Raw genomic sequence first — 115,821 nt, 5'->3', positions numbered from 1 at the left:
CCCACTCACCCATTTGTTTTTGTTTTTTGTTTTTAAAAGAATGAACTAAATGAGGCTCAGAGATGGAATTCATCTTTCTGGGGTCAACCAGAAAGCCAGAGAGGAGCCCAAGGACCCTAACCGGAGCACTTTCTCTGGGTTCCCGGGCACAGAGCCGTTCTGGGGGCCACCCCTCCCAGTCAGGAGGCAGGCGCTGGATGGGAAGGGGTTAAGGAGCTCCAGACGCAGGCTCTGGGCTGCTCGGGCACTAAGCTGCCTCCGCTAATCCCCAGCTTGGATCCCAGCTTGCTTCCCTTGCCTGGAATTAGGTGCCCGGAGCAGAGGAGAGGGCAGGAGGGGCAGGAATGCTGAGTGGCAGCCCAGCAGGGATTGGGGTTCAAGGTGCAGTGCTGGAGGGCAGAGAGGCAGCTGAGCTTAGTTCTGCCCCCCTCCACATTGCCCTCAGCCCTTGACACGAGTCCACCCATGTTAGCTGCCCTCGGAAGCCCATCCTGGGCCCTGCACCCCCATTTTGTGGAGGACAAAACTGAGTTTCGGGGAGAGTCTCCGATGTGCCCAAGGCTGGGAGGGGCCATATGGGGAGGCACCAATCTGAGGCACCTCCGGGAGCCATGTAGCCTTAGAGCCCCCAGACCATAGAGTCTGCTGCCTTCCTGCTTACAAGTCCTCCTCTCCACCCTCTTCCTCCCTCTAGCATTTTATAGTGGCTGGGCTGGTATAACACATATTAGGAAATGGGAAGAAAATGTCCAAATGAGAAGGGGAACAGGAAGGGGGGAGGGATAGGAAAGAAGGGATCAGAAAAAGAGAATAGAAGGAAAAATGGAAACAAAGCTTTTGTAAATAAGGAGGGGAAGAGGGGTCGAAGGGGGGGGGAATGGGAAAAAAAGAAGCAAGAGATACCATGTACGGGTACAAATTCCCAGGGATGAATGTGATCATTAGGTATGTTTAAAATGTACCAATAAAGGTTTTTCTTCAAAAAAAATAGCTGGGCCGTACCTCACTGCTGTGCAGTTCAGGCCGGCCTTGAACTTGAGGTGATCCTCCTATCCCTACCTGTCCAGTGCTGGGATCACAGGTGTGTGCCACCACCATGCCCAGCCCTTTTTCATTTTTTATTTTGAGATAAGGTCTCACTAGTGGCTAAATTGCCCAGGCTGGGGTTAAATGTGGGATCTTCCTGCTTCAGCCTCCCAGAGCGCTGGGATTAACGGCACCGGAGGGGTTGTTCTCTTTGAGGGTGGCGGGTGAGACGTCACACCCAGAGCCCCCTCTCCACTGCTGTCCGCTCAGGTTTCAGACAACCACTAGGCACCTGGAGGCCCGAGAGGCCGGCAGCTGCAGGTGTCATTACCAGGCCCATTTTATAGATGGGGAAATTGAGGTCACAGATGGCCCCAGGCTCCAGGAGCAGCTGTGTGTGGGCAGCGTTTCCGGCCATTATCCCATCTGATGGCAGCAGGCCCAGCTCTGGCAGGCTGGCGGGGAGGCCATATTAGCCTGGTTGATAGATGAGACCTCAGAGGGAGAATATGGTAGCCCAGGGTCACTCGGGCTTAGCTGGTGTGGCCAGACCTGCCAGGTTGTGGCCCCCCGCGCAGGCTCCAGCTCTGGCCCTGGAACTCAGTCCAGAAGTGTGCTGACTGCAGACACAGCCAAGTCAGACACGTCCAGCAGGGCATCCTCACTCTGGCCCCAGGGCATTTGCACATGCTCAGCAAGCTCTCACCATTGAGCCACACAACCCTCTCCCCCATACTGGGAATGGAATCCAGGGCCTCCACACTAGGAATGAGCTCCATTCCCAGCCCTTTTTATTTATTTATTTAGGTTTTTTGAGCCAGAGTCTGACTATGTAGTTCCAGCTGATCTTGAACTCACTATGTAGCCCAGACTGGCCTTGAAACTGCAGAGATCCTCCTGCCTCAGCCTCCCAGTGTTTTATTTTGAAACAAGGTCTCACTAAATCTCTTAGTTACCCAGTCTTCTGCCTTAGCCTGCCGGAGTGCTGAGATGACAAGGGTGCGCCTCCACATCCAGCCTTAATGCTGTTTTTCAAGAATCAACACAGGTGCAGAAAATCTACAAGTGATTGATGTCACTGAACATTTGCAGCCAGTTTGTTTGAGCCTCGGGCTCCAATCCTCCCTCCTCCTTGTTCCAGTGGGGGCAAAGCCTCTCCTCCTCCACTGCCACCAGAGGGCTTTGTCCTGGAGGCCAGCCCAGGTCTCCTTTCCTCCTCTGCCAGTTGTGGCCACACCAGAAATGCCAGGCCCAGGGCTTGCAGGGGCTCTTTGCCTCGGATTCCCCTGTGGGAAGGCACACAACTGCTCCAGGGTCTGTCAGCGTCCCCTCTAAGGGTCGGCTCGGCTCACCAATCCACTCTGGCCACCTCTGACCATGTTCATCACTGAAAACCCAGGGCCTGGGGTTGTGTTGGCAGAGACTGGAGCCTGTCGGGGCTGTGGCATAGGCCTGTCATCCCAGCTACTCCAGAGGCTGAGGCAGGAGGATGGCAATCAAGCCCTGCCTGGGCAACTTTGCAAAATGGAATTTAGAAAAGGGGTTGAGGGTGTAGTGCAATGATGAGTGCTTTTGGTACCCTCACAAGCAGATCTGGGGTGGGGCTGGGCTTTGGCCCCAGGAAGGTGGGAGCCAGAGAGGGCTGAGGGCAGACGGGGAGGACCTGACGTGGTGCTTACGGCACCCTCTGCTGCTTTGGGGAGAACAGGTTGCGGGCTGTGGCCAGGGGACCAGGTGGCAGCCACTGGCCTGGATTTTGGGAACCCACAGGCCCTTTTCTCATGTGCATCAGCACCCTAGGAAGGCACTACCACCCCCATTTGATGGAAGAGGAGATCGAGGCTCAGAGGGAAAGGGCTTTGGCCAAATCCCAAGATGTAGGTGGCACTTTACATTTCTCCCCACTCACAGCCCTCCATGGCTCCACATTGCTCTCAAAATGACAAAATCCTCCCTGCAGCCCACAGGGCGCTGTACAACCTGTCTGTCCCCTTGCCAGCTCCCCTCCTCCTTCTCTTCCCCTTGTTCCCTCTGCTCCAGCCACACTGACTTCTCATTGCTCCAAGCTACCCCAGGGCCTTTGCACAATCAGGCCCTCTATGTTCTTCGATCTTCCTCTGAAATTTCTTTTCCTTTGTTCACTTTGTTCAGCTTAATGTCCTGTGTCTAGCATGCAGCAGGAACTCAATAAATGTTTAACGAGTGAGTTAATGAACTTTTAAGTATAACTCTGGGTCTGACACAGTAATAGTCCAAGGGGATTATGGGAGCAGTGAGTTTCCCCAATCCAACCCTCAGGGCTGGGCATCAGGGAGAGCTGCAGAACCCCATCTGTGACATTTATAATCATCAGTTTTGAGACCAGAGGAACCCATCCATCTTACCATTGGAGCCAATGGGCTTTGCCTCTGGCTGGGACCTGACTCATTAGGACATTCTATTGGCCAGGACACATTCAGTCCTCTTCTGATAGGCCAGGCGAGAGGGTCTTGTCTCTGATTGGCCTTTCCGGCTGGACTGCAAGGCACTATCTCTGATTGGCCCTTCTGTTCACAAGGTGCGGTCTTGATTGGCCCTTCCTTCCAGGCTGCAAGGCAACATCTCTGATAGGTCCTTTCTTCTAGGCACAAAGCACCATTGGCCCTTCCTTCCTAAACTGCAAGGAGGTGTCTCTGATTGGCCCTTCCTTCTAGGGGCCTGCCCTGGGATTCCATCCTCTGTCCTGGTGCCCAGTTCCGAGCTGCTTTGATGAGTTTCCTGGTGGTGCCCTCGGGGCCCAGGCATGCTGCCCAGCCATTGTGCAACCAGGGCTCACCCTAGCCCTTCTGCCAAGTTCCAGGAGCCCTGGCATGACAGGGGTGAGGCCTGCCCACCCATGCCCAGGTGTGCTCAGTCCCTGCCCTGTGTTGGCTCTGCCTCCCTGTGCTGTGTGACCTGGGTGGGTCCCTGCCCCTCTCTGAGCTTTAATTCTATCTTGTTCTAAACTGGAACTTGGAATGTTAGCGAGGCTATAGGGGCATTTTTCTCCTCCCAGGGACAGGTGGCCATGTCTGGGAACATTTTTGGCTGTCACTATTGAGGGGTGGGGGCTGCTGCTGATGTCTGATGTGAGGATCAGGAATGTGTGCACAATTGTTGTTATTCACTCAACAAACGCTTTTTAAGTCATTCAACAAACATTGACCAACCTGCTATAGAGGGCCAAGCCCTTATAGACAGTCCTTGTGGGTCCTGATAGCTTTGGCACACGGGGACAATGACAAGCTTATTGTGCACCTGCTGTGTTCAGGAACTGCCAAATGAGTCTGATCTGGTAAATCCCAATGCGGCCCATTTTACAGATGTGCAAACCGAGGCTCAAAGTCACAAGTGTATCCTGAGGCCACCTGGTCCCACTCCTGGGAAGAGTGGAGGGATTTCCTCTGCAAAGAAGGAAATGTATCCAGTTTCTCTCCCTCCCTGAACTCATTTCCTGTCCTTGACAGTGGTTTTTGTTTTTCTTTTTTTTGAGACAGGGGGCTATGTAACCCAGCCTGGCCTCAAACTCACGGCAATCCTCCTGCCTCAGCCTCCAGAATGCTGGCATTACAGGCCTCTGCCACCACACCCAGCTGTGTCCTTGAAAGTGAAACAGAGCAAAAAGCAAGAGGATGAGACCCTTTTGGGCAAGCCAGGGAGACTGAGGGTGGTGGAGCCGCAGCTGCTGAACCCTTAGACGCCCTGCAGGTGTGGAAAGCACTGTGTCCGGGCGTCTGGCTGAGCCAGGTTGGAGTCCTGGCTTCGCTGAGTGCTTGCTGAATGACTCTGGGGGAAGCTTTGGAACTGGACCCAGCTTGGCACATCTGGGATGGCAAAGCCACGGAGCGCACGGAGTCACTTCCAGGCCTGTGGAGGCACTGCCAGCCAAGGCCTCTGCCTGGCAGGCCTGGCGCGGGCACCCTGGGTATGCACACAGGTGCCATCTGGAGCTGGGAGCTGCCCGCACATGCCAGGTCCCCATGCCTGCTTGGCACATCTCTCTGCATGTCTCCTTTGTGTGGAGAAACTGAGGCACAGGGGCCTCACAGTGGGGGCCCGGGATGATTTGGGGTGTGCAGAAACTGCCTGTTCTCCCCCATAGAATTTTTCTCAGGCTGAGCAGCTCCCAGAGTGCTGTGAGGTCTCAAATGAATTGCTTCTCTTCTGGGCCTCAGTTTCTCCATTTATAAAATTGGTACTTTTTTTCCGCAATGCTGGAGATGGATGGTGGGGCCTTTACACTGAGCTCCCCCTCCAGCCCTTTTTTTTTTTTTTTTTTTTTTGAGACAGGGTCTTGCTAAGTCACTTAGTTGCCAAGAATGAGCTTAAGGAACAACCAGGAGCCAACCTTCCAGCTGAAAGGAACAAGCGGGCCAGGGCCTGGGCAGTAGAGACCAGAGACGGCTGGACGGCAGCCCAGGGCACACAGCGTGGTGGCCCAGGGGTCGCATCCCTCTGCCATGCCAGGCAGGGAGGCGGTGGGGAGCAGGCAGCTGGTGCCAGGGTGGGTGGTAACGACAGGAAGTCGGTTACTTGCAGTCGTTGGCACTGTGATTTCCGGCACTGCTGTGGGTTCTGTAAAAAGGGGAGTGGCCAGGCACCCCGACATCACTGCCCACCCCGAGCGTCTCACACAGAAGGGAGACTGAGGCTGGGGAGGGAGGGGCTGGCTCTGAATTCGGGCCTCCTGGGGGCTCTGCGGAACCCTCCAAAGGTCACCAGTGGAGACGCCGCGAGGGAGTGAGGACGGGTCCGGGGCGGTGTGGCCCGACGGGACACTGCAGGCTGAACGGCCGAAGTCTGGACGGCTGCGGTCACCACGTGGCCCGCGCACACCATGGCGTGGGCGCTGACTGCAGTGAGACCCACACCAGCAAATCTAATGAGTCGCAGCCCTCTGTGTGGGGTACCGCACCCCCGTGTGATCCCTCCCTAGGGCCCCAGCAACGCAAAGGTAGGGGGCCCTGTCCGCTGTTTTTCCTTTTCCAATTGTGTGTGTGAGACAGAGGAAGGAACCCGGAGCCTTCACACTGAGCTCCGTCCCTAGTCCTTTTTATTTTTCATTTTGAGACAGGGTCTCGCTAAATTGCCCCGACTGGGCCCCAGCTTGTGAGCTTCCTGCCTCAGCCTCCTGGAGTGCTGGACTGACAGGTGTGCACCACCGACCAGGCTTCCCTGTCTGCTTTGTTTACTGCTGGATCCCCAGTGCCTAGAACAGATCCCTGGGGTCCTCGTACGCAGATAGCCTGAGAAGGAACAGCAGAGCCAGGAGCGATCGAGTGATGGCTCAGACCCGGCTCTGCGTGGCGGACAATTTCTGCACAACCTTGGGGAGGAGGGAGAAGTTTCATGGCTCCCGTTTCTCAGAGGGAGAAACTGAGGCACAGAGTCACCTTGACAGAAAGCCACAGAGCTGAGATTGGAACGTGGCACCCCCTGCTGTCAGAGGCTCCTTGCTGGGTTGCTGATCAGTTTCTCCCAGACGCGGGCGTCTCTGAGCCCAGGACCTGAGGACAGGAGCAGGGCAGATGTGGACACTGATCTTCTCCCCACGCCCCCAACAGGTCCTCTAGGAGCCTGGTCTGGTCACAGGCTGGTGGCTGTGGTGCCCTTAAATGGCCGCACAGCTTGCCCTCTGGTTTTTATCATGCAGGCTGGGGACCAGGTCTGAGCCCACCGGGTCTGAGCCACACAGCTGCCAGCTGCTTCTTCCCACAGCCATGGCTCAGCTCCAGGGTGCAGGGGCAAGGTCTTCTCCCTCCATGCTTAGATCTTCTGTGGCTCCCCTCTGCCTTTCAAATAGAATCCACTTTCTTCCCTGCACCCCACAGCACCTCCCACAACCCGCCTGTCCCCTGTGCTAGCTACCCCAGAGCCCTTGCACGGCTGTGCTCTCTGCCAGAAACTGTTGCCTGGTACCTTTAAGGCCAGTTTCTTCTCATCTTTCAGACGCCTCTTCTGTGAGGCCTTCCTTCCCTTCTCGCTGCCCACCTGCCATCTCCTACCTTTTGGTTTGAGATTCTCAGCCTTCATCCTTGTCTGAAGTAATTACATTATTTCACATAACTTTGTACAACTGTCCTAACCATTGTGTTCCCAGGCCCGGGAACAGGGCTTAGCACCCAGTCAGAACTTGACAAACATATAGACCCAAGGGTCAGAAAACTGAGGGCCAGGGATCCAGTCTGGCCCACGACCTGTTTTTATAAATAAAGTTTTATTGGCACACAACCATGCCCTCTCATTTGCATGTTATCCAGGGTGTTGTTTGCCTGGTGACAGCAGAGATAAATGGTCTCGAGGGAGATTGTCTGTCCCTCCCAGCCCAAAATATTTATCATCTTCCCTTGTGGAAGGAATCTGGTGGCTCTTGCTTTAGACAAAGGGAGAGAAAATCCAAAGCAATGCTCATCAAGAGATGAATGGACAAAGAAATCAAGGTATTCATGCACAATGAAGTGCTACTCTGCCATAAAGAAGGAGAACTTTGAGTCATTTGTAGAAAAATGGATGCATCCTGTAGCCATAATGTTAAGTAAAATAAATCAGACACTGAAGATTAAATATCATGTGGGTTCTCTTACATGAGAAAGCAAAAATAGAAATAATTTGAAGAGCAAAATAAAAGATAGATGATAGGAAACAGGGAGGTAGACTTTATGGAGATGGGAAGGGAATCTGGGGTTGGGAGAGAGAGGAGAGTGGGGAGGGGAAGTAAAAAGGATTCAGATGGGATATGTATCAATTCCTCACAATAAATTTATTTATTATCTATCACAAACATATACCAATAAAAAAAAATTTTTTAAGTTTAACTCCAGCTCGGTGTGGTGGTGCATGCCTATAATCCCAGCACTAAGGAAGATGATGCAGGAGGATCATCATGTGTTCAAGGCCAGCCTGGACTACATAGTGAGTTAATCTGGTGGAATATTATACAACAATGAAAAATATCATCCGTATTCATAGCAAGGCATATAGGTTGATGAACTGTGTACCTCATAAATTCATATGTTCAAGTCCTAATCCCCTCAGGTCACCTCAGTATGTGAACTTATTTGGAGACAGGTAATCATGTTAAAATGACATCATCTAGGGAGGGCCCTGACCAATAGGAATGGTTTCCTGTTTTAAGGGACGATATCTGGATGTGCACAAAGGCAGGATTGTGAACACGGAAATGGCATCTATCAGCCAAGAAGTAGGACCTGGGCAGATCCCCTGGCTCCACTGGAAGAAGGAACCAGCTACCCACTGTTTGGTTTGTTTATTTATTTATTTTTTTGGTACCGGGGATCGAACTCAGGACCTTGCACTTGTGAGGCAGGCGGTGGAACCACCGAGCTGAATCCCCGGTCCCCCACTAATTGCTTTGGACTTCCACCATCTGGGACAGTGAGAAAATGAAAGCTGAGCGTGGTGGTCCACGTCTGTCATCCCAGCACTCAGGAGACTGAGGTAGGAGAATCGCCATAAGTTCAAGGCCAGCCTGGGCTACATAGCGAGACCCTGTCTCAGACAATCAGCCAAACAAATAAATCCTCCAAAATATGAAGCCCTTCTGGTCCCAGGCATTTTGAGCTATGACTGCGGCCCTGGAAATGAACCCACTCTCGTTCAGCCTCAGCCCTGCCGCAAATGCACAGGCTGCTGGCTGATTTTTTTTCTCCTGTGGTGCTGGCGATGGGAAAAAAAATCTTTGAGACAGTGTCTCACTAAGTTACTCAAACTGAACTCCATCTTGAGATCCTCCTGCCTCAGCTTCTTAATGAGCTGGGATGACAGCACGCTGACAGATTTCGTATGTCCATTCGGTGAGACCACGGTGCCCAGTTGTTTAGTGAGACAGGATTCCCCATATCGCTGCGAACGTATTTTATACGCACGATTAAGAGCAATAGCTAAGTGAAGCTGACCCAAGAGGAAGGGCTGGGCCTCACCAAATTGGCTGGAAGCCTTCAGGACAAAAGCTGAGAATTCCCCAAGAAGTTCTGCCTTGTGACTGGAGCATAGAAGCTCTTGCTTATATTTCTAACTTGTTTGTCAAGTTCCCACATTGCCTGAATCAATTCCTTAAAATCTTTCTCTCCCTCTCTCCCTCTCTCTCTCACACACACACACACACGTGTGCACACCTCATTGGTTCTGTTTGGGTATGCTGATACAGACTGTCACTGGTTTTTTTTGTACCAGGGATTGAACTTGGGACCTTGCGCTTGTGAGGCAGGCAGCAGGACCACTGAGCTAAATCCCCAGCCCTGTCACTCATTTTTTTTATAAATAAAGTTTTGTTGGTACACAGCCAGTCTCACTCCGTATCACCCAAGGCAGCCTCCTCGGAGTGTGGAGTGGTTGCCATGGAAACCATGTGGCCCACATCTATCTGTCCCTGTTAAAGAAAATGTTTTCTGAGCCCCAGTCTACAAAAATACACATCACACCCAGCCTGGGCCACATATCGATTTAGGGAGACCCTGTCTCAAAAAATAAAAAGGACTCACTCACCAAGGTAGGAAGGAAGATTGACAAGAGTTAGAGGCCAGCCTGGGCTACATAGTGAGTCCAGTGACAACCAGACCTGCTTACTAGGCCCCGTCACAAAGGAACGAAGGAACAGAAGGGCTGGGGACCCAGCTCAGCGCCAAGGCCCTGGGTTCAATTCCCAGTACTGCAAACAAGCAGGCACCTACATACAAATAAATAAATACGTAATAAAACTCAAATATAAAAGACACACACTGGGTACTTGAGACATATACCCATGGAAGGAAGGTAATGGGGTAAAAACAGACAAATACAAGGGAAAATAGAAGAAAAAGGGAGGAATATGGGAGAGCCCATCTTTAGTAAGGTGGAAATGTGAAGGCGGAGTCACGGTCCTGTGCTGCCCTCTAGCGGGATCTATGGGGCATCTCAGCCTTTACCACGGGATGACTCCCCCCGCACCCCACCCAGCGCTGGGGATGGAACCTAAGCCCTTGACCCTGAGCTCCATCCTCAGCCCTTTTTTATTTTCTATTTTCAAACAAGGTTTCGCTAAGTTTCCCAAGCTGGACTCGAGCTTGCGACTCTCCTGCCTCAGCCTCCTACAGTGCTAGGATGACGGGTGTGGGCCACCAGGCTGAGCCCTCACTGTGTACCTGTGCACAGATCTGCCACTTACAGAAATTAATGCCTTTCTCATGCCTACTTTGATATCTGCGGTATTTTCCTGCGGCAAAGCAGGGCACACTGAGTATTCCACACCTCCACATATAGATGCCAAGGCTGCAGTCTGAGTGGGAAGGTGTATTTACCAGGGTATTTGCAATTGAGATTTTTGAAGCTGCTATGAAATTACCCCTAAGAATGCTGGACTAATGTGTGTTCTCATAAACAGGATGTGAAGGAGCTGGAGTCCCGATTAGGACTGTTCTTCTGACCATTCTTTCCCATGCGGCCCCCCTCCCAGGCGCTGCAGGGCGCTGAGTGGCATCCCGGCCTCCATCGGCTCCAGGGCAGTCCCCCAGGTTGACAACCACACGTGTCCCAGACACGGCCAGCAGCCTCTGGGGGTCTAAATCACTCCTAATTGAGAACAAAGCTCTGTGCACTCTGGACTATAAAGGCAATAAAAATATGGCGAATATTTAAATTTAAACGTATACTATACTAAAAGCCACATTGCCACCAATCCCCTCAAAATCCTGTCCTCACTTCAGACACACCTGTCCCATGGTTCTGGCCACTTTCTGCAGCAGCTCTGGAGTCCTCTTTCCCAAGTGTCTTCATGAGGTGTGATCAGAAATATGGTGACTGCTGCTGAGCACCATCTCACAGAAAGGCGGCTCCTAAAAACATAACACTGTGGGGCTGGGGATTTAGCTCAGTGGTTTCGCCGCCTGCTGTGCAAGCTCAAGGACCTGAGTTCGATCCCCGGTACCAAAAACAAAACAAAACGCTGTGTCCTCATCCTCCTTAGTCATGGGGTCTGATACAGTGTGACTTCTGGCTCCTCTCTAAAGTCAAAATGACCATGAAAGGGAAACAATTCAAATCCATTCAGGACATTGAGGCAGGCAGGACAGTGCAACTAAAGACACTCAGGAAAGAGGACAGCAGAGCTGCTGCAGAAAGGGGCAAGATGGGCTGGGGGAGACAACTCAGTGGCAGAGCATTTGCCTGGTGTACACAGGGCCCTGAGTTTGATCCCAGCAGAGAGAGAGAGAGAGAGAGAGAGAGAGAGAGAGAGAGAAATGGTGAGCTGAGCGTTGGACGCAAGGGAGTGGATTTTGAGAATCCACTTTAAAACCTTTTTAAAATTTAAACATTCACTGTAGATTTTTGTTTTTGTTTTTGTTGTGAGACAGCATCTCACTATACAGTTCAGGCTGGACTTGAGCTCACTATGGAGCCCAGGCTGGCCTTGAGCGTGTGACAATTCTCCTGCCTCAGCCTCCTGAGCCCAGGATGACAGCACCACCACCCCGACTCACCATAGGCTTTGATTACCCTTTGTAGAAGAAAATATTTTGCACCCTGGAATCTAAATCATAGATATCCCATTGTAGTTTTAATTTAAATTTCTTTTCCTTTGGATAAGGTTAGCAAACATCACTTCAGAGATTTTTTTAAAGCCATTTTTATCTCTTGTGTCTTTTCTGTGATGGTCTGCTCATATCCTCTGCATATTTTTTCAGTTGCTCTTTGCTTATTAATTTGGTTTGGTTTTGTTTTTTTGGTACCAGGGATCAAACTCGGGACCTTGCGCTTTCGAGGCAGGCGCCGGAACCACTGAGCTAAATCGCCAGCCCTTTTGCTTATTAATTTGTAAGCACTCTTTACATAGATGTCTAGAAAAAATCTTTTGCAAGTACGTTACAAATATTAAATATTTGTGGGAGTTTTTTAAACTTTTGCCATGCAGAAGACTTTAATTTTTATGTAATGATACTTATTATGTTTTTATGGCGAGTGGGCTTGATGCTTGCTTAGAAAGACTTCCTTATTCTGAAATTATAAGTATCTGCCATACAGTCTTTTCTTTTTCTCTTTTTTCTTTGTTTTTCAGTAATAGGGGCGGAACTCAGGGCCTCACACATGCTAGGCAAGAGCTCTACTACTGAGACGTATCCCTAGTTCTTTTATTTTATTTTAATTTTTAATTTTGAAGTAGAGACTCTCTGGGCTTGCACTTGTAATCCTCCTGCCTCAGCCTTCCAAGTAGCTAGAAGTACATGTGTACAACCAGGCCCGGCTCCCGTGTTTTCTTCTAGTAGTTTAATGTTTTGATCTTTGTTTGTATGTGGGTGTATAACTATATTTATATTTAAATCTTTCATCTATTTGTGATATGTATCGGTGAGAGATATAACACAGGGAAACAGTTTAAGTTTTTCTCAGATACCTACAAGATCATCTCATCTACACTTGATACTCATCTACACTACTACCAATGGCCAAAGATGGAAAAATTAGGGCAAAAAATTAATATTATATATACAAATCCATACTGATGACAACAATAGATTATGAAATAGGTAAGTAAATAGAGGAGAATAGAAAATGCTTCATTAAAAAATAATTTCCAGGGCCGGGGATTTTGCTCAGTGGTTCCGCCTCCTGTCTCAAAAGCGGAAGGTCTTGGGCTAGGGATTTAGCCCAGTGGTTTCATCGCCTGGTGCACAAGCGCAAGGACCCGAGTTTGATCCCCAGTACCAAAAAAAAAAAAATGCAGAAGACCTTGAGTTCGATCCCTGGTACCAAAAAAAAAAAAAATTTCCAAGCCGGGCATGGTGACACATGCCTCTGATCCCAGCACTCAGGAGGCTGAGGCAGGAGGATCACTGCAAGTTTGAAGCCAGCCTGGGCTACATAGTGAGGTCAGGGTCAGCCTGAACTACAAAGGGAGACCCTGCCTCAAAAAAACAAAAAAAATTTTTTTTTCCAAACCCAGGCATGGTGGTGCATACCTGTAGTTCCAGCAGTTGGGAGGCTGAGGCAGGAGAATCACTGTGAGTTCAAGGCCAGCCTGGGCTTCATAGGGAGACCTTGCCTCAAAAAAAAAAAAAAAAAAAAAGAGAGAGAGAAGGAAAGAAAAAATTCAAATAATCTGTGCAAATTCTCCCTCCTTCCAGAAGTAGGGTTTGAATTCTTTGCTCCAGGGTGGGCTACACTTAATAACTAGCTTCAGGAAGACAGACCAGAGGAAGGGCAAGATTTGAGCTCAGTGGCAGAGGACACAGGAAGTCACCGTCTCCATCAGGAGCCTAAAGTCAACAGCAAGGGGACCTGTGTGGCCTCAGTTTCCCATGGGATCTAGGAGTGGGGCACCTCTGTGTGCTCTCCAGTCCCGTAAACCCGGTGAAATCATGAGAGAACATTAGTTTCACCCCCCGATTGGATGAAACTAACACCCCAACCCCATCCTGGCTATGAGAAACCAAGACAGCACTCTGGGAGGCTGAGGCAGGAGGGTAACAAGTTCAAGTCCAGCCTGGACAACTTAGCAAGACCCTGTTTCAGATTTAAAACTAAAATAAAATAAAGGCTGGGGATGGAGTTCAGTACTGGATTCAGTAAAAGACCCTGGACTCAGTCCCCAGTACTGCTAATGACAGTAATAATAACAATAATAATGAATAATAACAGATGGAGAAGGAGTCACAGCCCAGAGGACCCCCAGTGGATATGAGCCCAAAGAGGCTGTTATCAGGAGAAGCTAGAGGACGAGTGACCGAGAACCCTGCTGCACCTTTGTCCCTTTCCCTGAAATCTCAAATCGCTCCAAAGCAAAGTTGTTTCATTTTCTTTAAAGCTGTCCCCACGGATTAGAAAAGACCAACATGTCATTTCTACCATTGTCTTTCCTTTTTCTCCCTCTCTCCCACCTCCCTGGCCTGGGGATGGAACCCAGGGCCTTCCCACTGAGCTCCATCCCCAGCCCTTTTTATTTTTTATTTAGAGACAGGGCCTTGCTAAGTCACCAAGCTGCCCAGGCTGGGCTTGAACTTGGGATCCTCCTGCCTCAGCCTCCCAGTGTGCTGGGATGACAGTTATGCGCCACTGTGCCCGGCTTGGCTCCGTGATTCCATAAACATTTATTTGGCACCTACTGTGGGCTGTGGGCTAAGCTGCTGGGCTGCATCCAAGTGGGGGCAAAGAGGTGACCACAGAATTACAGAGTATAATATGACATGCACTTGTTGAATTTAGGAGCAGAATAGAGCAGAGGATAGAGACAGAACAGAGGGGAAATGACTATAGTGAGTCAGGGGAGGCGTGGCCTCAATGCCATGTGAGCTGAGGACGGATGGATGACACAAAGCCATTTGGGCCAAGGGGAGATGGAACAAAATCCCGGGAAGCCACGCAGCCCATGCAAAGGCCCTGGGGCAGCATGGAGTCCTGAGGTGTAGGAGCATCAAGGAGCCCTTGGAGCTGGACCAGAGGGAGTGAGGGGCAGAGAGGGAGCAGGGGAGGCAGGGAGGGGATGGCAGCCGTGCAAGTCCGTTTGGTCTGCAGGGAGGATTTGAGGTTTGGGCCCAGGCAAGTGGGGAGCCCTGGAGGGTTGAGGGCGGAGGGGGGAGGACCTGACTCAGTGCTCACATGCCCTCTGGTGGCAGCTGCTGGAGGACAGGCTTCGGGTGAATGTCGTGCTGCGTAGCTGGCTCATTGGGATGATTCATTTGGTGCGGTAAATACCAGCTCGCCCTCCAGCTACTTCCGCTGCAGTCTGACGAGCACAGGATGATTCGCAATCCTACTTTCTATGTGACAACCATGAGGCACAGAGAGGCCAAGCACCTTGTCCAGGTACACAGCTGGAGAGCAGCAAGGCAGCTCCTTCCTAAATGCTCCCATAGACATTGCAGATTCTCCAGGCAGAGGAGGTGATGGGAGTGGCTGGAGGACGTGCCTAGTGTGGGGGGACTTCCTGGAGGTGGAGACATTGAAACGCAGAGCTAAAGGACCAACTGGAGGCACATAGCTGCCCTGGGGAAGAAAAGACCCACTGGGGAGTTGCATGGACAAAGGCCCTGGAGCAGCAGTCACAGAGGGCAGCGCTCGGTGGGTGCAGCCTGGGAGCTGGTGGGCGTCCTTTTCCCTGCCTGTTGCCTCCCTACACTCCCTACCTGACCCAGGGACCCCGCCCCACAGACCGGGTGGCTCTGCGCTGACCCCGCCCTAGCCGCTACAGCTGGTAACAATCCCCACAAAGGGGTCATTAAGCCGCCCAGCTGGGGCAGCCGATAGCAGCATAGGCACTATTTTAATTTTCCACTGATTTGTCTGCGGTGGGTCCCAGCACTGGGCCATGTGTGTGTCTGGGTGGGGGAGGGGGATATCAGGTCCTGGAGCTGGGCATGGGGTGGGGGGCAAAGGACAGAAAGGGCTTGGGTGGGCGGAGGCCACTGGGAAGGTTTCTGGAGTCCATGAAGCTCTGCTGTCCCATCCTAGGGCTGCTCAGGGACATGTGGGGCCCTTTGCCCTGAACGCTGTGGGTGACTAGTTCTGTGTCGACTGCACTCACCTGTTCCAGCCCCATCCAACCAGCCAGCCAGCCAGCCAGCCACTTATCCATCCATCCATCCACCCACTCATCCATCCACCCACCCATCCATCCATCCTTCCATCCATCCACTCATCCATCCATCCACTCATCCATCCATACACCCATCCATCCTTCCATCCACCTACCCACCCATCCATCCATCCACTCATCCATCCATCCACCCATCCATCCATCCATCCACCCACCTATCCATTCATCCATCCACTCATCCATCTATCCATCCCTCCATCCATCCATCCACTCATCCCTCCATGGATTGACCCATCCATCTATCCATCCACCCACCCTTCCATTCATTCACTCACTCAGAGTCCCCCAGCCCTGTTACTAGGACCCTCAAGCTCCCAGCCACTCAGTCCAGGCTTGAACCTGGTCTTGCCTTTCCCTGCTGTGTGGCCATGAACAGGTCCCTCCGCCGCCCCGTACCTCAGTGTCCCTATCTGCAAAGTGGGGGCATCATGGCTCCAAACCTCTTGAGAATGACAATATTCCATGTCCTTTGCCACCACGGTCAGTACCCGGTGCTGCCCGGGCTGCCCCCCGCCCTGGCACTGCTCTGTGTCTCGCCGACTCCCCGCCCTTCCCCTCCTCACTGCAGCATTCCAGGCCAGGCCGCTCCGGGAAACATTCCGTGGTTTGCAGCAGACTGTCCGGCTCCTCGGCGCCTCTGATGTGGGCAGAGTGGGCGGCGGCCAGGCGGGTGCGGGCCAAGGGGCTGGGAGACGGAACACCCCCCGACCCCCAGACCAGCGCCGAGCACCCAGTGGGGGAGGTGGCGGGTGGCACTCGATGGGCACAGGGAACTGATCCAGCAGACGGGGAGACCTTCCCTGACTATGGCCCTCCATGGCTCCTTAGGACGCTGGGGCACAAACCCCAAGTCCTCCCTGCAGCACACAGGGCTCTGCATAGCTGCCCGTCCCCTCCCCACCTCCCTGTCTGCCCCTCACTTCCTCTGCTCCAGCCACATGGCTCCTTGCTGTTCCTGCACTGTGGGCTCTGTGCTGCCCCAGGGCCTTTGCATGACCATGCCTCCACTTCTGACCTGTGGTCCCTCACAGGTCCCTTCCACACCCTCCAGCCTCCTCTCCTCACTCCTGCACAGCCCTGGTCCCATCTGCATTTGTCTGGCCCGTGTGTTCCGTGTCTGCTTGCCACTCCCTGCCTGCTCCCACTGGGCCTTGGGCCCGGGCAGGGCAGGGCCAGGTCTCTCTGGGTCACCGCAAATGCGTCACAGCGCCCACCCAAAGCAGGGGCAACCCTGGAAGTCCCTCTTGGACCCAACCACAGTGTCTCTTGCTTTATCTCCATGCCCAGCGCACTGTCCCTGACCTTCAGGGCCAGGCTCACTGGAGACGGGAGGGCCCTGCGGCGGCCCTGTCTCGAAAAACCAAAATAAATAAATAATAGTCATAAATAATGTTATCTAGCTGGGCATTTAGCTCAGTGGTTCCGGTGCCTGCCTCGAAAGCACAAGGTCCCAAGTTCGATCCCCAGTACCAAAAAATCAAAATGAATAAATAATGTTATCTTTTCCTGATATAGTGGGGCACCATAATTTATGCTAGATCCGTGACTGTAGATTCCTTCTTGGGGCTGGGGATTTGGCTCAGTGGTTTCGCTGCCTGCTGCGCAAGCGCAAGGACCTGAATTCGATCCCCAGTACCAAAAAAAAAAATGTGGATTCTTTCTTTTCTTTTTTTTGGTACCGGGGATAAAACTGGGGTACTTGCACTTGCGGGGCAGATGGCGGAACCACTGAGCTAAATCCCCGGCCCTTGATTCCTTATTTTTATTTTATTTATTTATTTTTGAGGCAGGCGATGGAACCACTGGGCTAAATCTCCGGCCCTTGATTCCTTATTTTTATTTTATTTATTTATTTTTGAGGCAGGTGACGGAACCACTGGGCTAAATCCCCGGCCCTATTAATTTATTTTTGAGACAGGGTCTCGCTGTGTAGTTCACAGAAACCTTGAACTCACTATGTAGACCAGGCTGGCCTCGAACTTGAAGCAACCCTCCTGCCTCAGCCTCCTGAGTGCTGAGATGACAGCCATGCACCACCATGCCCAGCAAGATTCCTTATTCTATGTTCATCATTTTCTTCTCATTTGGGGTTTTGAAATTTACTGTATTTTTACTCTTGGCAGTGCTGGGGATGGAAGCCAGGGCCCTAGCACACGTTAGGCAAGCGCTCACCGCTGAGTTGCACCCCAGTCCCCTGTTGCTTTTGACACAGGTTCTGGATAAACTGCCCAGGCAGGACTCAAACTCGAGGCCCTCCTGCCTCAGCCTGGTCCCCTTCCACCTAAGAGGATTGAATTCCTGCCAAGCAGGGCTTGCGTGCTTCCCATGCTGGTGCCTCCTTACCCACCAGGTGGGGAAGGAAACCCTTCCTTTTACTTCGTACAGCAGAGTAGAGTCCATTCCTTTTTTTTTTGTACCGGGGATCAAACTCAGGACCTTGTGCTTGCGTGGCAGGTGCTGGAACCACTGAGCAAAATCCCTGGCCCAGGAAACCCTTCCTGAGGCTGAGCTGGTCCCATCCTGGCTGGGCTCTGCTCTAGGGCTTTGTGGGTGTCTCCTCCCTGCCCCTCATCTCCCGTGCCCAAGGGCGGCCATGCTGGGGTAAGGATGACCCCTGCCTTGGTCTTGATGCCTCAGCTTGTTGGTTGCAGAACTGGGGCTGATCCTGTGGGATCCCCAGGGAAGGGTTGAGGAGAGATGGGTGAATGGAATTAATTCTTCCCCAGGCCTCTGTTTGTGGGCTAAAGCCCTGAGTCTCTCATTCTCTCTCTACGGGAAGCTGAGCCCCCTCTCATCCTCTTTCTTCTCCTGGACAGAACCCTGTCTAGATCCATAACCTCCTCTGTCCTCAGGCTTTCACCTCTATTGATGGGACCTCAAGGCTTTGCAGAAGTGTCACAGTGTTGGCTCTACTCAACTCTCAAAACCCCGGAGACAGGGGACAGAGTAGCCACTCTTGCCTCTGACCTCTGGCCTCTTCTTACTTTCCAGCTCTGTCCTATCCCAGCTGTGTGACTTTAGCAGCTCAGCCACTTCTCTGGGTTTTGGTTTTGCAGCCAAGTCACAGCCGCTCTTCCTCTGAAACCCACCCACTTCCTTCCAAGGCCCCTCACTGCCCATCTGGACACTGCCCCAGCTTCCCCCAGTTGCCGGCTGCCACGTCAGCCCCAGTGAACCCTCTGCCTGGAGAAGCCCAGAGAGTTTCAAACATGTAAGCTAAGGCCTGTCCCTCTTCAGCCCTCAGCCCTCCAGGGCTCTGGGGCCAAAGCCCAGGTCCTCCCTGCAGCCCACAGGACCCTACATGGCCCCTGACCCTCTCTGCCTCCCTCTCTCCCCCATGCTCCCTCTGCTCAAGCCACTCGGGCTCCTCACTGTTCCTGCACTTCACGGGGCTCTGCCCTGCCTCAGGGCCTTTGCACTGCCATGCCCTCTGCCTGGAAGAGTCTTCTCTTTCTTCTGACGACTCCAGCCCAAATCACAGGACCCTGAGCAATGACAGTGATGAGGGGGTCACCAGAGGCCATGAGGTGCTACATCCACCTCAGGACCTAACTGTCTCTGGGGAGCTACACAGCACCAGCCACAACCCCCCCAGATTTCCAGGCCCCAAACTGTTTCCCTGATGGGGGCATCTGCAGGCCAGAGAGGGTGAGACAGTATCACATCGCTGCACAGCAAGCCGGGCAGTCCCGGTGCGTATCACCAAGAACCACACTGAGAACTGAGCTCCCAGGGCTCTACATGGACAGCGGCCCAGCTCCCAGACAGACGGACGGATAGACAGACGAAGGGACAGGCAGGCGTGTGTCGGCCACCAGAGCCTCAGACCCCAGCCCTTCCAGCCACGCTTCAGAGCCAGTGTGGCCCAGCCTTGTACTCGGGGCCACCCGGAATTGCTTCTCTCCATCCGGCGGGGTCCCGGCTCCGGGGCATGTGGCCTGACCCCTGGGAGCTTCCGGAAAGGGCCCTGTCTTGGGGGCCACCCCAAGTAGGCCACGGCCCCACGCCACCTCCCTGCGCCCCAAGCTCCAGAGATGGGAAGGGGCTTAGCTGGGGTCACACGGCGCCCGGAGCCTGACCTCCTGCTCCCGGCCTGTAGCCGAGAGACCTCCCTGCACCCGGGCTTCCCATCTCGGGTCCTGGGGGCAGGGGCTTTGGCTCAGCCCTCCCAGGGTCCCAGTCCCATCAGAGCCACTGAGCCCGTGTCCTCACCAACCCACAACGGGCACATCTGGGTCCTTCGCGGTCTGCCAGCCACAGAAAAGTGCCTGCCCCCTCCCCGTGTTGGGCTGGGTGTCCCCAAAAATGCCCCAGAGGGGTCTCGGCACCGAAGCCCAGGCACGGCGGCCCAGGAGGACCTGGCTGTGCCCCCGAACGCGAAGTCCCCACCTGGGCCACCCGCTGGCCACGGCACTCACCATCCACCACATCTTGGCTGTCATGTTGTAGCACAGCTGCCATTTGACCGAGGTCTCCCCGGGCCTGCCGGACACCTGGGGGCCCGGGACCTCCATGCCCGGGTGGGCGCAGGGTGGGGGCTCCTTCTTGGTCACCTTACTGGGCCGGAGAGTCCGGGCTTCCGGCTGCCATGGCGCCGCACATGGGTTCTCTGAGGGCTTGGAAGAGGGTGCTGGGTGCAGCTGAGGGTGCGGGGTGTAGACAAGAGGGTGACAGAGAGAGAGAGACAGAGAGAGCCCAGATGGGGCTGTGCTCACCCCAGGCCCGGCTGGAGCAAGGGCCACCCACAGCTCGGTCTGTTGTGCGTGCGTGCTTGCGTGTGTGTGTGTGTGTGTGTGTGTGTGTGTGTGTGTGTGGCAGCGCCTGGCACAATCAGCCCAAGCCGTGTGGATTTGTGAATGAGGCTCCGTCTCTGATTGGAAAAACCCCCTCCCACCCCACCCCCCGGAAGGAAGGAGCCTGGCTTCTCTGCAGCCCTGGGATGCAGGAGAGAGAGCTGGTGCAAGGCAGCCGGCCTGTGTCCCACCCCCACCCTACATCCCCAGGCTGGGATGGGGCCCCCAGGCTCGCAGATGGCTGAGTTCTGAGTTCAGAGAGCCAGGATGGGACAGGCACTCATCTTGGGGACGACATGGGGTGCTGGATTTGGAGAGAGGAGGGTGGGGGTGAGGGTCTGGCTGTGTGACCTTGGACATAGTGCTGGGCCTCTCTGGGCTTCTAGCTCCCTATTTTTCTCTTTTTCTGGGGTAGGGGTTGAGACAGCATCTGGCTGTGGAGCCCAGGCTGGCCACAGACTTGAGGTGGTCCTTCTGCCTCAGCCTCCCGAGAGCTGGGGCAACAGGTGTGCACCACCATGCCTGGCTGGCTCCCTGTGTTGAAAGGGTCAAATGGTGGCTGAGAGCAACATAGGTACAATAGGGAACCCGAGGAAGAAATGGAATGGAAACTGTTTTGTTTTCCTTCGTTCTTCTAAGCTCTGGGCAGAGGTCAGTCCAGGGGGCTTTGATCTTTGATCTTCACTGGCTTGTCGCTGTCACTGCTGGGCACTGAGGAGTGCCGAGTGTGTGCCCAGGCCAGAGGACAGGGCCCTCCGCTCTCCTGGCCTGGATGTGCGGGCCCCGAAGGGACAGGAGGACTTCTGGGGAGGGGCTGCCTGCAGGCTGGAGCCCCACCCCACTTCCTGGGGTCCGAAGGATAAGCCAGGTCCCACCTGACTAGGCCTGGCTCCCCTCCTCCTCTGCACTCCAACCCTTTGCTCATTCGTCCCCTCTGGCCACCACAGCCTTGTTTCTTCTATTGCCTGGGGACTCCTATGCATCCTTCAAAACACAGCCCAGATATTGCCAGCTTCCCAGCACCTCCTGGAGAGAGAGTCGGACAAAGACAGAGGAAACTGAGATCCAGAGGTGACTGGGGGGGTCAGAGATGGAGAAAGCAGTGGGGAGACTTGGGGGGGACAAAGGGGGTGGGGAGGGCATCCAGCCATGGCCCGTCCATGTTGGACCCACCTGATTCCTGGCTGGGACAATGGTCTCACTTCAGCCCGAAGCCCGGGATTGAGAGACCTGGAGGGGCGGAGCTCGTGGCTTGAAGGGAGGCAATGGTGGCCACTGAGTGTGGGTCAGAAGCTGCCGTGGGTCTCAGGGAGGAGTAGAGCTGCTTGTTCAGTTCCTACGGTGTACTGGGCACACTGTCACCCCCAGTCCGCCCAAGAGCCGCGGTTGGTAATACTCAGTTGGTCTCTGAAACAGAGGCTGAGACTCAGGGAGGCTTAGCCAGGAACCAAGAGCGCACTGCAAAGAGCTCACCGCTGGAACTTGCCTGTGAGTCATTGGTTTGAGCTTTTCTTCCTTCCTTCCTTTCTCTCTTTCATTGTGGTTTGGTTTAGTTTGGTTTGGTGGGGCCAGGGATTTAGCTCAGTGGTTCTGCTGCCTGCCTCACAAGCGCGAGGTCCGGAGTTCAATCCCCGGTACCAAAAAAAAAAAAGTGAAGTTTGGTTTGGTGACAGCATCTTGCTACATAACCCAGGCTGGACTTGAACTTGAAATGATCCTCCTGCCCCAGCCTCCCAATGGCTGGGATTATTAGCATGTGCCACCACGCCCTGTTCTTTCCTCTCCTTTTCTTTCTTCTCTTTTCTTTTCTCTCTCCCTGTCTTTCTTTCTCTTCGTCCTTCTTTCCTTCCCTTTTTCAGGCTGAGGCTGGAACCCAGGAGCCCCACCTGCCAGGCAAGCACTCACCACTGAGCCACACCCCAGCCTGGACATTTACACCCCACTATGTGTCTTTGTCACAGATCTAGGAAGCCAGGGCTGTGTCGCTCTCCCCATTTGACAGAGGGGAAGTGATCTGCCTGGGGCCACACAGCGAGGCCTGGGGGCCGAACACCCAGCCCCTTCGGATCACAGAGTGCCCCCTTCCCGAGTATGGCCTGGCCCTGGGGCATGGGGCCCCGGGCACTGCCTGCCCGGCAGTCACAGGCAGGGATTTTCTGTTTCACTGGCCGCTGTGGGCTGAACCTGGAAGACAGCACTTCACGCCTGTCAAAGAGGGGCGGAGCGAGTGAAGGAGTGAAGGAGTGAATGAACGAACAAACGAACAGTGACCCCTCTCTCCCCACTGTGCCCCTTGTTTGGACCTCGCTCTGCAGGGCGGGGAGCAGGGGCCCAGCCAGGCCCAGCCCCGGGGACTCCACCACCCCCACAGCCCCCACCCGCCGCTGTAATTTGCCTCGGTCCCTTGTGGTCGCTGGGGACAATTACCCCCCAGATGTGTGGTTGGGGCCAGGCAGCCAGAAGACGGGTCAGGGCCCAGGCTGGGCGGAAGGCAGATGTGGGAGGCGGCTTTCAAAAGAGGAGGGAGAGAGAGGAGAGAAAGACAGACTTCTCAAGAAGAAGCAGGCTCAGAGGCAGGAGAAAGGCAGAGAGGGCAAAGGAGGAAGAAGCAGGGCTGGGGACTCAGAGATGAGGGGACAGAGAGGGAGGAACAGAGACAGGAGAAGCTAGGTGTGGCAGCGCACACCTGTCATCCCAGCGCTCTGGGAGGCTGAGGCAGGAGGATCACAAGTTCGAGCCCAGTCCAGGCAATTTCGTGACTTAGGGAGACCATGTCTCAAAACAGAAAGTAAAAATGGTGTAAGGATATAGTTCAGCATGAAGGTCCTGGGTTCAATCCTTGGTGCAGGAGTGAGAGAGAGACAGACAGACAGACAAACATATGTTCTGTGTCCAGGAAACAGGAACCCAACGCTCAGCAATAAAACCTGCAGCTGCAGTGAGGCCTGGGTGTCTGCAAGGGTCCCCCAGCCTTACTGACCCCACTTCCTGTCCCCCAGTACAGTCCAGGTTTACAAGTCTTTGTCCACTCTGTGCCTCAATTTACCCAGCTGCAAAGAATGAGGTTATCTCTCTACCTCGGGTCCCTCCCAGGCCACCCTCATTTACTCTGCGTCCGAGAATGGCAGAACACTTCTCTTTGGATTAAACCTTCTGTATGAAAGGATCTAAATGTATTTAAGGAGACAAATACGACACATCCTCCCTGCAGGCTGCCAAAGTCAAGAGCAGCCGTACGATAAATAAAACTCTCCTCCACCCTCTCTCGCTCTACCCAGACACTAAGTACAGAGTCTGTACTTTCTTTGTAAAAAGGATAAGCAAGGGCCGGGGATTTAGCTCAGTGGTTTCGATGCCTGCTGCACAAGCACAAGGACCCAAGTTCGACCTCCGGTACCAAAAAATGAAAATAAAAATGATAACCAAGAAGGAGAGAGCCATTAGCTGGGTGTGGTGCCACAGCCCTGTCATCTCAGGTACTCAGGAGTCTGAGGCAGGAGGATTGCAAACTCAAGGCCAGCCTGGGAAATTCAGTGAAACCCTGTCTCAAAATACAAAGGGGCTAGGAGTGTAGTTCAGTGGTGAGCACTTGCCTAGCATGCACGACAAAATAAAACAACAGAAACCACTAAAATGCAGAAAATTAAGGATAAAACAATTATTACTATTATTATTTTTGTAGTGCTGGGGATGGGCCCCAGGGTCTTTGTACCTGCTAGGCAAGTCTTCACTACTGAGCTGCACCCCAGCCCGAAGAGATTATTCTTGGGTGCAGAAGAGGTTAAAAAAAAAAAAAAAAAAGGTCCATGGCAGAGACAGGCATGGTGGTGCACACTTGTAATCCCACCATGTGGGAGGCTGAGGCAGGAAGATCATCATGAGTTCAAGGTCAGCCTGCGCTGTATAGTGAGCCCCTGGTCTCCAAAGTAAAAAAGTAACTTTGGCAGGTTAGGAGTGGGTAAGGGGCATATGCAAATACAGCAAGAATGTAAATAAATTTAACCATAAACACAGCCTTCGCGTTCACTTACACATGGCTGATCTCATGGCAGAGTTGAATAGTTGCAACAAAGACCATGGTCAGGTAAACCCTAAAATCTGCCCTGTCCAGCCTTTGTCAATGCTTAGTCTAGGCAATGCGGCACTAACCAAAGGATAGATCTGGCTATCAGTGAAACAGAATATGAAGTTCATTAATAAACCTTGTTTTTGTTTTTTTAAATAGGGTCTCACTGTGTAGTTCAAAGTGGCCTTGAACTCACGATGTAGCCCAGGCTGGCCTCAAACTCAAAGCAATTCTCCTGTCTCAGCCTCCCAAGTGCTGGGATTACAGGCCTGCACCCCAGTCGTTTTTATTTTACAAAGGTAATTGTATGAAGAAAGGACAAACTTGGCAACAAATGGTGCAGGAAAATTGGATTTGCATTTACAATAACAATAGCCAAAGTAATCTGAGCCCATGCCTCACACCAGAGACCAAAATTGATGCCAGGAGGATCAGAAACCTAAAAATAAAGCCAGACCATAAAACATTTTTTCTACCATAAAGAAGGATAAATTTGAGTCATCCGTAGAAAAATGGATGCACCTTGAAACCATAATGTTAAGTGAAATAATCAGACACACAAGCTCAAATGTCATGTGGTTTCTTTTATATAGGAAACTCGGAACATAAAGAAAGAGCAAAATAAAAGGTAGATATAGGAAAGAGGGAGATAGACCTTTTGCAACAGGAAAAGGGATCAAGGGCCTGGGGATTTAGCTCAGTGGTTTCGCCGCCTGCTGCGCAAGCGCAAGGACCCAAGTTCGATCCCTGGTACCAAAAAAAAAAAAAAAAGAAAAGGGATCAAGACATAGAGGGAGGGGAAGGGAGCAAAAAAAGAGTTAAGATGCGTTACGTCCATGGGCCGACTCCCCAGGATGAATGTGGTTGTTTTGTACTGCAAACATGGGCTAAATACTTCTTTTTTTTGGTACTGGGGATCGAACTCGGTACCTTGCACCTGCAAGGCAAGCAGCAGAACCACTCAGCTAAATCCCCGGCCCCAACATGGGCTAAATAAAGAACAATAAATTTAAAAATCTTCTTCCCCCTTTTTTTTGCATTAGTTGAGATTGAACTGAGGGCTGCTCAAACACTGAGCTACAACTCCACCCCTATTCATTTTTTATTTTTTAGGTACCGGGGATTGAACTCAGGACCTTGCACTTGTGAGCCAGGCGGTGAAACCACTGAGCTAAATCCCCAGCCCAGGCTGGACTGGAACTCATGATCCTCCTGCCTCAGCTTCCTGAGTGAGACCACAAGTGTGAGCTTTCACAACTAGCTTCTTTGGGCCACCAGTCTGGACCTCGGCCAGTCCTCTTCCTGTCACTAGAAACAACGCCTTCTGCTGATCCTTGACCGGCACCCCCTTCCTTTGAAGCCCTACTCAAATGACACTTCTCCCTGGAAAGCATCCCTAAGGGGTGCACAACTCGTCTCTCTCATTTCACTGGGTTTATCTTCGAGTCCCGATTTCCCCATCCGTACACAGATCCAGTGATGTCTCTGCAGATTTTGTTTTGACGGAGAGAGTCCAGAGACGAGCGCAGAGGCGAGGGGACAGGTCCAGGTGGGCTGTGATGGGCTAGACCACCTGGAGGGAGAGGAGGGAACAAAAAGTTCGCGTCACCACAAGCTGGGCGGGGCCTGCAGTTTAAACGGTTCCCAGTGCGCCCTAAGCTCACTGCTCTTCCGCACTCAAGCCCCTGGGTCCTGGGCCGGGAGCACACTTCAAACTCCGAAGCGAATCCTGCAGTTGTGGTTGCAACCTTCCTTCTTCGGGAGAGGTTACTGCGTCTTTAAGGATTACAAGAGGCGTCACCGTGACATCACAATCGCCTAGGCGCTAAAGACCGGAGTTCAGGCCGTGGATTGGTTGATGAACTCATGAATATGTAGATAACCCCCTTCCACCTTGCTCCCGTAGGCTCTGGAAAGAGGGGGTGGAGAGTAGGCGGAGCTGAGTGGAGGGACCGGAAACTGCCTGGTGGGGTCGGGGAGAGGAGATTGGGGAGGAGCGAAGCCCTTGGGGGCGTGGTGAGGGATAGTTGTACCCCTGTGTCCCCAGGGCATGCAATAGCACACAGTAGGTGCTTAATAAGTGCTTATTGAAGCTCAAGTTAGGAGTGATGCCCCCGAATTCATATTAGTCCACTTTCATTAATTTTGACCTACACAATAATTCTGGACGGCGCATTCTCCCCTAAGCCCCATTTTATAGAAGGGAAACCAGGGCCTTGGGGAGAGAACGCAAAATCCTTGGGTCGTTCCGCAAATGCAGAAGCCGGGGGCTTGCGCGCTATTTCGACCTCCATGTGACCCCAGCGCCCGGCTTCCATCCTCTGGAAGGCCGAGGCCAGAGGCGACCCCGGGAGGGAAGCGGGGAGGGAGCGGTAGCAGACAAATCTGCAGGCTTCAGGGACCAGCTGCACAGTATGGACGGGGTGCCTTTCGCAAATTCTAGGACAGAAACCACGAGAGTACCTTAGATCCCCAATCCCTCAGCGCAGCGCTCGGGATACAACTGGCATTCCCTAAATGCTCGACCATTTCGAACGAAGGCTCCGCGGCCAAGCACAGGCGTGGTTCTCTGCTGCCCCCTGCTGGCACCCTTGGGCGAATCCTTTGAAAAGTTGAATTTTCAAAAGTTGGTTGAACTCTCCTCTTCTAAAGATTCCTCCCTGGCAGGAAGGGCTTCACAGTAAATATTAACGTGTGCACTCCCCCATAGCAACCTTAAGAAGTGATTGGTCTGTTAGTCTCATTGTCCAGAAGGGAAAACGGAGCCTCAGAGGAGTCAACTATTGGTCTGAGGGCACACTGCTAAGAAAGTGGTGACCAGGTTTCAAACCCTGAGAGGTCTAGTTCTGGATTTAAACATCATGCTTTGTCTTTCTTTTTTTTAGACTGGGGATGGAACCCAGGGCCTTTGCACTGAGCTACACACCAAGCCAAGCCCTTTTTTTAAATTAAAAAAAAATTTTTGAGGCAAGGTCTCACTATGTAGTTCAGGCTGGCCTTGAACTTGCACCAATCCTCCTGCCTCAGCCTCCCAAGTGCTGGAATTACAGGCGTGCACCACCACGCCCGACTTATTTTTTATTTTGAGCCAGAGTCTTGCTAAATTGCTAAATAGCCCAGGTTGGACTCCAGCTTGTGATCCTCCGGCCTCAGCCTCCCAGAGTCCTGGGGTGACGGGTATGCACCACCTTATCCGGCAGCTTTACTTACTTTTACAGAGACCCCCAGAGCTGGGATTGCTGTGTTTGAAAGCCACACAATTAAAAATGTTAAATAACATTTAAAAGCTCAGATTGCTCTATTACACATGATACCTTGAATCTCAATCGTTTTTGTTTTTTGTACCAGGGATCGAACTTGGGTCCTTGCACTTGCGCAGCAGGCAGCGAAACCACTGAGCTAAATCCCTGGCCCTTGAATCTCAATCTAATACATTTTTTAGCCTTTTCGCATCCATGGAATCCTTTTAGTCCACAACCGGCAGTCTCGGTTGGACTTCTGGTGTGCACCCTCCAGCCAGGCACTCTCTGGGCCCCAAGTTACCAGTCGCTACCTTATTATTCTTCCGTGCTGGGGACAGAACGCAGGCCCTTGAGAGTTCTTACAAGTTATAGCAAGAGAAGTGAGTCCCCTGAGTGCAATGCACAGGCTGGTGCTGTAACTGCAGGGATAGACCTCAGAAGGTAGCTTAGTATGGCCAACAGTGAAATCTGTCATTTTATGTATGCTTGCATAACACAGGTTGGTAAAGCAATGCTTGGTAAATACAAAGTGCTTAATCAACACTTGGTAAGAAGGTCAGCTTGCCCAACTAGCCTCCCAGTGGGCCAATTTACATACACACCCCCGCCCCACAACAGCATCATGGAGTTCGCCCTGCTTATCTTTCTCTCATCTGAATCTGAGCAGGCCTCCCCTCACTCTAAGCCCTTGTACAGCTCCCTATTGCTCTCAAGATAATGTCCAGATTTGCCAAATACCATTTAGATTACAACCTCATGAATTCTGGAATTGATGAGGTGGGGTTCTTTTTGTTTTTTGTTCACTTTCCTCCTAGACTTTGGCCTCAGGAGGGCCGGGATGGGATCTGGCACACAGTAGGTGCTTAATAACAAAAGAACCTCTGTCATTAGCCCTCATGGACCTCAGCATCATATTCTCCACCAAGCCTTCCTAGCCCATCCACTGTCCATCCCCAGACATGGAGGACCCCTGAGCCTTTCCCCACGATGGACCCTTCCACCCAGAAAGCCCTTCCAGGCAGCAGCAATTCATCTTCCCATCCCTCTTCCCAGCTCAGCCCTGGGGCAGGGGGTGCATCCCATCTGTGAGCCTCCGAGTCACCAACTGTAATAGATGAGCTTTTGAGATGAGACTATGGCATTTTAGCAAAACTGCTGGCAAGGTGGGAAGTAGCATAGGAAGTCAAGTGATTTCCCTTCCAGCCTGCTGTCCCCAGAGCCCAGTGCCCCCACCCTGGGCCTCAGGACTTGTACACAAGGACTTTGATGCCCACCGGGGCAGGCACTATTTGCTTCAGCACAAGCTGTATCTGTCTTCCCTGTTCCCCTATCAAACTTCCCAAGGCAGCCAGGAGCATGGTGGCCTGCAGCTGTCATCCCAGCACTCTTAGGAGGCTGAGGCGGGAGGATCACCATGAGTTCCAGGCCAGCCTGAACTACATAGTGAGACCCTGTCTCAAAAAACAAAACAAATCAAACAAAAAAATGTCTACGATGGTAAATCAGACGTTATGTGAAATTTACATCTATTTTTTTAAACGGTATAAAAAAAAAAAAAAGGTATATGATTCTTTGTGTAGTCTCTCCCCATGAGGAGTGACTGCCGCTGTGTTGTCACTGCTTGCTGCGGCCCGATGACCAGCACTGTCTGTGTCTAATAAGCATTTGTTGAAGGGATAAACAAATGTGTGTGTCTGCTGTTTCTGCAAAAGAACACATTTCTCCAACTTCCAGGCTCATCAGAATCCCAAACACAGGAATTTCAAGCTTGCTGCTTGGGAATATCTCTGGCCACATCCAGCTAACCCTAAATCTAGCCTTGTTTCTAGCTTGGACACCAGAGCGGGTCAAGTATACTTGGCCTTTAACCATGAAAGGAGGAAACTGAGGTAAGAGCCAGCCCTTTAGCAAGTAAAACTTTTATTAAATAAATTTTTAGTTTTTTTTTTTTTTATAGACCAAAGAGAGGCATTTGGGACATTAAGACGACACTTGCCGTTTCTGACCTGAACACTGGAACTAGGCAGGGAAATCTGCTTTGACACAAAATTTGAACCAAGTCAACCCAAAGTTCCCTCTTTGTCCTTTTTCTTGTGTGTGTGGGGGGGGGGGGCTTGGTCTCCAAAAGTCAGTTTGTAAGTTACTTGTAGCAGAAATAAACTACATCGTACAAATCACAAGTCCTTGGACGTGGAGTATAAAAAATGGTATTTACAGCCAGTAAACATGGAGTGGAACGGCCCGCGCTCCCCAGCGGGCCCGTGGGGAGACGGAGGGGACCCTTGGCGAGGTCCCCTTGGCACGCCGCACACGGAGGCGACAGGACACAGGTACGCGGGAGGAGCGTCTCACACAGCTAGCAAACTCTGGAGTCGCGAAAGTCGGTCGGGAGAATTTCTCTTCCTTTTTTTTTTTCTTTTTCTTTGTTTTTTTTTGTTTTTTGTTTGTTTTATGCAATGTGTTGTTTTTTGTTGCTTTTCTGGGTCAGTCAACACATTTTTGGTAGAAACAGAAAGGAATTTTTTTTTTTCCTTTTTCAATTTTTTTGTTTTTTCTGTGTGTGTGTGTTTTTGTTTGTTTTTCGGAGCGTATGAAGAGTTGTCCAGCGTCTCGTTGGGCGAGGAGCCACGGCTGGCCGACGTCCCGGAGAACTTGACACTGTGCTTTCTCGGGGTGTCGGTCTTGAGCAGCTAAACAGGGGCGCCCCCCACCCCCACCCCAGGCCCCCCTCCCCCCACCCCAGCTAGGAAACAAAAAGTCATTGTCACGTGATTATTTCCCCTCCCTGTTTTGTTTTTTCTTCTTTTTCCCTTTTCTTCTTTGTACCTGCTCAGAAAGACCCAAAACAAAACAAGAAAAATCTCTGCAGAGGTAAGAAGGTCCCTTTGCGGTCCGTCTCCCCACAAAGGGCTCGGGTATCCTAGTCCAAAGCGCGTGGCGATCTTGGTTACAAGACCTTACATTGGAGGCTGGTGATTCAGAGGCAGGGACCATGGCTGCCTGCCCTGGGGGGGGACAGTGAGGGGCGGGGGTGACACCCCCACCCGGCTGTCCCCCACAACGGAAAGCTAAGGGCTATTGGTCACTCGAATAAGGCTATGACAGAGGGCTGGGGACAGAGAAGGGCTAGGAGGCGGCGGAGGGTCGACAAGGCAGGGCCTGGTGCTCAGACCCCTCGAGTGTGGCCGGAGGACCCGGCAGGCGGCCCAGAGGTAATGGGGGACACGTCCTGGTCTGATGTCCCCACCGGGGGTCACGGACGGGCACTGGGCCGCCCAGCCAGCCTGGTCCCCTCCAAGTGACCGGCTCAGGGTCATCCACTCTCAGGTGTTAGGAAGTCAGAAAAGTTTGGCCCCATGACCTATACTCAAAAATATATATATATACTGTCTCTAGCTCTCTCTATATATACGCTCATATATATATAGGGAAAGGTGTGATTTCACTGGGGGAAGCCAGCAAGCCGGGGTGAGGGGGAGAGCGAGGAAATGTCCCCGGGGGGAGGGTGGGGGGTGGCAGTGTATGAATTCTTTGGCCCCAACACAGGAGACCCTGTCCCCCTACCCAGGACAGATCTCGGGGCTCCGCACTGGGTTCTGAGAAGCGTTTCACATTTTTGGGCTGAACAGGGTGGGGACAGGAGGGAAGGGGAGGGCTGGTGTCGGAACACGGCTGTAACTTATGGGAAAGTCCTGGTTGGGTTGGAAGCGGGACAACCTTCCTGGGGTGGGAGCCCCTTGCCTGGGGGAGAAGGGATGGTGTTAGGAGGGACACAGGCGGAAGATGCCACCTTCCCAGGGGCTGGGGTCTGAGGGCCCAAGGACCCGCTGTATTTTTCAGAAAAGCAAACCCAGGGTTCCGAGGCTGACACACCCACCTCAGAAAGGACTTCCGGTGCTAAACTGTTGTCCTTCCTTCTCAGTCCCTAGACCCTGTCACTGAAACTCCAGGAAGTAATTTCTTTTCTTTTCGGTACTGGGGATTGAACTTGGGTCTTTGCACTTGCAAGGCAGGCGGTGGAACCACTGAGCTAAATCCCCGGCCTTCTCCAGAAAGTAATTTCTGCCCCTCCCATTCCCCCCCTTTTGTTTCTTTTGTTTGTTCGAGGCCAAGTCCCCAAGTTTGGGAACAGTGGCTGGCAAACACTAGGAGCTCAGGGAGGATCTGCTGGCTGAGGGTAAGACGTGGACAAATGCAGACAGTGGCCCTGGATTTGCTTCCGGTTGGCCCAACGCACACCTGCGTGACCCGAACACCGACTAACTGTGCAGCTACTTCGTGCCAGGCCCCGAGAGGCTCTCATGACAGCAATGGTGACATCTTAAAATTACACCCCCAAATCAAAACGAGTAAGACGGAGGGAGCCCTTTCAGGGGCAGATTCTGGGCTCAGCCAGGAGAAGCACCCTCTGTCCCGCGGGCTCCCCGTGAACCCGTTTTACAGCTGGAGTCCCTGGGACTGGGGATCAGGGTTACAATTCCATGGTGGCCTCTTAGGGTTACTGCTTGGTCCCCAAAGGAACACGATAAAGTTCTTTGTTCTGATGGCAAAATAAACTTGTAGGTTTTGCTTGTTCGTTTGGGGTTTTTTTTGCACGTTCGTTAGCAGGGTCAACCCAATGGGGTTGGATTATCCTAGAGGAAGTTGGGGCTGGTGGGGACAGAAGAGGGGGACAGGGAGGGCATCAAGGGGCTGTCCCCATCCCCTAGGCTCCAGCCTTGGTTCCAAGCTGAGCTGGGCATCTTGGGGTCCAACCCTAGGGGCAGGGTCTGGAATGCACATTTAACATTTCCCCCCTCTGGTTTAGGGGGTTACAGGACAGAAGAAGCCCCTCCCCAATGCACCTTCCACCCCAGGCCAAACCTGCCTTTTCCAGAGAACTCCTATTCATCCCTCAAAACCTTCTCCAGGATGGATTTGCCTAGCCAAACTTGGTGGGGAACCCCGGCTTCTCCCGACCTCCCCATCCCCATCCCACCCTCCGTTCCAGCCCTGACCACAGTTATTGGGGGGTGTCTTCGTCCAGCTCCGTCCCTGCCAACCCAACCAAACCCAGCGAGAGTTTGGAAAAGCGAGGGGTAGGGGTGGGGTTCCGACAAGACCAGGGCTGGGCAGGGCATGGGGCCGCCTGGCGGCTCACCTGGGCCAGGCCCGCAGCCTCAGGGTGGCTGTGGGCACGGTCAGTAGGGGTGTCCCAGATCTTTGGGCCGCTTCAGCTGTACTTTGAGCCTCTTCATGCCGATCTGGAAGCCGTTCATGGCCTGGATGGCGGTCTGTGCGCTGGCCGGGTTGTCAAAGCTCACGAATCCTGCAGAGACCGGGGTGGACCGCGGTGGTGGGTGCCAGGGGCGTCTGCTGCTTGCGGGGTCCTGGGGGGGGGGCAGGCGGACTTGCCAGAGGACACGCAGCAGCAGCCCTGACTCTGTGCTGATACTGTTGGGCTCATATGCCTTCGGGGACGGGGAGCTCGCTCTGTCTGATCTCCAGAGAGGAACCCCCTCCCCCGGCCCTGGACAGCTGGGGCCTCTATCTCGGTAAGAACTCTATGCCCTGTCTCTCCATCCGATGCTGTGTGTGGGTGGGTTCTTGGCCCTAATACCTTTCCCTCTCTCTCTGTGCATGGGTCCCACCTGCACAGCAAGGCCCCGATGGCCTCCTGTGTTTATTGTTGTCTCTATCCGCCCCATTACCTAACTGAGCAAACTGAGTCTCAGAGGAGACACAGGGCCCCTCAGAGTCACACCTTCAAGAGTGAGCAGCTAGGCTTTCCTCTTCAAATTCCCCTATCTTATCTTTCTGGAAACAGGACCCGGAAGGGGGCCGGGGGCACTAAGTGTTGGATGAAAAGGGCATGGATGAATGAGTTTCAAAGGCTGCGTGGGAACTGCCGGGTATACAGCAGGCTCTCAATATGTTCCAGGTGACTCACCGAAACACTTGCTCTGGTTGGTAGCCCGATCCATAAAGACCTTGGAGGAGATGATATTGCCGAAGGGCAGGAACATCTGGGTCAGCTCCGTGTCTCCAAACTCCTGGGGGAGGTGGTAGATAAACAGGTTACAGCCCTCGGGACCTGCAGGTGGGGAGAGAGAGACATAAAGCCCCCAAGGAGAGGAGCGGACCCCCGGGGGAGCACAGTTCGGACCTTACCCCATCCATCCCCAGCTGAGGACCCCAGAAGGGACAGGAGGGGACATGGGGAGGGAAGGGGCGGGGGTGTCATCCCTGCCTTCCGGTCTGATGTCATCCCAATGCTGCTAATCCTCAGCCCCCATGACCCAAAAGACTCAGCAGCAACCCAGCTAAATCCTCCACTGCATACCTGGGATAATCCCAAACCCCCAGAAAAATCCATTTCTAAACCACAAATTCCAGCTCATTTATAAGAAAGTAAATGTTGGGGCTGGGGATTTAGCTCAGTGGTTTCGCTGCCTGCTGCATAAGTGCAAGGACCAGAGTTCGATCCCTGGTACCAAAAAAAAAAAAAAAAGCAAAACAAAGTAAATGTGAGGAATACAGAAACATGCAGTATCTTTGCATTCATTTTGTAAGTCTAGAACTGTTCCACAATAAAACTGTCACCTAAAAGAAGTCCAGGGTCTGGTGTGGTGGCACACGCCTGTGATCTCAGCACTCCAAAGGCTGAGGCAGGAGGATCTCCACAAGTTCAAAGCAAGTCCGAACTACATAGTGAGTTTAAGCCCAGTCTGAACTACACAGCAAGACCAAGTCTCATCCCTGGATCCCCCAAAAGGAAAATTAGTTGTAAGATAAAAAGATAATTTTCCAGTACTGAAGCCCAGGCACTCTGAAGCCATAGGTAATTAAACAATCATATAACATACAGACCAGAAATAATTGTGGTTACCTGTTTACAGTGGCACAGTTTGTAACAGTTAAATATTGGAATCAGCCCAAATGCCCATCAACTGAGGAGTGGATAAAGAAGACGTGTGGTTTTTTTCATACAAAGGAGTACTACTCTGCCATAAAGAAGGATGAGCTTGAGATATTTATAGCTCAATGGATCCACCTTGAGACCATACTCTTCAGTGAAATAAATCAGACTCACATCTTGAAATACTGCATTATTTCTATGGTGTGAGAAACTGAAAGTGGAAATAAGGACTAAAATATATAATAGATGTTGGGAAATGGGAAAATGGGAAGGGAAACAAGGGAGGAGGGAGGGAAAAAGGAAGAAAGGGACAAGGAAAAAAGAAAATAGAAGGAAAATAATGGAAACAAAGCTTTTGTACATAGGGAGGGGAGGGGATTTAAGGGGAGGGGGATGGGGAAAAGAGGCGGGATGAATCATGCACAGGTGCAAATTCCCTATGATGAGTGTTAGCGTTATGTATACCTAAAATGCACCAATAAATGTTTTGTTATAAAAAATAAATAACCCCAGGACTGGGGATTTAGCTCAGTGGTTCCGCTGCCTGCCTCAAAAGCACAAGGTCCTGAGTTCGATCCCCAGTACCAAAAATAAATAAATAAATAAATAAATAGGGGCTGAGCTTAGCAGCACTGCGCAAGGCACTGCTTGCCTTGCAAGTGCAAGGTCCTGAGTTCGATTCCCCGTACCCCCCCAAAAAAGTAAAAAAATATTGCTTCTCAGCCTTCTGGCTAAGATCAAGTGTAAATAAATAAATAATGGTGGCTGGGCCAGGGATTTAGCTCAGTGACACCGCTGACTACCTCGCAAGTCCAAAGTCCTGAGTTCGATCTCGGGTACCAAAAAAAATTGTGGTTTAAAGAAAGGTAACACTGGGCTGGGGATTTAGCTCAGTGGTTCCAGCGCCCGCCTCGAAAGCGCAAGGTCCTGAGTTCGATCCCCAGTACCAAAACAAAAAAGAAAGGTCACACTTAATCCCCAAAACCATCTCAAACTCAAATAATCCCCAATGTGTGGCTCATATAAAAACTATAAATAAAACAATAATAGCATTTTAAAATCCTGATTATTCCAAGCCATAAACAGTCCCCCAAATCTGCAGCTGCCAATCTCACCTCTAAAGACCACCCTGCCGCCTATGCCTCCAAAGACGTGTAACCCCATTTTGGCAATGAACACCTCCCCCCCAAAGAAAATACCAAGATCACACATAGACCCAGCCCTACCTTCCTATTCAGGAGCACAGGTCTCCTCTAACACTTGTTTTTTTGTTGTTTTTTTCTTTTGGTACCAGGGATCTAACTCGGGTCTTTGCGCTTGCGCAGCAGGTGGCAAAACCACTGAGCTAAATCCCTGGCCCATAACACTTGTTTTTTAAATACAGTTTTGCTCCAATACGACTCACAAATCTCAGGACCATTTTGAGCATAAGTGGAGTTTTGCATTTGTTTATGTGTTATTTTCCTCCTCGCTTCCCCCCCAAAAAGCAATACTGGATAAAGACAGAAAACTGTACCCAGCTAAACTTCCTAACGCCTGCACACATGTCTCAAATGTCTAGCCCAGAGTATTTTGGTTTTGATTTTGATTTTTTTGAGACAGGATCTCGGTGTGTAGTCCAGGCTGGTCTCGAACTCACTGTGATCCTCCTGCCTCAGTCTTCTGAGAGCTGGAATGACAGGTGTGCCACCATCCTTGGCAGAATATCGATTCATTCAAACTGCTATGCCAGAGCCTCCTGGGGACACACTGTGACCACTGAGCACCGCAGCCCCCCTTGCCTTGAATGGTCTGGCTTCTCTGGCTGGCCCCTTCCCCTGTGATACCCCATACTCACACATAGGCGGATTAGAGGAAGGGACTCCCAGGGGCCAGGAAAAGCCACTGCTCACATCCCAGTAACACCTCCTGGCCCAGACTGACGCCCAGGTCGGGAGGGGGAAACTGAGGCACGGGCCAGTTGTATGACTGTCACATGTCAGAAGTGGGTGAATGTGAACCTCCATTGCCAGAATCCAGAGTCTAACTCCTCCCTCCATCCTTGGCTTTCTCGGGAGGCCTCAGTTTATCCAAGAGACCTCATCACGCACACCTGTCCCAACTTCCAGAAGAGGTTTCCCGCCAAAATTGCAGAGAACCACACGCTTCCGGAGAGGGCAGGAGGAAGCCATTGCTACCCGCACGGGGTCGGGGCGGGCATGGCTCCCATCGTCCGGGGGGAAACTGAAGCTCAGAGGGGCGACTGTGTGGCCGGAGGACACCCAGGGAATGGGCAGCTGCGCCAAGCCTGGTCCCTGAGCCCCGTTGGGCAGGGGTCGCAGGCGGAGGTCAGGGGGCGGGGCGGGCCGCGGGGAGGTCACGGTCGCCTCACCTTCTCGCTGCTGCTGCTGCAGGAGGGGCGGCGGCTGGGGGACGCTGTGCGCAATCGGCGTGATGGCCGCGGCGGGGTACATGGCTGCGGAGACCGACAGACAGCGCGCCGGGTGGAGGGGTGAGGGGCGGCAGGGCCAAGAGATGGGGCGAGGTCGAGGGAGGGCGGGGTCAAGGGCTGAAGGGACGAATGGGGTGGGGCCGAGATGAGGAAAGGGCGGGGCCACAGATCGAGGGGCGGGGTCAATAGGAAGGGGTGGGACCATGACTCAAGGGGGTAGGGGCGGGGCTACACCAAGAGCCAAGGTCAACGTCACGCGAAGACTAGATGGGGTGGAACTGTGGTTCAAGGCTCAGGGCTCCAGTTCACAAAGGAGGAAAGGGCCAAGGACCTAAATTAGAAGGGGCGGGGCGAAAACTGAGGGGCGGGGCCACAGCAAAGCCAGGCCTCAGGAGTACCAGAGTGGGGAGGGGGCTTTGCCAGAGGCACTGTCAGTCAAGGTGGGGCGTGAGGGGCGGGGCCAAATGTTGGAGGAGGGAGGAGAAAGAGGTGGGGCCAAGAGCTGAGATTGGGGCAGGGCCAGAGGTAAGGCCGCCCCAAAAGACCGTTGCCAAGCGACAGTGCCAAGAGCCAGGTCCAGCTTTGGGGGGTTGGGTGCAGAACAAGGGAAGTGTCCCGAGTGGGCGGGCCCGGAGGTGGGACTAGAAGACGAGGAGGCACAGGGCTGTGACCGGAATTAAGAGGAGCTAGGATGGGCGTGGCCGGAAGGAAGATTGACGGCCCGGGGCCAGGCTGCCTCCCTACCTGTGTACTGCTGGACACCAGAGAAGGCAGGGTGGAGCGTCTCGGCCATGGTTGGGCTCTGAGCTGCGGGGCAGACAGAGGAGCTGGGTGGGGCTGGGGCGGTAGAAGTCTTCCGTCCACCCCCATCCTTGACAGCCAGAAAGTGAACCCACAAGTATATGGTCTAGCTTCACCCTTGTGCCAAACTCTGTACAAGATGACCCTCAATTTTACAGGCGAGGAAACAGATTCAGAGAGGGTGAAGTCACTCACATAGGGCCACTGGGATAGGAAAAGGCAGAGGCTGGATTGGAACCCAGGTGTCTCAGAGCCCATCTGTCCCTATCCTGACCCCTCATTTCCAGGGGGACCCTTCGCTGCCCCGCTGTTTTCTCCGGACTCACCAAGACTTCCGCCTGTCTCCCAATCACTATCCATCCCTATGCCCTTCTCCCAGCTTGCCCACCGATGCCCCACGGACCCCCAGCCACCACCAGGGGAAGAGGGAAGAGGAGGGGAGAGGCCATCAAAGCTGGGGAGTCTGGGAAGGATTCAGCCTGAAAGCTCTGCTCCAGTGGAGGGGTTATTAGAGGACAGGAGTGATGGAACAATTTTGTATCTTGGGGGTGGAGGGGGTACTGAGCATTGAACCCAGGGCCTTCACACTGAGCTATGCCACCCCTGTTTTATTTTTTATTTTGAGACAGGATCCCACTGATCATTAAGTTGCCCAGGCTGGGCTCAAACTTCGTATCCTCCTGCCTCAGCCTCCCAGAATGCTGGGATTACAGGCTAAATTTTGTGTCTTGATTGTGACAGTTGCAAAAATCTGTTTGTGACAAAAGGGTGCAGAAACACACACAAAAAACACACACCCGAGTGCTTGTGAAACATGGTAAGATCTGAATAAAATCTGAGTCAATCCTACCACACCAATGTCAATGTCCTAGCTGTGACAATATGCCATTGCATCCATTCATTTCAAAATTTAAAAGTTAAAACCAACTTCTCCATGGTAGAGATGACTTAATTCACAGAAGGTTTTGGAAGATGTTTGTCCTAACAATCATGGCATTGGGTGGAGAGAAATGGCATCCATCTGATGCATGAGGGCAGGGAACAGCCCGAGTCAGTGCCTGCTTAATATTTTTTGCATGAGCAAGGGATCAGGAATGACTGGAGGCTCTGCTACCTTCCCAAATCCTAGTGATGAATAAGTAAGATCGATGGTGATGCTTTTATTATAGGTCAGGCCCACGGCTGCATACTGGTGTCACTGTCAAAGCAGGGTCATGACATGAGAAATGTCATTTGCCTCATTTCCCAGAACAGCAAACTTCTACACTATGGTGGAGGGACACTCTAGGGGACCACCAGAGTTACCTGGGTAGGGCACCAGGCCATTGGCATACACGGTCTCCAGGGCAGGGTGCCCGCCTGGGAAGGGCACAACGCCAGCAAAGCCATTGGTGATGGGTGCCACCAGGCCGGGCACGGTGGCAGTGCCGAGCAGCGGGGGTGAGTGCAGCCCTGTGGAGGGGAAGGGGTCAGGCAAGCCTGGGCCACCGCTTGGCCCCCGCCCAGCCATCCTTAGGCCCTGGCAGCTGCTCACCAGAGGCAGGAGCGATGGGCGTGGCAGGCAGCCCGTTAAGGCTGACAGCGCCAATTTGCTGGATGTGGCAAGGAGAGAAGGCCATGCCGGGGCTCAGGTAGCTGCCCGAGGTGGACAGGACCGTCGTCTGCTGCTGCATGAGCTGGGGGAGGAGAGGGCGTCTGTGGGTGGGGTCTGCCCTGAGATCACAGCTCAAAGGCTGTGGGTCCCCAAGAACTGGAGGTGTGTATTGGGGGGGGGGTGTCACACTGTTTATCTTAGCTCGGGCTGGAATCGGGGCTCAGTTAGAAATTGAGGTTCGGACCAGGGATTTATTAGCTCAGTGGTTCCACCGCCTGCCTCGCAAGTGCAAGGTCCCAAGTTCGATCCCCGGTACCAAAAAAAAAAAGGAAAAAGAAAGAAAGAAAAAGAAAAAAGAAATTGAGGTGCAATCTAGAATCAGGGCTCAGTCAGGGCTGTGGAGCTCAGCCTGGGCTCAGGACTCAATATGGGTTCAGGGCTCCATTAGAAACTGAGGTTCATGGGCTGGGGATTTGGCTCAGTGGTGCTGCCACCTGCCTCGCAAGCCCAAAGTCCTGAGTTTGATCCCCGGTACCAAAAAAAAAAAAAAGAAACTGAGGTTCAGCTTGGGATCAGGACTCAGTCTGGGATTAGGGCTCAGTCAGGAATTGGAATTCAGATTTAAGTGAAATCTTAGCTTGGGATCAGGGCTCAGTCAGGAATTGGAGCCTATCTTCAGATCAAGCTGAGATCACAGTCTAAGTTTAGGGCTCAGTTAAAAGCTGAGGTTCAAGGCCGGGGATTTAGCTCAGTGGTTTCGTCGCCTGCTGTGTAAGCACAAGTACCCGAGTTCGATCCCCCTTACCAAAAGGAAAAAAAAAAAAAAAATCCGTAAAACTGAGGTTCAGCTGGGGATTTAGCTCAGTGGTTCCACCACCTGCTTCCCAAGCGCAAGGACAGGAGTTTGATCCCCAGTACCAAAAAAAAAACAACTGAGGTTCAGTCTCGGATCAGGACTCAGTCTATGTTTAGGGCTCAGTTAGAAATTGAAGCTCAACCTGGACCACCGCTTAGCCTGATCAGATCTCAATTTGGGGTCAGCCTGGATTTGGAGATTCAGCCCAGAATTGGCTAGAATCTAATTTTTTTTTTTTTGGCTAGAATCTAAATTTGAGGACAGCTGATATCAGCGCTCAGCCCAAGGTTGAGTCTTACTTTTCTTTTTTGCAGTACTGGGGATCGAACTCAGGACCTTACACTTGCGAGGCAGGTGCTGTACTACTGAACTAAACCCCCAGCCCCAAGGTGCAGTCTTAATTTGAGACTAGGGTTCAGTCTACAGTCAGGGCACAGCCTGAATTAGGGGCTCAGTCTGAGTTTAGTCTCCAGTCAGGATTGGGGTTCAGCCTGGATTTGGTGGCTGAGCCTAAGATTGTACCTTCCTGAGCTGGAGTTGCAGCTGGGGTTTGGGGCTCAATTCAGCCTGATTTTGGGGGGCCCAGCCACAGCCAGGATGGGGTCCTGAGTCAGACTGAGCAAGAGGCAGGAAGACGGCAAAGAAGCTGAGGCCCTCAACAGGGAATGGATGGGGTGGGATGAGCTGGGTCCCCAGCACAGCCTTGGGAGCCCCGTGCCTGCAGGGCCCGAGTCGGGTCACTCACAGCTTGGGCGTAGGCACTGTAGGGGCTGAAGGGCAGGGCGAGGGATGGTGTCAGGATGCCCAGCTGGCCCACCATCTGCTGCATGCGCCGGAGGGTGCGCTCCTTGTCTGTGTCTGCAAACTTGACTACCAGGCTGGAAGAGGCTCCCTGTGGGGCGGTGGAAAACCAGGAGCGAGAGAAGCGTGGGAGGAAGCCAGGACTCCAGGGTCCCCACCGCCTGCCAGCACAGGCCCTTGAGTGATGCGCAGGAACTGGGGCCACAGTGCAAATGGGGTGGAGCTCAGCACCCCAGGGCCACAGGTGACAGGTGCCCCCTGCTCTATGGGTGCACACACGGTCGACTCCCTGACATTGGGGCTCAAGGAAAGGGACCTCTTTGCCTTTAGCCAGATCCATCCCAATACACTCTGCAGCCTGTCTTTGCCGCCACGCCCCTTTGGATGGGAGCGCACTCCCTGCAGGACATTATGTATGACCATGGTGTCTCTTGGGACCCCTTCCTCAGGAAGACACCTCCATGACCCTCAGAGCCTCACCCTACTACAGACCTCTGAGGTCCCCCCACAGCCCACCATTTCTGCCCATGTCTCTGCAGACCTGTCCTCCTCTCTGGCCCCCTGTCTGTCTTGACCCCTGCCCATTCCCTGCTTCCTCCCAAAGGAATATTTGCAACTGACCTGGCCCATCCTCCAGGCATGCTCACATGTGCACTGACTTACACACTCACACATCAACACACATGTGCACCGGCACACACCACACACACTCACCACAGCCAGGGGCTGCACTCCTCTGGAGAGGAGCCAGGAGCTACGGGCCTGCTGCAATGGAAGGCACAGGGCCTGCTTTGTCCCTGTCCCCCTCACTCTGCCCCACGCCCCCTCACTGTGTCCAGGGAGGCTCCCACTCACCGGCATGGTCTGGCTGCCGTGCAGGGCGTGGATGGCCGCCTGTGCCTCCGTGTGGGAGGAGAACTTGACAAAGGCACAGCCTGCACCAAGAGGAGAGGAGGTGAGGGAGAGGGGCTCAAAGGACAAGAGGAGGACAGGGTGACCGGACACACAAAACCAGAGTTAGACAGTTGAGCACCAAGAACACAGCTGGACAGCCCGACAGACCTAGGGTCAGCCAGTAGGACGGACATCAGGGCCAGCCAGAGTTGGGGCCAGTGTGGCCAGCGCACTTCCGGCTGGCCACCCAGCCCCGGTGGAGAGGTAGCTGCCCAGCAGCTCGCCAGTTAAACAAGCTGCCCGGGAGTCTACACACACACTCGAGTGGACAGAGCCCGGCAGGCAGCATCAGGGAGGAGTCCTGTCCTTTACAACAAGTGAGGGGACAGGTGTGGGAACACCCACCCACCAGAACCCCGTCCAGTCCAGACCGTGTAATCAGACGCACAGAATGCAAACAACAGCATCGCGTCATCACCTGACAGTCACAGAGACAGTCCTGTGGGCAGAGTCACACATGGGGGTCACAAACCACCGTGCCGGGGGGACCTGGATGGCCACACAGGCAACATCAGGCTGACAGACAACCAGAGACCACCAGACACAGGCAAATTCCATGGGACAGGCAGGAGGACAGGGGCTGCAGGACACAGCCCGCCGGCCAGCTCCAGTGTCCCGTGGCACAGCCAGGCAGCCATGGTGGTGGCAAAATGTTCTGGAATTAGCGGTGATGATGGCACAGTTGCATGACCATACTAAAGAGCATTCCTTTGTAGACTGAGACAGGGTGAACTTCATGGTTTGTGGATTAAGTATAAAAAGTCAGGCCCAAACTGGGTGTGGTGGCGCACACCTGTAATCCTAGCACTCAGGAGGCTGAGGCAGGAGGATCACCAGGAGTTCAAGGCCACCCTGGACTACTTAGTGAGTTCAAGCCCAGCCTGAACTACAAAATGAAGCCCTGTCTCAAAGAAACAACAAAAAAAGGTCAGGCCCAGCTAGAACACTGAGAGACAGGCTCTGGGAGGACCAGATGACAATGGTTCCCGGTCAGAACCAGGTAGAGGAATAATCACAGAACTCACAACCCTCAAATGATGCAGGGGACCAGGGAGAATCAGGTCTCCGCCCTGCCCACCAGCCTTGCTCCAGTGGCTCAGGCCCCCCCATCCACCCACCCACCCTGCCAGCCCCTCCTCTTCTTTTGGCCCTGCCCATCATCCAACCGCACCCACAGCTAGCCCCACCCCTTCCCATGGCCCCGCCCCCAGGCAGCCCTACCCCACAGACCCGGCCCACCCTTCAGCCACACCCCCAGAGTCAGGCCCACCCTCTGGTCTCTTCCACCCAGGCCCCGCCCCAGTGCAGCCCTAGCCCCACCCACAGGCAGGCACCGCCCACTCCCGAGACCCCGCCCCTCCCGCAATTCACCTTTGCTGCTGCCGTCAGGCCCCCTGAGCACAGTGCACTCGTCGATGACCCCGAAGGGCTGGAACAGCCGCAGCACATCCTCCTCCGACTGCTGCTTGTTCAGCATCCCCACAAACAGCTTCCGGTCCCCTGTGGGCGGAGACACCACCTCAGCCGAGTCCCTGGTCTCCGGGATTGCTCTGTCCCTCCCTGTCCTGCGCATGTGAGGAGGGACATGGCCACAGGGAGAGGAAGGCCACCTCTCCGTGCGTCCCCAGCTCTGCCCCTCGGTCACTGCACAACTCCCGAGTAATCAGGAAGGTGGCAGCTTCATTTCCCAAAGATGGCAAGCTGGGTTACTATAGAAACTGTGGCGGGTAGCTGTCACTCACTTGTAGGGGTGGGAGGGAGAGAGGAACAGAAGCAGAGCCAATGAGCGCAGGGAGAAAGAGACCCGTGGTGGGGCAGAGAGATGGAGTGCAGAGAAGGAATCAGAAAGCGAAGAGGAGACCGGATGTGGGAGGAAAGGAGAGGGAATCTGGAGACACAGACCCTTTTCCCAACTCCCTGTCTCATACTGGTGGCCAGAAGGGAGAGTGTGAAAGTGTTCTCCAACCCAGAGGGGCTCTGCCGGGCTCCTACACATACACGGGAGCCTTAACACCCCTGCCCATACCTCTCCTACCCGCGACCTGGCTGCTCTCCTTCAGCTCCTCTACCCCCAAGATGGAGAGAGAATGTGAAAATGTTCAAGGATGTCCAGCCCTGGATCCCATCGAAGACTGCTGAGTGACCCCCCCCCCCCCGACACACACCTTCATGGGCACACCCCACACTGAGATCCGGGTCCAGGCAGACCCCTGTGGCCCCAGCCTGGAAAACAGCCTACCCCTGGCCGCCTACACCCAAGCACGCATGCGCGAGCGAGCAGGCCCGTGCAGGTGGCGCCACACCACTGAGCTGCACACGAGTGCTCATGCGCACCAGCTACAGAAATGTTTGCACGCATCTGGACATGCGTCTGCACGGCCGAACATGCACACGCACAGACTCATCCGGAAAACTCTAGCCCACAGGGACCCCATGAGGACTCCTATCACCATGCCCTGAAAAGAGCAAGGTATCTCCAAGCTGGGGAAGCAGCCGCGCTGGCCAGACCCCCACACCCCGGGCCACTCCTGCCCGACCCAGCCGAGCTTCCGCCACTGTCCCTCCTTCCCCCATTCTGCCGCCACCCCCGTCTGGTGTCCACGGACAGATGACAACTACCTCCGCGGCTCTCGCTATCAGCAGGCTTCACCTGGATTGGCCGCGCCATCTGTGAGGAGAGACAGGAGGGAAGAGTAAACGTTGGCAGCATGGGAGGGGGCCCGGGACCCCTGCCCACCTCCCCTCCCGTGGCACCCACCACCCTCAGGGCCCCATAACACCCCAGTCAAACCTGTATCTGGCAAACTCTTACTTAGCCTTCAAAACCCAATGACAATTATCCTTTCTTCCTGGAAGTCTTCTTGTCCTATCTAAATGTGACAGATTGTTTGCAAAGATGGCCCAATTCCTCCAGTGCCCTGTATGTCAGGTGACTTTGAAGTTCCTGCCATCAAGAACTAAAACCTATTTCCCCAGATCTGGCATTGGACCTGACCATGAGACCTTTTCTGATCAACAAAATGAGGTGGCTGTGAAGTCCTGAATTCAGAGCCTTTGTCTTGCCTTTCTGGCACGCTAGGACTGCCAGTTGGACAAATATAAGCTACTGAGTGACACCCACCCCCAGGAAATGCCAGTAGAGTCCAAATGACATAGGCCCGGTACAGAATCATGAGCAGATAAATTGACCAAGATAGCTTGTTACTCGGCAGCAGCTGACTGATACACCCAGACAGCCACTTTCAGCCAGCTCCCAGCAGAGGGATGAAATGGCTGAGTGGACCAGTGAACCATCAGGAACCACTGCTCTGAATTCCTCCACCCCCACCCTGGTCCTGAAATGTTTAGTGAGAGGAAGCCCTCCCACCCCCTTCCCCTCACATACATAGTCCTGGGAATGAGCGAATGCCAATATTTGAGAAGACTCAGGGATGTGAGAGTAGAGAGGCATTTGCTTGTCTACAGTCCCGGGACAGAATCCCCCTCTCAGCTTGGAGCCTCCTAAACTCGTATGCATCCCTCACAACCCAGCTCAAAGCCCCCAAGCAGGCAATCCCACCTTGCTTCTGCCTCAGGGCTGGAAGTGTTAGCATCTTGCTCTGTCTCACTCCTGCCTGGGGACAGTGTGATCCCACACAGGGCAGGGCAGGTGGAGAAATCAGAGCTGAACACCCCAGGGGAAGCGGCCAAGGCATAGGCAGGCACCCGTGGCTGGGACAGGTGCTTGTCACAGACCCTCCCAGGTGAGTGCCCCCATGTCCACTCGGCCCCCCAGGGGGAGGGACAGGGCTCCTGCCCCATCTTAAGCTGTCACCAATGAGGCCCAGAGGGAAGGGGCCGCATGTCCCAGCGGACAGCGGAGAGAGCTACCGGACTGTGGCCCCAGAGAACTCCCCACCAGCGCCCAGGGGCACAGCCCAGTCCCCATCCGTGAGCCCCTAAGCCTCCCGCCTCGGGAGTCCTTCCTTCTCCCACCCGTTTCTCAGACCCCGCCTGCCTCTGAGAAGACCCTCGCCCTGGGCTCCCTCCCGTCCTCCCCCTCCCCTGCCGGGCCCTCTTCCCTCCCAGGCCTCCCCTTCCCGAGTCCCTTCCCACCCCTCGAAGACCCTTCCCCTACTGGTCCCTTCCTCCTTGCTGAGTGTCCTGGACACCTTGGGGTTAGCTCCATTTGAACTCAGACTTGGGAACCCCAGAGAGGCCTCGGCCTTCCCCAGCCCAACATTCCCGACACCAGCCACACCCCTCCACCGCCACGGCCCTGAGCACCCACCGGGCAGCACCTCAACCCCCTCTCCCTTCCCCACAGCCCGCAGTGCCCCACCCATCCGCCCAGCCCACACACCCCGGCTCCTCGAAACCTGGGTACCACAGCCCAGCACACTGGCGGCAGGAGGAGGTTATTCCAACCGGATGGGACCAGCTTCTGGGACTGGGGTGGCCAGAAGAGGGGGGACAGGAGGGGGAACCCCGGAGCTCTAGCCTCCCGCCCTCCCCCACCCCTCCCACCACCCCTCCCGCCTCCGCTGGCCCTCCCCTCCTCCTCTCCCCTCCTCCCTCCCAGCACCTTGGGCAGAGGAGGATGGGGTTGCCATGGCAACGCTGATTCACCACACGGAAGCTGGCAATTGTTGTTGCCATGGAAACCGCCTCTTAGGGGCGAGCCCAGCTCCTGCCTTGCATAAAAGAGATATTTAAATATAATCTTTTAGAGATGGATGAGCCAAAGCAGAGAGGCCGGGAGGGGCGCACACAGGGAGCGGATCTACCTCCATCACCCAGCCCCTCCACCCGCACCCCCTTCGATCGATCGGTCGCAGGGCTCGGGGTACCTGCTGTCCGCCCCTTACTCCCTGCCCGGCCTCCGCCGGAGCCGGGACCTCCGGCCTCTGATTGCAGGGCCCCTTCCCCCATCCTGGGCTAGCGAGGGACAGAGGAGAGGGTCCCGGGCTGGCCCAGGGAAGCCGGTGGGGACCGCCCCCTGCCCCCAGACCCCCAGCCGCTGCTGCGCTCCAAGGCCCCTTGGTGCCCAACCCGAGGCCGGGCGCCCGCCTTACCCACCGGCCGAGATGCGCCAGGCTGGCATCCACGTGCCGCCGCCGCCCGGGCGCATGGGCGTGCACACGCTGGGCCGGGAGGAGGCGCCAGGCGGGGAGCTGGGTCTCCCCACACCCCACCCTCCTGTCGCCCTTGCCCGCCCGCCCATCTGGCCCTGCCCACCTCCTTCCGGCTCCCTCTCTCCATCTGTCCCACGGAGGTCTCTGCCGAGTGCCCTCCCTCCCTCCTCCACCTTCTCTGGCTCCCCATCACCCCATCCCTTCCCTGCCCCCTCCCTTCCTCTTTTCATTAGCTCAACATCCTCTCCGGTGTGCCCCCATGTTTAGTACTTTGAGGACCTGCCCCGGTATCAGAGAAAGCAGACAGAGTTCAGACACTGACACTCCCACATGGGGGTTAGGGGTTGGCACAGAGGACAGGGAAGAACCAAAAGTTATGTTGGTGCTTCACTGAACGTGGAAAATCTGCAGTGGATTTCGAAGTAGGCATAGGAGCTTAGGGGTAGGGGTTGGAGACAAGAACCTAGCACAAATGAAAGGGAAATGAAGTGAGACCAGAAAGACTTGGGGTTTCCAGGGTTCTGAGAAAGCAAAGCTGCCCTCCATCATCCTGGGCAAAGAGCATGCTGAGCACATGAGGAGACCAAGTTGTGAGGCCAGGGAGTGGGCTTGGGGTGCTTCCTGGGAGGGGCCCTCTTGGACCCCTGAAGTTTCTTCCCAAGACCTCGGGGAAGAGAGGAACAGTGTCCTCTCTGACGGGTCCTCAAGATAGGAGCTGGACCCACAGCCCCCACTTTTTCCGGGGCCCCCAGGAATCCCAGGCTCCTGCTTGGGGTGAGAGGCCAGGGGCCTGTTGGGGTCTGAGTCCTGGCTCAGCCTGTACTCTGGGGTCCCAAGGTCAGATCTGGCTTCTATTCCAGGAGATTGGTATTCAACTGAGAGCTTTTTTTGGTACCGGGGATCAAACTCAAGACCTTGCGCTTTCAAGGCAGCCGCGGTGCCACTGAGCTACATCCCTGGCCCTTCAACTGAGATCTTATTCCAGAGCAGTGAGTTGATTAAACTATGACCCCCACGGACACCACCCTCAGCCACTGGAGGGACCAGCAAGGAGGGGCGTCGCCTCGCTCTTGAAAGCAGCTATGGGGGCTACGGAGGTGGGGGAGATGCACAGGTGCGTGCCGCCACGCCTGGCCCTTGTGGTTGACAGAGTTAGAAAGACAGAAGCGCCCATTCCTACTGCCCTCCAGCCCCACCCCCCTGCTGCGGGAGAGAAGCAGGGACGGGGTACCCAGCTCCTCCCCTCCCTGCTGGGCATGCGAAGTGCATGATGGGGAAGGGACCCTTCCCTGTGAGGGGCGTAGCTCTGCGGAATTAGCCCCATGGAGAAGCTCCTGTGGGAGCAGTCTCCTGGGCTCAGGCATCTGCCCCACCATCCTCCAGCCTCCATTCCCAGGGTGTTCCTACCCCCAGCGCCACCTCATCTTTTGCTCATGAGAAGAATGTCACCCTACACACACTATGTATTCTGGGACCTGAACTCCTGATTCTCCAAGGCAGAAATTCAACCCTTGTTCACCAAAACCACATCACATTATATGTGTTCATTGCAGCAAATACTGAAAAAACCCTCAAACACCCCTCCATCACAGGTTAAAGAAAGTGCACATTTGCGTGATGGAGTACTATGCACCAATGAAAAAGCACACAACTGCTTCCCAAGCCAAGGATGGGTCTCAGCTACATCCTAGCAAGTAAAACCAAAAGGCAGGTCAAAAAGATGATCTGCATAGGGGCACGGTGGTGCACACCTGTAATCCCAGCATTCAGAAAGATCACTGTGAGTTCGAGGCCAGCCTGGGCTACATAGTGAGACACTGTCTCAAACAAAGAAAGACTTGGGTCAGGGATTTAGCCCAGTGGCACTGCACCTGCCTTGCAAGAGCAAGGTCCTGCTTTGATCCCCAGTACTGAGAAAAAGAAAGAAAAGACTCTCAGACTCCTCATCTCCCAGATGCACCTCTCAGCCACCTCCTCCTCACTATGAAGCAAAATGAGGATTCCAGCAGCACGGAGGCCAAATCAGAGAGGCCAGAGGGGACAGACCTACAGAGCTGGGAGGGTGTGAGCGGCAGCTCACCTTTGCCACCTCTGCTGATGGCCTTGGACAGGCTCCTCCCCGCTCTGAGCCCCAGCTCCCCCTCTGCCCATGGACCCCAGGCTGACGCTGTGGCTCCCCACTGTTCTTGCAGCGCCTGAGGATGGGAGTGATCCTCAGTGTAAGGCAGAGGAAGGGGAAACTGAGGCCCAAGAGAGGGACACTGCTCAGTCCCCATGCACACACGCATCAAAACAAGACCCCAAACTCAGCTGTCCACACCTACTATGATGCCAGCCCCAGGTTCGAGCCCAGCACTTGACAATGGGGACCCATCCTGAGAGGTGCATGTGAGGTAAGTTTGTGTCTGTGTGAACAGCACTGAGCACGGCCACAAAGCCCAAGACAGCCATGACATCACTAGGTGGTATGGGCTCATTTGTTTGTTTCTTTTTGTAGTTCTGGGGATTGAACCCAGGTCCTCTGCACTGAGCTCCAACCTCGGTCCTTTGGATTTTTAATTTTGAGACAGGGTCTCACTAAGTTCCTAAGTTGCCCAGGCTGGGCTTGAAATTATGATCTTCCTGCCTCAGCCTCCGAAATAGCTGGAATGAGAGGGTGTGCCATTGTGACAAGCTAGATAATGAGATCTTAGGGCACCACAGGGATATATGTGGTTGGTCATCATCTGAAACATTAAGCTATTCGTGCCTATGTGTGCTCACAGCTACCTGGAGACCGATTAGGCTAATCCAGAGGGTTGCCTGAGAGTCTAGATGCTAGAGCTGGGCCATCCAATATGGCAGCCGGTCTCCAGTCTAGAACATTCTAGATCTGCGCTGTCTGACACAGTAGTTGACCCCAGCTCTGAAACACTCAGATCTATGCCGCGTAACCCTGCAGCCATCAATCAGGTGAGGTGGTTTAAGTTTAAATATCAATTTCTTTAAATTAAATAACATTAACAATTCAGTTTCAGAGGCACACTTACAGCAATTCAAAGGCTCTTTCTGGACTGCCTCTTGTTTTTGTAAATAAAGTTTTATTGGCAGACAGCTGCGTCCACTCATGGGCAAGTTGTCTATGATGCTTTTATGCTTTGAGCAGCTGCCACAGGCCTTGTATGGCCTGCAAACCCGAAAATATTTACCATTGATGGAAAAAGTTTACTGACTCTCATTCTAGAACACTTAATTTTATTATTTTACTTATTTGTGGTGCTGGGATAGAACTCAAGGTCTTCAAACTCAGCTCTATCCCCAGCCCTTTTTTATCTTTTGAGACAGGGTCTCGCTATGTCACTAAGTTGCTAAATTGCCCAGGTGAGGCTCAAACTTGCAATTCTTCTGCCTCAGCCTCCCAGAATGCTGGGATGACAGGTCAGCGCCACCATGACTGGTGCTGGGGTTACATTTCTGTTAGATAACACTGTTCTAGAACATTCTCTTCTCCTTATTCTAAGCAGAATCACCCCGTCGGCACCATCAGCATTTAGGGCTGAGGTGTTCTCGAGGCTGCTGAGCCATGTCCAGACCTCCACTGCTCCAGGCCAGGGAGCTCCCTGATTCATGAGGACCACACACGTGCCCAGGCATTGCCAATGTCCTGGGGGCAGAATCACTGCTGGCTGGGCCCCTTGCCACCCCAAGCTTGGTCCCACACCACCCGGCTCCACCTCCGTCCTTGTCCCTGTGGCTGTAAAAGCCTCTCCTCTCCCCAGAAGCAATCCTGTTTTCTGTCCCCTGTGACACCCATAGCCGCCATGTTTGTCCCTGGCTGCCCAATGTCTGCCCACATCCTGAGACAGGGCACCTGTGTGACCTTATTTGGGGAAAGCATCTTGCAAAGGGAGGATCTTGGGGTGAGATCCCAGCTGTGGGGTGAACAGTCACCCAGGGGCGGGAGGCTTGTGGAGAGGGCCTGGAAGTGGGGGATGGTGACAGAAGTGATGCAGACTCTTGGTTATGGGGCCAAGAGAGCAGGGGACAGAGCTGGGTGCGGTGGCACATGCCTGTCATTCCAGCTACTCTGGAGGCTGAGGCAGGAGGATCACAAATTGGAGCCTAGTGTGGGCAACTTAGGAATTTAGCAACATCTTGTCTCAAAATAAAAAATGAACTGGGTCTGGACCTCAGTGTGGTGGCCCTGAGTTCCATCCCCAATATTGAAAAAGAAAGAAAGAAAGAAAGAAAGAAAGAAAGAAAGAAAGAAAGAAAGAAAGAAAGAAAGAAAGAAAATCTAATCAGATTGTTCCTCTGAATGTCACCCCCCCCATAACTCCAGAGTCATCCTGGGAATAAATCCAAACTGCCCACACTGCTGTCCTGCTCTGGCCCCCTCCCTTGACTTCTGTGATCCTCAGATGCTTCAGGCACCATCCTGCCTCAGGGCCTTTGCACAGTTGTTCCCTCAGCCACATCATCCTTCCCACAGAAAGCCCAGGGCTCCTTCCCTCTGCTTTCAGGTCATCCCCAAGGAGGGCCCGTCTCGGCCACCCCATCTCAAATGAGTCCCTTCCCACGTCCCCACTCTGATAACCACCCTATTTTTTTGTCTCCATGTGGTCTTCACCATCCAAAGTTATCTCACTGATGCCACCTCTGGGCAGCACAGAACCTTAGGGGCTGGTGCCTTGGCTAGGTCCCTGAGTTTCTAAAATTAGTGTTCACTCTGCACCCTCACTGCCTGAAACCTTCTCTCCAGCCTGGTCGGGAGAAGGTGATGCCCATGTTGAAGATGAGATGGAGACTTGTCCAAGGGCAGGTGGCTGGGGGCTCACAGGTGAGCTCAGGGGTCACAGAGGCAGGACCACTTCTAAAGTGGGGAGAGGCTCTGGAGAGCTGGATGTGGGGACCATGGGCTATGGGGGCTGGTGCCCAAAGACAAGGGGAGAGACTGTTTCAGGGGGTGTCACAGCCACCTTCAGCCCTGCTGACCCAGGAGACATGAGGACAGCTAGGGGGACCACTCAGGAGGTGACCAGCCTGGGACAGTGATGGAAACTTATCACAGCGCTGGTAAGAGCAGAGGCCAGTGAAACTTTCTTGCATGGATAGACAGATGGATAGATGGATGGGTAGATGGATTGGTGGATCAATAGGTGGGTGAGAGGATGGGTAGATGGGTGGATTGGTAGATGGATGAGTGAATGGATGGGTGGGTGGATGGGTGGATGGATGGATAGATGGATGAATGGATGGATGGATGGATGAGTGGATGGGTGGATGGATGGATGAATGGATAGATGAGTTGATGGATCAATGGATGAGTGGATGGGTGGATGAGTGGATAGATGAATGGATGAATGGATGGATGAGTGATGGATGAGTAGATGGATGGGTGGATGGATGGATGGATAAGTGGATGGATGGATGGAAGGGTGGATGGATGGATGGATGAGTGGATGGACAGATGGATGAGTGCATGGAAGAGTGGATGGATGAATGGACGGATGGATGGATGAATGGATAGATGGATGGATGAGTGGATGGGTGGATGGATGGATGAATGGATAGATGAGTTGATGGATCAATGGATGAGTGGATGGATGGGTGGATGGATGGATGGATGAGTGGATGGATGGATGGATGAGTGGATGGATGAATGGATGGGTGGATGGATGGATGGATGAGTGGATGGATAGATGGATGAGTGGATAGATGGATGAGTGGATGGATGGATGGATGGATGAATGGATGGATAGATGGATGGATGAATGGACGGATGGATGGATGAATGGATAGATGGATGGATGAGTGGATGGGTGGATGGATGGATGGATGGGTGGATGGATGGATGGATGAGTGGATGGATGAATGGATGGGTGGATGGATGGATGGATGAGTGGATGGATGGATGGATGGATGAATGGATGGATAGATGGATGAGTGGATGGGTGGATGGATGGATGAATGGATAGATGAGTTGATGGATCAATGGATGAGTGGATGGGTGGATGAGTGGATAGATGAATGGATGGATGGATGGATGAGTGATGGATGAGTAGATGGATGGGTGGATGGATGGATGGATAAGTGGATGGATGGATGGATGAGTGGATGGAAGAGTGGATGGATGAGTGGATGGATGGGTGGATGGATGGATGATGAGTGGATGGCTGGGTAGGTGGATGGCCTGCTGGCTGCCTTACACTGGATGAATCTCATGCCACACTGGTTTGCTCCTCCATTCTCCTCTCCACCCTTCCCATTCTCCCCAGTGACCCTGGCACTGTGGCAATAATGTGTGGTAAAGGTGACAAGTGTGTCATTCTGAGGCTGGCCATGAAGTGCTGTGGCTTCCTTCTGTCACCTTTGGGGCCCAGCCCCAGGGGAAGCCAGCCACCATGCTTAGCACACCTGAGCAGCCACATGGAGCTCTGTGACAGGGACCTGAGGCCACCTTCCAACTGCCATGCTCGGGCAGCCCCTGAGACGCTGAGTCCCTGCCACCATCACACTCCTGCTAAATCCTCAGCCGGCTCTGAGGCAAGAGCTGCCATCGTCTCACACCAACGCCTGGCTCTTGGTGGCTGCACAGTGACCCCAGTGGTGGGTGACTTTTCATGCTACTGTGGCCCTCAGCCCTCAGAAGACACAGCCCCTGGCACTGCCAGTGTGGGCCACCCACCCGCCTGCTTCAGCTCTTTGGAGGGCACTGCAGGAGGCCCAGAGACAGAAGGGTGGACTTGGGTCTCTACATCCCTTCTGCAGCAGTGTTTCCCGTGCCGGGGATGCCCTTCCTATCTGGCAGGGGTTGCACAGGGTGTGTCCCCCAAGGTTCATGCACGGGAAGTGTGATCCTCAGTGTGGCCATGTTGGTAGGCGTGGCACCTTTAAGAGGCAGGACCCGGAGGGAGGGGCTTAGGTTGTCAGGGGGCGTGGCCTGGATGGTTTTAACAGTTTTCAGAGGAGGGGAGGGTGAGTTGTCAGAAACAGAATGGAAGGGCCAGGGATGTAGCTCAATGGTACCGTGCCTGCCTTGCAAGCACAAGGTCCTGAGTTCAATCCCCAGTACTGCAAAAACAACAACAACAAAAAGTTAGTGAGACCCTTTCTCCAACTAAGAAGTTCTGAAAGAGGGCTAGGGTTCAACTCCAGCACCACAAATAAAAAACACATCAATAAATGAAGCGGGACGTCCGCTTCCCCACCAGCTTCCCGTCTCCAGCGTGCCCTCCTCTCGCGCACTGCCCCGTGTTGCGATGTCATGGGTTCCCACCGGAGAAGCACTGGCATCGGCCCGCGCCCTTGGCCCCCAAACCATGAGCTTGATGAAGCTCTTTCCTCCCTGGGTCTCCAGCCCTGGGTGTCTCATTGCGTAAGGAACAGGAAAGGGACTGATAGGCCACGTTTCTGGTTTTGTCCCAAATGTCACCTCCTCACCCAGGCCCTCTGCGACCCCTTCTCTGCGGTGTCCGACACCGCCCTGCACTGTGACATGCTTCCAGTGTGAGGGCCAGAGAGGCTAAGTCGCTGGCTCATCGTCACACAGTAAGGACAGGCGCATACGTCATTGCCTAAGCCACAGCCCTTTTGTTACTTGTTGAGAGCTGAAAAAAACTGAAGCCGCGTCTTGTGTCCCCAGAAAGTGCACTCCTGCACGACCCGACCCACCTGCCCCCTCCCACCTCTTCTCTCCCGTCGCTGCCCCTTGCTCCCTCTGTTCCAGCCACACAGGCCTCCCTGCTGCTCCTGCAATGAGCCAGGCTCTGTCCTGCCCCAGGGCCTTTGCACAGCTGCCTGTTAATGCTTCCTCATCCTTTAGGTCTCTACTCAAAGAATGACACATGCACTCTGGGCCAGGCAGGCTTGTGCAGTACACAACCTGAACAACTACACACAGCCACCCTGCTGCAAAGTCTAAAACACAGCACACAGTAGTATCCAATACATGCTCACCCGAAAGAGGATTTCTACCCCTCCACTTCTTGTATCTCTTTCTGAGTCCAGAGGCAGGCACATGGATTTCACAGCCAATCCCAGGAAGGGTTTGGCCCCAGGCTGAGAGTAAGCCCTGCATCCCCTCCTCCCCACCACATGGGACTCACCCCGGGCAAGGTCTTTTGCTCGTGCAGGGCAGTCTGAGCTTTGATGGCGGAGTCCCTGGCACAGTAGGTCAGGAAAGCACAGCCTAGAGTGGGAGAGAAAAACAGGGGGCTGAGAGACAGCCTGCACACCCCCAGCACAGTAGCATGACCCTGAGGGCCAGAAGCCAGAGCCAGTCGGGTGCTCACCAAAAGCAGAATGAGTCCAAACTGTTCCACATACTGAAATAGCACACTGCCAGGAAAAGGAAGAAAGTCCTGACACAGCTACATTGAATATGGACCTTGCGGCCATGCTGCTCAGGGAGCTGAGTCAGACACAGGAGGACACACACCACAGGGCCTCACTCCCAGGAGGCCCAGCATGGTCAGATCCACAGGGACAGGAAGGAGGACTTGGTGTTGGGCTGGGGAGGGGACGGGGGTCAGCGTTTCCTGGGACAGAGCTCAGCTGGGGAGATGGAAAGTCCTGGAGGTGGGTGGCAGGGATGGCACAGCCAGGTCAATGCACTCAATACTACTGAGCTGTACACTGAGGAATGGTTAAGTTGGCCCAGTGTCACAGAACACACCTATAATGTCAGCACTCAGGAGGCTGAGGCAGGAGGGTCATAAGTTTAAGGCTAGCCTGGGCAACTTAGCAACTTAATGAGACCCTGTCTCAAAATAAAAAAATTTTTTTTTAATTTTTTTTTTTTTTTTTTAGAACTGGAGATCAAACTCGGGTCCTTTTGCTTGCAAGGCAGGAGGTGGAACCACTGAGCTAAATCCCCAGCTTTTTTTTTTAATTTTAAAAGGGTTGGGGATGGAGCTCAGTGCCAAGGTCTTGAGTTCAATCTTCAGTACCAAAAGAAAAAAAAAAGTTAAATTGGCAAATTTTATGTTGTATATATTTTACCACAATAAAAATTACAGCCAGGGGTGGTAGTGCACGCCTGTAAGCCCATTCTGGAGCCTGAGGCAGGAGGATTGCCATGAGTTCAAAGCCAGCCTGAACTACACAGTGAGACCCTGTCTCAAAAAATAATAATAATTGGGACATAGCACATACTCCTCCCTCCAAAGAAAGTGCAGAAAATGTGAATGTGGATGTAACAAATAATACAAAGCCATTTAGTTGTCTTCCAGATCAAGAGCTAGATAGAGTAAGGTACCCCCAAGAACTGTCAGAGCCCTGGTGTCCCCCACACCCCCCAAGCCCTCCAACCCCCTGAAGTCACCACCCATGGCTCCGCAACCACCACAGCTTGGCCCCCACTGAGGCTCCGAGCCTGCAGCACTCACTAATGAGTCAAGGTAATGGGGCTTCCTAGTTGAAACTTCTACAAGGGCTGACACATGGTAAATGCTTAAATTTTAAACATTTATTACAGTAAAAGACCACATTGCTACGAATCCCCCTCAAAATCTTCCCATTCACTTTGAACACACTTCACACTTGTCTTGTCTTTTTGTTTGTTTGTTTGTTTCTTTGGTACCGGGATCGAATTTGGGACCTTGTGCTTGCGCAGCAGGCAGTGAAACCACTGAGCTAAATCCCCGGCTTCCTCCTTCTTTCTTTTCAGTACTAGGGTTGGAACCCAGGGCCTTTGCACTGAGCTCCATCCCAGCCCTTCCTATTTTTCATTTTGAGACAGGGTCTCACTAAGTTGCTAAGTTGCCCAGGCTGAGCTCGAATTTGCTATCCTCCTGCCTCAGCCTCCCAGAGTGCTGGGAAGACAGGCGTGTACCACCACACCTGGCTTCTCTCTTCTTGAGGTTTCTATTTTCTAAATTTTGCTTTGCAGGGAGAGGAACCACCTTAAGAGGGTCAATGAGCCTTAAGGTCTGAGAGAAATCAGGCACTATCAGCAAAGTAAGAGCGAAACCCTCCCTTCCAGGGTCTTTCTTTCCCCGAGAGTCCTTGTCTGCGGGACTCGAGGGACCTTGAAGCAAACCAGCGCGAGGGTCTGGGAGCTGCCATCTGAGAGGAAGCAAAAGCAAACCAACCCACCAGAGCCCGACCGCTGTCCCTGGTGCTGAAGCGACTCTGGCGCCCCTCGGACGTCTTGGAGACGTCGGTACAAGCCTGAACCCCGGAGGCCACCAGGGGCTAGGAGGACAATCGCTCCTGAGGGTCTCCGAAGGAATGAGCCCTGCCCACACTGTGACTTTAGCCTTCCAGCCCCAGAACTGTGAGAGCATAAATGTCTATTTTTTTGTTTTTTGAGACAGGGTCTTGCTGTGTAGTGCAGGCTGGCCTTGAACTCACTATGTAGCCCAGGCTGGCCTTGAATTCACAGCAGTCCTCCTGCCCTCAGCCTCCAGGGTGCTGGGGTTGCAGATACGTGCCACCACACCAGGTAACCTGTGGTTTAACCCCAGGACCTCAGCTCCGAGGCCTGCACATGGACCACTGGGATATCCTAGCTGGGGTTGGCGTCTTTCCCAAGCACTTCCCCAGGGTCTTCAGGCTGGGTCAAGGGCCCTGAAGAGGCCTTAAAGCACAGTAGCCTGTCGGGGGTGCAGGGCCGGATCTGGGGCGGAGCAGGCCACAGACCTGGGGTGCTTGTGGAACCTGGAACCAGAGAGGCCTGGGCCAGCCCTGGTCACCCCACCCACACTCCTGCCCCGCTGTCAGGGCCCAGGCCAGGCCTGCAGCAGCCCCACACCACGCTGGCTGAGCCCTGGGGTCCTCGGGGAGTGGAGACTTGGCCGGGCCAGGCCCACCTGTGAGGACCTCCTGCCTGTCTCACCCATGCTCCACAGTCCCATCACCCGCACATCAGCCATCACTATCATAGCACAAACAAGAATGGGTCAGGGGTCACACAGATGATGCCCAAAAGTCTCCCAGGACCCAGGGTCAGGGTGGGGACCAATGGGGGCAGGGAGACCTTTGGGCACTTAGATAAACCCTTCCTAAGATAATGCCTAGAGCCCGGCCCCAGCTCCCCAGCAAGAAGGGGAGGAAACAGGTCTCCCTTCCTGTGGACTCTCTGACCTCTGGGCCGGGAGCTCTGCTCCCAGAACCTCGAGACTCTTAATATTATCATGACACGTCCATGTTTATAGCAGTACAGTCTGTAACAGTTAAATCTTGAAAACAGCCCAAATGCCCATCAACTGACGAGTGGATGAAGATGTGGTTTTTTAATACAATGGAGTACTACTCTGCCATAAAGAAGGATGAGCTTCAGACATTTACAGCTCAGTGGATGCACCTTGAGACCATACTCTGAAGTGAAATAAATCGGACACAAGTGTGTAAATACCACATTGTGGGAATAAGGACTGAGATGTACAATGGATGGTGGGAAATGGGAAGAAAGTGTTCACATGGGAAGGGGAACAAGGGAGGAGGGAGGGAGAAAGGAAGGAAAGGACAAGAAAAAGTGAAAACAGAAGGAAAAAATGGAAAGAAAGTTTTTGTGCCTAGGGGAAGGGGCTTGGGGGGGGATGGGATACAATAAAATAAAATTCAGAAAATAATATTACTATGACAACACTCACGGCCCACAGAACACCAGGCATTTTACAGGGTGGGTGGGACCAAGAGGGTGTCGTGATGACTCCTAGCCTCACTCCTGTTCACAGAGGGGAAACTGAGGCACCAGGCTTCGAGTCATCTGCCCCAAGGGTGTCTGGCTCCAGCCCTCCCTCTCTCTCGTGCTCTATCTCTCTCTCTCTCTCTCTCAGATGGAACCCAAGGCCTTTGGACTGAGACCTTTCCGGGCTCTTTTTTAGGTTTTATCTCAAGACTGGGATAAAACATATCCCAGGAGCTGGGACCCACGGGGACGGAGGCAGAATGGAAGGGGTGCAGTGGGGAGAGGGGAAGCTGGGGCCTCCCTGGGAGGCTGGGGTGTTGGTGGGGTCATGGAAAAAGGAGTGAAGGCTTAAATTAGGTTTAAAGATCACCGGACAAGGTTCATGCCCATTTATGGCCTCTCAGAATCCTCCCCTTCACTTCCAACGCATTCATCCCATCATCCTTGGCCCTTTCTGTAGCAGCTCTAGAGTCCTCTTCCATGGGTGTCTTTTGTCACACTGTCCTGGGTGCCTCGATGTCCTGAATGGATTCAAAATGTTTCCCTTCCATGGTCTTTGGGGAAGATCCGGAAGTCGCACAGTGCCAGATCCAGTGACTAAGGTGGATTGAGGACACAGCGTCATGTTTTTAGGAGCTGCCTTCTGTTGGATGGTGCTCGGTGGCAGCAGTGACTGTATTTTATATCACATGTCATAAAGACCCTCAGGAAAGAGGACTCCAGAGCTGCTGCAGAAATGGCCAGAACCATGGGATCGTGTGTTCAAAGTGAGGGGGAGGATTTTGAGGGGGGACTCATGGGAATGTGGTTTTTATTGTAAGACATTTTAAATTTTAAACATTCACCATATAATTTTGATCACCTTCAATAAGAGAGTGCTGTGGGTTAAATTGCCCACCTCCAAAAAAAATAAAGATACCTCTGTTTTGGAACCTTGAATGTCACTGTTTGGACACAGGGTCTCTGCAGGCAAATGAGAAGGTCCTGGGTAATGGGGTGAGCTCCAGGTACAGGCCACCCCCTAGAACCTCACTCTGTCCATGTTCATATTTGTCCTCATGGTATAGACTGGAGAACCAAAGCTCAGAAAGGCACAGCAGCCTCCTTGAGGCCCAACAGCATGCACAAGACAACCTCTGGATCTGTACCCAGGTTGGGAAGAGAGTGGCATTTGGGTATGATTTCATTTACTAAAGTCTGTCACACTGACCTCAGAGCTTGAACCCACACACACACACACACACACACACACACACACACACGTGTGCATGCACAAAAATTTTTTAAATGAAAAACCTTCAGCTGGGCATGGTGGCCCACACCTTTAATCCTAGCACTTGGGAAGCTGAGGCAGGAGGATTGCTACGAATTTGAGGCCAACCTGGGATACATAGTGAGTTTAAGGCCAGCTTTAACTATATAGTGAGATCCTGTCTCAGAAAACAAACAAACAGGACCGGGGATTTAGCTCAGTGGTTACACCACCTGCCTCGCAAGCGCAAGGACCCGTATTCGATCCCCAATACCAAAACAAACAAACAAACAAACACAAAAATCCAAACCCCAAAACCCTTCAGAGTCCAGTCCAGTCCTTTTCACCTGGTCCCCAGCTCTCACCCCACAGCCGCCAGAGGGCGTCGTGAGCACCGAGTCAGGTCCTCCCGCTCTGCCCTCAGCATTCCATGGCTCCCACCTCCCTGAGCCAAAGCCCAGGTCCTCCCTGCAGCCCACAGGGCCCTGCACAGCCACTGTCCCCTCCCTGCCTCCCCTCCTCCCACTCTGCCCCTCATTCCCTCTGCTCCAGCCACACGGGCTCCTCACTGCTCTGCACCATTCCAGGCTCTATCCTGCCCCAGGGCCTTTGTACATGCCTTGCCCACTGCCTGAACTACCTTTTCCTTTGCTGTAGAACAAGGGCTTTCTCATTTGCCATTCAGGTCTTGTCTCAAATGTCACTTCATTTTCATTGCCAAGGTAACACACATCATGACTTATTTTTTCACTATTCACATCAATTAAATGTGTGTGTGTGTGTGTGTGTGTGTGTGTGTGTGTGATTCTCTCCTCCCTAGACTGCTTTCTGTATCTAGGGCCCAGTGCGGTGCCTGGTATAAACAGCAGGAACTTAGTAAGTCCTCCTCGACAGTTTGGCTGCCAGACCATGTATGCGGGATACTGTCACCCGCAGAAAAGCACTGCGCCTAATTCCGCGAGTCACACAGTATGAAGTCATTCTCATCGTCACACCTACTTGGTAAGACAGCCATCAATACTTTCATCTGTTCCACCGTGGCTCAGGTTCAGAAAAGATGAAGGAGCTTATCCAAGATCCCACGAAAATAAAAACCAGAGCCAAGACGGAGCCAAATCTGTGAAGGAGCTGATCACCCGTCTTCACCAGAGGAGGGATGGGACACGCACTGGGGAGGTGCCTGTCTCCCCTCCACTACCGTACCTCTCTCCCTCCATCTGCCCATCGGTCATCCATCTTCCACACACACACACACACGTCCATGCGTATTTCTACACATCCATCCATAGTTGTATCCATCCAACTACCTATCCATATTTCTATCTGCCCATCCACCCATCCACACACCTACCCACCCACCAATCTACCATCCACCCACCCATCCACCCACCCATTTACCCAGCCATCCACCCACCCATCCATCCATCCACCCACCCACCCATCCATCATCCAACTTCCATCCATCCATCCACCCATCCACCCATCTTCCCACCCATCCACCCACCCATCTGCCCAGCCATCCAGCCATCCATCCACCCACCCACCCATCCACCCACCATCCAACTTCCATCCACCCACCCACCCATCCACCCATCCATCCATCCATCCATCCACCCACCATCCAACTTCCATCCATCCATTCCTTTCCACCCACCACCCCTCCATCTCCCACCTTCTGCCTATTCCAGCCCCATCCTCCCTCACCCCCACAGCACCCCCTCCACTGCCTGACTCACCCCCACCCGCCCCTTCCCTCCTTCTCTTCACTCCTACAGCTGTGACCATGACCATGGCCTCCTGGACTGTACAGGGCCAGTGTCTCCCGAATGGAACCCTCCCAGAATGCTGGCAAATCCACTGCTGTGTAACCTGGGGCAGGCAGGACATGGTCCCCTCTGGACCCAATCTCCTCCCTGGGTCCCTGTGATGGAGGGGAACCCAGTTCCTCTCCTCAGGAGCCCTCATCTCCTGAGGGCCTCTCCCCGCTCCCTGCACCTCGGTTTGCCCAGGGGCACAGGAAGTGAGCACATCTTGACCCAGGCAGGGACCCCGGGGAGTGGATGTAGTGGCCTTTCAGTTAACAGGACAAGAAACTTCCTTTCTGCGAAGGTCTGAATTCCTCCCCTGCTCTAAACTCTTCCATGGCTCCCCAGTGCCCTCAGGAAAGCCTGCAAGATTGATTGGTGCAGCATCCGGGAGTCCAGCTGCTGACTCTCCGGCCTCCTGCCTCCTCTCCCTTCTCCTCTCCTCCTCGAGTGCCCTCCACACCCCCAGACCTTCGCCACCCTGTCCCTTCTACTGGAATCCGGGGGGCCACAGACACCTACTTCTTCCTCTTACTGTGTTCCCTGCCCTTCCTAAGAGCCACAATACAAGGAATGTTTCTGCAAGTGAATAAGTCAAGTGCCTCCTCCTCCTGGAAAACTCCTGTGCCTACTTCAAAGCCCCAATTCCAAGGCTTCTCCTCATGCAGCTGGATTCCCTGGCAGAGCCCCCTTCCACATCCAGTTCCCGCAACCTGGGTCCCTCTCTGTGTCTCCTACCCTGACCCCTGCAGCTGGACATGTCCATGTCTAGCTTTGGCCTTAAGGCCCCATGTACAGCAGGTGCTCAATAAATGTGGATAACGTGGGCAGGTGGACTGACGTCTGGCCCGTTCCACTGTGAATCCCGAAGGAATCTCAGTCCCAGACTGCTGTGCGTGTGCGCTCACGTGCACGCACACACACACACACACACATACATACATACATGCGAGCGTGCATGCTGGTACACAGCTGGTGCTCAATACATGTTCTCTGCCTAACCAGACCACAAAAACGACGTCACAGACAGGAGGCTCCAGGGCCTCCTAAAGGCAGCTGGGGAAACTGAGTCACTGTGGGGGGTGCCTGACAGAGTCGCAGAAACCCCTCTGAGGATCTTGGCAGCTGGGTCACTCCCACCCCGCACCAGGCCGCCCCCCCCCGGGGCTCTCAACCCCCTCCCTCTACCCGCACTGCAGCTGCCCCCCCAGCTCCCATGGCAACGCGCCCCCGCCGCCCCGCGCCCCATCCCCCAACCTCCTTAAGATAAATATTATCATTAGCATGCAAACGCTGGTGTAATTTGCATAAGGGGGCCGCAGCCACCCCAGCTGGGTCGGCATTCACATGCGGTCCCCATGTGGGGGCGCTCCTCATGGCCCCCTTGGCAGCAGGTTCTGTGCCCACCACTGGAGGGGACCGCAGGGGGCCACTAGGAACCCGGGGTCCCGGCTGTGGGGGCAGTGGGGCTGGGCCCCTTTCTGTGCGTGAGGCCCAGAGCTGGGGCTCTGGGAGTGGCTGCTGGCACCTTCCTCCTTCGCTCCGCTCCCGGCCCCTGGCTCTCTTGGGTCCCAGGGTCCTTCTGGGCTCTGCCTCCATCTCTGCTCCTAAACTGAGAAACAGCCCTAACCCTAACTCCTAACCCCACCCTTCACCCTGGCCCTGGCCTTGACCCTACCCTACCCCAACCTGTTCTGGGGGCCTCAGCCCCCCCCCACACACCGTGGATGTCAGGGGGCACGCCACACCCTCTCGGGGGGCCTCATCCTGGCTGGGGGGGCTGTAGCCCCTTTGCCCCAAAGCTCTCTCTCCACATTTGCAGGCCAGGAAGGAGAGGGGTCGTCTAGCTGTGGCCCCTGTGGGGCCAAGTAGCTCCCTCTCTTTGGGACTCGGTTTTCCTGAAATGCACTGATGTTTGGAAGCCCTTCTCAGTGGGATTGCTTCAGGGGGATTAAATAAGGGGCAAAAGCTAAGGGCAGCGTGGCGGGGTGGAGCCAAGCCTGCTTGGCCCTCTCTGTCCGGGGTGCCGGGGTGCCACATGGGATAGTCCTACTGCACCCTGAGAGCCCTTGCGGCTTCCCTGGCACCCTCCTCACGGGAACCCCACGTCCGGGCACTCAGAGGCCCTTAGGAGGATTTGCTTTGGAAGAGATTTCTCTCCATCACCCCACCCTGCTCTGATCTCCCCAACAGGTGCGTTTCTGGCTCCCCAGAAATAAAACCACACAAAATGAGTGCTGGCAGGAGGGGCCTGAGCTCCCTCCCCTCCCCCAGGCACCCTGGCTTCCTATACAACAGCCACCTTGCTTTGGCTAAGGCCCAGAGCGGCCCAGCACCAGCTGGGTGTCACACAGCAGAGCCCCAGAGGCGGATCCGATGCCCCCCGCTCCTGCCTGTGCCCGACTCACACCAAGTGGCCGGGTCAAGTCCTGCCAGGTGCCACACAGGTTGGGGACCCATGACCTGAAGGATTCAGAGCACAGTCAGGACCCCTAGAAGCGGCTGTCACAGACACCCTGTGCCTCAACCTCTGCGCTCCCAAGGAAGGACTCGAGAGACCCTGAGGTTCCAGCATTCTCCAGCCAGAAGGAAAAACAAAATCACTTCGCTCCCTGAAAACAGAGGCTCTGGCCCAGCGACGGACCCGGCCAGACCCCTCCATTCCTGATGATTTTGGGGGGAGATTTTAAAAATGGGAAAAAACAGAGTCGGAGCTGCATGGGGAAGATCACCTCAGCACCCAGCTGTCCTCTGGCATAGACCTCGGCAACATCCAGGGCCACGTGGATGGCCCCCCACTTTCCCCTCCAGTCTTCCTAGAAATCGGTGTTCAGTCATTCCAGGGATTGGGGCCTCCTACTAGCCAGGGCACCAGCTTGACTTCTGGGCAACTGTGAGCCTGGTCCTCCTGGGCCACAAGGAGGAGTTAGATTTTCAGGCCCTCATTGCGGGGGGCGGGGGGGGGCTGTAAAGAGGTGGGGGATGGGAAGTGTGTCCCCCCCCATCAACTGGAGGCTGAGGTGACAGGTCAGGCACCCGTCCCAGCAGGCCTTCCCCATGCCCTGCCGGAAGCCATCATTCATCCAACCGCTCATTCATTCGGTCTCCCATTCATTCATTCATTCATTCAACAAACATGTATTTGTGCTCACCCTGCACACCAGGCAGGGAGAAGAGGGGACAAACAGGATGTGAAATGGGTCACAGGCCCTGGTCCCTCTCCCAGGCCCCTCCAGGATCTTGCTAGAGGATCCAGCATCAAAGCCTTCACAGAACCCATGCCCAGTCCCCAGCCCTGGACAGCAGGGCCACCCACGTCCACACTCCGCGCCGGGGCCACCCCGCGCGCGGCCGGCACCCCCTTTGCAGATGCCATCGGAGAGGGGCCGGGGAAGGAGGAGGCAGCAGGCCCGGCCCCACCTGCCTCCCTAGGGCTCCCACGCCCGCCCGCCTCCTCCCCGAGGCCACCCACCTGGGGGTTTGGGCTCGGGCTCATTGTCTCGGCCGCAGACCCCAACCCTGCTCTGACAGCGACCGCCAGGGCTGAACTTGAACCGGAGCTGGGGGCAGGGGCGAGGGGGAGGGAGTGGGCGCTTCCCCGAGACCCCCACCCCCTCTTTCTTTGTAGTTACCGAGGAGCCCGGGGTCCTGGGCATCCGCGTCTCCTGCCGCCGGACCTGCCCGGCCGCCGCCGGCCTGGCTTTGTGCAGACGGCCAGAGCCCAGGAGTGGAGAGGGATGGAATGGAAAGTTCCCCGACGACGACGACGAACGACGGGGCCGGGGGAGGCCGGGGGGGGGGGGGCTGCGAGGAGGGGGGGCTGGGGGAGTGGGAGGGGGCGAGGGGGCGAGGGCGAGGGGGAGAGGCTGCTGGGGAGGGACGGGCGAGACGCCCACGGGGTGGGGTGGGGGCGGGGCGGGTGCCCCGAGGTGGAGGCGAAGGTGGGGGCCGCGGCAGAGGCGGTGGGCAGCGGCGGGCGCCCACCTTTGTGCATGCCCGTGTAGGGGTCCTTGAGCACCGTGAGCTCGTAGATGCGGCCGAACTGCTCAAAGAGCGGCTTGAGGTCCTTCTCGTCCAGGTTGCGCGGGATCTGGCCCACGAACAGCTTGATGGCGTCCAGGTCCTTCATGCCGTCGGGCTGCGCCCCGGGGGGCTCGGGCCCGCTGCCGCCCACGGGCGACGGCCGCGGCTGCAGGAGCGGGTGCTGCTGCCTGCGCGCCTCGCTCTCGGTCAGGCGGGCCATGGCGGGCGGCGCGGCCGGCGGCGGCGGCGGTGGTGGCCTCGGAGGGGACGCGCCTCGCCCGCCGCCGCCCCGCCCGCCGCGCTGGACCACAAAGGCGGCGCGCAGCGACCCCTGGCGGCCATGGCGCGCGCTGCACCGCGGGAGAGAAGGGGCAGGGGGAGCGGAGAAACTGGGTCTGGGCGCAGGAGGGAAACTGAGGCCCGGCGCAGGAGGAGGCCGAAGCCGGGCACAAGGGGAAGACTGAGGCCAGGAAGCAAGAGAAGACCGAAGCCGGGGCACGAGAGCGAAATCGAGGCCAGGCCAGGCGGGGAGACTGAGTCTCAGATGCACAGGGAAACTGGCCCAGAGAGCTCGGAAAGACAGGCTGGGAGTTACATGGGGAAACTGAGGCCCGAGGCCTGCGGGAAGAGGGGAGCTGCTGGCAGGATCCGCCTGGGTGAAATGGGAGGCGCTCAGGACGCTACAGGTTGGTGGCTTGTGCCCAGTCACCAGTGTCCCTGGTCAGTAATGACAGAACCAATGATGGCCGCAACGGGGAGCCATGCTCTCCCCTGCCCTCCTCTCTCTCCTCCACCGCCTCCTCGCTGCTCCCGCACTGCACTGGGCTCCTGGTGCCCCTGGGCCTTTGCACGGCCCTACCCCTACCCCGCCCAGAACGCTGCTCCCTGCATAGTGCGTGTTCACTCCTTCAATCTCCCTCCCTTTCTCTGGCCACCTGAGCTACAAATCCTCCACTCACCATTACTTCCTCTTCCAGTCTCCTTTTTCCTCTGTAACATTTACAGCCCCTGCAAATTTTGTTTCAGTATGTTATATATCTGCTCAATGTGGGCGACCCACCTAGTGCTTCCTGGATGCCAGGCTTGGTGCCAGTGTGAGCTAGGTCCATCAGTCCACACAACCAAGATGACTATAAATACACAAGCAAGATGTGTAGACTATGCTGTGTGATGAAAGAAACGGGGCTAGGTGAGAGAGAAAAGGATTTAGGAAGAGAGGAGCTCAGGGCTGGGGTGTGAGTGAGGCAGCAGGTGCAAAGGTCCTGGGGCAAGAGGCACTCATGGAGTTGGAGAAGCAACAAGGAGGTTGGGGACCACAGCAGGATGCCATGGGGACAGGAATCCAGAATGGGCTGACAAGGCTGGTCACAGAGGTTCCACACCACCCAAGGAAGGGAAGTGAAGTATTTGTCACCCTCTGGGCCAGGCCCATACTGAGGCAAGGTCGGCACCATCATGAATGTGGAAACTAGGGAAGTGGGGACGTACAACCTCGGCCATCAGCAATGAATGATATTGCACTGGATGGATAGACTACGTGGGGCCTGTGGTTCACCCACATGCTGGAATACTACTCAGCCAGGTAAAGGAGTGTGGCTGCGACACTTGCCACACCGTGGATGGACCTTGAGGTGCCGTGCTCAGGGAGAGACGCCCCATCTCACAGCTTCTGTGTCTATGCCCACACCAGGGACAGAGGGTGGAAGACGCCAGCTTGTGGCTGTGGCTGCCTCTGCCTCCCAGGCCTCCTGCTGGTTTTCACATCCTAGGCTCCTATTGGCGGGATTTGGGGCCGAAAGAAGGAAAGACCTGCCTGTGTGTGCTAAAGGGGAAGCCAGGTCCTTCTCTAAGTAGAAGGAGCCTCACCCCGGAGTCCAGCCCCAGCACTGCCCACCTGTCCCTGGCCCCCACCCTCATCCCCTACCACGTCCTCTCTGCAGCAGCCACCAGAGGGCACAATGAACACCTAGTCAGGTCCTTCCCCCTCTGCCCTCCATGGCTCCCATTTCCCTGGGGCCAAAGCCCAAGTCCTCCCCACAGCCCACAGGGCCCTCCAGGGCCCACCCATCCCCTCCCCGTCTCTGCCCCTTGCTCCCTCTGCTCCAGCCACACAGGATCCTCACTGCTCCTGCAATACCAGGCTCCTTGCTGCCCCCAGGCCTTTGCATGGCTGTACCCTCTGCCTGGACTACTTATCCCTGGGCTGGCTTCCTGTGACTCAGGCCTCAATGCCAACATCACATTGTATGCCCAGTCCTGCAGGCTCTCTGGGGCTCCCTGACACCCCTGTCTAAGCTGCTCCTAGGCCCCTTCTTCCCCCAACCCCGCCGAGCACATCTCATTGGTCCTCCCGGGCCCATACCACCATCCCTGTGAGGCCAGGGGCTCCTCTGGTCGCACCCACAAGGCCAGCATCTCCCAGAAGCTTTGATGGATGTTTGTTGAGTGACTCAAGAGAACTGAGCAGGCCCAGCAGGGCTCTGGGCACTGAGCAGGCTGGGGGACCCTATCCCAGCCAGGCCCTCCCAGTGCCTGGCAAAGGGCTCAAGGTGGCCAGGCCCCAGCCACTAGGTCTGTGCCGGGGTGAAGTCCCCTGCACTCTGGGGTTCCTCACCCACCTGGAGCCCCGAGGGTCCCATATGGAATCAGGGTCTCTGCAGGCACCGTTAGGTTCAATCAGTGGAGCAGGGTGGACCCCAAACCCAGCGACCTCACAGGAGACACCTATGGGGTGACAGAGGACCCGGGACCTCGTGGGGACAAGCAGCTTTGGACCTGAGGCCCTGCATGGCGGATCTAGGTGACACTTTCCAGGAGGGCAGGAATAGCGCCTGCCCGCGTGGGACACCTTTCAGGCTGGTGTGACGTGAGTCCCCCAGACCAGACACGGCCATCGTTCAGTATGGCTTTATTTTCTGAAGGGCAATGGTGCCCTCAGACAGCCCCAGCCCTGAGGGCCCCGCCAGGGAGGGTGGGGAGTTTGAGGGAGACAGCAGCCTGGGCCCAGTGTGGGGCTGGGTGGCACGGGGCCCCCAAGTCCTTCCACGTAGGCCCCTCCCTCAGGGCGGGCAGGCGCAGGCATGGGGACGTCTCCAGACAGGATGGCCGTCCCCATCCTAGGACACAGGGTCCCAAGAACAGTGGCCTGGGAGCGGGCAGCCGGAGCCACAGACTGAGCGGGGGCAGCCGCCCGCTGGAAGGTCGTGCTGATTATATTGCTAATGAATCGATACACCTGTCTCCCTGAGATCAACGCAGTCCTTGGCCTCAGCCCTCCCGCCCCACCTGCACCGTCCCTGCTTGGGGGGTCCCAGGCTGTGCCTTCTCCATCACTTCCAAGACACGGAGGGCCGGCTGCCCCCAGCGCATCTTCCTTCCTGGAGGAGAGAACCAGGGCCATAACCCCGAGTAGGGAGGCTGAAGGGAGCCGAGCCGGGGACTCAGGCAGGCAGCTGGGGGCTGCACAAAGCAGAGGGGACAGTGGGGGTCGGGGAGGGGCCTGTGCAGGGAGGCGGCAGTGTGTACAGGGGTCAGTGTGGTGTGGGGACACCCTGTCCCCATGGAGTGCAGGCTCAGTGATCAACGGCGGACATCTGCTGCCACCATGGGCCTGAGGTCGGGAAGGAGGTGGCAGCTCAGGGAGATGTCACAGGGCCAGGGGAGGGCACACGGGAGATCCAGGCGCCCAGAGGCTGCGCCGGACGCTGGGCTGCAGGCCGAGGAGATGCATCACCAGGCGTGGCACCAGGACCACGCCAGGGACCAGTGTGGAGCCCGCGAGGGGCAAGTCTGGGGCCGCGGTCAGCACACACCTGTCTCAGGCGGGCGGGTCCCGGGCCGGCCTCATCCAGTTTGTCCCCAAGTCGGAGTGGCCCCGGGCCTCTGACCAGTTCTTCTCCAAGCAAGTTCACAAAGAAGGAAGAAAGGAAGGAAGGAAGGAAGGAAGGAAGGAAGGAAGGAAGGAAGCCCAAAGCAAACCAAAGGTCCCGCATCCGAGGCAGCAACACAGAGGCCTCTGTCACGCAGGGTCTCAGTCGCCGCAGGGGACAAGGCTCCACGTGGCACGGGCAGCCAGTGGCGGGGACATCACTGTGCCTTGGCCTTCACCAGCAGCCTCTGCACGGTCTTGTAGAGCAGGCCAAAGTGCTGCAGACAGACGGTGGCTGAGGACCAGTCCCCGCCACATCCCCGAGACCCCGCTGTGGGTCCCCGGCACCCCTGCTTACCTGCACTGCCGTGTAGGCCATGGCCAGGTAGGCCCCGATGCACACGGCCAGCAGCAGGTCGAAGATGGCTGGCTTGACCCTGGGGACACAGGGGCCGGCAGCTGGGGATGCCTGGGGGCCGCTTTCCCCTGGGCTGTCACTGGGGCCTGGGACCAGCCACTCACCTGTATGCATTCATCACCTGCTTCAGCTGGTCATAAAAGACGAACTCTGGGTCCCTGGGGAGACACCACTTGCTCAGTGGCCAACCTCAAAAGCCGTCCTGGGCAGTGGCCCAGACACGGCCACTGGAGCCAGATGGTCCCTGTCCCTTCTGGAGGAGACTGCCGTTTTCCTGAGGTCACAACACCCTATTTTTGTGGGTGTTAAAGTTAGGGTTTCAAAAGGAAATAGGGTCGCTGGGCTTGGTGGTGCACACCTGTCATCTCAGCACTCAGAAGGCTGAGGCAGGAGGACCACCGAAAGTCCCAGACCAGCCTGGACTACCTAGCAAGACTCTGTCTCAACACCAACCCCCTAAAAAAACAGAAGAGGGCCGGAGATTTAGCTCAGTGGTTCTGCTGCCTGCCTTGCAAGCACAAGGACCTGAGTTCAATCTCTGGTACCAAAAAAAAAAAAAAAACCAGAAAAGAAAGAAAAGAACAAAAACAAAATAAAAAAAAAAACAAATCAATGACTAGTTAAAATTGGCTTGGGAAATACTTTTTTCCAGTACCAGGAATTAAACTCAGGACCTTGTGCTTGCCAGGCAGGCACTGAACCACTGAGCCACATCTCTGGCCCTAATACTTCTTTTTTATTATTTTTAATTTTTAATTTTGAGACAGCATCTCACTAAATTACCCATCCTGGACTCAAACTTGTGATCCTCCTGCCTCAGCCTCCAGAATGCTAGAATCACAGGCATGGCCATTTGTGGAAAATATTTCTATAGTTGGAGACGACCACAGCATAGGAATGAGAGCCCCTGGTGCCACAGCTGTGGGTCCAGTCTGAGCCTGGGCTTCTGGACAGGGCCTCTGTGTCCCATTGGAGCTGAGTGCCCCAGCTGGGGAGGAAGGGGACCCGTGGCCAGGGGTGGGGGCTCTTTGGCACACCTCCGGCCAGCGGCTCCCCTCCTCCCAGAAGACCCTGGGCCGCTGCTGCCCAGGAGCCTGGCAACACGGGATACACCAAGGACCCAGAGTCTGGGCATTCGGGGCTGGGTCATAATTACCATCATCATTTTTTAAAGTCTAAACCTTCACCGCATTTCCGATCACAGCATGTAAGCTCACCGGAAATACGGCACAGGATGGACTACACCACCTCGACCCTCTGAGGCCCAGGGCTCCCGGGCACCTGCGCCCCCCCCCCTCAGCCCCAGTCTGCCTCGGGACGGCGGAGGCCGCGCTCACCGCTTGTCGGCCCTGACGTGGTGCTGCCGTACGTCCTTGAGGTAGCGGCTCAGGAAGTGCTCCAGCGTGCTCAGGAACGTGCCGTCCTTGTCCAGCAACTGCGCGGCCCGCGGCTGGTTGGTCAGCCAGTCCATCACCGAGTCCAGCTGCTCCTGCTGGACCTGCTGCAGGGACACGGCCGGGTCACGGCGGCCCTGTCCCCACGCCCCACACCCCCCCCCCTTCCAGCCGGTGGTGCTCACTCACCATCTGCTCCGTGAACACTGGCATGTTGGGCGGCGTCCCCTGCAGAGAAGGACAGGCCCTGAGCGGGAAGGGCGGGGGGCGGGGACGCGGGGCGGGGACCAAGGGCGGGGCCAAGGGTGGGCCGGGGGCGGGGCCTCACCTTCTCTGTCAGGTTGTAGATGACCCGTGTCAGCGCCTCAGCGATGATCCTCGTGTTGCGCGTCAGTGTCTTCGAGTCCACGCGGGACCTGAAAGGGGGACAGTGGTCACCCGAGAACAGGGCCACTTCTGATGGGGCCGGCAGGGCTGGGAAGCGTGGCCACCTCCTCGGCACAGGTCAGGGCCCCACAGAGGCTCTGGGGACCGCGCCACGCCCGCCTCGGAAGCTGCCTGGCCCCAGCTTCTCATCTGGAAGATGGGGCAATCACAGCACCCGCGTCCACCTCCTCTGCAGCGCGGTGAACGGTGCCCACAAAACTCTCAGCCTCAGGGTAGGGCTCTACGTGGAAGCAGGTTTTGCAGGGGCCCCGTTAAGGTGAGGCTCCAGGGACGGGGTCCTCAGAGAGGATACAGGGAGGGCCACGTGCTCGGGGTGACTCGGCCACACCAAGGGACTCACAGAGCCCTCAGAGCTGGGACAGGCAGGCGATCCAACCTGCTCAGAGCTGGGCCGCGGACTCCGGGCTCCAGGACCAAGGGGGAAGCTCCTAGCACTTCAGCCACAGGGACGGTTCCAGAAGCTGCCCTTCTAGAAGGTGCTGAGAGCCAGGTGCTCACCGCACGTCCATGATGCTGCTGCGCTGCCCGTCGCGGTGGCTCTCCAGGTGGGAGAGCGTGAAGGCCGGCAGCCTGCGGATGGCGAAGCGCTCGTGCTCCCAGGCCAGCACATCATCCGCCAGGTTGATCTTCTTGTGCACCATGGAGAAGCGCACCTCGGGGAACTGGTGGGCGGCCACCTGAGGGGCAGAGGCCAGAAGAAGGTGGCTGGGAGCCAGCACCAGAGGCCCGGCTCCTAGGCCCGGCCCAGCTCTGCCAGTCTGCGACCCCACCCACCCTTAGCCCCACCCACCTCGCCCCCCCCAGCCCTGCCCACACCAAGAATCCGCAGGTGTAGAGGGGCGGCCACCCTGGGGCTCACTGGAGGACCCGGTTTGTGCAGTTTTCCACAGGCGGGGAGACAGAGGCGCCCAGCCGGACACCCCACCCCCACACCCACCGTCTCAAGCTCCCGCAGGAACGCGTGCTGCAGCGTTCCCTCCCTCGGTGGCTTGGACACGTGCAGGTGCAGGCTGCTGCCCCGGCCCACGGTGTCCAGGCACAGGACGAAGGCCACGTTGTCCTGCAGCAGGCTGGAGTCTGGGGGGCAGTGTGGGCTCGTGTGGGGGCTACAGGAACCGGGGGCTGGGGTCCCCCTTCCCTGGCGCCTCCTGCTTGTCCTGCCCGGGCTGCTCACCTGTGTGGTCCAGGTTGTCCTCCAGCCAGCGCTTGGTGCCCTGGTAGTTGAACTTGCCCCCTCCGGAGGCGAAGAACAGGAGGTTGTACCTGCAGGTGGGGACACGTGACTGTCAGCGGTGACAGGTAAGCGTGTGGGTGCAGTAGGGTCAGGCCAAGGCCCACAGTGTCGCAGACGCGGCCAGCCTGGAGCCCTGCTGGGGAGGCCCTCGGCAGGCACCCCTGCTTGCTCCTGAGTCCACATCCACTGGGAACTGAGCGGTGGCTTCCCTGGAACAGCATCTTTGCCAGTGTCAGCAGCTAGGGTGTGGTTGTCCTGGGGTCAGGCGTGCCCTCCATCCAGCAGCTGTTTCCTCGTAGGAAGAGACATTCAGACACACAGGGTGACAGCTGTGATGATGGCAACAGACTGGAGAGACACAGCCACGAACCACGGACACTGAAGCCCCTGCAGGCTCTGCACTTGGGCCTCAACTAAAATACAGGACCCTGTGACACTAGAATTTCAGAAACACAGGAGAATACTTCAGCCTGAATATGGGATGTACTTATGTTAAAAGTGTACAGACAGCCAGGCGTGGAGGTGCACACCCATCATTCCAGTACTCTGGGAGGCTGAGGCAGGAGGACTGTAAGGTGAAGCCCAGCCTCGGCAACCTAGTGAGACCCTGCCTCCAAGTTTAAAAATTCAAAAAGGGGCTGGGGAATGTAGCTCAGCTAGAAGGCCCCGAGTTCAATGGCCAGTGGTGCAACACAAAACAAAAACAGAGAATTGCAGTCAGCTCTCCACGTCTGTGGGTCCCCCACAGAGATCTAACCAACCACAGGTCAAACATGCTCGGAAAATCTGTGCACACTAAGCGCATGCACCTTTGCTCCTTATCACAACCCCCTGAACACTGTGACAGCAGAGTGCCTTCCACACACTTGGGCTCAGGCATTCTGAGTCATCAAGAGACGATTTCAGTGGGCTGGGGATTTAGCTCAGTGGTTCCGCCGCCTGCCTCGCAAGTGCAAGGACCCGAGTTCGATCCCCAGTACCAAAAAAAAAAAAAGGAGACGATTTCAGGTCTGTGCCAACCTACACTGCCTGCCAGGAGCCTGAGCGCCGCGGATCCCCCATGGACACGGACACAGACACGAGGGGCCGACTCTAGCTTCCCTGCTTTCCGGGCACTCAACTTCCACGGAGCAGCCTGTGTTTTCCTTTGCTCAGTTTGGCCACTCACCACCTGCATGTTATGGCCCTAAGGTGACATCTCAGCGGGTGGCAATGTGGCAGGTGGCTGAGCCCGAGTCATTCCCAAGCCTGCCCTGCTGTGCCCACTGCCACAGGAGCTGGCAGTTCCAGGTCCTGCAGCCCTGCTTTATGGCTTCTTAAAAAGAGACCCCTCCCCTTGACCCTGTATTTAACTTGCTGAACTCAGACAAGACTGCTGGTGCTGGGCAGTCAGCCTATAACCATGAGGGGAAGCCTAAGAGGAATCCCAGACAAGGTGGCCCCGTACTTATGGGGTCTCAGGCCCCGCACCTGTGGCCACCTTGCCTGAGGGAACAGCTGTCTGTCTTGACCAGGGCATCACAGGCAGCTCCTGCCCCTAGGGGACCCTGGGCTCTGTCTCGGGATGTGTGTGCTTGTCAGGACTGGAGTGGGTAGAAGCCAGGGACACCCCCATAGAGAACAGCACCACAGGGAGGCTGAGTTTCATGGTGGCTGCTAGAGAATCCTGGCCTGCAGCTGGATCGGCAGGTGGGTCAGTGGGGCCTCGGGACACTCACGCGGCGTGTGTGCGCTTGTAGGTGTAGAGCCGGGAGAAGAGGCGCGCCAGCTCCAGCAGCACAGAGACACCGCTCCCGTTGGAGTCTGCGCCCAGCGACAGCCACTGCAGGCGGAGTTGCGGCCGGTCAGTGCCACCTGGCCCCTGGGTCCACCCACCACACGGCCTTGCTGTCCGTGTCAGTGTCACCTCTGAGCCCTGTCCAGGCGGACAGCTCCCCTCTGTATAGAACCCTGGCTCAGGACTCCAGGAGCTGCCTGGTGTCTCTATGCTCACTGCCTTGCCCTGCAGCATCACCAACCAGGCCAGTTCTTAGAAAGACGAGAAAATCTGGGGATGCTGTGGTGGCTGGGCCTGTCCCAAGAGCACAGTATATGGCCAGTATCACTTAGAGCTCATGGGGTGACGCTGTGCTCAGTGAGAGACACCAGACACAGCGGGCACAGCGTGGGGTCCATGGACCAAAACAGCCAGGACAGGCGACTCCAGAGACAGAAAGTGGCCTCAGGTGTGCCGGTCTGGGAGGGGACGGGGGACTGCTCACGATGTGACAGAAAGTTCTGGATATAGACAATGGCGATGGTGCTCAGCCCTATGTATGTGCGAAAACTGACCCGCCCCCCTTCGTGGTGGAGCTGTTTTCGTTCTGCGACGCTGTGAGCTGAGCCAGGGTCGCCGTGGGGGCACATACGTACCGGGGCCACCCCGAAAGCATCGTAGTGGGCCACGATGACGATGGTGGGGAGGTCCTCTCCGCCCAGCCCCGTCAGCCGCCCCTGTGGAGCCAGTGGGTGAGGGGCACAGAGTCAGGGGACCCTGCTCCCTGGGCCCCGCCCCTTCCACGCCCTCTGCAGCCCCTCCAGGGACTTGCTGGGGATTAGAGGACCCACACCTGCCTCAGCCAGCAAGTGAAGCCCTGGCCCTCCTGCCTCCTCCAGCGGCTCTGCTCCCTCCTGGGGGCTGGTGAACCTTCCATGAAGGGCAGAGTGGGAGATTTTCAGCCCTGGCACAACTTTAGAAAGCCACTATGGATGATGGATCCTCTGGGCGTGACCATGTGCCAATAAACTTTATTTACAAAGCAAGCAGAGGGCCAGACTTGGCCCAAGAGCCAGAGGCAAGGGGACTCAAGGTTTCCACAGCACATTCCCAGCTGGAAACTGGGGAGACCCCACAAAGCACCCCACCATGGACAGGGGTAGAGCCTGGGGAACCATCCTCAAAGGCCAGAGGGGAGGGGAGGCTCAGCTGAGGATGCTGGCAGTGACCATGGCCTCAGCCTCCCCAGAAGATCGGCCACTCCACCAGGCATGATGGCACACACCTGCCATCCCCATACTATGGGAGGCTGAGGCAAGAGGATCACAAGTTCCAATCTAGCTTTGGCAACTTAACAACTTAGTGAGAATTTGGCTCAAAAAAAAAATAAAATCAAAAAGGGCTGGGGATGTAGCTAGTGCAGAGGCCAGAGTTCAATCCCTAGTATCTCAAAATAAAACAAAACAACAAAACCAAAAAACTTAAACGTGAAGACAGGCAACCCTAGCCCAGCCTCCTCATGCAGCCAACAGCAGGAGCAAGAGAAAGCAGATGCCAGAAGCCAGCAGGACCAGCAGCTTCCAGCTCCTGCCCAGGGCACCCAGAAGCTTCCAGAACCAATGAGGGGGGTGACCATGCTAACAGACTGGGACCCCTAAACAGCATGGGGGTCCCGGCTGTCCCTGGGCACAGCAGATGCTCGGCTCAGCTTGGCTCTCCATGCCTGTATCACTGTGACCCTCTGCGCAGTTCCGGGAACAGGGTCTGCTCCCCCACCCCGCTCGGCTCCTCATTGCCCCTGCCCCCCACATCCTCCATCGACTCTGCCGGCTTCCCCTGGTCCCTGCACCTCAGCTCCTTCACCCCGAGCCCTGGGCCGTCTCCTCGTCCCTCCAGGAGCTGCAGGCCTCATGGCCCAGAGGCCCTGCAATGACTGAGCCGGCCCCCGCCCCTGCCAGCTGGTGACAACGCAGTCTCCTGCTGCCCTTGGACATCCACACCGGAAGTGAATTTTTGGAGGGAGGGTCAGGGTCCCCCTGGCTCACTGCTGCCCCCTGGGGGAGGAGCTGGAAGCCGGGCCAAGGCCCAGGCTGTGTGAGGGGCAGGTGCCTGGCACTCACCTCCACGCTGGTGATCAGCCAGTCGCTCACAGCCTTGCTCTGGACCCCGCTGGTGACCATCTGGAAGCCGTTGGCGGTGGCTGTGTGCAGCAGCACTAAGATCAAGAGGGGGCACTCACCTGAGCTCAGGGCTGCCCTCCAGGTGCCCGAGATGACAGCCCTGCCCTTGCATTTTCGCCCAGGAGCCAGGTCTGCACCTCTGCTTTTTTGCAAGATGAAAACAATCACAGGTAGGCAAGGTGGCATATGGCTGTCATCCCGGCACTCGGGAGGCTGAGGCAGGAGAATCTGCAAAGTTGAGGCCAGCCTGGGCTACATAGTGAGTTTAAGGCCAAGCTGGACTACATAATGAAATCTTATCTCAAACAACCAGAAAACAAAGAAACCAACACAATCATGGGCTTGGGGTACAGCTCAGTGTAAGCACTTGCCTAGCAGGGGCATGCACCACACACACACACAAAAACCCCAAACAAATAAATAAAAACCACACAGAGACACTTGGGTCTCTAAGATTTCATCATGGGCAGCTGAGGAAGCAGGCACCCCAGGAACTCTGGGCTACTTTTGAGTCAGTGTATTTAAAAATAAGTTATTTAGCTGCAATTGCTATGCTTGATTTTATATACGGTTTTTTCTGCCCACTACCCAATGTAAATCAAATACTTCCCAGTGGCTGTAAAAATACCACCTCAGTGACATTTTAACAGCTATGTGATATTCCCCTGAGGACAATCTTCCTCCTCCTTTTTGTAAAAACTCCTCTCTATTGCAGTGAAAAAAGGCTGTTGTCTAGACTTGCACTGTGACCAGGGGCAGGAAACTTTCCATACAGGGCCAGAGTTAATGCTTTCAGCTTTGTGGCCCAGATGGTTTGCCGTAGATGAACTATAGTGAAGGGTGACACTGTGTGCCAATAAAACTTTATTTACAAAAGTAGGGGCCTATAGGCCAGGGTGCATGAGGCCTGACTTAGAGTCCCAATAATCTGGCCAGGAGCAAAGAACGTCTTTTCACAGCTTCAACACGTATTGCCAAAGTGCCTCTGTGGGAGCCGGGCAGGGTCCGTCTGTGTCCACAGCTCTGCTAGCCCCTTCATATCCCTTGCAGCATTTACTTATTTATTGTGGTGCTGGGGATGGAACCCAGGGCCTCAGTCATGCTAACAAGCGCTCACCACTGACCTGCACCCTCGGCCCCTGGCTTCCTCTTTTTAGACCTATTTTAATAGGTGACAGGGCCTTCAGCTGTGTCTTTTGATAGCTTTTGTGCTCTTGCTTTCTTTTTTTTTTTGGTACTGGGGACTGAACCTGGGCCTGGGTACTGAGTTACATCCCCAGCCTTTTTTTTTTGGTACTGGGATCAAACTCAGGACCTTGTCTTGTGAGGCAGGCAGTGCCACTGAGCTAAATCTCCTGGCCGGCTTTCTTTCTTTCTTTTTTTTTTTTGAGAGAGAGGGTCAGACTAAGTTGCTCAGGCTGGGCTTGAACCTGCGGTCTTCCTGCCTCAGCCTCCTGAGTAGCTTGGATAACAGGGAGGCACCACCACACCTGGCCATGGTCCTTCTCTTAGCGGCAGCCCACTCCCCAGTCCCCTCACAGGGTAAACTCTGGCCCTCAGCCGGCTCCCCACTTCCCGACCCCTGCCTATCACTGCTTGGAGGAGAGGGATGGCTCCTTCCCAGGGATACTGTCAATCCCTGTGCGGGATGCAAGTGAGCCAGGACTCAGGACTCATGGTCAGCGGCACAGGCAGCCGGCGAGGACCTAGGCCTGCTGCTCTCACACAGTGGGAGGTGGGTGGAGCTGCAGCCCCTAACCAGGGGTCTGGCTTCCAGGTGGGGCTTCAGGCGCGGCTGTTATGCAGGAAGTCTGCGCAGGACCATCAAGGCTGGAGAGGCCCCACCTCTGGAGGGTGCTTCCCTGCCCAGCCCCACCCCAGCGAGCCCCTGGCCACGCCCACCTTCGGCAGCTGAGGCCGAGCCCTGGGAGGCTGAGGCGGCCTGGGTCTGCTCGTAGATGGACAACAGGGCCTCGTCCTCCACGGCGAAGTACACGGGGACGATGGTCTCCATGGCCAGCATCTCGGGCTCGATCTCCATGAATTGCTGTGGAAAAGAGAGCGCTCAGGAGGCCCTGACAGGGCAGCCCCCATGCTTCCTCCTCTGCAGACCGCCCCCCATCCTGTGGGGCTCCCTCAGGCCCTGTTGCTTAAAAGCAGGGCTCCCCTGGGAGCTGTGTACCCTGGGCCGGGCTGTTCTCTGTGAGGCCTCCTGGGAGCCACAGGTGCTGAGAAGCGTCCCCGGCCTCCACCCGCTCCGTCCAGGAGCTTCTCGAGACAGGACAACCTCACGTCCCAACATTGCCCAGTGTCCCCTGGGGCCTGACATCAGGGATGACGTGAACGGGCACCCCCACCTTCCAAAAGACGGAGCGCTCAGAGAGGTGAAGCACCCTGCCAAGGTCCCAGCAGCAAGGGGCACCACTCACCCGGATGACGTCCTGGGGCACGGCGGCCATGGCCGGCGGCAGGATGATGACCACAGCGCCCGCCGACTGCCGCAGCGCCTTCTGGTACTGTGCGTAGGAAAAGTCTACCAGCCGCATGAGCACGCAGCGGCGGCTCAGCACGTCCGCGTCCACCGTGCGCGCCTCCGTGTTGAGCACTGCGTTCCGTGTGCCTGCGGGAGACAGGGTCACCTTGGGCAAGCGCAGCCTCCTATGTGTCACCCATGCATCCCATTCAGCCCACTCTCTACCACCAGCGGGGCCCACAGCGACCCCAACACCTTGCAGCTCTGCTGAAAGTGACCGGGGACATCCACACACAGCCATAGCCCCATCTACCAGGGACCCGACAGCAGTGTCTCCACTCTGTGGCCACAGCCTCTCCCGGCTCAGGCTGGCCTTCCTCGCCAAGGAGACGTTCTTTCTCCAGTACTGGGGAATGGACCCAGGGTCTCTGCACTGAGCTCCATTCCTGCCCTTATTTTATGAGACAGGGTCTTTCTAAGTCACTATGTTCCCCAGGATGGGCTCCACCTTGTGACCCTCCTGCCTCAGCCTCCTGAGTAGCTGGGATGACAGGTGTGTGGCAGCAGGCTCACCTCCCGACATTATTTAGACTGTGGCGGCCAGATCTGGCTTGTGCTATACCCAGCCCTTATCCTAGAGCAGTGATAACCAACCTTTTTGGCAAGAGGGACTGGTGTCATGGGAGTTTGCCCACCGACAGGGCAGGAGGACTTTGGTCACTTTCTTGTCTTAGTACCTGTCTGAGGTACAAGGTAATTCCATACCCTAGGCTAGCATCACAGCCTCAGCCCCTCCTCAGGACACGGCATTAGATTCCTACAGAGAGAATGCAACCTCTGTCCCAGGTCTGAGCCCTGCACCATGAGGTGACATCAGGACATGGGGCAGTCCCCCTTGGCCATGTTTCCTTACAGGCCCCCAAGGGACCATGGACATTGGAGTTTTCTAGACAGTCTGGGGGCTGGGGTGATACAACTGGGCCACACTGCAGCCGTCTCTAGGGCATGGTGGGGACTTGGGTCTCTGAATGCTCACCCCCTCCCCAACAGGCTCCAGCAGGAAGCACCGGGCTCTGGAAGGGGCTGTTCTCTCAGCCCTCGAGACAGAGGGGCCCAGCCAGCTGAGCCACACGGAGGTGGATGGCAGCAGTGGGCAGTCCTGGAGTTCTCTACACACCACACCCATGGGAGCCCTTCAGCGCTCCAGACAGGGAGTCACAGCCCCGGGACACACTCCAGGGTCCCACACCAAGCAGGAACTTGGCATGACTGTCCCCAGGGCTACAGGCTGCCAGGACAAACCCAGCTGCTCCCAGAGACCTGGGCCCTGCCTCCAAAGCACTCATCTGCACCTTGCCGGTCTCAGGCCCCTAGGATCCATTTGTTTATGTGGCATCCCCGTCTCTCATGACTACAGACCCCCAGCATCGACCACCACCTCTCTCCATCAACACCAGGAAGGTGGGAAATGAATGCAAGCCAAAGCCCCCCAGGGTCCCCAAGAAGGCCCGTGATACCCTGGGCCCCTGGTGCTGTGAACACGCAAGCCAGGTCCTTCTCTGTGGGTGTCCCAGGCCCTGCAGGTGCTGAGCGGTGTCCCCAGCCTCCACCTGTTTCCCCTCGTCATGTGAGACACAGGTCCCCAAATATGAGCCCACAACCTTGAGGAACAGAATCACCACTGGAGACCCCTGCACACCAATCCTGCCTTCTGAGAGCTCAGAAAGACCCTGAGAACCAGAGGGGAGCAAGCCCTGGCTTCCCACAGGGCAGCAGGCCGGGTGGCATGAGACAGACCTCTGCACTCCAGACTGCAGGTCCCTTCTGGACAGAGCAGGGGTAGAGGGACAGGGATGGCCCCAGGACAGCTGCCATCAGGATGCGAGCTCAGGGAGCCACAGGGGTCTGGCCCTGGCACTGAGGCTGTCCTCCCAGTGTCGCAGGGACGGACACTCGATGGCTCCCCGGCTCCTCGGAGCTCACAGTGGGGTCTCACTGTATGAGCCCCTGAGGCCCAAGGATGAATGAACATTCACTTGCTCTCCGCCTGAGCAGCTTCCTGGGAGACTCAGTCTCCCTGAGCCCTAAAACCAGCTACTGCTCCGCGGGGGACGAGATAGACAGCAGGCGCCTCACAGCTAACCCACCCACACAGCAGCAGTAGTAGTAGCAGTCGGTGCAGCTGTGCCCCAGGGCACCCAGTTCAGCAATGCTGCACGAAGACCTGGGGCCACATCAGGTGGCTCCCGGAAGCACAGGGCCCCTAGCCTGTGACACCGCCCAAATGTCAGACACCTCTCGGACTCGCTGCAGGCTGACCCAAGACACAGCACAGCGGGCAGCCCAAGGTGGGGACCTCTTGGGAACCACTCAAGTGAGGACACAGAAACAGGGTCGCAGCAGGGAGGTGGCACTGGTCACCCCGACACCTTCCTGGCCCCACTGCAGAGTCCCAGCTCAGGCCTGGCACACGGGTCTGCTTTCCAGCACCAGTTGTCTAGGAAGCAAGTGGCAGAGGCCACTGGGAGGGGAATGGCAGGGCCTGGTGGGAGGGGACAGTGGCAGGGACCCAGGACAAGGAGAAAGCAGCACAGCCCTGGTGTCCTTGGCTTCTCACAGGCAGCTCAGATGCCACCTCATCCTCAAGTGTCACCGCTGGGCCTACGTGTGCCTCCCGATGGGCCTGAGCCCTGAAGGGCAGGGTTGAGACCCACTCTGTCCGTGACAGGAGGGTGGGCCGAAGGCACCCAGCCAGACACAGGCAGCTCCCCCAAGGCCCCCTGAAGTCACTGCCCCCCTTTTTAGGATGAGGACCACCCTATCTGACACCCTGGCCTTAGCACCAGCGGAGGTGACCCCCCACATCCACCTGCCCAGCACAGGGGCTCCCGGACAGCCTACCCCAGTGTGGGGGGTCCATCTTTCCCTAGGGGCCACCAGAGCTTGGACAGGCGGACTCGAGCTGCTGTGGACACAGCTTTCTGCATGTGCTGACATCAGTGACCATCCTGAGCCCTGGGTCTGGATGAACAGATGCCACAAAGGTGGGCAAAGCACCTGAACACGTGCTGCCAGTTCCCCTAACAGATCAGACCAGATAAGAGTCAGCAAACGTCTCAGTCAAGGGTCAGTAGGTTGTGAAAGCAGCCAGGGCAGAGGGGCGTGGCCATGTGCCAATAAAACTTTATTGACAGCCATAAGCAGAGGCCCAGGTGGGCCCCCCACCAAGGTATGAAAGGGGGCCTCTACCCAGCTCACAGGCTCCTCCAATACTAACCCCAACCCTGACCCTAAGCGGGACAGGGTGTAAATGGCCAGCACTCAACACCGAGGGTCTCGTAGCATGCTTAACAAATCACATGGCAAGGAGCCGTAGAGGAAGGAGGGACGTCACCCAGAAAGACAGCTGGGCCACATCAGGCTTGTACCAGCCCCACTCCTGCCTCCCTTTCCTGCCAGCCCATTGAGTTTCTCAACAGGAGCCAAAGGAAGTTGGGTAAGGAGCACCTGTCAGCAGGGGCTGGGTTGGGGTGCAGATGGGGGTGGGGAGCCCCAAGGCGGGCAGTGAAGACATTGGGAAAGTGACTTATGCCCCAGTGTCTCAAGGACTCGCCCCACCTCACCCTGCCCCTACACGCGGGCGCCATCTGAAAAGAGCTGGACCTTTGCCTTCCCAGGTGACGGAGACAGGTGGCCCCCATGGGCCTCTCTGCCACCACACAAGGCCGGTGGCTTCTGTGTTTCCCATCAGGAACAATGAAAAAGGGGCTGGGAAGGGGGCGCCGTGGGAGCGGGGAAGAAAGGAGGTACATGATAGGAAGCCCAGGGAGGACCAAGCCAAAGTCCCACAAACTCTCCAGGGAGGCAAGGAGGCAAGAAAAGGGGACATCAGCTGCCTGCCAGCCACACCCCAGCTCACTCCAGGTGCCAGGTGCTGGAGGCAGCCTAGGGGTACAGGGATGGTGGGGGATGACTGGAGGCCCCAGAGGGGCGTGTCAAGAGAGAAACAGGTCACCGCAGGTCCGGAAGCTGGCCTTCCCCACAGACTACTCTGGAAAGAGCCCCAGAGCTCCCAAGCCAAGCCACTCTGTTTGGTAGCCGCTAGTAACACTTTGTGGCTTGGGCTTACTACAATCAAACAGCTCTAAACTCCTTGTCCCTCAGTTGCAGGTGGCTCTCAAGTGGCACCGGGAAGGCACAGAACATGATCATGTGGTGGTTGGATCTACCAGACGGTGCCACTAGCGACTCCCCCGCTCCAAGGTGCCAAGCAGCTGGTCACGAAGTGCTCCAGACCTGGGGGCTCCTAGCCTCCCACCCCCACTCCTCCCGAGCCTGGGCCCTGGGTTTACACCATTGCTCTAACCCAGGGTCTTCCTTGGAGCCAGGGGTTCTCTATGAAGTGTCCTGGGTACTGCAAGGTGCTGAACAGCATCCCTGGGCTCCACCCACTCCATGTCAGGGCTCCCCTAGTTGTGACAACCTCCCATGTACCCAGTCATGACCCAGTGTGACCTGAGTTGACAACCACTGCTCTAAAACAATCCAATTCTGGGCAAAATGGAATCAGAGGGACCATCGGGATCCATTTCCAGACACTGGGGCTCCCTAAGAGCCTGGCCAAAGCAAGCGGTGCGGGGGACTCAGGCTGGACCTGCGGTTCCAAGACGGAGGCCCAGCCTGGACCACGTGGCCCAGAACCAGAGGGACCAGATGTGCACAGAGGACTCCTTTACAGGGAGGTCACAGTTTGAGGTTAGGGACTCTCTAGGTCCAGGCCAGGAGGAAGACAAACCAGAGACCAGGAGGTTCTGCGGTGCGAGACAGTCAAGAACTTGGAACAGCGTGGTCACTGGGGCAGGGGCAGCAGGGCAGGGATCCAGGCCTGGGGAGCCTGGGGTCGGGGCTGAGCCAGGGTGCAAGAGAACCTCGAAATCCTGCGAAAGGGGAGCAGGTGACATTCTGCGAAGAAGGGGGTGGTGAGAAGGCTGAGCCGTGGGGTGTGCGTGTGTCAACGGCGGGATCGAATGGGTCCAAAGGAACCCCAAATGCGGGCTGGGACAGTGGGCCTGGGGCACAGAGGCTGGCCTGGGTGAAGTCGGGGTGCACAGGATGGGACGGGAGAGGTCACAGGAGGCTGAGGCAGCCCAGGTCCTGGGTCCTGGGGTGCACGGGGCCGGCTGGGTGAGGTCGCGGGGGACAGGATGGGGCCGGTGCAGGTGTCGCCGGCGGGAGGGCACATGGCCGGGCGGGGACGCACCGTAGGGCTGGCCCTGCAGATCGTACTGCTGCATGCGGTACACCGTGAACTCGTGCGCGGCGTCGGCGGCGGGCAGCGGAGGCGCCACGAGCAGCAACACGGCGGGCAGGAAGACGATGAATCCGAGCGGCAGGCACGATGCCTTCAGCATGTTCTCCAGCACCTCTCCCGCTTCCTCCAGCATCCTGGACTGCGGCGCAAGCCGCGCGGAGCGGCGACAGGGGAGCGACGGGGACGGGACAGCAGCGACTGCAACCGCGGACTCACCTCGGCATGGGCAGCCGCCGGGGTCCTGCAGGCGCCGCGCCGGGCAGTCCGTGTGAACCTCGGGGTCCTACGGGCGTCGCTGCGGACAGCCCTGAAGGCCGCGATGCCCCGCAGTTGTAGTCCCCAAGGTTCGCGCGGAGCCACCTGGGAGTCGTAGGCTCACTCTGGGACTTCCCGAAGGAAATTATGGGGGAGACTGTTTGACTAACACTAGTAAGACTAAAATCTTACATAAACGCCAAGTCGGAAAATACAGAGCCTTAAATATTTTTCGGGCCGGGGATTTGGCTCAGTGGTTCCGCCGCCTGCCTCGCAAGCGCAAGGACCCGAGTTCGATCCCCGATACCCACTAGAACTTGATTTAACCCTGTCACAGGCATGGAATGGGCTGCGGAGCTATGACCGTGCAACCCGGAAGGAAGTAAGGAATAAAAGAGGAAGCGCTCGTTTTGGCGCGCTCTGTCTTCTGGGAAATGTAGTCCTGTCTAAAAGGAGCACAAAGGGTCACGGGAACTGCAGTCTTTCCGGTCTCTTAGGAAAAAAATAAAATAAAATTCGCAAGGATTATAGATGTTAAACTCCCTGGAGACTGAGATCTTAATCTGATTTGTGTATTGTTGTATTCCCAGACTCCTAAACACAACTCTTGGCACCCCATGGATGGGCTACATACAATTTTAGGATGAATGAATGAAAAAAGAGTAAAAATAATCATGATAGCCCGTTGCTAAAGGGATGATGCAATGGGTTATGGGATTTGTAGTCTGGAGGCGGGAGCGGGTGCAGGGACTGGGGGCTCATGCACTGTACTTAACCTCATTCATATTGGGGGCATACGGACACTGAAGAATCATTCACTGTTTATGGGAAATTGAAATTTACTTTTCGGGTGTCCCGTAGTGGTATTTCTTTCATCTGACAATCTTAAGAGCCCAGTGAGTCAGGTTTAGGGAATTTAAGGAGCAGCGGTAACTCTTCCCTTGAACAGATGGGGAGACTGAGACCAAGGGAACAGAAATCAATGGCCAGGCCCTCGGCCAGTTGGCTGCCTTCGGTCCCCTGTGAGAAGTAGCATCTATGACATGTAAAAGCACGAGTTCAAATTCCAGATCCTCCCCTTCACAGCTAGGTGTCCTCACACAAGTGGCTTCACATCTCTGAGCTTCTGTTTCTTCAACTGTCAAATACAACAATAAATAGTTGCACACCTGTCACCTCAGCACTCTAGGAGGCTGAGGCAGGAAGGTCAAAACTTTGAGCCCAGCCTGGGGAATTTAGTGAGGCCCTGTCAAAAAATTAATAAAGGGCTCAGGATATAGCTTAATGTGAAGGTCACAGGTTCTATGTCCAGTACAACAAGAAAGAAAGAAAAGAAAAGGAAGGAAAGAAAAGAAAAGATACAACCCAGGCACAGTCCCACACACCTGTAATCACAGCTATTGGGAGGCTGAAGCAGGAGGATCACGCGTATGAGGCCATCCTGGATTATATAGCAGAGAGACCCTGTGTCAAAATAAAAAATAAAAATGGCTGGAGTACAGATCAGTGATAGAGTGCTTACCTACTGTGTTCCAGGAGCCAGTACTGGAAAAAAGTTTTCAATAAGAAAGTCAGTGCAAACTGACATAAACAGTGAGGCACCCAGGAAATGCTCGATAAGCGTTGGTTTTGTGCAAATGCGCCAAGCCCTGGCAGAACTCAGGGCACATACATTTGCTGTTGCTCTTAGAACCTGTTTCCAAGCTGGGGGTGGTGGCGCACGCCTATAGTCCCAGCACTGGGGAGGCTGAGGCAGGAGGATTGTTGCAAGCTCCAGACCAGCCTGGGCTACATAGTGAGTTCAGGACCAGTATGAACTGCGTGGTGAGACCCTGTCCAAAAACAAAACAAAAAAGAACCTGTTTCCAGTACCTCACCGCGTGGGTGACTCCACTTTCTTTTTCAAGCCCCAACATTTCCTAAACTATGGAAGGACAGTGGACATTTCTTAGTGAAAGGTTTGCTGTTCCTCACTCCCTCCTAAACCCAGAGTGTGACTTTGTTTTTCTTTTTTTGTGGTACATCCTCAGCACATTTCACATTTTTTATTTTGAGACAGGGTCTCGCTAAGTCCCTGAATTCCCTAGGCTGGGCTCAAACTTGAGATCCTCCTGCCTCAGCCTCTCCAAGTGCTGGGATGACAGGTGAGCAGCACCACACCTGGCTCAGAGTATGGCTTTTAAGAAGGGTAGGTAGGGGCCAGGTCTGTATTGTTCATGGCTGTTAGCCCTGTGCCCTGAATAGAGCCTGAGTGTCACTGGAAAGGAGGGAAGGATGAAAAAAAGTAAAGGAGAGAGCGGTTATGAACCCACCTCAACCGAAGAGCCAACCCTCCCAACTGATCTTCTCTGGTCCCTAGAATGATGACATCATTCAGGTGACAGAACGATGGTGGTGGGGCTGGGACTGACCGCGGAGTTCGGCGCATGCGCTTTTCAGCATAGAAGGTTTTTTTCCAGGTTCTTCCCTCTGCCGCCCCATGCCAGGCCTGTGGATGTGCCAGACACACAGGGGCTGGGGTGCAGCTCAGCGGTGAGCACTTGTCTGGCATGGCCCAGGCCCTGAGTTCCTTCCCCAGCGCTGCAAGACAGAGCAGCGCGCGTTCACCCAGGCACAGGCACAGAAAGGAGGCTCAACTTGGTGGCTGCCTTCTCCTCTCCCAAACCTTGGTTTTTCTGTTTTGTTTTATTTTGGTTTGTAAAATGGGGAGTGCAGCGGGGGGCGTGGTGGCACACGCCTGTGATCCCAGCACTGTGGGAGGCTGAGGCTGAATTCCGAGTTCGAGCCCAGCCTGGATAACTTAGTGACTTAGTGAGGCCCTGTCCTGTCCCAAGATAAAAAAATAAAAACACCTGGGGACGGAGCTCAGTGCGAAGGCCCTGGGCTCAATGAATAAATGAACAAAAAACTAGTTCATCTCAGGAAGAAAAGCTCGCCGCACAGGGCAGGGGTACGGGCCAGCTCACGAGAGCACAGAGACAGGCAGAGAGCTTTAGGCTGCCCCAGATGCCCCTCACCCTGAATTCCACCAGGACCCCACCTGCCTGCTGCAGTCCCAGATAATCACACAGGACAGGAATCAGGAAAACAAAAAAATGAAACAGAGCTGGGCATGATGGCACACGCCTGTCATCACAGCACTCTGGGAGGCTGAGGCAGGAGGATTGAAAGTTCCAGCCCAGCCTGGGCAGCTTAGAAACTCATTGAGACCCGGTCTCCAAACAAATAAATAAAATAAATAAATAAATAAAAAGGGCTGGGGATGTAGCTTAGTGTGAAGGCTCTGCATTCCATCCCTCCTGCCCCCAAAATGTAAATAAATAAATGGGACATTTGGGGACACAGACTGTGGATGGGGAGTGCACACACAGGAGGCTGGAGAGGCCCTGGGATGGGATGGAATGGATCTCCCCGGAGGCCTCCCGAGCAGCCAGCCCTGCCCACACCTTGACCTTAGACTTGAAGCCTCTGGATCCAGGCACTCTTGCCTTTCTACTGTTGTGGCCGCTTGTTCTGAAGGACTTTATTTTAGCGGTCCTAGGCACCAATGCACTGAGAAGCTGAATCTTCAGATGTCACTCATTTTAATCGATTTGACGCAGCCACACGGTTGTGACTATGGGGTTGGACAGCATGAGAAACAGCCACCACTTCCCCCACCACACAGCAGAGAAATAACGGCTCAGAGTGGCACTGTCCTCCCTCCAGGCGGCAGGCAGGAGCCCCCAAGCCCTCACCCCAACCCTCTCCCGGGCAGTCCTCAGGGCCAGGCTGGTACGGACTTTGTGTCAGCTACAGGCTCCATTCGAAGGCACCAGCAACACTGCTCTAACCCTGGGATGTCATGGCCTATGGCGCCTTTGTGTGTAAACTAATTCATATTAAATGCTATCTATCAGGGAAAGTTCCAGTCTTCATTTATGCAACAGCTTGTGGGATGGGTTTCTAAGGTACCAGGACCCCTAAACTGAGAGAGATGACACATTCCTTCCATGCTGGCTCCCACAGTGAGCCCATTTCACAGGTGGGGAAAGTGACAGCAGTGAGCCTGGAAGGAAATGCCAGGCAACATCTCCCTAGGGCAAGAGGGTTGGGACTCTTCCTCTCTGCTGGGCCCCCAGAGGGAACCCCAAAAGATGCAAAGGCCAGAGCTAGGGGAAGAGGCCAGGTGTGGTGGCACACACCTGTCATCCCAGCCCTCAGGAAGCTGAGGCAGGAACATCACCTTGAGTTTGAGGCCAGCCTGGGCTACATAGTGAGTTAAGGCCAGTCTGAACTGTACACCGAGATGACGTCTCAAAAAAACCCAAACCGAAACAAAACCAAAAAAGCTGGGGAGGAGGTTGTGCTGGGTGGGGGTTGGGGGCTAGTTTCCCCAAAGAGGAAGTGGGAGGACCACGGGTGCCAGAGGCTGTCGAGGTGCACAAGAGCACACTGTGCAAGCAGACATGGGGGCTCTGGGCACGCGGCACCCCACCCCCCCATCACAGCTGTGGCCCCCAGGACACCTATGCAAAGGGCCGAATGACCACACAGCCCGAGGAGCTTATGGCATCTTTGAACCTGAGTGTCACCAGGGCCTGAAACCCACAGCCTGGCCCTCGAAGCTGGGGTGCCCCACGGAGGCCCAGAGGGAGCCTGGGACTTCCCCCAAATCCCACAGGAGCCAGGCGCCCTAGGGAGACCCCTGGCTGCACGTGGAGAGCTCTCTGTTCCCACGCACGAGGCCTCCCTGTCCGAGGTGCCCCTGGGGAGGGACCCTGCTTGGTCACAGGCCAAGAGGCTGCGGGTCGGTGCCTCTTCGGTCCTGCGGCGGCTTCACGTGCTCTTGACGCTGGAGACACTGGACAGGGGCTCCCGCATCCTGAAGCTGAGTGATCGGGAGCCCCGAAAGCTGTCCCTGGGCCTAAGTGAGCTGTCGGTGGTGGACGCCCCGGAGTGCACCTCCGTGGCCCTGGCCAGGCAGTCACCGGGTCCCCGCAGGCCCAGCCGCAGACACCCACAGCAGAGGGAGGCCAGCACGGCGCGGCGCAGCTCCCGGCTGCGGAAAGTGTAGATGAGCGGGTTGATAGCTGAGTTGGACACAGCGAGGGCCAGGATCCAGTCCATGCCGCGGAGGTACTCCTGCGCCCACACGTTGGAGCCGAAGACGTCAGCCAGCAGCAGGCCCAGGAGCGGTCCCCAGCACACCACGAAGGCCACCAGGATCATGAGGACCGTTTCCAGCAGCCGGCGGGACTTGGAGCGGGCAGAGGGGCGCTGGGCCTTCTGACCGTTGGCCCGGACCACCCGGAAGATGGCGCTGTAGAGGGCCAGGATGGCGGCCAGGATGCAGGCGAAGACCACCATGCAGAAGAGGATGTAGTCCTTGGCGTAGAGCGGCAGCAGGCTGGAGCAGCGCTCAAAGGCGCACACGCAGTTCCAGCCCAGCAACGGCAGCAGCCCCAGCAGCGCGGCCAGCAGCCAGCACAGGCCGATGAAGCCGTACACGCGGCCCCGCTTGGTGGCCCGGCTCTCGGCCATCCAGGGCTGCACCATGGTGGCAAAGCGCTCGCCGGCAGTGAGGAGCAGGCTGAAGGTGGAGGCGGCCAGCGCCATGAAGAGCAGCCCCTCGCGCAGGAACCACTGTGCGGGCGCCAGGAGGAAGGTGTGGGCACCCGAGAGCAGCACGTTGGCCAGGTAGGCCACGCCGGTGAGCAGGTCGCTCAGCGTGATGTTGACCAGGCAGTAGTAGACCCAGCGCCGCGAGCGCATGTGCGTGGTGATGGCCACGAGCACCAGCAGGTTCTCCAGTACCACCAGGCCGCTGGCGGCCACCGACAGCCCCCGCAGTGCGCCCAGGCTGCTGTCCTCGGGGCCCCCGCGCCCCGCCAGCCGGCCCGAGTGGTTGTAGTGCAGGATTATCAGGCGGTTGTGCCCGCCGGCCGCCAGCTGGTGGCAGGCCTCAGGGGGGACCGGCGGTGGGGACACGGTGGCGTTCATGACCTCCCCCGGACAGACTGAGGTCCCGGGGCGCCAGGGTGGAGCTGCCTGCCTCGCCTGGTCTTGGTTTCCTGTTATTTGAAATTTCCTGTTATGTTCAAGGTACCCCAGGGTGGGGACAAGGGCAGGGAGGGGCATCCCAACGGCTGCTGGCTGTGGGCAGGGGCTGGGGACAACGGCTGGGGACAGCCACACTCCGCCCTCCATGGTGACACAAACGCCCCTCCGGAAAGCCAGAGGGGAGGGGGCTACAGAAGCACAGGTCGCTGAGGGAGGTCAGCGGCCACCTGTCTGCGCCACACCTCCCCAGGTGTCCTGCACCCCAGCCCCAAAGCTCCCTCTCCACCTTCTCCCCAGAAGCTCCCCGCTTTCCGTATGCAGCAGGCGCTTAATAAGTGCTTACCTGTGCACACCCCTGAGCACCCTGTTAATGCACACTGCAGGGCCAGGTCTGACTTGCGTGGTCTGCTTGTTCACAGAAGAGGAAACTGAGGCTCACAGAGGCAACCCCACCAGGCCTGAACACCCCTTGGGGTTGGCGACTGCATCTCCAGCCCCCAAGCTCCCCTGATAGGAGCAGGGCTGGGCCTCAGAGGCCCCTGGGCCCGGGAGGGAGGCGAAGGAGGAGAGCAGGGCTGCCCCTCCCCCAGGTTCCCCAGACACCAGCTGGGGTGACACAACCCAAGAGAGATGGTTGCAGGAGGGAGGAAGAGGCTTGGGTTCCCTGGAGCCCTGACTGTAACCAACAGGCAGCGAAGTCGGGTCCGCACCCTGCCTGCCCTGTACCTGTGACCCTGCTGTCCCCCCAGAGGGGTTTGGGGTGTGACACAGGCCACGGGATTGGGAAAAGAACCCAAGACTCATCAGCTGCATTCAGCCCCTCAGCCAGGTCCCCACCTACCCCACACACACGGCCACCAGCTGTCCTGAGCCACGGGAGGGGCGGCCACACTGGCTCCTCCAGCCACTGTCCCCTAAGGGCACAGGCGTGCCATGGGCAGAGGTGTCTCAGTGAAAGGGACAGCAGTGTCCCCACGAGAAGTCAAAGTGTCCCCAGGAAGGGGGAGCTGGGGCTGAGTCAGCAGAGCTGCCAGCCCCTCCGGTGTCCTCTTGTTTCCCCTTATGCAGCAAGGCTGGGACAGTGCCGGGAAAGCTGAGCAAGCCCAGCAGGGGAGGAGCCAGTGTCTGGTCACTGAAGGTGACAAAGTAGACACCCAGCTTTGAGGCCCGACCCCTGAGGCCTGGTCCCTGAGGGCTGGCCTAGCAGGTGCAGGATCCTGGACTCCATTGCCAGCGTGATCAGTCAATGCCGACCATGAAAAGCAGGCCAAAGTCTACACACAGGAGAGCAGCTATGCCATGGCCCTGAATGGAATACTACGAAGTGGTGTAAAAGCATCAGGAAGTTCTCCTTGAGAGAAACAGACTTGATGACTCAGTGACAAGTTTTTTGTTTTTTTGAGACAGGGTCTTGCTACATAGTTCAGCTGACCTTGAACTCACTATGTAGCCCAGGTTGGCCTCAAAATCAGCAATTCTCCTGCCTCAGCCTCCAGAGTGCTGAGATAACAGGTGTGTGCCATCGTGCTTGGCTCCCAGGAAAAACAATAAGTACCAAAGCACATATAGCAAGCCCAGTGTGGGGGGTCCCTGTAATCCCAGTATTCTGGGAGGCTGAGGCAGGAAGATCACCATGAATTTGAAGCCTGCCTGGAATACATAGTGAGACTCTGTCTCAAAAAAAAAAATCAGAAAGGAAGGGGAAAAAAATGACCCAGGGCTACTGGGGGCAGTAACTGATTCCAGAGCTGCGTGGGGGAATCTAAGATGAGCTTGGAAAGTCTCTGGGTACCAGAAAGTCAGGACATGCTGGGGGTGGGGTATGGGAACCTGCCAGGACACAGAAGGCAGCTCTAGGGTCCTCTTCACCATATGCCCCAGCAACCCCCCTCCTCCTGTACCTGCCAAGAGAATCACAACGTCTCCATTTAGAAACGTGCACAGAAATGTTCCTAGCAGGGCCAGGGATTTAGCTCAGTGGTTCTGCCGCCTGCCCCATAAGCACAAGAACCCAAGTTTGATCCTCGGTGCCAAAAAAAAAAAAAAAAGAAATGTCCCTAGCAGCAAGAGTCAAATCGATCAGAGTGGGGAAACCAAGCATCCTCCAACTGGTGAATGGATACTCATAATGTGATCCATCCACACTCTGGAATATCACTCAGGCAGAAAAAGGAAGGAAGGGCTGGCACCACACAGCTTGGATGGACCTTGAGGCCGTGCTGCTCAGGGAGCTGAGCCAGACACAGGAGGACACGCAGTGCAGGGCCCCACCCCCAGGAGGCCTAGCATGGTCAGGTCCACAGGGACAGGAAGGAGGATGGTGGTGCGGGGCTGGGGAGGGGCGGGGGTCAGCGTTTCCTGGAACAGAGCTCAGCTGGGGAGGTGGAAAGTCCTGGAGATGGACAGCAGGGATGGCACAGCGGAGGGATGCGCTCGATGCCGGCGAGCCGAGCACTCAGGAAGGCTGAGACACTGTGCACTCTCCAGTGGAAAGGCAGCTCATAAAAACATGCTGGGGTCCTCATCCACCCCAGTCTGGCACCATGCAACTTCTGGCTCCACCTCAAAGTCAAAACGACCATGAAAGAGAGATGTTTTGAATCCATTCAGGACGTTGAAGCAGCCAGGATACGCAACTAAAGACATGAAAGAGGACTCGCTGGCTGTTCCTCAAAGGGGCCAGATTCAATCTCCTGCACACTCGAGGACAATGGTTTCCCAGTGCCATTTGCGAAGGAGGCAGTCCTGCTCCAGGGTGTGTCTGTGGCCCCTTTATGAAAGATCAAATAGTTGTGATATAGGGGGACGAGAGATGGAACTCCCAAACCTACCAGATAGCCGAAACATGAGTTCATGTTCTCTAAAATCGAAGAATGAATTCTAGGAACAACAGAAGTTAAGAGTAGGAAAAATTTATTGGGAGAAAGAAAGCTTCTGCCTAAGAGAGACAGAAGGGGGACCAGAAAGTGGGTTGCCTGCTTGTCCGCCCACCGCACTTTCAAAGATGTTTTGTACAGCAAAGCTGTACGATGAGGTGGGTAGAAAGTGGGACAAAACTATAAGACCCAATGGAAATTTACAAGGGGGCATGAGGGGGGGCAAAACCATAACCAACCAGTAAGATTACAAGTACAGTCACCCAGGCAATATTGATTAAATGGGGGTCAAATGGGGGAGCAAGTCACGCTGCAAGGATACAAGGATTTTCAGTAAGGGTGGGTCAGGCCCCCACCCAGGTGATTGATACCTATTTAGAATATCAATCATTGCTATTCATCCTACGTGGGTGTGGTAGTTTCTCTCCTTTTACAGTGCTGGCCTTCAGTGAATGTGTCTTCACTGTCCTCCATGTTGGCTCCTCGTGGGCTGGCCCGTCTAACTGCCTACAAAATATCTACTTAACTTACTATTTGCAATAGCTGGATGTGCCTGGGGTTGTTTCTGCATCCTCTGTTCTGTTCCACTGATCCTCACGTCTGCTTTTGTGCCAGTACCATGCAGTTTTTGTCATGGTATTTTTGTAATATAACTTCAAATCTGGGATTCTGATGCCTCTTGTTCTTGTTTCCCAGAATTGCCATTGCTATTCTGAGTCTGCTGGTTCCATACAAATTTTAGGATTGTTTTCTACAGTTCTGTGAGGAATCCTGTTTGTATTTTGACTGGGTTTGCATTAAATCTACATATCAGTCTGGGAAAACTGGCTATCCACATGCAGAAAATTGAATGTAGATCCCTATCTCTCACCATGCACTAAAATAAAATAAAAATGGATCAAAGATCTTAATATTAAAACAGAAACAATCTGCTGGTAGATAAAATAGGTAAAATTCTTTGGGGGGGTGGAGTTTGAGTTAAGGTCTAGCTGGTGTTGAGTATACTATGTAACCAAAATTGGCCTTGAACTCACAGCCATCTTCCTGTCTCAGCCTCCCAAGTGCTGGGATTACAGGCTAGTGTTGGCATGCCCAACAGATCACATCAAACTAAAAAGCTTCTGCACAGCAAAGGAAACAACCAACAGAATGCAGATACAACCTAGAGAATGGGAAAAAAATGTTTCCACATTCCCCTGATAGAGGATTAATATCTAGAATATATAAAGAACTAAAAAAATTAAGACTCCCCCCAAATAAAAGACATTATCAAAAAGGGGCAGCTGAAATGGACAGATACTTCTCAAAAGAAGAAACACGAAGGGCCAATAAATACATGAAAAAACATTCGACATTGCTGCCCATTAAAGAAATGCAAATTAAAACAACATTTGGACTCCACCTTAACCCAGAATGTCTGTCATCAAAGAAATCAAATAATAACAAATGCTGGTGAGGATGTGGGGGAAAAAGGAACCCTTCTTCATTGTTAGTGGGAAAACAAACTTGTACAACCTTCATGGAAATTGGTATGGAGATTCCTCAAAAAACTAAAAGTAGAAATTCCATCTGACCCAGCTATTCCCCTTGTAGGTATCTTCCTGAAAGAGTTAAAGATGTCAGTTAAAGATTACAGTGATGGGGTTGGGGATTTAGCTCAGTGGTTCCACCACCTGCCTCGAAAGCACAAGGTCCTGAGTTTGATCCCCAGTACTAAAAAAAGATTACAGTGATGTTAACATGCTGTGCTTTTCATCCTTTAGAGCATAATCCTACTTATATAAGGGAGTTTACTGTAGGGCCGGGGATTTAGCTCAGTGGTTTCACCGCCTGCTGTGTAAGTGCAAGGACCCGAGTTCGATCCCCGGTACCAAAAAAAAAAAAAAAGAGTTTACTGTAAAACAGTGTGCTGCTATGCCAGTGGTAGCCTCATATATCTCGTGTTTAACTGCATATTTGGATAATATCAAGGGGCCATCACAGATGATTGATGTATACCTTCTCAGTTTGCACTTTGAAGTTGGCATTGTGTGTGGTACTTTGCAGTACACATGGATGAAATTGCCTAATAATATATTTCTCAGATTATATTTCCATCACGTGTCACATGACTGTATTGAAATTTAAATTTTAACAAATTTGGCCTATATGGAGTCTACTAGCTAATTAGAATTTTTTTCCAGGGCCAAGGATTTAGCTCAGTGGTTTCACCGCCTGCTGCGCAAGCACAAGGATCCAAGTTCGACCCCCGGTACAAAAAAAAAAAAGAATTTTTTCCAGACCACTATTTGTTCAGTATTAGTTTTGAAAATCTTTCTAAAACAAATCATATCCTTAGATGTCTTGTTAATGTTTGAGGTTTTTTTTAATTATATGGAAAAATGTTTAAGTACTTTTCAGTTTTGCTTTGGTTGAGTTCTATTATATTTGAATATTATTATAGTTTTTTCCCTTGGGTTGCTTTTCTTTGAATAATTTTAATTTTTGTATATATGTGTGTTTAGTGAATGGTAATAAAGTTTAAAAAAAGATCACAGTGATACATACATATCTATGTTTACAGCAACACAACTCATAATAGCTGAACATTACAAGTGGTCTACATGCCCATTCATGTATGAAAGGATGGTATTTACACACAATGGAGTACTACTCTGCCATAAACAAGGATAAACTCAAGTCATTTGTAAGAAAAAGGATGCACCTTGAGACTGTAATGTTAATCGAAATAAATAAGACACACAAGTTTAAATGTCCCATGTTTTCTTTTATACGTGAAGCCCAAAGTATAATGTAAAGAGCAAAATAAAAGACAGATAATAGGAAATAGGGAGGGAGAAATATCTTTTTGCAAATGGGAAGGGGACCGAGAGATGAAGGGAGGTAGAAGAGGGGAGGAAAAGGGGAAGTAAAAAGAATGAAGATGTGTTACGCCCATGTACCAACAACTGACCACAATGAAGCTCATCATTATGTACTGTAAACATGTACTAATAAAAAAATTTTTAATGGGAAAAAACAGTGACATGAACAGTGAGATAAATGTATTTGAAGCCAGGGAGAGTATTTTGAAAGGGATTCATGGCAACATGTCTTTGAAATAAATTTAAAGAAGTTAAATGCATCCTTTTCTTTCGTACCAGGGATCGAACTTGGAACCTTGCACTTCTGAGGCAGGCGGCTGCACCACTGAGCTAAATCCCTGGCCCCTAAGCGCTTCTCATTTTGCAATCGGACCTGTTGGCATAGAACCTGAGTGCGCCTCATTCAGACTCTATATGATACAATGTAGATGCTGTGTGAATAGTTGTACACTGTCTCAGGGAATAAAGGCGAGAAAAACATCTGCGCATGCTCAGGACAGACTCGCTGGCCAGCGCTGGAGAGGGCCTGGGTCCCTCCGCCAGTGGCACCCACAGGGCACATAACATGGTCCTGTGTTTTTCTTGGAGATCTTTTTGCGCCAATGTTGGGTGGATTTGATTTGATTTATGGCACTGCACGGGCAGAGGACCAGCTGTAAGAATGAACAGGTGTGGCTGCATGCCAATAAAACTTTATTCACAAAAGCAGGCTTATAGTAGGATTGGGCCTACTGTGAACTTCTGTTAGCTGCCCCCATCCCACATGGGGGATGTATGGAATTTGTTGTCATCACTTTCCAACTTCTGTAGATCTGAAATCTTTTCAAAATTAAAACAGGAGGAACCTGGGAGTGGTGGTGTATGCCTGTAATCTGTAACCCTAGCACTTGGGAGGCTGAGGCAGGATGATCACCAGGAGTTGGAGGCCAGCCTGGGCTACATAGTGAGTTCAAGCCCAGTCTCAACTATATAGTGAGACCAAAAAAAGAAAGAAAGAAAAGAAAAGAGAAAAACCAAAATAAATAAATAAAATAAATAAATAAATAAAGGAATAAGGAAAATACACTCCTTAAACCATGTTGACGGGCTGTACACCTGATAGGATGCTGACAATACCTCTGTGGTCACTCAAGCCCATAATCTCAGTTGACCGTGACAGAAATATCAAATAAGTCCCAAAGTAGAGACTTTTTAGGGGAGGCACTGGGGATCAAACCCAGGGTCTTCACACTGAGCTATACACCTAGCCTTTTATATTTTTTTCTTTTTCTTTTTTTTTTTTGGTACCAGGGATCGAACTCGGGTCCTTGTGCTTGCGCAGCAGGCAGCAAAACCACTGAGCTAAATCCCTGGCCCTTTCTCTTTTTTTTTGAGACAGATTCTTGTTAAATTGTTCAGGCCGGGCTCAAACTTTTGACTGTCTTCCTCAGCCTCCCAGAGTGCTGGGATGACAAGTGTGCACCAGCAGGCCCGGCTTAAAACATAAGCTTTTAAAAAGTCAAAGCAAACGTGTTGAATGAATGACTAGGCTACTGGCCCTGTCACCTCCCATTTGGATGACATTGGCCAAATCATTTCAATTTCTCTGGGCCTCAGTTTCCCCCGGTGAATGATGGGAGTGATAGGGCTTGTGACACTTGGGTCTCCCCAGGGATGTTGGAGTCAGCATCACTTCTGTCCTTATCAAAGCTGTGTGGGATTTTGGGGTGAGTAGCAATAGGAAGGGGTCCTCAAGCCTGGGAGAGGTCAGATTCTGATTTTTGAGACAGGGTCTCACTATGTAGCCCAGGCTGGCCTCCAACTCTCCGAGATTCTCCTGCCTCAGCCTCCCAGGTGCTGGGATGACAGGCGTGTGCCACCATGGCCAGCTTAGACTCTGATTTTTTTTTTTTTTTGGTACCAGGGATCGAACTCAGGTTCTTGCGCATGTGCGGCAGGCAGTGAAACCACTGAGCTAAATCCCCAGCCCTAGACTCAGATTTATTCCTCAAAATCATCACCATCCAGCAGAGCTCTGGGTGCTGCACCCACACAAGTGACCAGATAACAAATCAAACCTTTCTCCTCCCAACACATGTTGTCCCCCCTCCTGTATACGACTGCACCTGCCCAGGTAACCGGGAAAGAGAATGGGGTGGGGAACAACAGGAGGCTGCTGACACCGGTCCTAAGAAACCACGGGTCTCTGGAGTGTCCTTTCTTTAATGTCTACCTCGAAAGGTGAGGGAATAAATACAGAAGGCTATTTGCATGGTGTATCCCTGGCTCCCAGCCTGGTAGGGAAATCTCTGTTTATGTGCCTCGGTTTCCCTCCTCTGCAAACGGGGCAGGACACTATGAGGCTAGAGGCCATAGAAGGGACAGCACTTCTCAGCGATCTTGTTCCCTAGCCAGGGAAAGTCCTGCAATAGTTAACCGAGCCCCCTGGCCGAGAGCTCAGTAAGGCGTTCCTCCCGATATCCACCAGGGGGCGGCAGAGTCTGCTCCTGAAGGCAGTATGGCCATCCCAAGTGAGCGTCACCCCCAGGGGAGTGACACACTCGAAGGTGGGGTCCCTAAGAGACATCCACCCATGCACGTCTTAGGTCCCCTTGATGTCTTCACCTTTTCCTCCTCCCTGGCATCCCCAATGGCTATTCTGCTCCACTTCTCATTTCCAAAGAGGTAAACTGAGTCAAGGGAGGTACTGTCCAGGTGAGAGGCAGGGAGGGCTTTTCTGCCACCTGGGCCTGGAGAGCCAGGAACGTCTGGGATCCACCTGCCCAGCAGGTGTCACTGCGGGGGGGGGGGGGCCGCGTGGGTCACAGCAGGTTGATCTCGTCCAGGTAGCGGGCCAGCACCGAGTCCCGCACGTCCTTGAAGACCTTTCGGATGTTCTGCGTGTCCGTGGCGCATGTGTAGTGGCTGAAGAGGCGGCGGGAGCGCGGACCCTTCTTGCTGCCCTCGTGGCCGTCCACGCAGCCCTTGTACATTCCCCTGTACATGTCCAGGATGAATTTCTTGGCGGCTTCCGCGTCCTGCTTGGGGCCTGGGGGAAAAGAAAAGGGAGTCAGAACCCTCCTTGTCTCTGGGGACCCTCGGCCCCATACCCAGGCCTGGAAATTACCCGGAAACCACTACAGCCATCTTTACCGTGACTGGGCACCCGGGGGGGGGGGTCACAGCTGATCACATGATGCAGGTAAACCAATAGGAGCCTCAGGGATTGGCTCACAGGCATCATGTGACCTGAAACAGACCAATGAGACTCAGCTCTGGGACTTGGGGCAGAATTTAGAGAGGAATGCTCACTCTTTGCTAACCTTGGAGCTAGAGGTTGGGAAGCTGAAAGTTTAAATATCCTAAGACTCCGCAGAAGGGGAAACCAAGGCCAAAGGAGGAGGGAGGAGTCCCCAGGGTCAGCCTGGGTGGCCCCCCTAGTAGGCACATCAGGGAGCTCAGTACGAACTGTGACCAAAAAATACCATGTTTAAATTTTTTTTAAATGTATTACAAAGACACACTGCCATTATCCCCCTCAGAGTACACACACACCTCGCTTAGAACACACTTATCTCACGGTTCTTGTCACTTTCTGAGACAGTTGTGGAGTCCTCTTTCCTGAGTGTCTTTAGTAGCCCTGTTGTGGCCGCCCCAATGTCCTGAAGGGATTAAAAACGTTTCACTGTCATAGTCATTCTGACTTTGGGGAGGAGCCAGAAGTTGCAGGATGGCAGAGCCAAGAAATAAGGTGGATGAGGACACCCTCCTGTCATTATGAGCTGCCTTTCCTTTCGATGGCCCTCAGCAGCAGCAGTCACTATGTTTTTATCACACCTACAAAAGTCACTCATGAAAGAGGACTCTAGAATTGCTGCAGAAAGTGACAACCGGGTGTGGTGGAGCATGGCTGTCATCCCCACATTCAGGAGGCTGAGCCAGGAGGATCAAGGCTGAGAGTTCAAGGCCAGCCTGGGCTACATAATGAGACCTTGTCTCAAAAAGAAGGCTGGGGATTTACCTCAGTGGTTCTGCTGCCTGACTGCCTCACAAGCGCAAGGATCAGAGTTTGATCCCTGGCATAAAAAAAAAAGAGAGAGAGAGAGAAAAAGAAAAAAAATAATAAGAACAATGGGATAAGGGTGTGCAAAACGAGGGGGAGGATTCTGAGGAGAATTCATAGCAATGTTATACATTTAAAATTTTTTAAATTTTAGATTTCTTAAATACTCGCCGTATTTTTTGATCATGCCTTGTACATATATAAGGAAAACTGTGAAGTTAGGGATTCTGGAGGCCTAGACCTGGCTCTGGTTTCATTGGTTGGATTGCCTACTAATCCCTGTAACCTCTGCAAGCCTCAGTTTCCCCCATTTGTAAAATGGGCACAGAGTTGTCACCAGGATTCACCGTGATGGTGAGGACTCGGTGATTAATACAAAGAAGGCCTCTTTCAGAAAGGGAGGGAAACAGAGGGGTTAAAGCTGAGAAGTCCAGGCAGGGCCTGGTGGTACACAGCTGTCATCCCAGCACTCTGGGAGGCTGAGGCAGGAGGATCACAAGTTCAATCCTAGCCTGGGCAACTTAGCAACTTACTGAGACCTTGTCTCAAAATAAAACATAAAAATAAAAAATTTACAAAGAGTTTAGGATGTAGCCCAGTGTGAAGGCCCTGGGTTTAATTCCCAGTACTACAAAGAATAAGAAATAAAACCCACTGGGCAGTCTTGTTCCCAAACCCTCTAAGCCATGGCCAATTTGCAGTGCTGCTCAGCTGGGAAGGGAGGGGTGAGGGCTGTCCAGGCCAGCACAGAAAACAGCCGACCTCCTCTGTCCCCTAGACCCTCAGCCTTGTGGGTGTGACAGGCCTCATGGGCTGTGAGATGTGACCGGGCCCCAGAGGCCCAACCCTGGCATTGTCACCAAACCTTATACTTACTGACCTTTGACCTAGTGCCAAGCACATACTAAAGGCCTTATCTCCTATAACTGATTGTGCAGTGGGATGAACAGCAGCCTCCCAAATTCACATCCACCCAAAAACTCAGAATGTGCTTTTATTTGGTACTTGGGAGGCTGAGGCAGGAGGATCGCAAGTTCAAAGCCAGCCTGGACCACTCAGTAAGACTGTCTCAAAATAAAATTTAAAAGTACTGGGCATGTAGATCAGGGGATCAGCACTTGCCTAGCATGGTTGAGGCCAGGGGTTCCATGCCTAGCACCTCCCTCCAAATCACATCTTTTTAGAAATTTTTTTTCTTTTTCTATGTAGTTGCATCTAGTACCAGGTCCTCTTCTATTTAAGCTCCATTCTTTTTTGTTTTTGTGTGTTCGACACAGGGTCTCACTATGTAGTTCTGGTTGACCTTGAACTTACTATGTAGCCCAGGCTGGCCTCAAACTTGAGGCGATCCTCCTGCCTCAGCCTCCTGAGGGCTGGGATTACAGGAGAGCACCACCACCATGGCAATTCAATCCCCATTCTACAGATAGGGAAACTTGGCAGTGGAAGTGGCTGGGTGAGGAACTCAGGTCCCTTCCTGTGTATCCCGGGCCTGAGAGGGCTAGCTCCAGCATTGCTCCTGAGCGCTGCCGTAGGAGACAAACCCTGTAGAACATCCGGGCCACTCACCCCGAAAGCTGGGGAAGTAGGTGGCCAGGTGGGAGGTGGAGATCTTCTCCTCCAGGATGTCGGTCTTGTTGAGGAACAGGATGACTGAGGTGCTTTTGAACCAGGGCAGCTCCAGGATGGTCCCGAACAGGGCCAGACTCTCTTTCATGCGGTTCTGGTGGGAGGGAAGATGGGTGGAGCAATGACCTTATTTTATTGGAAGTGGAGTCTTTGAAGCTAGAATGAATTAAGTGGAGGCCCTGCTAATCCCAAGACAGGTGTGCTTATGAAAAGAGGAAAATTTGAGTCAAGTGTGGTGGTGCACACCTGTCATCCCAGCACTCTGGGAGGCTGAGGCAGGAGGATTCCCAAATCCGAGCCTAGCCTATCCTGGGTGACTTAGTGATTCCAGCAAGACCCTGTCTCAAAATTTTAAAAAAGGAGGGCTGGGGATGGAGCTCAGTGTGAAAGACCTAGGATCAAGCCTTAGTAGTACAAAAATAAAAATAAATAAGGAGGGAGATTAGAGCACAGACCACATGCGGAGGGCGCCAGGTGGAGATGGAGCCAGCGATCAGGGTGACATTTCTACAAGCCGAGGATACTGAGTTCCCCAGCAGTGCCAGAGCTGGGGACAGGCCCTGCACAGATTCCTCTCACAGTCTCCCTGGCAGACGTCCTCCCGTCCCCCAGGACTGAGCGGGGGCGGGGGGGGGGGACAAGTCAGTATCTGCCAGTGAAGCCATGTGCCCTGTATTGCCGCTTTATGCTGCCGGCCCCAGGACCTTAGCACGTCCTTCATGGCCAGGTGTGTGCATGCTCTACCAAAATCCCCTCAAAGTCACCCTGTCTGGTTGGGCTAGGTCACCTCCCCGAGGGGCAGACTGAGCTTCCTGCCCCTCGAGGGTCCTCCTCGGGGAGCAAGGTGAGGGGTCGCGGCCACCCTCACCTCCTGGTTGTTCTCTTCCAGGCACTGATCATACTCGCTAAGTGATGCCAGGTAGATGAGGGCGATGACGTTTTCAAAGCAGTGAATCCATTTCTTACGCTCCGACTTCTGGCCACCCACGTCCACAATCCTACAGGGAACCAGGACACCTTGTCCATTTTTGCTTTTTTTTTTTTTTGTACTGGGAATTGAACTCAGGGCCTTGAGCTTGCCAGGCAGATGCTTGGCCGCTGAGCTACATCGCCAGCAAGGACGCCCTATTCAGAATCCAGGTCTAGCTGGAACCCGGTCCCGTGGCACCCCAGGCCCTTGTCAGGCCTGGCTTTTGCTGAGATCAAAACAGGAAGTATATGAACTTGCCCCAGGGACGGGAGATTGACAGTTATCCTCAGGACTCAGTTTCCCTGAGGGCGAAATGGGGCCTCTGAGCCTGACTGGCCACGGGGGGGGGGGGCAGCCAGCGTCAGCTGGCGTCGTGGGGCAGAGGGAGGGCTGTCCCCAGACTCTGCGCTGCCTGTCGGTGCACCTCACTCGCCACAACAAAAGCGGAGCCCCCACTCCTGCTGTTTCTTCTCAGAAACTGGGTCACTGATAAGATCGCTGAATCATTTCCCCGGGGAGCAGGGAGCAGCCGTTACTCAGGAAGTGCCCGACAGCACAGGCTGGGACGAGCCTGGCAGAGCCTCAGGCAGTGGGACTGGCCCAGGGGGACAGGAGGGGAAACCGAGGCCCGTGACTCAGCATCTGCCTCACCTGACCCGGGCCCCGGCTCTTCCCACGCCCCTCTGAGTCCCTCAGCCCCATTTCTGGCGTGAGGTGGGGAGCGGTGGCTGACAGCAGGGCGGTGGAGGCAGAGACAGAGGTGCAGCCTGGGCCTGCTGGCCACGGCCTGAGGGTGTCGCCTCCCCCAGAGGCTCAGTGTCCTCTGGGCCTTCCCTCCATCCCCTAGATTTTTCTCCTTGGCCGAAGAGCACCTCCAAGATTCCCCAGGGAAAGCTCGCCTCAGCTCAGCCTTCCCACTGGGATCATCCAGCCCCCCATTCCCACCCAGGCCCCCATCCTTGCATCCCTCACCCTCTTTCTTCAGCTCAGACCCGTGGCCCCGGCACCTCCGTCACCCTCAGAGCCCTCAGACTCAGTCTTCCCCGAGGGGCCTCACGGTCTCTCCTGTCACCACCCACCCCACCAGCTGTGGCACAAAGCTCCCAAGTCCGTTTACCTTCTCTAATCCCACGTGACCCAGTCCTGGCCCCTCTGCACCATCCCTCATTTCTCTCCCCACAGCCCTGACCAGTCCTCCTGGCTCTCCAGAGTCTGCTGGCCTCCTCCAGCCTCAGTCCCTCTGTCCACCCTGACAGTGACCACTATAGAGACCATCCTCCTAGCTCACCCAGCCCTGGGGTCATCCCTCTGCTCTAGTCCTGACCACACAGTCTCTATTTCCTCCTCCTCAGCATCCTCTTCATGGTTGGGACTAGTGAACTCCTATTCATCCTTCACCATCCCAATACCAATGTCCCTTCTCCAGGAAACCCTCTTCTCCTGGAACACTTGTGCCTCTCTCTGGACTCCTCCAGGTGCCAGTCCTGACTATACAAGGGGCTGAAGATGTCTTTGCATCTGCTTTGCCTCCTTTGGCCTGGCAGGTCCTTGAAACCTGAGGCCTGCAAACTACTACTCATCCCTCAGAGCCCCAGCTCTTTGGTCCCCTATATAAGCCAAACCCCAGAATAGACCCCGGCTGAGTGCTCACCGCAGGTTGGTTTTCTGCACAGAGAAGCAGTATTCATTAATGCCGGTGGTGGGCATGCGGCTCCGCAGTACATCCTGGGCAGTGGGGATGTAGCATTCCTCAGTGATGCGCTCCAGATGGGACAAGTAGCTGCAGGACAGGGTGCACTAAGGCCTGGACCTGCAGCCAGCCTGCCTCTACTGCTCTTAACCCTGCAGGGCCCAGCAAAGACTAGGGAGGGGAGCTCTGGGGGGTATAGACAGCACGGAGCCAACCCCCCAGGGAGTGAGAGGCAGCGCGACCTCAGGGATGGGTCGTCCCAAGAAAGACAGCACCCTGAAGATCCTTTCCCCAGTCACCAAATCACCCTGGACATCCGGCGTCACCCGGGAAACTAGGCCCCCAAGACAGACATCGCCCTGGCACAGGACCCGCCCACAGAGGTCTGCTCCCAGAGCACCGGGAGGAGCCAGGGGATCCAGAATGCAGGCCGGGTGGGGGTCACTGTATTATCGCAGCGTCTGGCCCCGCCCAGTGTCTGCCTCCCCTGGGCCCACCCATTAGACCTGGCTCCTCCCATGGCCCTGGTCCCTCCCATTTTTACCGGCTCCTCCCGCACTCCCTGGGGATCCCAGGCCTCCTGGCTCCTCCCACACGCCCAGGCCCCTCCCATATCCCCGGCCCCTCCCACACGCAGGCCCCAAACTCACTAAATAGCAGAGTCCAGCAGGTGGAACTCGCGCCTTCGCTCATAACATGCCCGGATGCCTGCGTCCTGCCACAGACTCTGCATGGCCACAGCGTAGCGCTTCTCGAACATGGTCACTTTATAAGGGTCCTGGCTCATGACCAGGCTGGCATGGTGCTGGGGTGGAAAGCACAGGGAGGGTTAGGCACCCTGCAGGGAGGTACCTCCAGACCTCTCTGCAAACCTGTCCCCAGAACACTCTCCCTCTGCCTTCTGTCCTCCAGGTGCCTCTTTTGGCTGCTCCCGAACCCTTGGTGCATGCACTGACCTACAGAGGGAAGGCCTTGAGAGTTGGGACTAGTGAACTCCCATTCATCCTTCAACACCCCAACACTAATCCCCCTTCTCCAGGAAGACCTCTTCTCCTGGAGTCTGGTTCACATAAGGGAAGCCACAGAGAGCTGCCATGCTCAGGCGAGCCAGGGCTGAGTGACAACAGCAGGATGGAAAGAGGTGTTGAGCACCCAATGCCTGGTCGCTCCTTATGTGGAGCATCTCCTCTGAGGTGAGTCATCAGGGTCGTCTCCCTTTTGAGGGACAGAGCAAAGAAGCCACTTGCATGGTGTGGGTCCTGCAGTCAGTGGCCCTGTGTCCCGGCTCCAGCATAGACTCCAGGCTTCGCCTCACACTGTGTCAGAGGCCACATGCTGTGCCCACACCGGTGCCTGTCACCACCCAGAGGGACAGAGGTAGTGGTCAGGTCACTCAGCAGAGACCAGGCTGGGACATCGGCCCTGGAGTCTGGCTCCTCCCCCAGGACAGTTTTTTAAAAATCTTATTGGCACTGGGGACAGAACCCAGGGCCTTCCCACCGAGCTCTATCCCCAGCCCTTTCTATGTTTTGCTTTGAACAGGGCCTCACCCAGTCACTAAGTTGCCCAGCCTGGGCTGGAACTTGCAATACTCCTGCCTCAGCCTCCCGAGTGCTGGGATGACAGGCATGAGTTCACTTTGACAATTTCAAGGCCTCCCATGTTCCCATCAGCCGCCCAGGGCAGGTGCCACCCATCCTCTTCTCCTCTGAGATTCCTTGGAGCAGAGTGAATTAAAAAGTCAGACACATGTAGTCTGGGTGGCGCCCTGGCCACGATGCCCAGGAGCTCCCTCCCCGCTGGCTGGGGACATGGCCGGCCGGGCAGCCTAGGCCAGGCTCACCTTGCTTTCGGGCCTGCCGAAGGGGATCTGCAGCTGCTCCACGGCCTCGATCATGGCCTGCATGGACACGAAGATGTTCTGGTAGACCAGCGGCCGGAAGCCCTTACGGTCCTCCTCCGAGTACCCAGCGCCGTGGATGATGCGCATCTGCTTGATGAACGTGCTCTTCCCGCTCTCGCCAGGCCCTGGGGATCCGCGCATGGCTCAGCTGTCAGGGTCCGGCCGGGCGCCTCCTCCAGCCCCCAACACCTGGCTCCCAATCCCAAGCCAGCCAGGCCTCCCCTGGGGACTGGGGCCATGGGCCATGGATGCTACTCCCCCGAGCCTCCGTTTCCCCACCTGTACCCGGGGAGCAGCAATAGGCCCTGCCCCAGAATTGCTGTGGGTGAGAATTAAATCAATTCACTTCACGAGGCCATTTGGGCAGAGTCCACAACCCCGGCAGCCCCCGGCTGAATCCAGCCACTGCCTGCTTGTTACAGCCAACACCGTTTTACATTTCCTGTGATTTGTACAGTTCTTTGAGGGGGGGGTACCGGGGATCGAACTCAGGTCCTTGCGCTTGCGCAGCAGGCAGCGAAACCACTGAGCTAAATCCCTGACCCATTGTACAGTTCTAATACTTTTGTTTGCAGGTTATGGTTCTTTCTTTGTAAAGAGATTGCAAAAAAGCCTCAGGCAGTGGAGCATCTCTACAATCCCAGATTTTCAGGAGGCTGAGGCAGGAGGATTGCAAGTTGGAGCCCAGCCTGGGCAACTTTGTGATTTGGTGAGGCCCCGTCTCAAAATACAAACTAAAACAGACTGGGGATGGAGCTCAGTACCAAGGCCCTGGGTTCAGCCCCAGTGCTGCATGAAAAGGAGGCCCCAGGCACACATCTGAAAGTCCCCATCATGAGCCGTTTGGGTCTTGGATTCCAGAGCCTACTGTACTCCAAGACAAGCACACACCAGAGTCACCAACGCACCTGCAGGGACACGAGGCTGTGATAGGGAGAGGAACCCACAGCCTCCCTCACGGGGAGACCTGGGTCTCCCGCTGGGCTTGGGAGATTTGGTCACTTGGCCACAGCGAGGTGGCCCTGAGCTTGCTGGTCACCGGCTTGAGGCTCAGAATTTACTTATTTATTTCGCTTTTTGAGGCAAGATCTTGCTATGTAGCCCAGGCTGGCCTTGAACTCATCAAGATCCTCCTGCCTCTACTGCCTGATACTGGGATTACATGCGTACGGCACAACACTTGGCTTATTTATTGTTATCATCATTTTTTTGCAATTGATTTCCTAAGAGTCCAAGAGGCTCCATCTCGCCCTACTTGGGAGTGAGAGGAACAGGACTCCTGCCTCCTGGGTGTTTGTTAAATGGAGAAACTGAGTCTCAGGCTAGCGGAGGGAACTGCTCAGGGTCATGAAGCTGATTAGTGGAACTCAACCTGGTCCTGCCTGAGTCCCAAGTACCTGAGCTTCGATTTTTGGAATTAATGAATTAATATTTAATGGACAGGTAACACATTCAGGTGTTTATGGCCACAGTGTGAACATCACGGAATGACAGCTGATTATCCACCTTCAGAGGCTTGTTGCGTCTTTGGGATGGAAACAAAATCCTCTCCTGCAGCTTTTTCTCCTTCATGATACTCCAGATCAAGCCTAGGTTGCTCTACCACTGAGCTGCATCCCCAGCCATTTTTATTCTGAGCCAGAGTCTCGCTAAGTTGCCCAGCCGGAACTTGAACTCAGGACTCTCCTCCCCCAGCCTCTCAGAGTGCTGGGAAAACAGCGGTGCACCATTGTGCCCACCTCTTCCAGCAATTTTGATTTATCCAACATTGCTAACTATAGTCCCCCTTCTAGGATGACACTTGGAAACTCCCCTTACCCTGCCTGGATCAGCTTAATAACAGTACTAATCACAGTGAAAAGGATTGAACTGCCAACCAAGAGACAGAGTAGATTTTTTGCTATTTTGCCATTTATAAAAGAGACACAGGGATCAGAGACATCAAGTGACCGGCCTGGGGTCACACAGCTAGGGGAGGACCAGAGAATAATCCAGGTCCCAAAATGGGCCTCACCACTGGGGCAGGGTCAGGCAGCAGCCATGTGTCAGTGAGTGCCACGTTTCTGTGGACACTGGGACCTAAGACAGCTGGCCTGGGTGCTGCCAGCACTGAGACCGACAGCTGGGGACTGGACCCACTGGAAATTTCAGAACTTGGGTCTCCCCTAAAGGGTAGGGAAGAAGCAGCAGTCTAACCTGACCACCATTTACTTTTCTGTTGTTTCACTATTCTGATTTTTTTTTCTCTTCCGTTTCATTAAAACAAAAAAAAGCTGGGTATGGTGACACAGGCCTGTCATCCCAGCACTCAGGGGGGCTGAGGCAGGAGGATTGCAAGTTTGAGCCCAGCCTGGGCAACTTAGTGACTTAGCAAAACTCTGTCTCAAAATAAAAAATAAATTTAAAAAAGGGCTAAGGATGAAGCTCAATGCAAAGTTCCTGGGTTCCACCCCCAATGCTGAAAATAAAAACATTCTAGAAAATTGCCACTAGCTGAGCATGGTAGCACAGGCCTGTGATCTCAGTATTCAGGAGGCTGAGGCAGGTTTGCTGCGAGTTCAAGGCCAGCCTGAACTTCATAGCGAAAATCTGTCTCAAAAAGCCAAAATCGCCACTAGAATTCTGTCTTTAAAGCCTGGCACTGTCCTAAAGCTTCGAGGGTTTGGGGCTCCCCCCGCGTGGAGCAGCGATGGGGGCATGGTCTGCTCCAGGAAACTCCGGAAGGGGCGGGGCAGGGTGCTGCGGAAAGAGCCATTCCCACCTGGTGGCCGAGCACGCCAGACAGGAAGTGGCTGCTTCCTCCTGGAGTCGGAGGAGGAAGTGGAACTGGGTGATGCCAGGAAGGAATGACCGCACTGTGCCCAGCCCCAGCTGTCACGAGGACCCAGCCCCTTGCCAGCCCCAGGTCCCAGGACACAGAGTGGCTGGGGACGCAGAGGGCCAGGCCCAGGGCAGCTGGAGTGGGGACAGGGCAGGAGGCTCAGTTCCTGTCTCCACCTCTAGTTCACACTCTGCAAACCCCAGACAAATGCTGGCATCTCCCTGGGCCTCAGTTTCCCCATCTGTCGGTGGGTGACTGTGGCTTTTCTCTCCCAGACACAAAGGAACAGGATCAACTTTGGAACCAGAATCAGTGCTGTGTGACCTTGGAGAAGTCACTGTGCCTCTCTGGCTCAAGTCCATCCCATGTGCTGGAGACAGGGCTGGCTTCCACAGCTTCTCCTGACCCCCCAACATGGTGATGACTTCATGCTCGGGCAAATGTCCCCCACACGGGGCCCTCCCCTCCCAGCCTCCCCTGGGCAACTTCCTCAAAGAAGTTCAGCCGCCTGTGGGGAGAAAAAACTGGATTCCATTCCTATTTCTGGGCAGGAAGGCAGGTGGAGAGGCAACCCCAGTGCAGGGACTGCCGCGGCCAGCACCCAGGGCAGCCCCGACAGAGGGTCTTTTTGGCTTGGGGTGGGATGGCCTGGTTCAGGGAGTTTCCCCGAGTGGGAGAAGACGTGAAGAAATGTCAGGAGCTCTCCCCTAAGTCAGGATCCATCCACTCGCTCATACGCATTTAGGGACTTACTTTTTGATGGAACCCAGGACCTTCACACGGAGCCACACCCCCCAGGCCTTTTTTATTTTTTATTACACTTGATCTTAGCCAAAAGGCCAAGAAGCGATTTTTTATTTCTGATTTTGACACAGGGTCTCACTAAGTCCCTAGGTTGCCCAGGCTGGACTTGAACCTGCAATCCTCCTGCCTCAGCCTCCCTGGGGGCTGGGATGACAGGCATGCACCACTGCTCCCGGCTGTGAGCATTTATTGAGCACCTGCTATTCATCAGGCTCAGTGTACAGCTGTGGCCTGCGACACGCATGAGCAAGACAGACAAGGTCCCTATGGCAGGTGACAGCTTAGCAAATGAACACGTGGATGTCCGCCACTGCGCACAGTGAAGCCATCAGGCAGAGGGAGGAGGGGATCCGCTGTCTGGACGGCCAGGTATCGAGAGAAGACTTCTCTGGGGAGGCGGCCCTGTGGCTGCAACCCACGGGGGTGAAAGGGCCACCGGGCAGTGGCTGGCAGGGGAGGCAGAGAGCAGTGGACAGGGCAGGACCACTTTGTTTAAGGACAGGTCCTCAAACTGATAAACCCCTCTCTACTGGGCCAGCAAAGAAAGGGACCAAGCGTGGAGCTGGGCCTGGAGGCCCACAGCTGTTGTCCCAGATACTCAGGAGGGTGAGGCAGGAGGACAGAAAAGAAAAGTTCACCCCAGCTTGGGCAACCTGAAGACTTAAGGAGACCCTGTCTCAAAATAAAAAATAAAAGAGTTGGGGATGGAGGTCAGTGCAAAGGCCTGGGTTCGATCCTTAGTACAAAAACACCCAACAATTTCTTCAATATCGATAGTTAAATAGTCATCTCTTCCTCACTTTAATAGATGTGGTCTCTACGTATCTATTATCATAGGCACCATATGTGACACATCAATAGGCATTATTTATTATTTTAGATAAATAGGGGGATCCAGGCCAATTTTTTTTATTTGCTTACTCCCTTGTCCTGGTTAATGACTGTCTCTTTCACTGGAAGAGTGATCCACGTGGACGTAGATAATTTTCATTGCTAGCTGGGCGTGGTGGCACATGCCTGTCATCCCAGCATTTGGGAGGCTGAGACAGGAAGATCATACTGAGTTCAAGGCCAGCCTGGGCTACACGGTGAGACTCTGTCTCAAAAACCAAAGCAAAACAAATTCCATTGCCAGGTACCTAGGAATTAATTCAACAAATCTTGAATGAATGAATGAATGACCCAATCAATCTTGCCCCAGAACAAACCCCAGACAAGCCCACCCTGGCCATGCAGGGGATACGGATGCCAGGGAGAGTTGGGTGCCCTCCCGTCTGGAGACAGAGGAGAAGTCTGGAGCGGCCCCTCCCTGTGGCTGGGCAGCCGGCTGGGCAGGTTGTGCACTGAGGGAGCACATCATTCCCTTTCCATGACACAGGCGTGGGGCATGCTGGGCCTGCCTGGAAGCTGGCCCTGGAGCCCCCACTGGGCCACACATCAGAGCCACCTCTGGTCTCGCCTGTGTCCTGAACAGGGGACCCAGGAGGCCACCGTTCACAGCTCCCATGAGCAACTTGGCTTTTCTGTGCCTCAGTATTCTCATCCGGAAAATGGGAGCCTAGGATCTTCCTCGCCCCGGGTGCTGTGTGTCTGTCCCCCCAGCCTCGTCCCTCGGTCCCCTCCAGGTGGGTCCTGTGCTTACCCAGCAGCAGCAGTTTCAGCTCCCCGCGGTCCTGCTTCTTCTGCTCCAGGAGAATTTTGTTGATCTCCTGGTCGATCCTGGCCGCGGTCTTCTCCTCTTCCGTCAGGCACCAGGGGCAGCAGGACCAGGCCAGCGAGCGGGCCATGGTGGGGTGCCTCAGGGCGCACCAGGGGGCATCGCCCCGGCCCCTTGCTGCGCAGGGCCCCCCAGCCCGGCCGCCCCCCAAGGACTGTACCGTGCCCACCTGGGGCCCCGGGGTGCCTGCTGGGCCTGCAGTGAGGCCTTCTTGCTGGGAACCGGGTGGGGACGAAGAGGGCGGAGGGGAGGAAGCTCCCGCCCACCCTAACCTGCCCGGACCTGGCCCAACAGGTTGGCTTTGAGGCTTCCGGCCAGCCGAGGCCACGTCGCAGAGGGTCGGCCGAGCGCGGGAAGGCTCACCACAGCACAGCCGTGAGCGTGAGCAAGATCTCAGTGGCCGCCCAGCCTCCTTCCTCATTCTGGAGGAGGGTGGCCCCTCCACCCCACCTCGCCAGGCTGCTGACACCGCCCAGAGTGTCAACCCTCCCCGGGGCCAATTAGGAGCTGACGTCAGGTCTCCTGCTGAGGGCTGCAACCTGCCATCCGGCACGCAGGGAGGCTGAGGCAGGAGGATCGCAAGTTTCAACCCCGAGACTTAGTGAGACCTTGTCTCAAAATAAAGACTGTGGACTGGGCCTGGTTCTGGACACCGAGGACACAATGGGGACAAAGACAGGATTGGCCCAGCATTCTGGCCAGGGAGAGAGAGAAAACAAACTGAAAACAGGGCCAGGGATTTAGCTCAGTGGTTCCACTGCCTGCCTTGCAAGCAGAAGGAGCGGAGTTTGATCCCCAGTTCCAAAAAACAAAAAACAAAAAACAAAACTGAAAACAATCACAGGCAGGCACTTACAGTAAGCCACACCCGCAGCCCTTTTTATTTTTTATTTTGAGACAGACTCTCCCTAAGTTGCCCAAGCTGGGCTCAAACTTGTCATCCTCCTGCCTCAGCCTCCTTAGTAGCTGCCATGACAGGTATGGATCCCACACCAGGCTTGTTTTGCTTTGTTTTTGTTGTGCTGAGGATGGAACCCAGGTCCTCCTGCCTGCAAGGTGAGAGCTCACCACTGATCTACACCCCACAGCTAAACAGAGATAAATTCTGTGAGAAAAAGAGAATGAAGATATTGGGGGAAGTGCAGTTGGAAGCAGTTAAACAAGGGATCTAAACCAGGGATAGTGGCACACACCTGTCATGCCAGCACTCAGGAGGCTGAGGCAGGAGGATCACCATGAGTTTGAGGCCAGCCAGGGCTACATAGTGAGTTCAAGCCCAGTGAGACACTGTCTAAAAAAAACAAAAAAGTAGAGGGTCCCAGACAAAATGACATTTGGACCTGGAGGAGTCAGACTGGCAAGTCCCTTTGAGCATAAAAGACTTGGGAGCTGAATTGGGGAGCAAAGAGACCCGCCCAAGAGACCTCCCTGCCACAACCCCCTGGGACCCAGGGCCCTCAGAGTAGGCTGGGGAGTCTGGGGGAGCCCTTGGGAGACTCTCAGAGGCAGAGTGTAGGTGGCTCCGTCTGTGCCTCTGTCTCCCTGCAAACCCACTGTGAGCAGCTCTGGAGAGTCACCACAATCGGGCAAATCAGAGGCAAGGTCTCAACTCTCCCAGGCCAGGCACCCGGGAGGCTCAGAGAGGGAGAGTGGGAGCCCACGGCCACACAGCGGCTGGCACAGCAACGGTCCCTCCCGCCCCACCCAGCACTGCTGTTGACGGGCCCACGCCTGCCCCGGCCTATGAGAAGGAACAGACTGCGGTTTTCTGGCTGTTGATTCACTGCGGATGGCAGATGGGGTGTGTGATAGGGCCTCGCAGGGTCACCGGGGCCAGGAGGCACTGTCCTGCCCGCCTTCCCCTCACCCGCAACCGGATGCCCCTGAGGCCCCAGAGGGTCAGGGATGGCAGCTGTGGAGCAGAAAGGGCTGAGCCACGGGCTGGGGACCCACTGGCCATGTCCAGGATGGGTACCAGACTCCCAGAAGGTCCAACCCTCACTCTAAACGCTGTCCCTGGCTTCTACTGGCCTCACAATAAAGAACTCAGCTCCCTCCCTCCAGCCCCCTGGGTGGCCCCCTGGTGGGCATTCAATTCTCCAACTTGAAATTAAAATGCCTTTCTACTTCCCCAAACAGGCAAAGCCACTTCCTGTCCACAAGCTGGGTGAAGTCCTGGATACTTGGCCAAGTTTTATGAGTTCATTTGGGAATACAAGCGTGAACATGTGTGTAACTAAAACATTTTTAAAAAACAAAACAGCAAATTCAGCCAGGCACAGTGACTCACATCTGTCATCCCAGGTACTCAGGAAGCTGAGGCAGGAGGATTATAAGTGTGAGCCCAGTCTGGGCAAAGTAGCAAGACCTTGTCTCAAAACAAAATTTAAAAAGGGCTGGGAATGGAACCTAGGACCTCAGACACGCTAAGCACTTTGAACTACACTCCCAGCCGCTCCCATTTCTTTCCTTCCTTCCTTCCTTCCTTCTTTTCTACACTACTGTGGACTGAACCCAGGGCCTTTACACTGAGCTACATTCCTAGCCCTTTTAAAAATTTTGACAGGGCTGGAGATTTAGCTCAGTGGTTCCAGCGCCTGCCTCGCAAGCGCAAGTTCCCGAGTTTGATCCCTGGTACCAAAAAAAAAAAAAAAAAATTTCGACACATGATCCTGCTAAGTCAACAAGTTACCCCAGCTGGCCTTGAATTTGTCATCTTCCTGGCTCAGCCCTAATTTTTTTTTTTTTGGTACCGGGGATCGAACTCGGGACCTTCCACTTTCGAGGCAGGCAGCAGAACCACTGAGCTAAATCCTCGGCCCTCTCAGCCCTAATTTTTAATATTTATATAGTGCCAGCCAGTCATTGGTGGCACACCTATGATCCCAGCACTTGGGAGGCTGAGGCAGGAGGATTGCTTCGAGTTCCAGGGAAGCCTGGGCTATATTATGAGACCCTGTCTCAAAAACAAACAAATAAAAAAATTGAAATTTACATCATGCCGTATTCACTTTTTTTGTGTGCACCACTTTAGGAATTTTTGCAAATGTGTTGATGGATGTAAATTAGCATAAAAACCAGCTTCAGAGTACAGTTCTATCACCCAAAAAAACTCCCTCTGCAGGCTACAGCTTCCTCGCCACACCCTCCACCCGCCCCCAGCCCCTGCCAACTGCTGCTCTGCCTTTGTTGCTATGGTTTTTATCTTTCTGAGAATGTGGCATCCATGAAATTGTCCCCAATGCATCGGGGACA

The 115,821-nt window shown here is 54.8% G+C and overlaps 4 protein-coding genes and 1 long non-coding RNA gene across 23 annotated transcripts; all 5 read right to left on the bottom strand.

Moving 5' to 3' along the window:
• Nucleotides 1–25,512: 25,512 nt before the first annotated feature.
• Nucleotides 25,513–27,042, bottom strand: LOC147821190 (uncharacterized). The gene is made up of 3 exons (XR_015447539.1): nucleotides 26,951–27,042; nucleotides 26,152–26,396; nucleotides 25,513–26,060 (listed from the first exon to the last, which is right to left on the bottom strand). It is a non-coding gene; the product is annotated as an uncharacterized LOC147821190 (long non-coding RNA).
• A 2,590-nt stretch (nucleotides 27,043–29,632) lies between these two features.
• Celf5 (CUGBP Elav-like family member 5) lies at nucleotides 29,633–66,107 on the bottom strand. 13 transcript variants are annotated; one of them, XM_087201577.1, is made up of 12 exons: nucleotides 65,834–66,107; nucleotides 55,266–55,348; nucleotides 44,681–44,732; nucleotides 43,436–43,564; nucleotides 41,966–42,045; nucleotides 41,055–41,201; nucleotides 39,394–39,535; nucleotides 39,165–39,311; nucleotides 37,803–37,865; nucleotides 36,999–37,082; nucleotides 33,659–33,802; nucleotides 29,633–33,098 (listed from the first exon to the last, which is right to left on the bottom strand). In XM_087201577.1, the coding sequence occupies exons 1-12, from the start codon at nucleotides 66,090–66,092 to the stop codon at nucleotides 33,022–33,024; spliced, it is 1,407 nt and encodes a 468-aa protein (XP_087057703.1). In that variant the 5' UTR covers nucleotides 66,093–66,107; the 3' UTR covers nucleotides 29,633–33,021. The 13 variants fall into 13 exon arrangements, with proteins under 13 accessions (XP_087057703.1, XP_087057701.1, XP_087057704.1 ...); XM_087201575.1 differs by having other exon boundaries at nucleotides 29,633–33,037; XM_087201578.1 differs by having other exon boundaries at nucleotides 33,659–33,761.
• A 2,656-nt stretch (nucleotides 66,108–68,763) lies between these two features.
• Nucleotides 68,764–85,240, bottom strand: Ncln (nicalin). Of its 4 annotated transcripts, XR_015447536.1 has the most exons (16): nucleotides 84,903–85,231; nucleotides 79,599–79,789; nucleotides 79,072–79,216; nucleotides 77,110–77,204; nucleotides 75,646–75,726; nucleotides 74,952–75,055; nucleotides 73,174–73,262; nucleotides 72,937–73,076; nucleotides 72,498–72,676; nucleotides 71,881–71,968; nucleotides 71,742–71,780; nucleotides 71,496–71,659; nucleotides 70,263–70,316; nucleotides 70,099–70,177; nucleotides 69,685–70,018; nucleotides 68,764–69,249 (listed from the first exon to the last, which is right to left on the bottom strand). XR_015447536.1 is itself a non-coding variant. In XM_004865820.4 (15 exons), the coding sequence occupies exons 1-15, from the start codon at nucleotides 85,084–85,086 to the stop codon at nucleotides 69,959–69,961; spliced, it is 1,689 nt and encodes a 562-aa protein (XP_004865877.1). In that variant the 5' UTR covers nucleotides 85,087–85,240; the 3' UTR covers nucleotides 68,764–69,958. The 4 variants fall into 4 exon arrangements, 3 of the variants coding, with proteins under 3 accessions (XP_004865877.1, XP_021100684.1, XP_004865876.1); XM_004865820.4 differs by having other exon boundaries at nucleotides 68,764–70,018; nucleotides 71,496–71,656; nucleotides 84,903–85,240; XM_021245025.2 differs by having other exon boundaries at nucleotides 68,764–70,018; nucleotides 77,110–77,189; nucleotides 84,903–85,233.
• A 477-nt stretch (nucleotides 85,241–85,717) lies between these two features.
• On the bottom strand, nucleotides 85,718–91,222 carry S1pr4 (sphingosine-1-phosphate receptor 4). The gene is made up of 3 exons (XM_087201583.1): nucleotides 87,521–91,222; nucleotides 86,594–86,672; nucleotides 85,718–86,346 (listed from the first exon to the last, which is right to left on the bottom strand). The coding sequence occupies exon 1, from the start codon at nucleotides 91,188–91,190 to the stop codon at nucleotides 90,027–90,029; it is 1,164 nt and encodes a 387-aa protein (XP_087057709.1). The 5' UTR covers nucleotides 91,191–91,222; the 3' UTR covers nucleotides 85,718–86,346; nucleotides 86,594–86,672; nucleotides 87,521–90,026.
• A 7,723-nt stretch (nucleotides 91,223–98,945) lies between these two features.
• Gna15 (G protein subunit alpha 15) lies at nucleotides 98,946–113,001 on the bottom strand. 4 transcript variants are annotated; one of them, XM_021245073.2, is made up of 8 exons: nucleotides 112,492–113,001; nucleotides 107,165–107,349; nucleotides 105,972–106,126; nucleotides 105,283–105,411; nucleotides 103,530–103,659; nucleotides 102,602–102,755; nucleotides 100,525–100,631; nucleotides 98,946–100,018 (listed from the first exon to the last, which is right to left on the bottom strand). In XM_021245073.2, exons 1-7 carry the CDS (start codon nucleotides 112,985–112,987, stop codon nucleotides 100,558–100,560), a joined length of 1,323 nt encoding a protein of 440 aa, XP_021100732.1. In that variant the 5' UTR covers nucleotides 112,988–113,001; the 3' UTR covers nucleotides 98,946–100,018; nucleotides 100,525–100,557. The 4 variants fall into 4 exon arrangements, 3 of the variants coding, with proteins under 3 accessions (XP_021100732.1, XP_004865879.2, XP_087057700.1); XR_015447537.1 differs by having other exon boundaries at nucleotides 99,843–100,018; nucleotides 100,097–100,631; XM_087201574.1 differs by having other exon boundaries at nucleotides 99,881–100,018; nucleotides 100,541–100,631.
• Between the last annotated feature and the right edge of the window lie 2,820 nt (nucleotides 113,002–115,821).

The sequence above is a fragment of the Heterocephalus glaber genome, unplaced genomic scaffold (assembly GCF_053883595.1).
Source record: "Heterocephalus glaber isolate CG9 unplaced genomic scaffold, H.glaber_assembly_v1.0 deba00001760, whole genome shotgun sequence".
NCBI classification, from domain to species: Eukaryota; Metazoa; Chordata; class Mammalia; order Rodentia; family Bathyergidae; genus Heterocephalus; species Heterocephalus glaber.
This window is presented reverse-complemented; position numbering and strand designations above follow the sequence as displayed.

Bases quoted from the DNA above. Each gene is read 5' to 3' on its own strand.
- Celf5 (XM_087201575.1), bottom strand. From the start codon at position 66,092: ATGGCCCGCCTGACCGAGAGCGAGGCGCGCAGGCAGCAGCACCCGCTC. The intron at 41,202-41,965 runs GTGAGTGGGAGC...ACCGCCCCACAG, and splicing joins ACGGCAGCCAGACCATGCCG to GGAGCCTCTTCCAGCCTGGT. The intron at 37,083-37,802 runs GTAGGGAGGCAG...CGGTCTCCGCAG, and splicing joins TGGTGTCCAGCAGTACACAG to CCATGTACCCCGCCGCGGCC.
- Ncln (XM_004865819.4), bottom strand. From the start codon at position 85,086: ATGCTGGAGGAAGCGGGAGAGGTGCTGGAGAACATGCTGAAGGCATCG. The intron at 79,217-79,598 runs GTGAGTGGTGCC...TCTTTTCCACAG, and splicing joins TGCCCCAGGACGTCATCCGG to CAATTCATGGAGATCGAGCC. The intron at 75,727-77,109 runs GTGAGTGCCAGG...CTGGCTCCACAG, and splicing joins GGCTGATCACCAGCGTGGAG to GGGCGGCTGACGGGGCTGGG.
- S1pr4 (XM_087201583.1), bottom strand. From the start codon at position 91,190: ATGAACGCCACCGTGTCCCCACCGCCGGTCCCCCCTGAGGCCTGCCAC.
- Gna15 (XM_004865822.3), bottom strand. From the start codon at position 112,987: ATGAGGAAGGAGGCTGGGCGGCCACTGAGATCTTGCTCACGCTCACGG. The intron at 105,412-105,971 runs GTGAGTTTGGGG...CCTGTCCTGCAG, and splicing joins CTGCTGGACTCTGCTATTTA to CTACTTGTCCCATCTGGAGC. The intron at 102,756-103,529 runs GTGAGGGTGGCC...CCCTCCCACCAG, and splicing joins TGGAAGAGAACAACCAGGAG to AACCGCATGAAAGAGAGTCT.